The following is a 144,179-nucleotide window of genomic DNA, read 5'->3' as shown; positions in this document are numbered from 1 at the left end:
TCGATTTACTTCTCTCTTCCATCTACTATTAGATTTGAAAACATAGATTACCTTGTTTAGTTTCCTAATTCTATTAATTACCAAAATAAATAACTTTCGCTTAATTTCGAAAGCCTGATCAATAATTTTCTCTACATTTTTCTTTTTCTTATAAAATGCCGCTTTCTGTTGGCCTTTCTTGAATTGTTTTAGCAAATTGACAATTACCCTGTTGCGAAACATTCGCCTACGAATGTCCCTGAATACATTTTCCCTTCTACTGCCATGCACAGAGTTATCTCCAGCTGTAGCAGAAACTTTTTTGACGGGCCTTTCCTTTCCATTTAAATTGGCTCTCTTTTTCAGCACTAAAACTTGTTCTGTAGTTATACTTTTGTTTCTACAAATGTTTCTAAGAAATAATTTCGTTCGCTTACCCGAAGTTTTCTTCGTGCGTTGAGATGATTTAAATGTAGAGGACTGCTGCAAAAATGTAGTAATCTGCTGTCTTTGACGTTTCGTAGACTTTCGGATTCTATCTTTAGATGGCATTGTCTAATTTCTCAATAATCTGCAGTTGAATCTGTGGTAAAATATAATAAAAAATGCTATTAACCACTAATACCAAACAGTAAATCAACAGTAAGAATTTGATTCAGCAACGCTATAAAGATGATTCATTATTTTTTTTTTAATTTTACTGTGATAGTGATAGTATTACAGGGCTTTCATGCAAATGACTACCCACCCTGCAAAAAAAAGCCCACATGAAACTTTACACGCATTAAACTGTGTACTTACCTGCAATAATCCATATGCCAGTGTTTACGTCCCTCCACCCTGCCCCTCACCCTCCCCGCATGCCTGCCCCACCGTAACTCCCTCCACGACCCGCGGCTGCTGTTTTGCAACATGGTGCTTCTTGTAAATCTCTCCTGCATTACAAAAGTGACGCACCAACAGCACAAAAGAGGCGCACAACCATCATAAATCTGTCTCTAAGACTTTAAGGGCCAGATGTAGGTCGGTCGGTAACGACCGAAAAACGGTATTTTCGGCCGTTACCGACCAGATAACAAAATTTGTCATGTAAGGGGCAATATATTACCGAATCGGTAAAATTACCGAATCGGTAATTTTACCGATTCGGTAAAATAAAACATCGATAAATATACCGATTTAAAGCCACCCATATGTAGGTAGGACTCTTCTGGTCATAATTGTACATACACACCTTATCAGTACTAATACTTTACATTAACTACAATTACAATTGGTAAAAAAATGCAAAATCGCCTTTCAAAGCATAATGCAAACACTTGACGCAAAACATCATTTAAAATATACATGTGGCCTTGGATTTAGGCCCCTACATACCGATTGCAAACAAAAAAGGTGATGGACCGAATGTAGATCAATGTCTTACATTCAACCCAGTCCAAAGATCTGGGCCCAAATCCATCGTTTTTTTGCACTCCACACCACCCTGGGTTAGACAATGGCGATATGCAAATCAGCTCTGACCCTGTGCCCCATGGGAACAGTCCAGTCCGAACTACAAAAGCCATGTCCTTCCCAGAACGGAATCAAGCATCCGAGGACCGGACCGGTTTCGAGGTAACACCTCTCATCAGCCCGGCTAGCTTGACTCCAGTGGTGTGGAGTGCCTGGGACCCACGTCTGGGCATCCCAAGCGCACTTAGGGCGGAATATGCAAACAAAACAGGTGATGGACCGAATGTGGATCAATGTCACACACTCACCCCAGTCCAAAAATCCTAACTATATATACCTACTGGCGACCGCCAGTAGGTAATATATATATATATATATATATATATATATATATATATATATATACATATATATATATATATCTTTCCCATCTGTAAAAGATCCTCGATCTGGAGCTTGCAAGAAGGAAACGGACTCCAATTTCTCAGTGCAAATGCAGGTTTTTTTCAGTGCAAATCTCGCCATCACGCGTTTTGGGCTATGCAGCCCTTGATCACATGACATGACCACTAGTCACTCTCCCATTTGAAGTGCTAGTGCAACAAACGACCATGAAGACAGACTATTGTGCTGTCTTAAACTTTCCCGCCAAGCAGCATAAATCGTGGTACTTTTGGAGATAAACAAAACTGAAACATAATGCAGCATTGTCCAGAAAAATGCAATAGTTAATAATATCTGTATAAATACATATTAATAACAATTTCAAATTCAATATCTGTTGTTTTAAAATTAAGCACAACAGAAATTAGGAAAAAGGACAAATAAAACATCATGTATATTAGTGATGTAAAACTCGGGTACACTTTGCAAATTACAAATTGAAGACACTAAAATGTTGTGGCTAAAACGCGAGCAGCCATGTATTTTCCACTTGTGTCCCATTTTTCTAGTATACCCTATTATGTACATTTTAAGTACCTTCGCAGACTGGAATCATGATATATAATTGATCTGCAAACAAAGGCCCCACAGGGCATGAATAATGGGGAGGAATTAGCAGTCCACCTAGGAAATGGAATACACTGTTCATGCATGCATTTCTGATCAGTTTGAATGCATGATTTGTAAATAGTGGTTAAGAATTTGGCATATGGAACATTTGCCGATACACAGCAGAATAACATGAGCTAAAAAATTATTAATATAATCATCGTAATTTGTGAAAGAATGCATTGTAGCTGCCTAAGGTACCCCCACATTAATGAGAGGTGGAAAATTCCATATCTCACATATGAGGCGAACTATCATTGCATTTTAAATTGATGTAATGCCCATTCAGGGCTTTATCATGCATAATTATGGAATACATGTTAGGATGATGGAATCTTTGTAATGGGATATCCCTATGCCCATTTTCTATTTCGAGTAAATGGTGAGATATAAAATTGCCGCTTCCGGTGCACCTTGCAACATTGACGAAGGTGTCAGCGGAAACGCAGCTGTTGTGCGTCTGCACATGTTGTGAATAAAAAACGATTACATCCACCCCGTGAGTGCTTAAAAGAAAGGGAGCACTGATTGATTTCGCAGGTACACCCCCACAATGATAGCACCTGTCCATGTGTGTGCAGACAAAGGTGGGCACGAGCACTGAGGACCTTCATTATTTTTTATAAAATATAATCTATCCCCTTTTTTACTGTCCCAGCTCTTATCAAACTTGTAGCCCTGAGAAAAGGTATGCTTCCACTTCCTACAATACACACAGTACATAAGGGGTCCAAGGGAAAGATTTTTATAGTCCAAGTAGTATTCTGTCCCCAATATACAATATACCAGTACAAAAAATAAACTACTGGTCTCTGACAAGAGGTAGTATGAGGCAAACTCAGAGTCTGTAACGTCACCCTAACCTGTGCTAAACTGGAAAGGAATCCCATCAGCCCACCAGATGGCAGAACTTCATCATCTGAGATTAATAAGACTGGTACTTAATAGCACAGCTCACCTTGTAAAATCGAGAGCTGTCCTAAATCAAAATACCAGTGAGGGATCAAGCCATAGTTGTTTCTAAAGTCAGTGGTGCTGAAAAACAGTTTTTGCAGTGATAGTAAGTGTAACAGAATCAAAAGTGCAATTTAAAATTGACTACCATGGTATCTAAAACTACTTTAATATGTGCTAACCACAGTTTCAAGACTAAAAACAGAGTGTAGATAGTTTGACATAATAAAGTCTACATGTTTCAGCCATTATAGGTGATATTAACCTCTGGCTTTCTTCAGGACAGGAGACTACACTACTACAAAATAAGACAAGAACTGTGTAGTGAAACAAGTTAAATCAAAGGTGGTTGGTGTGATACATCCTATCATACTCTGTGACTTCGATATGTAGGATGATCTTCACAGGAATGTTAGATTCTTTCCTAAAAAATTCACAAAAGGAAGATGGTAACAGTGCGCATCCTCAGATTCTCATGATTCTGCCCAATACAACCTGAGTATTAGTTTTCAACAGTCAGACAGTGATTTACTGAAATGTGTTAAAAAAAAAGATCAAAATTTCATGAACTCAACAGAATCAAGCATCCTAGGACCGATTTCTGGCTTGGTGAGCAAAATAACAATGGATTAAACTCAGATCTGTGACTGGGGTGAATGTTTTGCCATTGTGCAACATTCCGTTCATCATCTTGTGTATTTTGCTGTTCACCCTATGGGAAAAGAGTATGTCCAGACGTGGGTCCCGTGCTCACTACGCCACTGGAATCCAGCTATCCTGGCTGATGACGGCGGATAGCCAGAAACCAGTCCTAGGATGCTTTATTCCGGTCCAGGGAAGACATGGCTTTGCAGTTCGGGCTGCACTGTTCCCATGAGACACAGGGTCAAGACTGATTTGCATATGGCCATGTCTGAACTGGGGTGGCTTGGTGATCAAAATAATAATGGATTAAACCCAGATCAGTGACTGGGGGTAAATGTGTTGCCATTGTGCAACATTCCGTTCATCATCTTGTGTGTTTTGTAACCTACCGAATGTATCAACTAATGATCGAGGGCCCAATATCACTCCCATTAGCGGAGATGAGAATGCAAAGACTCTATTAAGAAAATTAGAAAAGTGCATGAAAAGCGAGGTTACGAAATGGTGGGAACATAAGTCCCTTTCTAAATATGTGGAAGCTGAACTCATACCAAGGGGACTGCGGATTCTTTTAGCCCCCAGTTAGGAAGAGCCGAATCCAGCCATGCTAAGGGAATGGGGGGGAAAGTAATTTACATGCATCAATGAATCTAGTGAAAATACTGATCAAATATGCAAAAATTGATCGCCATGCTCTGCTTATAGAAATTGCAAACATTGAGGAGGCATTGAGCAAACTGGAACCTAATGACTTTATTGCTGAAACAAGAAAAGACATCCAGGACCAGATGAGCAAACAAGAAGAAAAAATCTAATTGTGTAAACAGTTTAAATTCGCAAGGGATAAATCAGACTATGAGGAGGGGCGTATTTATACGTTTGAGCGCAAATGTGAACAATCCAGAAAATCAAAGTTCGTTGCTAAGCCAACAATAGTGACAGAATTTCAGGCTCATAGCTACAGAAATGCAGAAGATGCAACATTATTCGGTGCTGAAGGAGAATCACTCACAAGCGAGACAGCATCAGACAGTGGCAGCACAAGCAGTCTTGTGAAAGTAGCAATATGAGAAGGCTGGACTTAGGGGAGGAGGTGGATTTTTTAGTCATAGAACACCGCCAAACGTTGAGACCCCGGAATCAACAGCAACAAAAAGAACCAAACAAACAATGAAAAGAAGAGAAAGGCACAAAAAAAGAAAATGTAAAGCCAAAGAAAAGAAATGATTGGCGCAAAAAGTAGATAACAATACAATAATCAACCTCTCGCCACTAGTACTATCAGAGGCGGAAAAACAACTGTTAGCCCTAGGACTGTCGTTTAGTCCAATCAGTGATTTTAATTACACAAGTACAAGGGTGGATGTCTTCTGCTTTATTCGTAAATTAAAATTGAATTATTTTTTTTGCAATAAAGTAAGGCCTGAAAGAGACACAACAGAAAAAAGTCATTACCGATCAGACTAAAAAGTCATTTCAGGCATCTGATATTCAAACGCTGCAAGTACTATATGAATTGGGCAATGAGGAAGAGAGTGATGACAGAATACCTAATATGCCCACTTCATAAGACAAGGGAAGGCAGCATCAGGCAACAAGAAGCAGGTATGAGCCCTTTCAAATATAAATCGACTTTTGTACCCACTATGCCTAAAGACGCTATAGATGTCTTCCATGAATGTGTTACATGTGAAATAAAGAAACTGAACCATCAAATTAAACATAAACAGCGAGCTAAAATACACCAGGAAAAATTGTACACCAACCTAATGAAAAAACTAAGCGACAATCATGAAATAGTGGTGACTAAATCCGACAAAGGCGGAAACATAGTGATTTGCCCACGCAATGATTATATTACTGAGGCTCACAGACATTTGAATGATCTAGAATGCTATGAAAAATCGAGTTATTCCCAATACAAACAAGCCCAAGAAACGTTGAGGAAACTCCTGGCGCGATGGAAAATGGAGGGAATGATATCCAATGAGGAGTATAAGTATTTAAAAGTGGATTTTCCCATAGTACCAAGAGTATGCTTCATTTCCAAAATCCATAAGAACAGTGTACCAATACCAGGAAGACCAATTATATCTGCGATTGGAAGCTTGGAGGAACATGTAAGTGGATACGTAGATTACTTCTTACAAAGCTTCGTCAAAAAAACCCCAACATATATTAAGGACACCGGTGATTTCTTGACCAAGTTACAAGAAGTTAGATGGGCAGAGGACTCATTATTTATAGCATTAGATATTGAATCGCTATATATGAGCATCCCACACAACGTTGGTCTAAATGATGTGAAGGACTTTCTAGAGACTAAACCAGTTGAATTTTAAAACCATAACAAATTATTGATGGAACTGATTGTTTGGTGTCTTGACAACAATTTCTTTGTCTTCAATAATGATATATACGTGCAGAAGAGGGCGTTGCGATGGGGGCCTGCTTCTCTCCCAGCTACGCATGTTTACACGTGGGCTGGCGGGAGGAGCGGGTCCTCAAACGCATTCACTCCATTGAGTATAACAACCATGTACAGCATTGGTTCAGATTTATTGATGATATTTTCATTGTCTGGAAAGGTGATGTCAAAAGTGCTTCAGATTTTGTTGACAAGATCAATCAGAACACAGTGAATCTAAAGTTTACCTCCCAGATGAGCAATGAAAGTATAGAATTTTTGGATGTTAGGGTGTTTGTGAAAAATGGGCAAATTGCTACTACATTACATCGAAAGAGCACTGCTGGAAATTCGACACTACACGCCAGCTGTGCACACCCCAAACACCTTATAGACAACATTCCGTATGGAGAACTGCTTAGATTTAAAAGAATCTGTACCAACCAAGAGGATTTTACAGTGTGTTGTAAAGAAGATGGGGGACAGATTTAAAAAGAGGGGATACGATGAAAAAAGATTACAGGAAGCCATAAACAAAGTAAATAAAACATCTAGGGAATCTCTTTTTCCCAAACGTACAGAGCAAAATGAATTAAAAGAAGATGACACACCCAGGCTTATCACCACATATAACAGACAGGAGAGGAAAATGAGGTCGATTGTCAAGCGCAATTGGCCAATAATAATGACAGATGGTGTATTAGCCCCTAGACTTCCTGACCAACCGACTATCACTGTTATAAAAGGGCCATCAATGCGCACGCAGATAGTAAAAAACAGTCCAGAATTAAAAACCTCTGGCACTTGGTTGACAAGGGTTTTTTAAATGCACCTCGTGCCGGGCGTGCAAGTTTGGGGTGAATACATCTGAATATTTCACTGCATTCAGCCCCTCAGTCATTAAAATAAAGGGCAACTTTGGTTGTAGGACAGAATATGCTGTGTACGTTCTGACATGCACCTGTGGCTTAAGATATGTGGGAAGCACAAAGCTACAGGTGCATGTCATAATCCTACAGCATCTGTGTGAAATTGTGAACAATGATCCGATGTACCTGGTGGCACGACATTTTAAAGCAGAACCCAATAACGATCTCAATTGTCTGCATTATTTTGTCATCAAAGCTGTACCCAAACTTTGTAGAGGTGGGGACAGAGAGAAGATGTTACGCAAATTAGAATCCACCACCATTTTGGAATTATACAGCAAGATGCCCAATGGCCTCAATAATACTGAGGACCTTTTTTATAAAATATAATGTACCCCCTTTTTTACTGTCCCAGCTCTTATCAAACTTGTAACCCTGAGAAATGGTATGCTTCCACTTCCTACCACAGGTAGTATAATACCTTTGCTTGCACTTGCATTTATGCAGACTATGATGTAAATTCTACGCTTCTTTGCACCTTATTTATTTATTTATTTATGATTAGGCACACTACGTTTACACTATATTTTAAAATACAACAATTCTTTTCAGGTAGCACTTGCACTTTCTAGGGAAACACAGATACACATCGGTATCATGTAAGCACTTTAAATTATGGCATTGCTGCAATTTAATAGTCTGATTACCAGCAGGGTCCGGGAATGATACTGCCCCAAATAGGTTGGGGTGAAATTAGGGTCAATCAGCCATTATAGAACAGTATCATTGCGATTTTGCACATGCAAATATTACAACTATGTTTTTAAATCTATATTTATACATGGTTTTATCGTAGAAACAACATCTCTATTTATGATAGATAAATTATAATATGTCAAGTTATCCTGTCAGGATAGCTGCCACGTCTTGAATCACGCGCTGCCGCCAGCAAACAGGACACAGACCCGGTATCGGTGCTTCAGATGTTTATTTTCCCAAAAGTCAGATATGTATATAATTATTTTTAATATGCATATATTTATTTATTTATCAATGTATGATACAACATCTGAAAAGTATTTTACTGTGATGTGGAGGATGTTTTGTGTATATTAGATGACCCATGGTAAAAGACAGACTACAAGCAATAGGATATGCCATAGGGGTGAACAGTATGTTTACGGTGTTGATTAATCACGTGGTGTAGCAATGAAATTTAAAAACGGCAAACTGCTTTAAATGTATGTGTGATCAAGGGCTGGTGAAGTCTGAAACGCGTCACTGAGGATAAAATAAACATCTGAGCCATACCTTCCTGTGGTCCGTGTCTCTCTAACCCATCGAGGTGCGAGCTGGAGAGTCGTTTGTTGTTGATATATATATATATAAATATATATTGTGTGTGGCTCGTATTTCTCCTTGAGGGGAAATGTTGATGGATGTCAAACGGCTTGGTTCCGCCGTGAGGATCGCACCGCCTACCAAGAGCGCCACAGCTGCCCGAAAATGAACCACCTTTGTTTCTCCCGATAAAACGGCAAGGGACAGCAGTGCGCCGCCAATGACTGTCTTTGGCCCAGGTTTCCTGCAGCTGATAAATGGGCATTTGCGAGGAAACAACGAAATAGCAGAAAAAACAGCGAAAATATTAACAGCATAACCCACTGGAGGGTTAACAAATAACTATTCACGCACTACAGGGACCAGAATGCCTCAACAAGAAGGCTCAACAGGGCCGCCCACCAGAGGGTTGAACAAAATAAACTGCAAAAAATTCCCCTGAGGTTGCGTGTTTAGCAAGATGCTGGGCTTTTCCTTTGAAAAAGGTCAGGAGACCGAAATGCATCAGGACTGCCAGCGCTGAAAATTAAACCAGCTACAAATCAATTCGTTGTGTGTGCGGCTCGTATTTCTCCTTGAGGGGAAATGTTGATGGATGTCAAACGGCTTGGTTCCGCCGTGAGGATCGCACCGCCTACCAAGAGCGCCACAGCTGCCCGAAAATGAACCACCTTTGTTTCTCCCGATAAAACGGCAAGGGACAGCAGTGCGCCGCCAATGACTGTCTTTGGCCCAGGTTTCCTGCAGCTGATAAACGGGCATTTGCGAGGAAACAACGAAATAGCAGAAAAAACTGCGAAAATATTAACAGCATAACCCACTGGAGGGTTAACAAATAACTATTCACGCACTACAGGGACCAGAATGCCTCAACAAGAAGGTTCAACAGGGGCCGCCCTCCAGAGGGTTGAACAAAATAAACTGCAAAAAATTCCCCTGAGGTTGCGTGTTTAGCAAGATGCTGGGCTTTTCCTTTGAAAAAGGTCAGGAGACCGAAATGCATCAGGACTGCCAGCGCTGAAAATTAAACCAGCTACAAATCAATTTGTTGTGTGTGCGGCTCGTATTTCTCCATGAGGGGAAATGTTGATGGATATATATATATATATATATATATATATCTATGCGATCCAATACTCCAAGGCAATGTAGTGCACTCCCAGGCAGGTGCGAGTACATGCGGGGGTGCTCCCGCATCAAATATTACAGCTCGACTCTCTCTCCACATCAGCTTCCCCCAGGAAAAACTCGCACTCGCGGGGGCTTGTCACCATTAATTTATTGCAGTAACTAAGCACAAAATAAACAGACGCATTTCGGAGTAAACCTTTCTGTATGTTTACCGAACCTCTCTTCACTGCCGCCATAAACACGAGGTCTGACTGATGCTGTTGCTGGAAAATTACAGAATAGACGTGTCCTGACAGGCTTTAAGGAGGGCGGAAACTCTTTTTTCCATGTCTATAGCAACATACACAGCAGTGAGGAAAGTCTAAACACAATCAAATCCTGAATTCAGGCTCTTTTACTGTGGCAATAATTACAAAACATAAAGAAACCACGAGGGTAATCACTTCCAAATTGTAAAGAATTATTTACAAACTTTGTTTTATATTTTAAACATAAAATGTAACTAATGTATGCCGATTTTTTTGCCTTTTACCCTTTATGTCTATTACTGTGTCACATGTCAGTTTTGTCGTTTTTCTTTCAATCAATGGGTTACATTGTACCACTATATAAATGGCATTGGCACTTGGTGAAATCAGATGTAGTGAGCAAGGCGGACTTGTCCGCCGAAACGCGTCTGATCGTCTTTCGTGTAAATAAAGACCCTTGATTACGAATCCCACGGAGTCGGTGCCTGCTTTTTGGAAAACTTGAACACAGGATTGGGTTCATATATATATATATGCGCTCCACAACTACAAGGCAATGTAGTGCACTCCCAGGCAGGTGGGAGTACATGCGGGGGTGCTCCCGCATCAAACATTGCAGCTCGACTCTCTCTCCACATCAGCTTCCGCCAGGAAAGACTCGCACTCGCGGGGGCTTGTCACCATTAATTTATTGCAGTAACTAAGCACAAAATAAGCAGACGCATTTCGGAGTAAACCTTTCTCTATGTTTACCGAAGTGCCATGCATTCAAGGTATTTAAACGTTGGCACCCCTGCAAGAACATCAAAAGAGGACTATCGCACATCATTATAGTACCTCTAAATCAGCGCCATCTTAAAGTGACACACTGATAAACTTTCGTTTAGACAATTTTTCGAAAATCGAATCTAAAAAAAAACATTACGCCCATAATGGGCAATCACATCTTAATTCATGTAAACTGATAAGGCCCTGAATGGGCCTGTATGAACATCAGGAGTAAATAAATACATATATTCATCTTGAATGAATCGAGCCTCCCAACAGTTGTCCAATTCAAATCATCACAAATTCTTCAATTGGGACACATCCCATCGTTGTAGAACAGCGATAGAATCAAAATTAAAATTAAAGTACAGAGGAAATTAAGAAGAGGAAAAGAAACAAAAGATAAGAAAAAAGAAAAGAAAGAAATCAGGAAGAGTAGCCGTCACAAAGATAAAATCGTCTGTATCATAAACATTATTTTCCCATCTCATTCGGTTCCCTTTTCAAGAACCTTACCAATAAGACCATGAATGCAGAGATCACATACTCGTACTATTCACCCAGATGTATAGCCAGTTCTTCACTGCTGTTAAGACCATCAGGAGTTTTGGGTCGCAGGTCGATTATGTAACGTGATTCAAGCTTCCTGAGCCTCACAATCCTGTCGCCACCCCTTGGATTGTTAGGAACATGATCTAAACAGAAATAGGCGAGGACATCCCTATTGCGCTGATGTTCTTTATCAAAGTGTCTAGCCACAGGGTACGCCTCATCGCCCTTGGCTATCGCCCTCGTGTGTTCTAGAACTCTGATTTTGGCAGGATGGATAGTGCTGCCCACATATCGTAGGCCGCATGGGCTTACAAGACAGTAAACTACATAAGGTGTTCCACATGTCAAGAACTTACCTATGTGCCTACGTATACCTGCACTAGGGATGTCATATGACAACGTTCGCTTACTCGCCTTGCAGGCTTTACACTTCCCACATGGGAAGAAGCCTTGCATAGATCCAAATCCTGAAGGAGGTTTATCCACTAGGTAACTGCGTACTAACTCATTCTTTAGTGATCTCGCTTTCCTGAATGTAATGAGGGATTGGGGGGGAAGATCGTCTCCTATCACCTCATCTGTCTTGAGTATGTGCCAACTCCTTTTCATAATCCTTTTTAAACTACCTGCATTACTAGAGAAGGTAGTAATGAGACGAAATTTACCATCATTGGTACTAGAATCACTCTTGGGTGCATGTTTATCCTTCAGCAAATCCTTTCTTTTAATCACATTTACTTTCCCATAGGCTTCACCTAGAGTTTGCTGACTATATCCACATACTTTAAAGCGTTGTATGCTTTCTCTGGCAGCTCTGTGGAACTCAATGTCATCAGAACAATTCCTTTTGATTCTGAGGAGTTCCCCATAGGGCATGCTCCTCACCAGATTAGTGGGATGACTACTACATGCTTGCAGGACAGAATTGCCCGCAGTGGCCTTACGATAAAGCCTAGTCTTCAGATGATTATTTTCAACATAAATGTTGAGATCTAAGTAGTTCACTGATTTAGCACTGACTTCACCAGAAAATTCAAGATTAACCTTGTTTGTATTCAGGATCTTGATGTATTCTTTTGCCATCTCAGATGGCCCATCCCACACAATGAACAAATCATCGATGAAACGGTACAATCTTACAATGTGATTGGTCCACTCCTGATTGGTCGAGCCCCAGGCCACCTGCTCCTCCCACCAGCCAACGAACAAGTTTGCATAGCTGGGGGTGAAGCAGGTGCCCATCGCTATCCCTGAGGTTTGCCTGTACAGTTGTTTTTGAAAAAGAAAAATGTTGTTAAATAAACAAAATTCTACAAATTCCAATACTATAGAACTATGCTCAGTGTACTTCAATGGTCGTTTCTCAAGAAAGTACTTCATGGCTATCAAACCATCCTGATGTCCTATTGAAGTGTACAGGCTGGTGATGTCTTGGACCATCATCGTGTACCCCTCCTCCCATTTTAAAAGGTCAATTTTACTCAAGAGATCTTTGTATCCCTGATATATGTTTGTAAGACCTTACCATGGGGCAAAAGGAAAAAGTCAATAAAAATCGACATGTGTTCTTTGAGACTCCCCTGCGATGCCACAATCGGTCTTCCTGTCTGTTCTTGTGCACCTTTGGCAGATGGTAAAATGCTGGAATGGTAGGATTTAAACATCTCAAAAATAGAAAATTCATCCATTTCAAGTAGTCCTTTCTTGTGCCATTTGGATATCAAACGGTGATAGTTCTCAATACTTTTCTGATATTCATCAGCCTTAATGGGGATATAGGTTCTTCATTGTTTAATTGTCGTAGGGCCTCTCCATCATAATTCGCCTTAGTTTGAAGGACAATGTTCCCGCCTTTATCTCACGGCTTATAAACTATCCCTTCATCCATACTTAAGTTCTTAAGAGTCATTTGTTGTTTTAAGGAAAAATTCTTCCCATTATTCTTACCACTATTCACAAATTTTTGGTTGTGCCGTCGTTTTTCAAGGTCTTTAATGACTGATTCTGCAAAGATGTCAATAGCATCAAACGTCATTTGGGGAAGAAATTGGGAAGCAGGCTTAAAAGGAGTGAGGCCACCACTTTGTTCAATGCCTGTTATGGCCAGTTGTTGAGATTTACTGATCGATAATAAGGCATCCTCTGAGGCCTCCGTTCTCAGTTCTTCTAATACCATAATTGCATCAAGATCCCTTCCAACCAGGGTATCCGTTGCCAAATTCGGACCTCCTCTCTTAGTTGTTTTGACAGTTTTCGGTTTAGTCTTAAAGTATTTGTGCAATTTCAGCTTCCGTGTAAATTTAAAAACATCAATTCGGGTTTGAGTGAACTCCATGCCCCTTTGTGGACAAAATGTGAGTCCCAACTTGAGTACTGACTCCTCAGTCTCTGTAAGTTTCTTGTTAGTGAGATTGATGATAGTGAGATTATCCATTGTCATTACTGTTTCTTGTTGTATACCTTCTTGCTCCGGGTTGCCGGGGGTGAGTAGGTGTTTCTTGCGGCCCCCCTGCCCCTTCCTTGTCTTCTTCTTCCCCCCAGTTCTGGAGGTTTGCCCCTACTCCCCCTTTGATATGATTGCCTCATCAGTTTGACCTCCTCGCAAAAAAGAGTGCGAATCAGGCCTGATCTTAGGGTGCTTCGAAGGATTCATTTGCAGTAACCTCAGACTTCGAGGTATTGGGCGTTCCCGAAGAAGGTTGTGCAGATGTCTTTCCACTCAGCAATTCTTTTCTTGGATTATCGTATTCCTTTGAGAATGTCAATACCCTCCCTTGGGCATAATCATTCTCATCACGGTCAAACTTGCTTTGTTTGCGCAGTTTGATCTTTGAATTCCATGATTTTGGATTGATCTTCCTCATTCTTAAGTAACTCTTCCAATTCTTCTATATCGTGGAGCGCTTTATCGCGATCAGTCCATGCGAATTTTACCAAAATGCGCAGCATTCCCTTGCAAGATTCCGCTGTATGCTCCGCCCATTGGGGTTTTTTAGATTCGATTTTCGAATAAATTGTCTAAACGAAAGTTTATCAGTGTGTCACTTTAAGATGGCGCTGATTTAGTGGTACTATAATGATGTGCGATAGTCCTCTTTTGATGTTCTTGCAGGGGTGACAACGTTTAAATACCTTGAATGCAAGGCGCTTCGGTAAACATAGAGAAAGGTTTACTCCGAAACGCGTCTGTTTATTTTGTGCTTAGTTACTGCAATAAATTAATCGTGACAAGCCCCCGCGAGTGCGAGTCTTTCCTGCCGGAAGCCGATGTGGAGAGAGAGTGGAGCTGCAATATATATATACTTTTAGAAGAGCAAGGTCGTTAAGAGACAATTTAGTACGAAGCCATTTACATGCAGAAAGTAAGAAATCTGAGACCCTGAGGGAGCTTAGGGGATTCTAGCCCTGCGGTAAATGTAAAGCTTGTGTTTACAGCAAACATACACTGTCCTATACGATAACAGGCCTATCCAAACTGAAGAAAATAACCGAATTTCTCACTTGCCATACCAGTCATGTGGTATATTGCCTTCAATGCCCGTGTGGCCTGCGCTACATAGGTAGTACCATCCATTCTGTAAAAATTAGAATTTTAGAACACAGGAGGGCTATAGCAAAGGGGGATGCGAATTACCCTATGGCTAGGCATTTTGTTGAGAAACATAACAGCAATAGGGAGCTATTGCGTTACTATGGTTTGGATCATGTTCCATTAAACATAAGGGGAGGAGACAGAGTCAGGAAACTCCGTAGACTGGAGTCTCGATACATTATAGACCTGGGAACAAAGACCCCTCATGGATTGAATATGAGCGAAGAAATGAAAGTTCATTTGGGAGACTAGAGTCCTAGTGACTATTCGTTAGCTGAATTCGTTTTTAGCCGGATTATTGATTTATGATTATTGAAATCTGTTAACAGTATATAATTGGGGCTTTCACAGATTGAATTTGAATGTATAAATAAGGGAGGACTTGCCGGTACACGGCTTAATGAACCACAAATAGCGAATGTTAGTTGATTAAGCTGATACACGGCGTAATAACAAGATAAAGAAATTATTTGTTATATAATCAAAATGTTGAATAACCAGTCCAGAGGGGTTTTAATGCTGGTTGGGCTTATGGTTAAGATGCAGATCCCCTCTTTGATATTATACGGAGAAGGAGATCTGCATAAGAAAGCTATTTGGTATTACTATGGCGAATTGAGAAAGTTACAATTGTATGGTTCAAAGATGGCCGCTACAACATTTGGTCAGTCCTATTTTGATTATGATGATAATGTTAATCATGTGACCTTTAACATCATAAGCCTTAAAATGTCTGCTTTTGCTTGCTCGTAATTTGAAAAACATAAGATTTAAGGCATCGCCGAAACGTGTCTGTTTTTCATGCTCTTCGCGTATGAAATGAAATAAACCCAGAAGATTTGCAGTTGGCCCAGTGAGTGCTTTTCTTGTGCCTTTATTGGTGTGGAACTGAGCAACGATATACACACATATATATATATATATATATATATATATATATATATATATATATATATATATATATATATATATATATATATATATATATATATATATATATATATATATATATGTATATGTATATATATATGTATATGTATATGTATATATATATATATGTATATATATATGTATATATATATATATATATATATATATGTATATATATATATATATATATATACCTTTTTCACATCCTCCAAAACGCCGGGACACTTGAGCAGTGGTGCACTTCAGGGTCAGAGGTATCCTGTGTTCAATATACTCGCTCACCAAATGCAAAACACTGCGCGAGTGCACTCCTCCCAGATGAAATGATGCCAATCAATTACGTTGAAAAAGGAATTTATTCCATCCGCATATGGGCCAAGAAATAATACCCAACGCGTTTTGGCGGAAACCGCCTTGATCACGGCTAACTGAATAGTGCAATAGGTCGTGAATATATACATTTAACGTGAAACGTGACATAATAAAGCTAGAGAGTGGACTACCATTCCAGGATCATGGCGGCCATCTTTTAGTGGTTACATTGTGTATAGACATCAATCGAAATGCTAATACAAGGTGCAAAGAAAACAGCGATAGTCAAAATTACTTGACAATATCAAAAACGCTGTAAATACAAATACACTTATATCTTTTGTTAACTGGTCTCCACCCTGAGATATTTCATCAGAATATAAACCTATGAAGTGCTTGATAACGTAGTGAGCGCAAAAAAGGGACACAAATTTAACCACATAAGCAATACATTCTTAATTGAAATAAAGTTGTCTGTTCCCCACATTACCTATGTTGTCAGCAATATAAATAAACAATGAAATAATTACATAATTGTAATACCTCAATATGCTGACCAAATGATTTTTCCACTCAATGTTGTGTCAATCTTTTTAAAGTTGCTAAACATGAAGAAAGGTCTAGGGCCGTCCTAAACGCCAACCAACTAATTGCATGAACCCAATCCGTAATAGCCATTGGCCTCAATCTTAGCATAATACTTTCGTAGAGCAACGAGTGCTCCACACATGAATACATTTCAATCTTAATAATATACTGTTTAAGCATGGAGATGCATAGCCACATGAACAGATGATCTCCTACTATTACTATAAAAGTCAATTAAGCCCCAGTGGGCTATATTCCATCATCTCTTCTTGCAGAGCATAGTATATTCCGAATGTGGCATCACCTGTACAAACAGAAAAAAAAGAGAGCAACAAGGGGGACAGTTAGAATAACTACATCCGTCTATAGGCCTAATTAGACCAGGAACACAAAGGTAGTATAAGACTGTGTGGATTAAAAACAATTAAAACAATACCTGGTACTAATGCAGGAGAGATGTCGGCGAACATTGTAAATAGACTAATAGTGAGGCTGAAAATTTCATTAGATTACACAGCACAAAATCAACATCCACTAATCTCTACAGTGCTAACAGATTATCCCAAAATCAGCAGACAAAAACCCTTGGAGGAAGTCTAGTCACCTAAATGCCAGGATAATTCTTTTTCAGAATTCAATCCCATTGGGATCTTCGTGTCCAGCTCTAGAATATACCTGGACTCAAGTTGTCGCAATTTCCGGATCCTGTCTCCTCCCCTGTTTATACTGGTGACCCTATCAATGACAAAGAATTGCAATAAATTGTGATTACTTTTATGTACTTCTTCGAAGTGTCTAGCCACAGGGGATAGTTTATCTTTGTTCTGAATAGCCCTCATGTGTTCCAAAATAAGTTTATGTATATATATATATGTATATAGTCCACACTCCTGGTACAAACGTTCCTTCTCCGGGGATGAAAAGAACCAGAACAGAGGCCCAAATAGTGCTCAGTGCAATAATTTTATGCCAAACAAGAAAAAAACACCATACACGTTTCAAAGTTCTCAGACTTCTTGCTCACAGGGGGAAGAAGTCCGAGAACTTCGAAAAGCGTAGGGTGTTTTTTTCTTGTATGCCATTAAATTATTGCACTGAGCACTATTTGGGCCTCTGTTCTGGTTCTCTTCATCCCCGGAGAAGGAACGTTTGTACCAGGAGTGTGGAATAATTTTAGGGGTTGGCGACCCCGCCGAGTGCCCGCCGCTTAAAGAGGTTCAAGCATGCCGCAATTTGGTGTTTGTATATATAGTTATATATATATATTCGAGCTCCGCAGGCTGAAAACCGGCAAATAAATCAGCACTCGCAGCAGTCTAAACCAAATACAGTTTATTGCGCACAAATCCTAAAAACACACGCGTTTCAGCACTTGCCTTCGTCAGTGTCAGTATATATATATATATAAACAAACATCCATTCCCGGCTGTTCCTCGTCTCGTAGCACGACGTGCCTGTGTGGGTGCCGGACACCCTTAATTATGCGAACAGATTTCTCCCAGCAAGAAGAAATACACAGGCTGCTTTCTGGATGTTTCAATGTGAATTTATTCGAGGCACGAAATCAGCAGCTCTCTACCGACGTGTTTCGCCACTAAGGCTTGGTCACCATTGAAGCATCCAGAAAGCAGCCTGTGTATTTCTTCTTGCTGGGAGAAATCTGTTCGCATATATATATATATATATATATATGTATATATATATTTGTATGTATGTATATAGTTGCCCGACACTTGGAGGCCCTCTCACAAAGTGTTAACCTTTATTCAAACACCTTGAGGAGACTGGCGGCTAGCCCTACTAGAGATTTTATTGCCAAAGATTTCAATTACCAGAATGCAGCGAATGCGCATGCCCACTGGGCGGTACTATTGAGTGACAAGCACTACAAGTAACACCTGCGAGGGGCCTCTCCCTGTTGCCATCCCTCTGAAAAAAGGCGAGATGAGCCTGAAACGTGTCAGGAATGTTGGCGAAAAGAAGCTGCACTCTCCGTACTCCTGTCTGATGCTGCCTTGCTGAATAAAGTTTAACACTTTGTGGGAGGGCCTCCAAGTGTCGGGTGTCTTCATATGGTATATATACTGGAGAGGTTATATATATATATATATATATATATATATATATATATATATATATATATATATATACTGCAAGAGCTCGCCTCCGTCTCTACATGAGAACAGCAGCCACACACCAGCAAAGACGAGGTAGACCCAGTTTTCGTGCTTTCTTCTTTTATTTAGCTTAAAAGTGCAACCATGTCAGCCACGACGCGTTTCGGCAGATCCCTGCCTTGATCACATAGCAACAATGTCGTGGAATACACCTCCTTTTAAAGTGCCAGTGTGTAAAAATGGACATAGAAAAAATACTATTTTGCATCTTTCTTCATCATTATCATAGTGTGGTACGTAAAATACAAAATGCAGAAAAATAATTGTAAAATACATTTGCTGAAAAAGAATGAAAATTCATTCTTAAAAAGTGTTTCTTGTATAATACAGTAAGATAATATATACTATTTTTCAAATGTCCATTCACTTAATACTGTGGTGCATCACCGTGAATCTAATTAAAGAGAATTTATACTAAAACATTTTTCCAAAATGTGATAGAAAGGAAAAAACTCCTTTGCAATAAACAAAACTGATAACCCATGTGCATAACGAAAATATTTTTTTCAAAAACTTATTATAAACACATATAGATACCTTTCCAAAAAGCAGTTCAGAAAAAAAAAACTTAGTTGTTTCTTATATTATTACCAGACAAATACCAGGGAAATATCTTATATACATCTTTCACTCTCCAAGGGTTCCAACCTAATAGATAAATGCAACTCAATACAAATGTCCTTACGAGTGCTTCCCACAATTGATCACCATTACCGAAGTTATATACAATGGTGCTTGATCAATCCACTCATGGTTTCATTAAAATTGCATAAATAGTTAAAATCCCTTTCGGAGTATCAAAAATATATATATATACATTTGTCTTTGTCGTCATGTAAAATTCATTATTTACAATACCAAATCAATTCATTGGATATTTACAACCCGAAACCAATGGAAATTCAAACTTATATATCCTAGTATGTTAAACTGTTGAAAAATGTGCAAGAATGCGCTATTACTTGTAGGCTAATACTGTCCAGTACTCATTCTAAAAATGTATACAGATCTTCCGTCATGTTGAGACCTTTGGGCTGCTTAGTATCTAAGGACAAGATGTAATGTGTCTCAAGCCTGCGAAGCATGCCTTCCCTATCCCCTCCTCTTCTCTGCGCAGGGACTGTGTCTATGATGTAATATCTTAGGTCTTTCAGATTTCCACCATGAACTTCATGGAAGTGTCTTGCCACGGGATAATTAGGGTCGTTGTTAGTGATCGCCCTGATGTGTTGTAATATCCTCTTGTGGCTTGGAAGCTTAGTACTGCCTACATATTTTAAATCACAAGTGCACTCAAGTATATATACCACATATTCACTTTTACATGTCAAGTGAAACTTGATGTGTTGTGGTTTGGAGCTGAAAGCTGTTAGGAAGGAAGTTTTATTCACTCCATAGGAACATGCTTTACAGCTGGAGCACTTATAAAACCCTTTGCGCGCTAGGGACAAGCCTGTACTGTCCTTGTATTCTGGACTGCATCTTACTAGTACATCCCCCATCGATGTTGCTTTTCTGTAGGTGATAGAGGGGTATTCTGGAAGAGAGTCTCCAATAACCGGATCCTCTTTTACAAGGTGCCAGTTACGTTGGATGATTTTTCGCAGTTCCCTATGCTGGCGGTTGTAGCTCATAATAAGTCTAGGTGCCTCGTCAGACATTATTGAGCTACTAGTCTTTTCTACCGTCAACATTTCTGCGTTTTGTAGGAGTTCCTCTCTCGATATTACTCTTGATTTGGCCATTGCCGCATCAATTACCTTGGCACTGTAGCCTCTTGCCAGGAACCTACACTTACTCTCCTGTTGATGCCTCCTGAGCTCCCCTTCATCACTGCATATTCGACGTAATCGCAGCATTTCCCCATAGGGGATGCTGTGGATTAGATGACTGGGATGTGCACTACTAGCGTGTAAAAGGGTGTTCCCTGCAGTCTGTTTTCTGTACAGGGTGGTCTTTATCTTGCCTTCATCAGTTTTAACTAGGACATCCAGGAAGGAAACTTGTTTGTCACTTATGTCAGATGTAAAACATAAGTTGATGTCATTGACATTGATGTTATCTATGAAAGTCTGCGCCTCCTGTTTACTGCCCTTCCACACAATGATCAAGTCATCAATGTACCGTAGGTAAGATACTATATTGTTTGTACAGATGTCGTGATATTTCTCCTTGAGGACCAACTCCTCCCACCAGCCCATAAACAGACAGGCATAACTGGGGGAGAAGCTGGCCCCCATGGCGACACCCTGAACCTGACGGTACATTTGCTTGTTAAAGAGGAAAAAGTTGTGTTCCAAACAAAACAAAAGCATATCCATTAACATTTTGTTGTGCATTGTGAATTCAATAGATCTTTTGGATAAAAAGTATTGTATAGCTTTCACCCCATCCCTGTTGCGGATACAAGTGTATAGTGAGGAAACATCCAGGGTTATTAGGAGATACCCTGTTTCCCATTTAACCTTGGCTATTTTTGATAGAAAGTCCCCTGTATCTTTCACATATGACTTTAATTGGTGCACATGTTCTTGTAAAAAAAAGTCTATATACTGTGAGAGATTTTCAAGGGGTCCATCACATGCCGCGATGATTGGTCTTCCTGGGGGTGTTTCTTTGTTCTTGTGTATTTTGGCTATGAAATAAATTACTGGCGTTCGTGGATATTCTTTTTTTAGGAACTTGAACTCCTCCATGTCCAAAAGTCCCAAACTTTTCCATGCCAATAGTTTACTAGCCAATTCATCTTGCATCTGTTTGTATTTGATGGGTGAGCTATGGTGGTAACACTGGACGTCGCTGAGCTGTTTGTTTGCTTCAGAGAGGTATTGTGCTAAAGGCCACAGCACAATATTACCTCCCTTGTCCGAATTTCTTATTACCACCTGATTTTCATTTTTTTATTTATCCATTAGATTGTCATATTGAATCTGTTCCTTTGTCCTTCTTTTCTTGGTCATTTGAATCTTAGTGTGTAGTTTTTTAATTTGCGCAACTACAGTATCATTGAAAACATCAATTGTGTCTTTGGTTGTAATAGGAACAAACTTAGATTTTCTTTTAAACGGAGTGTCCGGTTTCTTATTTACCAGACTCCTTGTTTGTTGTGAATTGAGAACTGGAAAATCTTGGGAACTTTCTACATTCTGTGACTCCATGTTATTTGGGGAAACAATTCGGGTATTTATTATTCCTTGGACAGATGTTAACAGCTCGTAATCTCCTGCTGCCAAATTTACATTGTCTGCCAATGGATCTTCTTGTGTACCCTTGTTTTTTGATTTATTAGTAGGCTGCGTCTATATATATATATACACACACACACATATATATATATATATATATATATATATATATATATATACACACACACATATATATATATATACACACATATATATATATATATATATATATATATATATATATATATATACACACACACACATATATATATACGCGATCGATATCTTCCACGATTGCGTCACAAATGACATCAAAAAACTGTACACAGAAACCAACAACAAACGAGGTAAAAAAGAGACATACACTAGGATGGCTTACAACAAACTAATGAAAAAGCTTGAAGGCAACCCGGACATAGTGATCAAAAGGTCGGACAAGGGGGGCAATTTGGTCCTTTGGCCCAAAACAGACTACATCAATGAAGCCAAACGCCTATTAGAAGACCCGGCTTGTTACATAAAAAGCACCCAAAAGGACTACGACAAAGCGATATCCAGTTTACACAAGTCTTTAAATCAATGGAAGAGGGAAGGTCTCATCTCGTCAGAAGAGCACAAATACATGTATGTGAACTTTCCAACTTTACCCTCTCTTTATCTTATCCCTAAAGTGCACAAATCCATACAACCAATACCAGGCAGGCCAATAGTCTCAGCCATTGGAAGTGCGGGAGAGAAAGTGGGAGAGTACATTGATTACTTTTTACAAGACTTTGTGAAACAACTTCCCAGCTTCATTCGAGATACTAGTGACTTTTTTATCTAAAATATCTACACTTGAATGGGAAAATGAAATGCTTTTAATTTCGCTTGACGTGGAATCGCTGTATACCAGCATAGATCATGACAAGGGGTTAGCAGCGACACAACACTACCTTTCCAGTAGACCCATCCATTATTATGAACATAATAAGATAATCTTGGGATTAATTAAATGGTGCCTCAATAACAATTTCTTTTCTTTTGGGAAAGAAATTTACAAGCAACTAAGGGGCGTGGCGATGGGGGCCTGCTTCTCTCCCAGCTATGCGTGCTTGCACGTTGGCTGGTGGGAGGAGCAGGTCCTCAATGTGCGCCATAAGACATGGATGGACAATCATGTTAGATACTTCTTAAGATACATAGATGATATCTTTATTATCTGGAAGGGAAGCAAACAGGAAGCCCTGCGTTTTATTGATGACATCAACGATAATTCGCTTAACCTTCACTTCACGGCCAACATCAGTGAAAATCGCATCCAATTCTTGGATGTGGAGGTGTATGTCTCCAATGGAATAGTCAATACCACCCTCCATAGAAAACAGACGGCTGGCAACGCCACATTGCATGCTTCCAGCATGCATCCCAGACACACAATCTCGGGAATCCCCTATGGGGAAATCCTTAGATTAAAAAGAATATGCAGCTCTCCCTCGGATTTTAATGCCTGCTTGGCAGAACTCATGGCCAGATTGAGGGCCAGAGGTTACTCTGAGCGGATATTAAATACAGCGTTAAATAAATCCCTGACTAGATCTAGGGAGAGTCTCCTCCCTGACTCCTCTTTGGAAATCGAACCTCCTCCTACAACTACACCCCAACTGGAGTGCCCACGTCTGATCACGACTTTTAGTAGAGAAGACAGAAAAATTAGGTCAATTTTGAACAAACATTGGCCGATTGTTATGAGCGACCACATCCTCAACACTAGGTTGCCCTCTTCTCCCACAGTGACTTTCAGACGAGCTAGAACCATGGGCAGCCATTTGGATAAAGCAACACCTGAATTGAAATCCAAAATTCCATGGCTTCGCCCATCCAGAGGTTTCTTTAAATGCTCCAGTTGTAGGGCTTGTAAGTTTGGGGTCACTACCACCCAGTACTACACCCCATTCAGTAAAGTTGGCAAAAACATCTATGGCAACTACAATTGCAAGACTGATCATGCTGTCTACGTTCTGACGTGCACCTGTGGGCTTAGGTATGTTGGAAGCACTAAGCTCCAGGTGCACGCCCGAATTCTGCAGCATCTCAGGGCCATTTTGCATAGTGACCCCGCGTACCCCGTCGCCCGTCACTTTAAACGAGTGCACAACAAAGACCTTAGTTGTTTAAGCTATTTCGTGATAGGGGCAGTTCCCTTATCTAGACGAGGAGGTGATCGTGAGGCCCAACTCAGAAAATTGGAGTCTAAATATATATTGGAGCTCGATAGCCGTTGGCCTAACGGGCTCAATAATATTGAGGAGATGCATCACTTTTTATAAATTCATTAGGCCTTGTCAGCCTCTGATTCCACCTTCATCTGTGTTCTGATTCAGGGTTCTTCTAGTTAGGTTCCCTATTAGAAGTCCCATACATATGTCCCTTATTCTGCAATTACAACTGGTGAAACTCACATCGACTTTCATCCATAGGGACATCTATGCACTTTACTTGGCAACCTTCAGGCACTAGGCATCATTATATATACATAATTTTCATACATTCTTATTCACATATCACGTACAATATTTTAATGACGGACAAGATGCATTATCTTTTAAGTGTACAGTGATTTTACCATTTTGTGAGTACCATGTATAGAATTTTGATATTGATATTATTTTGATCTTGGGCTTAGTGTTGCACATGAAAGCGCGTATATGTATATATCGAATTGCACAGATATGCACTTTGTAAATAATTATGAAAGGGTTCCTTAGTTGGGTGTGTATATAGTTTTTTAGTTGAGTATGTGTATATACAGTTATTGACATTTATGTTGCTTTGCTTTGCTTCATACAATCAAATAGGATTTTTGGAATCCATTGAAATATTCACTCTCTATAAATTGGACTAGGTTTGTGGGGTGGTGGGTATATAAGTGGGGATGTGTATAGGTACGTATATATATGAATTAGGAATCTTTTTATACATACTGTAATTTTTAGCTTCTTGATAGAATGGTTCTTCTTGTTCTATTTTGACCTTCCAAATAGAAATAATTAGAAACTAGGATGATGAATTTTCGTATTCAAACATTGAGAAATGATGCCTAATTGCTAATAATTGTTTCAGTGGTAGTTCCATATGTATTCCGCTAATTCTTGCACTTTATCACAACTTTTTTATCACTTATGCACTTTTAGGCACACGCACTTTACTATCTTGCTGCTAAAGGTATTAGATTGCTTATTTGCACATATGAGAAATATTTCTTTTTTTAAAAAAGAAATTCAACATGTAAGGATTGTACCTTGATATATTTGTATATAATTGAATATATGTTGATGATTTCCTGGATTTAACCAGTTATAATTTCTTGTATGTCTATTCAGCAATAGCAACTAAGTATCAGCGGTAGTGCATTGTCACTGTTTAGTATTTACCACATGATCATGGTGGGCGTCACCAGGGGGTGGCGCCCAACTCACTGCATACACCTATAAAAAGAGCATAATTGATTATAAACATGTTGCAGCGTGATCAAGGGCTTTCCGCCCGAAACGCGTCGCTGGTTCTGTTTTAATCTGTAATAAAATTACCATCTTTGCTGAATTGCTGGTCCGGTCCTCTTCCTTGCTGGCGTGGAGGCGGTGTCTGCGAGCGCAGAGCAGGCTGGGGAGGAATCTTTCTTCACATATATATATATATATATATATATATATATATATATATATATATATATATATATATAATTACCTACTGGCAGTCGCCAGTAGGTAGTTATGGTTAAGACCAAGGGCCATATTATCAAGAAAGGGCGATACATTATCGCCGCTTTTATCGGCAGGAAACTGCCGCTAAAGCGGCGATAATGGGCTTGATAATATGCCCTTGTAAATTCCCATAGAAGCCCAGGTTCTGGTGCTTACCTGGGCTTCTATGGGAATTCACAAGGGCATATTATCAAGGCCATTATCGCCGCTTTAGCGGCAGTTTCCTGCCGATAAAAGCGGCGATAATGTATCGCCCTTTCTTGATAATATGGCCCCAAGTTTCCATAGGAAAAGCGCTTATTCTTTTCCCAATCACTTTGGCGATAGTTGATGAATCTTCACGAAATTTTCAAAAAAAGTGGCCAGCTCTGGTCAGCTTCTGTCTTTAATGTTTTGGGGTGATTCACCATGCGGGGGCTGAGAAAAAAGGGGGGTCCCAAAACTTGTTTTCCCCATGTTAATTTCGATAGGAAACTTAATCGACCTCTCAGAAGTCATTTTAAGCGAGGCAGAACAACAGCTCCTTTCGTTGGGTCTTTCATATTGTCCTGAATCAAATTTTGAGTACACACATACTAGGGTTGACATTTATAAATACGTCAGAAAATGAAAACTCAAGAAGTATCATAATTTAAGACAAGCCAAAATACCACAGCTAATATCAGATCTTTTGGCTCAAGATACAATATACCAATTAACAGCTTCTGATGTAGATCTTCTGTGTGACATACAAGCCTTACAAAGTGATGATGATTCCTCAGTGGGGGAAGTAATAACTACAGACCAAATCCTTGCAAACCAGTCCATACAAGTCAACGCCACCATAAATACAGGCTTTAAACCCAAGTCTACATTCATCCCGATTTTACCGAGAGACTCAATTGATTCATTCGTTGAGGCAATCTTGACAGAAATAAAACAACTCAATTATAAAACTCAGGCAATGACCAAGTACCAAAAAGCGCGCCTGCTGTAACTCAAGGCTTACAATAGGAGGGCTGGAGATGATGGACTGTCGATCATGGCGAACCTGCTTGCAGAGCCTATTGCCTGACAACAGCACAAATCCATTAACAATCTACCCAGACTGCCTGTTCCAGGCACGCCAGCTAGAATAACGGCCAGAAACGGAACACATTTCACGGCTGTGAACCTTATAGCTGATTCACTGTTTTTAGCTGCTCGTTGAGCACCTAGCCCCTCAGCTGTTTATCTTGGCCTCCTGCAAGGTCACCACTGCACGGACGGCACCGCACAGTAGGATATCCAGTTCGCATCTCCAGCCCTCCTATCGTAAGCCTTGAGTTACAGCAGAACGGATCAAGTTCGCATTGGTGACTGCCCTTTGTTGCCATTCCACCTGCACCTATTGGTGGGTACCCACTGCATAGTTCTCTGGGATTCACGACCAGAACTTACCATAATAAAATGATCAGGTCCTGTGCCTTGGATATCGCCCTAGTCTCTTTACTGAAGCTCGCTTGCTCCACACATTATTTATTCATTGAAAAATATTTGTGGCCCTCCTGATGAAGGCACCCCCAGTGCCGAAACGCGCATTGAGAACTCTCATCATCCAGCCACATCACATCAGTCTCTATCTATAAATGTCCGCTTTGATCAGATGTATGAATATGTATCATATGTTTTGCACATTCCTGTCTCTGGATTAATTGTCTCTTTGTAATACTTAACAGTGAACATATTGTACCTACACTATGATGCATCATTTTCTGTACTACCTTGTCTTTTATACTTAATTTTAGATAAATATGAATAACGTTTTTCGAATCATGTTTTAAACAGCTGTCTCTCCCTTTACACTGAATTCATGTTATCACTGTGGTCATGTAGAAACTGTATTAATGCAGCTAGAAGTGTTAGACTGCCTAGGAATTTTGTTTCCATTGTATTATTACCCTATCCTAGGAGTTCTAGACCAATTGCAGGGGGTCCTTGTTGTTTGGACGTTATAATTGGGCCCCATGGCAAATTTCTGGGCGATAAATTGCGCCTGGTGTATGATCGGCTTGAAGCCATTGAGGGCACCATAAGCAAATTGGTAGAATCTGGGGAAGGAGGCCTTCAGAGCTCACAGAAGACCCAGCTACCCACAGCTGTTGGTCCTGTCGTCAATCTCTATAATATCTGTCCAGCAACCTCCAACTATTGATAGGGAAACCTTGATTAGAACTTCAGGAGCAGCTCCTAATTTGATAACTCAGGGGGGCCTCAGGCCCCATTGTCTCGTCTTGAAAGCCTGCGTGACCGAAATCGTATAAGCTCAGATTTTTTTCCTGTGATTGCTTCCTGCCCCGCCATAACTGTCTTAGTCTTTGTACCCAGTTTGCCTGCTGCCTCTCCTGAATCAACGCAAGGTCTCAAGAATAAAGTGATATACTAGTTGAACAGTAATATGAGTTGTTGGTGGGACTTTCATAATGAGATCCTTTTTGTGCGTTGTGTGGGTGGGAGGGTATTGGACCCCTGGAGAGGCAACAACCTGGTGATACCATAATCATAAATGTTTGTAGCCCCAAAGTCACCGGTGAAGTCCTGCCACAAGCAAGAGCTGGCATGGTAAAATCAAGTCCTATAAGGATCCTACCACGGGGCTTCTTTTAGAAGCATCTGGCCCCAGTTACTCCAAAGAACAATAGGGTTCAAGTTTCCAATCAAACCCTTAACAGACTCCGACTCGATTTGTATCCACCTCTGAGAAACAGTTGTATAGCCCTCTCCGGCTAAGAAGACAATGACTAACATCATGCAATGGAGACTGATTGCGCTGCTGCAGTCCGTGGGCCAATGGCAATATCCATATTTTGTAATGATGAGAGAAGAGTGGAGAGGTGTAGTGCAGTGGCCAGGACAGTTGATTACCGAGCACAGGGTTCATGGTTCAATCCCCGACTCCGGTGGCAGCTCAGCTCAGCACCATATGACTCTGGGCAATAGCTCACGTAATTTCCATGATGGCCCCCAGTGCCTTGAGACCAGTAAGGGTGAGTAGTTTGCGCTTTACAAATACAGATTTACATCTTTTACTCCTAAAAGTAAACTCAGTTTACTTAGAATGACCTATTTAACTCAGCGTGCTACACTGGTGTGCATTGCCTAAACATGCCTTGTTTCATAACCCTCTAAACTTAAGTTCTTGGACTTGACCACTCTGCATTGTAACTTATTGCAAATGCAATGTACATGAAATCAATGTTCTTTGCAAAAATACAAAAACAATTTTGACAAATATTCACCTGATCATGCACAATTTTTCATAACAGAACAGAGATGCATGTGTTATTACATTGTATTTATTCTGTTACTTAAACAAAACATCATTGTTATTCAAATACTGATGAATGTATCCATTTTTCTTTCATGCCCGCTATCCATCTGCCCCATAGCCCTTCACGGGGGCAAGGCATGCGCTTTCTATCCTGGAACATTGTAGGGGTCCACCAGAAACAATTATGTGGGCGAGCGATTTTAATATCACTATAGAGGCTGACACTAGCCATTTTATACATTCGACTTATGATGAAGCTTTAAACCAGATAGTCTTAACACATAATTTGACCTTTTCTTCAGATGTTCATGGCCAGAGCAATCCAAACCATCCCACTTTTACAGGAAGAGGTAAGAGTAGTACAAAATATTTTGTTCTCTTATCGACTTACTTGGCACAGAATCCTGTGTGTTAAGAGGTATGCTCCTTTCCTCATAGTGATCACAATCCCATTATTTTACAGTTTTTTACCTCTCTTCTTTCTGGCACATTAGGCAAGACTAAGCCCTCTGTCAGTTACTCCGCAAATAAAAGGGTATGATTAAACGGGGAAATGTTGACCCAAATACGTTTTTTAACAAGTTGATTAATGTGGCGTTTAATTACATTTCTTGATGGATCTCACTGGATGCCAACCCTGATTAAATTTGGGACAGCTTCAAAGAAATGTGTAGATCTATGTTATGCTGGCTTTATGTAAGCAAGCCATCAAAAGAGTGTCCCTCTCATTCATGGCATGATCCCGATTGCACCACAGTGCTTAAAGCCCAAAACATTGCAACTAATATGACCCCAAGCAATACTGCTGACATTAGGGAAGCGGGAAACAATTACAAGTGAATCATTAAGAAAAGGAAGCAAGAAATTAGTTCCAAGACAGAGAATGACCTGGAAAAGCAGCTTGTTTGAAAGACGATAGACTTTTCTGGGGGAAATAGTAAGCCAGCCTTTCTTCCTGATCAGGAATGGATTGATGACTTCTCTCTAATTTTTAATCCAGACATGGGGGGAGGGGGTGCATGATAAGGATATTAGGGTAGATCCCCATCTTATTAAGGAGCTCTGGTTGGTTGATCTCGTAGATCTAGCATCTGTCACTAAAGCTATTCTGAACGCAGCTAGTGGGAAGGCACCAGCTCGATGGGGTTCCAATAGATCTGTTTAAGTACAATGTAGATGTGTGGGCTCAATTAATCACAAATATCTCGAGAGCAGTAGTTAGGGGTGATCTCATTGATTCTTGGGGAGAAGCTATCACAGTAACAATGTACAAAAAAGGTGTTCAGAATCCACCCACATGTTATCGCCCAATCTCATTAATAGATTCCACAGCAAAGATTCTAGGGTGGGTCTTTTTGGGTAAATTGGAGGACTAGGCAGAGGCCAATTTCTTTTTTTTAGCAGTTGAATGTGTTTTCCGACCCGGTTTAGGGACTGTGGAGCAAGATCTCAGTCTATCCCTAATTCTGGGGAAATATGTAAAAGCCAGGAGATGTGCATTTCATATGGCTTTCATGGACCTCTCCTGTGCTTTTGACTTAGTAGACAGGGGCAGGCTGTGGGAACTGATGGAGCAGACGGGCATAGATCCCCTTTTGTTGGATCACGTACGGCGCTTGCACTGGGATACAACAAAAGTGCGTTACAGACAGTACGGGGATTGCACACACCCAATAAACATTGCTAGAAGGGTTAGGCAGGGATGTATACTAGCCACCTTCCTGTTTTTATTTTAGATCAGTTCTCCAGACACCTTTTTACAGTTGCGTAGTAAAGACGCTCCCAGAATTGGTACTGACGCAGTCCCGATATTGCTCTAGTGCGGATGACGCAGTGCTTTTAGTATTAACCACAAATGGCCTCTAGAATTTTTTTAACGGTTTTAATAATTTTATGTCAACATCAAATCTTAAGATGAACCATCAAAAATCATGTATAATGACATGTGGCCTTGAAAGCACTAAGTCCCAAAGTGTCTGCATTGAGGGGGGACACACAAATAGAAAACACATCTTCTTTTAACTATTTAGGTATTCTGTTGGACACTAATGGGATGTGGGACAGGTTAATTAACCAAAGAATGCAAAATATGGGGGAAGCCTGTAAATTGTTTTTTAGATTTGCTAAAAGGATAGGCCATTAGCCGATTAAGGAGATGGATCACTAATTCTGTTGGACACTAATGGGATGTGGGACAGGTTAATTAACCAAAGAATGCAAAATATGGGGGGAGCCTGTAAATTGTTTTTTAGATCTGCTAAAAGGATAGGTCATTAGCCGATTAAGGAGATGGATCACTAATTCTGAGCATATATTCTATCTGACTAGTTGAGATTGAAAAACACCCATTTTTGTGACCTTTCCTTTAAGAGGCATTTGGTTTGCCTCTCTTCCATGCTGCCCATGTGACTCTGCCTTCGCCCAGTCCACTGTGCACTTTATGCTTTTTTGCACTCTGTATTGCACCTTAATAGTGTGTTTCTTAATTCCAATTCTTTTGCACAAGCACTTTACCTCCTATAAAGAAGGGTTGGTATATTTCCAAAGCCAAGCTTCGCCTGAAATTTGCTCAGCTGTACTCAGTTATATTGCTGCTGCTATGAATTTAAGGAAATATTATGCATTTAAATTATAAAATGTGAAGGCTTTTTATCATGGTGTTTAAAATTATTTTAATGTTTTACCTTATTTTTGCTGTGAATGTGTTTGATATTTTATCCTTTTATTGTCATATTTATTTGGTCTAATAAAGATACTTTTGATCTCAGTGTTAAAAGAGGTAGCCCACTAATCTTTCTAAAAAAATATTTAATTCTGTGATCTGCATATTACACAAAATACTTTGCAGCAGGCACATTAGCCCTCTGTGCTATTTTATGAGCCAAAACTGTGACTGGACAAATCACAGATCTCTTCAAGAACTGAGTTAACCACTAAAGTTACCTTACCACTTTTGTTATCCCCTCCAAAAAATCGCTGAGCACACAATGATCTCTGCAACAGCTGTCTTAACCCTCTAAGATGTTTTAGAATGCAGCCTTTTTGTGACCAATGAAGTAATCTAGAACACATTAACTGTCACATGTGCCCTTGTTGCCAATTTCTTGCAGATTTTCTTTAAATGTATAAGCTGACTGTCACTCAGACTCTGCTTTACAAGCTTCACCCCTGGTGATTACATTCCCTCCGACGCCTTGAACCATAATGTATGGATTTCTGGAGTACGTTTCTTTGAATTCCATGCTGATTACAATAGAATAAAAATACACCAGCCATGCTGAAAAGTGTGACTACTGACAAGAATATGTGAGAAATGCTGTTCCTATTTAAATATGGTAATGGTAGAAGTATTGCTACTGGTCAGTAAAATAAATGACGCTGCATGTATCTTTCGGCGTCGCTTTGATGCTGGAGGGGTTTGGGATGTGATGAGTTTTGCCCAGAATCACAGGATTCTTGGCATGTGATGGGATGCTTAACACATAACTACATATTATTTTGTTGCAGGTTTACATAGCGCGGACACAAACTGAAGGTATTGGAGAGCTTTGCATGAGCACCAGTTACGTTACACAAGAATACATTCATTTACAAAATAAAAAAGCATGGGTAGATTAAGTGATTTGGCCAGAACAAAGGATGTTGAGCCAACGCTGAGGCTGGAACCCAGCTCCCGAGTCAGCAGCCCTGGTCTTTACGCCACATCCTTTCCCCATAAAGTGGGAATGTCCAAAATTAGCACCCTTCACTTTTGGCGAGAGGTAGCCAAAGCACTAAAGGGCGTCTTAGGCAATCTATTATCCTATATCCCTGGACTATTTATCCAGGTTCATAGACTTGCACAATATAAATACATTTAAAAAGTAAATTGATTTTGCAGTATTTGGGGGCTGTGAAATTATCAATCGCATTCCTGTGGACAAAGAGAAAAAAAGCTGGCCTGCCAACCTCCGCTCAATGGTACAATATACTTTGTGCCAATACTGGCAATGGAAAAGCTTGGTGCAGACCTCAAGAGTTGACATCTTCAATTTTTTAGGTCCATGCTGTTGTGCAGCCGTCAAGATGACGACTTATGGTCTTCTTTTGAGAAGTAACTTTGAAGTCCTAAGAATGAATTGTGGAAGTGATGCAAGTGATTTGGGTGACACCTAACAGTCAGATATTCTTGGTAAACTTCTTTTCTGGACATGCATGCATACATTTAAAAGGCAGACTCTATGTATCTACTTTCTCTATGCAATAAAATGGCTTTACCACATGCTATACAGCATGCGTATTATTTACATGTTTATTGGAAAAATGCTAATACAAAAGTAGCAAAAAATATAGGATTATTATTATTATTATATTTCTTATATAGCGCCAGAATCGACCCCCGAAGGGGTATCTCCGCGCTTGCCTTGGGAACCCGTCCTGGTTTTTCCCTGTGAGATAGCCCCTACAGGGCATCCCCAAGGTGAAAGCCAGGCATCCCGCCGCGGGGGGGCTGTTGTGGAGATTAAGCCAGCTTAATGCCCAGAGTTGCAGAGTGTGAACCCATGATTAGGTCAGGCACCGAAGCGAGAATTATCGAGTCCGTGGACATTTAAGCTCAACACCCTGCCGCGTCGGGAATCGAACCCTGGTCCCGGGTCTGACCTCTGCTTCAGGGTCTGCCTGCTCTAACCAGTGAGCCATACTTCTCCACTAGGATGGCCTAGTGAGACGTTCTAGTACCACCAGGTAGGTGATATGATAAGATGATGGGTTTTCTGAGGCACCTAGGCAGCCTACTAATTTTTGATACCAAGGCCCACCCCTAGAAAAGCCCAGTCTTTCCACCAATAAGTGTAGGGTCTCAGAATAAATGCTTTCCATTCCAATCTCTCATCCTTTTTGCAGTCACATGACAGAAATGGGGGCACCAACCAGGCCCATCGTGTGAGTGTGCCTAGTCAAGCATGAGTAGAGAGCTGCCAAGGTGGTGTTTAGCTCCTACTAATATGTAGGATCTGCACGTTTGTTGCACAACACAAACTAGGGACTTAGTGCCTAGACTGATTCCAGACACCCCTGCAGGATTTGTTGGCCTTTAGACCAGCTAGCTCACAGTGCAACCATAAGCCCCCCTAACCCTATCAGGGAGCAGATGGTTTCCGGCAACCACTGAATATGACAACCCTGAACTCTAAGGGATTGTGGAAACAGTGAAGAACCTTTCACTCAGTCACTTGTGCTCACTTATTCTCAGAGACGGGTACAGAGAATACACAGTGGGATGTTTTCAATACGTTTTATTGAACCAGCATTATTCTTGTATAAAATATGTGTGCTACAATGATTATTAGACAAAAGCAGGTAAAAGTGATTACAATCACCAAAAGTGTAAATAGTAGCTACAGTTCTACCATGGTGCTTAACCAATGTATATATGCAGGCATATAATTTGGCAGTAATCTGGCGTACTCCTACTATGCGATCCGTACTCTAAGTTTAGATAGAGTGTATGTGAGTGTGGAGCCAAGAATCCCCCCAAGGGGCGATCCTACCCCATTACCTCAAGGGAGAGAATGAAGGACCCTGTCTTGGTCACGAACTGGACACTCCTCACTAGATATCAGACTTCTGCGTGGTGAGGTCTCAGCATCTCCAGTCCATTAATTTGAAACCGACCAGTATCAAAGTTCTCTCTAGTAACCTCTTTATGTGTAAGGTAACCCAGCTGTGCACTGCATCAGTGCTCCAAAGAGAAAATGTGTTATACTATCATTCTTTTAGTCAGATTCTATTATTCATTCTTCATTTCATTATTTATAGTATATTCCTCCAGTGTTCCCCCTTCCTATTGCTGTTGATGGTACATTCCCACAGTAATGCTGCCTGCCTTAGAATGTTAGCGATGAGAATTCTATCTACTCTGTCAGGTCAGCTTAGGGAGTTGAAGTATGTGGAGAGAGGAGACGTGCAATAAAGTCTGAATCTCCCGAGCCCAGATTCCTGTCTTTATTATAACACAAAGAATCCCCAACAAGCCATGTGAAAGGTTAAAAACAGAGCCAGGGAATTGTCATTTATGCTAGGCTTAGGCTGGCACCAAAAAGAAAAGGGAGAGCTTGGGAGGGGTCAGTAACATATGAGAGCAGTAGCTCAGAAAGACTGCTGGGCTAGAGATGAGTTAGGTACATATCCTAACTCTGACTGAGAAAGGCTGGCAGGGCTGGGACGGAGTCAGCTACATATATTCCAGGAAGCCTGATTTAGTAGTCAAGCACCCCAGGAGCAGCCTGGATGGCCACTCGCTGGTTAGACAGTCTAATGGGGCAAAGCGTGGGCTATGTAGGCTGACACAGATTTCCTGGAGTCCAGTAAGCCGCGGCTCCTTAAAGATTTCAGTTTCAGGATTACACTTCCTGCTCCTCTGGGCTTCACGCCCAGTAAACCAAAACATCCTTCCCGGAGACATCCCCAGAGAACTTCTGCAGTGTTCCCAATATATTCTGTGATTTGTAGGATGTGGCCTCCTTCTTCCACATTCATTAGAGGTCTGGTGAGTCATCTTGTATGTATTTCCAAAACACACACACACTTATATGTTTGGGTGCCTTTAGTTAGTTCACAAAGTGCGCTGCTATAATACCCATATTAATTTCAGCATTTTAAGTGGCAAGCAACATGAGTTTTGTCAAATATGCAAATGATGTGGTAAATCCATAGCTATGCACTTAATGTTGCAGCCAAAGGATAGTATGCATGCGCTGGCCTTCGTCGTTGTCCATTGTGTTATGAACAATGTATTCAATCGTAGTAAACCTACTAATAGGTAATTCAGTCAGTGCCCATTGGTAGCTGCACTTTGAAGTAAACTGTTTTTTCAAGTTAACTACCCCAAAATAAACATTAACTATAAAAACTACACAACGGGTAACTTGTGTAATACAGAACCTTCTTGGGATTCCGGTGACAGCTAGGAACCACTCGTGGCTTTTGATGGCATCGGAATGCTTTGCTGGTAACACTGGACCATGTTACAAAGATATTCATGATTATGTATCTAATACATATGTGTATGGTGGTCTGTGTGTATGTGAGTATTAGATCCATGTGTACAGACACACACATGCATACACACATACACACACAAATATACACATGTGCATACATAGGTGTACATAAGGTCACTGAAAAAACACAAAGGTCAAAGTGATGTTATACTTGGGTATGGAAATATGATCTTACCTTACGTTAAAAAAAGACATTCACTGAAATAATTAAAGGTTAAAGTGGCATTATAGATAGGTGTTGAAATGAAATACAAACTGTTAAACCTGGCCCTCTCTGCAGGCTCATCCCCAGACTTATTGGCCTCACAATCCTGTTTTTGTAACTGCTTTTGTTGGCTTTTAGGACTATGTACTCTTTACCACTACTAACAAGTGCTAAAATGCTTGTGGTCGTTCCCTTGAACATGGAAGAATTGGCTTATACCCAAATGGCACATTTAAAAACTTGTAAGTCCCTAGAAAAGAGATACTACATGTACTCGGGACCTGTAAATTATTATTATTATTATTATTATTATTATTTGATCTTTATTTCGATACAATTTATCATAAAAGTTACAATAACAAGACAGGTATTTAAAAAATATTTGGAAAACCATTACATCGTGCAAAACAGCGGGTAACCATAAATACAGACGATAGTGTATCTCGGAGGGGAGAGATATTCATATTTTAAAACTTGATTAAATTATTTAAAAAGGCACAATAAAAGATAATTCCTTAAAACACAGTCATTTTCACCATCCTTCTCTAAATTTGTAATTGATCAGAATTTTTCTCCCGCTTTTCTTCTTAAAAAGTATACTGCAAGGAGGAACCTACTGATACCAAATACTAAAACCTGGCGCGTATCAGATCAAAAAATTCTTTCAGCTACTCTATACTTCCGCACACCAATATTTATACAGAAGGGTTTGATCCATTTTCTCCTTTGAGCCACGTAAGCTGGACAAAAAAACAACACATGCGTAATGTCCTCCCTCACTTTCTCACTACACATAGTACATTTATCATCAGTACTTTTGTTCCGCCTTGCTAAACAACTTTTTAACATTAATGTACCATATCTAAACTTTAAGTACAGTGTTTTAGCTAAGGGTGGGTTTACTTCACTCAAGAAAGGTTCGAAGTAGGGGTCTGATTTAAACGCAAGAAATTCTTTGGTATGGGAGCCATTTGCTATATCATTCGTTCTATGTTCATTCATGTAGGCCCAAAAGGTAACTTTTAAAATCTTTTTTGAACTAGAAATCAATGCAGTAAGATTTTTCCAAAAGTGTAATAACCCAACCCTCTCTAACCACACTCTGATATGTTTAAACCATATGATACAGTTGGAAACATCCAGGTCTTTTATCTCCACTAGTGCTGCTCTATAGTGAAGGAGCTCGGGTGTGGTCCAAATCCTGACCCAAAACATTAAAGGCCTAAGTATTGCATAATGATCTGTGCGCCTCATGTTAAGGTCAGACATCATCAGAATTGTAGGAGTGCGCACAGGTACTTTTAAAAGAGTTCTATAAAATATATTCTCTTTCACCTCAAATGTCTTTTTGCAGGTCGGGCCCCACAATTCTGCCCCATATAAGGCTGCTGCTTGGGCTTTGGCTCGGAACACCTCAAGTGCTGGTAGCACTGCTTTATTCTGGCTGTCCTCATGCCTTTTTAAGATTTGGCGGCTATTCTGTGTTAGCAGTAGCTTACTTTTTTCAATTTGCGATTTCCACTGCATTTTGGAATCAAGGGAAATGCCCAGGTAACTAAAATTTTGTACATGTTCCAGCTTTTGATTTCCTAAGCGGTACAAAAGGGGGTGGTGATGGAAGGAGCATCTGAATCAATCAAACACTCACATCCTTTCAAAAGATCTGGGTTTAATCCATCACCGTTATTTAGCCCACTCTACCACCCCAGTTCAGACATGGCTATATGCAAATCAGTCTGACCCTGTGCCTCATGGGAACAGTCCAGCCCGAACTGCCAAGCCATGTCTTCCCTGGACCCGAAACAAGCTTCCGAGGACCGGTTTCTGGCATTCCAGCCGTCTTCAGCCCGGCTTGCTTGAATCCAGTGGCAAAGTGAGCAAGGGACTCACGTCTGAGCATACCCTCCCACACTTATGGCGGCCAAAAGCGGTACAAAAGGGGGTGGTGATGGACGGAGCATCTGAATCAATCAAACACTCACATCCAGTCAAAAGATCTGGGTTTAATCCATCACCGTTCTTTAGCCCACTCTGCCACCCCAGTTCAGACATGGCTATATGCAAATCAGTCTGACCCTGTGCCTCATGGGAACAGTCCAGCCCGAACTGCAAAGCCATGTCTTCCCTGGACCAGAAACAAGCTTCCGAGGACCGGTTTCTGTCATTCCAGCCGTCTTCAGCCCGGCTTGCTTGAATCCAGTGGCAAAGTGAGCAAGGGACTCACGTCTGAGCATACCCTGCCACACTTATGGCGGCCAAAAGCGGTACAAAAGGGCGTGGTGATGGACAGAGCATCTGAATCAATCAAACACTCACATCCAGTCAAAAGATCTGGGTTTAATCCATCACCGTTCTTTAGCCCACTCTGCCACCCCAGTTCAGACATGGCTATATGCAAATCAGTCTGACCCTGTGCCTCATGGGAACAGTCCAGCCCGAACTGCCAAGCCATGTCTTCCCTGGACCGGAAACAAGCTTCCGAGGACCGGTTTCTGGCAATCCAGCCGTCTTTAGCCCGGCTTGCTTGAATCCAGTGGCAAAGTGAGCAAGGGACTCACGTCTGAGCATACCCTGAACACTTATGGTGGCCAAAAGCGGTACAAAAGGGGTACGACCAGGTTTCCCCTAAATGAACTGTGGGGATTTATGGACATGTATTTTGTCTTACTAGTGTTTATCTCTAGGCCTTTTCCCCTGCAATAAGAGTGAAAAGTATTAAGCAAGCATTGCAAGCCTTTAGCAGTTTGGGAAATTAAAATAGTGTCGTCCGCAAACAATATGGCCGACACTACCTCACCCCCCAGTTTGGGAGAATCATTTTTACATTTGCTTAGGAAGGTAGGAATATCATTGACAAACAGGGGAAAAAGAGTTGGTGCGAGTACGCAACCTTGGCGAATACCCCTTTTTATAGGGATGGGACTAGTCAGTTCGCCACATGGACCCCACCTCACCTTTGCAAAGTTGTTTTGGTGTAGTCTTTTTAACTGGTCTAAAATGTTGGTCGGTAATCCCTGTCTGTCAAGTGCCTTCCACAGCAAGTGCCTGGGGATGAGATCGAATGCGGCTCTTAGATCGACGAATGCCACATACAAATGGCCCTTCCTTAAATTTACGTATTTCCAGCACATGCAACACAGCCTAAACACTTGATCTATGGTGCTGATTTTAGTTCTAAAACCTGCATGAAATTTAGTGAGTATGTCTCCGTCTTCAATCCATAAATTAATTCGATTTAAAAGGTGCCTAGCATAAATTTTTTGTAATACATCAATTAAACTATTAGGGCGATAGTTTGCGGGATGGCCCCTATCAGCCTTTTTAAAAATACAGATAATTTCTGCCCCCCTCCACGTGGCCAGTATATCTTCTCCCGCAGCTATAAAATTGCACAAATAATTAAGATACGGGCCCCAAATACTTGTTTCATGCTTGAACAAGTCTCCTGGAATAGAGTCTAATCCTGGGGCTTTACCTTTTTTCACCAAATGTATGGCAGTAATTGTTTCTATAGGCTAAATTCAAAGTAACCCTCATTCTGATTGGACACTATCGAATGATCCCCTTTAGCCTCAATTTCCGATGCTGCATAAAGATTTGTGAAATGGTCACTCCATGTCTTTTCATCCAAATAGACTTCTCTAGAGCCTTTCTCTTTCCTATTTCTATTAGCCACTATTTTCCAAAATGCAAAGGAGTCTTTGCTCCTTGCAGCAATCAACATATCTGACCAAATCGCTTCGTCCCAAACGTTTTTAGCATTCACAGGTACCTTCCTATAGTTTTGTTGGGCTTCCCTGACCTTGAGAATATTTTCCTTATTTTTAATTAATTAAATTTATCCATTCACTTTTAGCACTCCGGCATGCTTAATCATACCAGGGTTTCCCCATTGGCTTTTGGATTCCTGCCGCTCTATCTACCTTAACTGTCTTTGTTAATAGGGGGACTATTTCACTAATGAACCCCGAATGTAATTCTAAGAATAAGCCCCCATCAATTACAGCTTCAGTGTTTGTATAAATAGAAAAGGTGGAAGCAAATATCTGATAAATATTTGCCAGATTTGTACCATTATCAAGTGTCTGAGCCCATTTAACTGCGCGACGATTATTAGACACAATTACATTGTCAGCACTTGGTGGAAGAGGGCGGTTATTGTCAGATGCACAGGGTATCATCCCACCTTTTAGAATGAATTCAAGCGGCCGGTGGTCACTTTCCACTCTTAACACCACCTTAGAATCAATTGCATACTGCCATAGGTCAAGGGATAATACTATATAATCTATTTTACTATAAGAGTTGTTCCTATGAAAGGTTGGGACCATCGGTTTATCAGAAGGAAGACGCCCACTACATGATCTTAGTCCATGGGTCATCATCAGGCTCATTATTTGGAGTACTAATGATGTACAGGGGATCGTTTTTGTACTAGATAATTCAGGGATTTCGTTTGCCAAATCTTCATCCTCCTGAATGGAGTCTAGTCCTTTTATAGGCTCATATTCACAGTTAAAGTCTCCTCCTATAATTATACCTGTACCTGTTTTAATTCTACTTAAAACCTGGTCCAGTTGAGCAAATACTAGTGATTCCTTTGTTGCCGGGCAAGGTCGGCTATAAACATTATATACATGCAGGTCCCTCTTATCATTGGTGACAATTTTAATACCAAGAATATCAGGGGAATCCGTCTCTATCTGCTTTATAGTTCCATCAATGGTGATTTTCGTCCAGATAACTAGACCTCTATTTGACGGGATAGCTGCAATGAAAACACTTTTATAGCCCACTTGATATACATTCTTGGTTGCCCATGTTTCCTGTAATAAACATATGTCACATTTCTCAATAAATTCATTCCACCCCGGGTCTCTTGTATTCTTTTTTTAAACCAGCGATATTCCATGAAATTATTTTTAGGGAAATATTAGCATTTTGATTAACACATGGTAGATTATTAACACTAGGACTTGAAACCATGTCAATTGAGGACACTACCTCATCACCAATCTCGGTACCCTTTTCGCTTGTCCTTCCAATTGCTCCTACATTGTCATTATACACTGCTCCCATATTTGATTCCATCCTAGTGGGATCTTTCTGCGTATTTAGTGAATGCAGTCAATCCACTGATTCCAACTGGGATAACTCTTGGTATCTATTAGAAATTACAGTGGGGCATGTGATATAAGGTATTGTTACCAAGTTATTACGTTGAATTTTGTAGAAGTGGCCCAATGGGAGGGCATGAATGTTTGTATAGCTTGTGGCACTCTTTTCGTGGGCTCTCAACAAGGACCGGACCAGGTGTGTATGTCTAAAATTAACAATGATACAATCTCCATGTATATTTTTCGTAGAGTTTCCCACCCATCCTACCCTACGTACCATTAAAATTTCATTTGAATTCCTCTTGCTAAAATTTTTATACTTTGATAGCCAATCCAAGACTTTATTCTTTAAATTATCCCATGATTCCGTCTGGTTACTTTTTAACACCGGGGCACCTGCTAACACCAGAACATATGGGCTTGAGGCAGGCGGGAGATCCACAACATCCACGTTAGGAACCAAATCAGTACCCTTAGGACTATATTGTACATCAGTACGAGGGTTATGCGTGGATTTCGTTTTAGCCTTACCTATAACTGGTGGTGAGGAAGTCTTTTTGTTTTTAGGAGTGGGGCTAACTTTCTCATTACCATTTCGAAGGGAAGGTCTATCTGGACTCCTTTCTCCTATCTCCACAAAATTTCCCACTACTGCTTGTGTCCCGCTGAACTCCTTGTTCTTCCCTAGAGAGGTTTTTAATTCCGTTTTTAAATCTACCCCTTCTGCCACTATTCCCTTTCCCTCTCCTATGCTCTTCCCTAAATAAGAGACTGCAGCATTCAATTGGGAGATCTCAGTATTTAGCTCCCGAAGTTTGCTATCCATTGACTCATTTATTTGGTTATGAATGGAAATTAGGGTGGTTTTTATAATGTCTGCCACTGTCTGTTCAAGGCCATCTATTTTTCCTCTATCCCTTACAGATCATTACAATCAATACCTTCAGTTTGAGTCCACATAGATCTCGAAGTAAGATCTGTAGATCCTTGTACTTTTGCGTTGGGGATACAACCCCCCCTCTGAAGCTTGTTTTCCCTTTTTTCTGACAAGTTTTCTTCCCCTTTATTGCGTTATCACTTCTCCCCCCGTTGGATTGTTCCATAAGCCCTGCAACCTTTGGAGCCCGTAATCTACTCGAGATTCCAGGGCTCGCCGTTGGGTTGGCTGCATCCTGAGAAATAATAGGATTGGGATCAACTAAGGAGCCCCCATCATTCGTAGTTAGCCCAACAGAATCCTCTACCAACAACGAATTTTCCAAAGGAAGCAGATCCCAATTTACCAAGTACGTTGGCAATTTAGAAGGTTCCAGTGAAAATCTTCTTTGAACAAGGTCAATTTTGCGTGCCACTACGAGCTCAGCTCTTGTAATGAAGTCGTCCAAAGTGCACGCAGTACCAGTTCTTTTACTCATAGTTAACAAGGACATGACCACAAAGAAAACAAAAATAAGGTAGGCTGCAGTTCGCAACAATAAGCCACCAAGCTGCCAACAAAGAGAATTGGGTAAAACGTGTGCAGCGATTAAGCACCCAAACAGTACCTTATCTGAAGACACAGCCAAGGGAATGGGCCCAGCCCGGCCTATGACGGCCTTGGACGGCCCGCTCTTTGCCCGGGCTTAGCCCGGCGCAGTCCCTCGCGCGTCCCGCGACGCGGGAGAAGGTCTCAAATTTAAAGCGCCTCCAGGCGCCAAAGTCCGATGGAGCGGCTTCCTGGCGCTATGCCCCCTGGGAGTTGGAGTCTCCCCCTTGCAGCGGCAACGCAAGGTTGTTGGAGGCTGTGGCGGCGGGGGAGACTGTCACCGGGAGCTGGAGCTGTGGGCCAGGTAAGCGGGCGAGTGAGTGGCGTGAGCTACATCAAGGAGCCTTCAGGAAACACCCGCTCCCCCGGAAAAGGTCTCAAATTTAAAGCGCCTCCAGGCGCCAAAGTCCGATGGAGCGGCTTCCTGCCGCTATGCCCCCTTGGAGTTGGAGTCTCCCCCTTGCAGCGGCCACGCGAGGTTGTTGGAGGCTGTGGCGGCGGGGGGAGACTGTCACCGGGAGCTGGAGCTGGAGCTGTGGGCCAGGTAAGCGGGCGAGTGAGTTGCGTGAGATACATCCAGGAGCCTTCGGGAAACCTGTAAATTAAATGCTACTAGTAGGCCTGTAGGTCTAATTGTGCCACCCACTTAAGTAGCCTTTTAAACATGTCTCAGATCACCCATTGCAGTATGTGTGTGCAATTTAAGCTGCAGTTTCAACCTGGCAAAATTAACCTTTGCCAGGCCTGAAGCTACTTTTTTACAAATACCAGAAGGTGATAAGAAGACAGACTTTGTACTGTTTATTCCTGAAACTTTTAAACGTGTTTTTCCTCTGCCAGTGACTTCCTACATTTACCTGTTGCTTTGTAGCTTAAACTCTGCTGTTTTACCTACCTGTGAGTGCTTACATTTACCTGTTGATCTGTGGGCTTTGCAGCCTAAAATCTGCTGTTTTACCTACCTGTGACTGCTTAAATTTACCTGTGGCTTTTTGGGCTTTGTAGCTTAAAATCTGCTGCTTTACCGCCTGTGACTGCTTAACTTTCCCTCCTAAAGACCTGTGTGAAAGCAGTCCACCCCCAGCTTCCTTTTTTCGCTTAGCAAGGAAAAAAGTCAAAATACACCACATAGGCTAAGCAGAGTGTGCTCTGAGACTGCAGAAATCTGCTCTCAGGGTTTATATTTTATTTGGAAAGTGAATGTAGCACTCTTTTTTGGCTAGGAGAGTGAGTTGTTTAAGTGTGGGAAATGCATTATTGTTAATGGCTTAGACTTGGCCCTTACCTGCAGAGGTGTGAACAGGAACTCCCGAGTGTGGATTGAGACTTTCTGTCTCCAAGGAGATTCTATTCTACAGGAGCAGCTCACTGCCCCCTGGCTATGAACCCTTGCTTGAGGTGACACGCTCCTTACATAAGTTTGGCATTGGACATTACATCTGTGCTCTAATTGGCTGCTGTATCTGGTGTTTCTATTGGCATTTAGGGCTTATGTTTCTGAATGACTGATAAGTGTAGGGATCTGATAAGTCCCTAGGTAGGCTTTTTATTGGACTTTAGACTTTGGGTTAGGGTTCTGATTGGTGGATAGGTCTAGGATTTTGATTGGTTCCTGGGGCTATTGTTTCTATTGGGCTTAGGGTTTGGTATCTGAGTGGCTGCTTGAACTAAGGCTGTGATTGGTGGAAAGGGCCTAGTCTCCTATTGGTCTTAGGGCTTAGGGCTAGTGTTCTAATTGGTTAGGGCTAGGGTTCCCATTGGCCGAATGAGTCACCTGATCTCTAGGGCTATTTAAGATCAGGGTTCAGGGCGTCTCAGCCCGGGCTTCGAGGCTAAGGGTGTAAGGGACAAGGGCAGTTGCCTGTTTGGGGTTGTTCGGGACTGTTCAGGCCTAGGGCCAGAAATGCTACCCCTTTTTCATTCATCTGCTCCCACCTTAACCCATCCAGATCCACAAATATATTAACACACTCACAGCAAATGTACTCTACTCATTAACTATAAACAAACCCTACACACATTTCAATGTCTCAATACCCACTAAGAAACCCTACAAACCACACCTATACAAAATTCCACCCGAACTACCACACAATGGCACCTTCACCTTCATTCACACTCAAAACACAACCTTATCCCATAACACTAACCAATCCACTCATCACCTACACAACCCGAATCCATACTATATGTAACTATATCCCATCCAAACACACACTCCCTGCTCTAATTACTCCTAAATGACCCCTTTCTCTCACCAACAAACCTATACTTAGCCTTCCATCTTTTCATCCACTAACACCCTCCTCTTCTTTTTTCTAAAAAAGGCAACCCTTACACTCCATTGCACCACACATATTACCTCTTTTAGCAATCAAATTTAACACACACTCTTAACTCTTGTTTTTTCCCTCTCTCACACACACTCTTTCCCAAAATACATCACCACCCCCTTTACCTTGCAGGTTCCAATCGCCAACAATACGGTACATACAAATACTTCTCAAAAGACAAAAACTTCATCACCTCCTCTTACTACTCCTCAAAAACAAAACTTAACACACACACCAGCACAACAAAATCCTACAACGCACTACCTATAATACTACCCGTCACAAACTAGAAACATTCACCCACTCAAACGCTCCTGACTACACATTGAATTCTCAACCGAAACCAACTCTACTGCCAAGCATTATCTCTTCTCCCACCCATATACAAAACACAACAACTCTCTTTTAACTGCCTTTCATCCATTGAACAATTTAGAACCTTACAACATGACCCACATGCTGCACCACCATCCCTAAACCATGCACCTTCCACCCTAAACAGATGCAAACAAAATAAGCATCATGTCCTTTGGCCAGTCCCTGCTCCCAACCCCCCAGCGTGCATCCAGTGTTCACTGCCAATGGACATCAGCCATGTGCAGCCAGGGTTGGCTGCACACAATCCACCACCACTTGGTGTTCTGCTTGCTGGCCTACTGAATTTGGACTGCCACCTCTCCCAGCAACATCAACAAAAATTGTGGGCTTTAATATTGATTCCACCCTTAGCTTTTGCAGTCAAATTGACCAGGTTTCCACCACATTTTTCTTTCTCCTTAGAGCCATACCTAAAATCATTATCCTGTCTCCAATTTCTTGCCTTAAAACTATTGTCCTGTCACGGCTTGATTATGGACACAGTATTTATTTCGGTCTTCCTCTGTATTTTGTCTCCTGCCTTCGGGTGATTGAGAATTCAGCGGCTTGCCTAATCCCTAAACTTCCAGCGGATCACTCTGCCGTCACTCATCATCCCACTCTTTAATGACTGCACATAAGTCAAAGGGCTCTTTTCAAATTTCTTTGCATTGACCATAGAGCTTTATCCAGTTCGGGCCCCTTCTTCATCCACAGCAAAATTGTACCAGATTCTCCCTTACGCACACAAAGATCAGCCCATCTCAGTCTCATCCCATCACCACGGATCTGCTGCACCCGCATTGGTGGCTGTTGATTCTATTTTCTATCATCAATGTACTGGGACAGTCTCCCACCCAATCTCAGGACTGCCAAATCACACATATCTTTCCCAAAAACAACTTAAAACTCGCCGTTTTCAATTAATTATATAAATTCTCTACCTTGTCTTCCTGCAATTTCACTTCAGTTAGTGACAGGATGCATTACAATCCTATTCAACAACTGCCTTCACAGGAAGTTACCTTCATCATCGTTTTTCAAATAACAAAACTCAGGGGTTGATCATGTTCATTCAAAACTACAAACATGTGGAATTCTTTACCATCTTTCTTTGCTTGACTAAAAACTACCTGTGCTTTAGAAAAAAATCTCAAGACTTTTTTTCTTCTTGCAATCTTACCACTATCGCTAGAATTGATAATTCTTCAGCTTATTGTTGCTTCTCCCCATTTTCGAGCCCAGCATTATAAGCTGATAAAATCTCTTGGTGCCGGGAGACCCTACTGGGTGAGAGTTTGCATAACTGGGCTATTCATTATGGTCGTCAAGACTTGACACCAGCTCCCTGTCCAGCTAGTGATCCTGTGGGAGTAACACTGACCCAAAAGGTAATTAAAACTGTCTTTGTGATTTCAGCTTCTTCTCCCCGATCCTGAACCACAAACTTGGAAACTGCTACACCTTCAATGGGCAGAGGGGCTCGGCGATGCGCACTGGCCCGAGGGATGCAGAACCGGATATTCTCAATGCAACCAAGGCCGGAGTCAGCTATGGTAAGTGATCTTCATCTACTCTCCATACCAATGGTCAAAGAAGCCAGACTACCCCAGCTCTAGAAGGCTTATCTTCCTTAACAGAGTGCTTTTTACCAAAGGTGGACCTCAGTCACTTACATTGATATTGCTCAGTGGAACTGTCCATGCAGATGGATGTAACAGATTGTACGAGAATGGGCCGCACAATATTGTGGTGGAATGGCTGGCACATTGATCTGCTCAAATGATTTGTAGAGCATCATAGTAGAATTGCAGGACCAGTATTATAAGGAAGTGATCTGTACAGCTTTATAATATAATAAATCCATATTGCAGTAGAGCAGCAAGGTCCATCACCCAATATAGTAGAGCAGTGCAACCAAAATTATCAGAGAACAGTTTGTACATGACTGTAATACAGAGTCTATTGAGAATTGTAGTACAAAGGTCTATGCAGTCGCAATAGAGGAGTCCAGAGAGCATTTTAGTGCAGTGCTCTATAGAGCAACATGGTGGAATAGATATGGAGTGCTGACTTACTCCAGAACCCAGAGCGCTCTTTGGGCCTCATGAGGAGTAGGAAAGCGCTATGCAATACCAATCCAATCCAGCACAACGATTTCTGCAACTTGATATGGTCTGCCCGGCATAATAAGAGACCAAAGTATTCTGAAAATTGTGCAGAAGAAAAGACCAAAATAATATATAATTGAAAAACTCCAAATGAATGGGAAGGTCTATGGGTAGGGATCTCACGGTGATGTTGATGTTCTCTTCAGAGCTGTGGGTACCAAGATAGATGATCCCTGGCCGCCCCTCTTTTGTCTATACCAGATTTTGTTAGTGGGAGTTACGTCTCACCACTTGAATCTGTGGATGGTTGCAGGATACAGTCCTGATTATTTAATTATTTGACTTGGTTTTTGTTAATCTTCGAGTAAATAGTATGCACAATGTAAGTGTAGTATTCTGCTGATTGTAACCTATTTAACCATATTCTGTGCCATACTGAAATTAATGCCTACTAACTGTAGGAATGAATGCTCTTCTTTTCATGACTTTTTACCCATAAGATAATTGTAGTTGGTCCCTGTCTGTGATGTCACAGACAATTTAAAAAACGATGAAATGGAATGTACCAAAGGTAACTAACACTAGTTTTGATTAATTTAGTTCTTGCCAATCGTCACTTTTTTATGTAGTGAGTCTCTGCAAAAGGCACAGGTATCCCCAAAAGTGAGTCCTATGATATGCCTTTGGAAATTAAGATTAGGGGTTTATTGTATTGTATTGCAACATTTATATAGCGAAAAATATTTTCCAAACCCCCCTCTACCCTCCTGCTCCGCCACCCTTTTCCCTACCAGCCGCCACTGCTGCTGATATCCTGTTAGGGTCGTTTCTCACTTTGTGTGATGCACTCAATTTGCATCCATTGTGTTTCACGTATGAGCACCTAGCACATTTTTCACCTCACACATTGTTCAATATTGATTATTGTTCTTTAATTATTTGATAAATATGCATTGACTGCTGTTATTCTTCATTTGTTCTTACTAATTTCAGATTAGGGGCTACTGTTGTGTAAAATATAAATTCGTAAGCGCAGGTACCTAGTGATTTCAGGGTCCAACCTTGTTCTTGATTACAGCTCAGAGAGGACACGGCCATTTCGGAAAAGACCCTGACTGTGTTGTGAATTATTGGTCTATGTCTCTAAGGGTTCACATGAGGTTAATACCTTGGAGTGTGATGCCTTCATAGCAATAACTGGTGCCATTGCTGTTATGCTGTCCACAGAAGAATACTCAAATTGCTTTCATTAGAACTTTGCTGATCACAAATGTATTTGCCTCAAACCCTTTCTCGCCCCGGTTACCCTTTTCAGAGGTGGTGTGAGTTCATTAGAAGTTGAGAGGTTTAGCAATGAGCTAGTGCCTTTGAAAGGTAAACTTAGTGCCATATCACACTCATTAAACTTCGCAGCAGGCCATTGCCTCTGAAGGTCAGGCAGGGATGGGAAAGAGTAATTTCCTGCACAGATTTCACCAGGTAATTCCTTGCGTAACTTGTGGGTCCTTCTTAAAATAATCCTATGGACACTTTTGTTTAAAAGCAAGGGGCATATTCTCAAGGAGCTATCACCGAGTTAACAGCACTTAATCGCAGCCAAAGTCGGGATAAAGTTATCACCCCTTTCACAAGCTGTTGCTAACAGCCCATAGCGCCAGTTTACCCGTGATAGCAGCAGCAAAAAACATCACCACAGAAGACCCTGGCAACTATTGCTACTGAGATGCAGGTAGGTATTCCCGTGCAAAAAGCTGTGACAACACTACACCGCAACATTCTCAACGACCAGCCAGGTCGGCGATACGACTACAAAAGATGCCATAAGGCGAGTTAGCAGCAGGAAACTAACACCTGCTCTGACCTGGTGCAAAGTCGGACCACAGACTGCACCACAAAAGGGACCCCAGCCCACAGCCACACCTGAAGGGCAACAGATGCCATAGAGCCACTGATCATGCAGCTCGGAGCATGAACACGACTACAACATCAACCGCCACCACCCCCGGACCAACACTGACTCAGCGCAGACAAACACGGAGACCCCAGAAAATGCACTAACCTCACAGCCCCAACACCAGAGAATGTCATTGCCCACAGCCCACATTGTCTACGGGCTCAAAGGGACAACCCACCTCCACATCCTGACCAACATGGCCCACCGGCTGATGTTACCAACACAGCAGACAACCAACATTCCACCTCAGACAAATCTGCTGCCCGTGATGCACCTGTTGGCCTCTGGTTCCCTCCAACCAACAACCACCTGAGTCGGCGAGTCACACAGCCAGGCCAATCCAAGTCCCTCACAACCGTCATGGATGACACCATCAGCTTGGTACCCCAGTACCAATACTTCCCCCACACTGTGCAGGAACAGCCAGAGACCAAGCAAGGCATTTACGCCACAGCTGGCTTCCCGCACGTGTCAGGGGGCAATTGACTGTACGCATGTCCCACTTGTGCCCCTTGGCAAAACTGCACACAATAAGCGCAACAGAAAACACACGTATCCCACCAATGTGCACGCACTAGTGGACCACCGGGGAATTTCCGCCAACGTCGCCGTCCAACCACCCAGGCAGTTTGCATGATGCATACACCTCTGACAGTCCATCATCAACCTGCACTATCAGGATGGCGCCCACGGAAATGCACTGCTCGTTGGCCAATACTAAATGCAAACACCACACACCTCAACCCCACAATCATGCAACTCACAACACAGGAAATGCACACATCACAAGCTCACACACAACATGCACACCCACCGGACACAACAGCACAACTCACTGTGGGAACGTGGCCCAGCCGTATACATTAGCCATCAAGGGTATGGCACCTCAGCCACACAATAGCAGAATGTCGGAAGAGGTGGGGACCAGGCATGTGTGATGGAGGCAAGTGACCGATGAATGAGAACGTACTCAATGCCAAGTGTGGCGTGGATGTCAGGGCCAGACTGCGGTATGCAGACCCCACACACATATCCATGTCGACACACACCAATGGCGTTTGGAGTGTTGTGGGCAGTGGACGCAACCATGTCACCCCAGCCAGTTAGGAAGATCGCGGGAATTTAGTTTGTTACATTCCCCCTGTAAGCATGAGCGCAGTGGGCTGGCCCTGCATATGCCAGGCCAGCGTAGGGGTGTGAATAAAAGGCATGGGACTCTTCCTGAATGCCCAAAGTCTCTGCCAGGGTGACGCTTCTTACCTCGCCACAAGGACGTCGCTGTGAGCAGGAACACACCTAAAGGCTTTAAGTCAGAAAAGAACACGGTGCACAACCTAAAGTGAACACACTGATAATGGTAAAGCAAATAGGGTGGTGCACCTGGGTGAGTGGGGAGCCCTTGAACCACTCGATGTTTGGTAGAAGAACTACCAAAAACAAGAATTAAAGGTATACCCAATGCACTCAAAAGTATAACACATGTTCAGTAATATTACAGACAAAAAATAATGTACAAGGCGACAGGGAGATGTAGGAATCTCCAGTGGAGGAGTAGTCCGTTGGAGTCCTTTAATAAGTACAACAGCCAGCCAACACGTGTTTCATCGCTAATTGCGAATCCTCAGGGCTATATGTGGCTGTGTTACACCAGGGGGTCGCTCAGTTGGTGATATTTCCGACCCAGCCGGGCCCTTGACCATGGATGAGTGGATAACAGTGGAGAGACTGCAGACCCCTATATGCGGCGAAAACCCGTTGTAAGTGTTTCATACGAAAATCCAATCTGAACTTATATAAATGAGGTATGCTCGGGCGTGCATAACTATCAAATCTTGCGAGTATTCACGCTGCTGATGTGCAGCTTGGAGTCGGGTACGACCCACTTCTGTACGTGAATGCCCGACACCTGTATATGCTGTAGCGTAGCGGCGTATTCCTCCGGATTGTGTATCTGGTACCAGATACACAATCCGGAGGAATACGCCGCTACAGCATATACAGGTGTGGGGCGTTCACATACAGAAGTGGGTCGTACCTGACTCCAAGCTGCACATCAGCAGCGTGAATACTCGCAAGATTTGCTAGTTATGTCCTTCCCATAACCCAATAATGGTAATAACTACCATAGTGCACTCAACCCTTCTCCACAGCTGCTAGGTATGAATAGCATCGATTGGTGTTGGGTTACACCACAAAATGAGTGATCCCAGGTCCTTAAATAAGAAATTATAGTAAACAATGTTATTAATTTGATTGATACAAAATTATTTGTAGAAATTAACTATAAAAACTTATCAGGGAAAAACCCAGGGGTGGCCACTGAAACCCAGAACCCAGATCCAAGCAACAGACCAAGGTAGACGCATAAGGTGGACAATGATCAACCCGCAAGATTTCTACTTAGTGGGTGAAGGGAAAGATCATATAGAGACCTGCTTAGATCTCTCAATAGAGGGCAGAGGAGTGGTTGTGGCTTTTGAATCTTTAACTAAAATAGTAGAAGGGCTATTGAAAACTAAGAAGCCTGTTAAACAACTATCTTCCCCAAGATGGTTCGATACCAACTGCTCAAGGGCTCTAAGAGAACTAAAGCAGAGTTTAAAAAAGGCCCGAGGGACAAGATTGAAATTGCCCGATGCAGACAGAACTATAAAACCCAGGTAAAGAGAAGAAAGAGTGCTCTTCAAAAAGAAGTTTGGGCCGACCTGAGGGAGGCAGGAGAAAATAGGGACTATGCCCAGTTTTGGAGAATTATAAATAGACCTTGCTTCCATGACTCAAGCTCCCCAGTCATTAGTTCCAACATACTACCAGAAGAATGGATTAACCATTTTAAATCTTTGTATAACCAGCAGGAGGTAGACATTGGAGATGGAATATGGATGGGGCCCAGGGCAGAACAACTAGAATTATCTTTGGAGGAAGTTCTAAAAGCAATCCTAGGGCTGACGCGAAACAAAGCCCCCGGCCCGGATGGTACCCCACCAGATCTATTTCTAAGTAACACTGATTTATGGGCACCAATAGTAACGAGAGTACTTAATGCAGCAATTAAATCGGGCCTCCCGAGATCGTGGTCCACTGCGGTGATTGTCCCTATATATAAGAAAGGCTGTAGGGACAGCCCGCAGTGTTATAGACCAATCTCGCTGATTGATGTCTCTGCTAAAGTACTCAGGAGGGCACTTCTCAACCGCTTAATAGAGTGGACTGACACCCATAACATCTTGGTGGATACCCAGTACGGGTTTCGAATAGGCAGGTCAACTAGTGACCAATGCCTCAATCTATACCTCTTCACGGCTAAATACACTAAGACGACTGATGGGACCATGTACATGGGATTCATGGACTTAGCAGCGGCTTTTGATAACGTTAATAGAGCTAAACTCTGGACACTTATGTATAACTTGGGAACTGACCCAGACCTCATTAACATTCTTAGGGAGCTGCACTGGAACACCACTGCCAAGGTCCGCTATAGCGCGGGGGGGTGAGTATCGATCCCTTCCCGTGCTCCGGCGGGGTGAGGCAGGGGTGTACCCTGGCGCCGTTCTTGTTCTCCCTCTACATAAACGGCCTGGAGAGTGCCCTAATAGCACTGGGGACTGACTGCCCAAAGGTAGGTTTGCGTCATCTGCCGGTACTTTTGTACGCAGATGACGCGGTCCTCCTCGCACGAACAGCAGTTGGTCTCCAGCTCCTAATTAAAGGTTTTGCTGATTTTATGAGGAATTTGGACCTCTCCGTCAACCTGACAAAATCTTTCATTATGGTAGTTGGGAAGAAACCACATAAGAAATTTGTGTTCAAATTAGGGGATAATGTCCTGGACACTGTCACCACTTTCCCGTACTTGGGTCTCCTATTTGACGAAAAGATCAAGTTTGCCCCTTTGATTGAGGAGAGGTCTAGGAGACTAGTCTCAGCAAATGGGGCCATATTAAACTTTGCCCGACGAATGGGACGCTGGTCCCCTGAGCAGGTGATGACTTTGTATAGGTCGGTCAGTATCTCGAAGGCCATCTATGGAGCGGAGGTGTGGGGTTTCAGAGATGCTCAACAGATACAAGGAGAGGAAAACAATTTTTTTTTAAAACTGTTAAAGCTTCCCCTGAGCATCCCAGCAGCAATAACACACAAAGAGCTGGGTACCCCATACATATCCGACCTGATCAGACTGAGACCAATACTGTTGTGGCTTAAAATTTGGTCAAACCCCAATGCGGAATTATCCAGACAGATCATCCAGGATTGCCTACGGAAAGATAGATGGCTCCAAATCCCCTGGCTGAAATACGTTAAAGAAACATTAGGGGCTATTGACCAGCAAAGGTTATTTTTGGACCCCTCAAATGTGGACATCTATAGCAGACATTATGTACAAAAGCTACTACTGGAAAAATATGATTGTAGGTGGATGGAACTTGATTCTATTAAACCCTCGGTAGTTGCTCATTCGCTTGTTTGTAATGAAGTGGGCATGGAACCGTATCTCTTTTTAATGTATAGCCAACATGAGAGGTTTTTAATGACTCGTTTTAGGCTCAATCTGTTGCATAATATTTTAGCCTATCCGTCTGGTTTAACGCAAACAATTGAGCAGAAGGGTGCCTGCGGCTGCGACAATAGGTCTCCGCAGGACACCCTTCATTTTGTATTACTGTGTCCTTTTTATAAAATACCGCGTCAAAGATTTCTGGTGGACATTTTAAAGGACTCAAATATTATCCATGCCAAATATGCCTTATTATTCTTGCAAAGAGCAACTGAAATGCGTACCTTGTTTGCTATTATGAGCTTTCTAAAAATTGTGATGAAACTAAGAAATACAAGGGGTTGATAATGGTGAATGAAAGGGGATGAAACTAAAGGACATTTGCTGCCCCCTGTCAGGCCTACACTCTGTATATATTAACCACAAAAACTCTTTTTAACTTGTCTTTTTTGTTACAAAATTATGATGTTCAGTATGTTTTTATGTGGTCATGAATTAACATGTATTTTTATGATGGTTTTTAACCTTCGAAATAAATAAAGAACTGAACTGAACTATTAATTTGATTGATCAGCAGAGTCATCTTTGCAGAATATTGAACATTTTACATGGTAGGATGGCTCACAGTGCTTCTGCTGTATAGTACAGAGAGACCCTATGCCTCTTTGTAGAACATGTGAATCCAAGTGGCCATGTTGCAGTGTCTCTCTCTCCTTCACATGCCACTCATTCTCTCTCATCCCAGTTTCCCAGACCTCTCTGTCTCCCTCTCCCTCGTGCCGCTCTGCACTCTATAGGCTGTTCCACACCCACATGTATATCTCCTGTCCTCTGCCTCTTTGACGCTTCTCTCCTCCTTTCTTTCGTAGGCCTCACCATGGAGCTCTTTATCGAGCAGAGCGAGTACATCGAGACCCTCAGCACCACAGCCGGGGTGCGAGTGGCTCTGCACAGCCAGTGGGAGATGCCCTTCCCGGAGGAGGAGGGCGTGAATGTCCCCCCTGGGCAGGAGTCTGATATCGGTGTAGTGAAGGTGAGCGAGCAATGAAGAGCGGACAGGTGTGTGGTGAAATAAGGCAGGAAGGGGTGGGATAGTGGGAATCTAAGATTGTGCTGGAGGAACACTTATGCACCAAGACTTTTGTGCTGCAGCATTTCCGAAATTCAGAGACACCATGACTTGAGGCTTCTTGTTCTGAGGGGACACTGGCATAGAAGGTGTCCTTCACTGGAGAGATCCTGAGATATAATGCCTCCGGTTCTGAGAACCTGCTTAGATTAAAACATGTCCTATATGTATGAGACACTTTGAAAGAAGGGCTCCGACATATAAGAAACACTGAAACAGAACCTCTCCTATGCCAAGGAAACATTGAGAACAGGAGCAGAGCTTCAGGTGGGTGTTTCACCCCTCTAATAAATGTATTTCTCATAAATAGCTAAGTATAAGTGCTCTCATTTGGGTATTGTGAGATGTCAGTCTGATTTCTCCAGAGATGATTACATAAAAACAGACAAAAACGCACACACACTCTCTCCCTCTCTGTTTTTAAAATCCTCAAAATATTGTCTATTTTAAAAAATATAGCATTTTCTTTCTTAGTACTCCTACAAATCTGAATTCCTCTACCTATGATATGCCCCATAGGCCACTCTCAGGTGCCCTGCTTGTCGCATAATGTATTGAAACATTATATGCCAGCCTGATTGTTGGTAAATCTGAAGCTCTCACCCCCCCTCCCCCGCCCCAATCTAAGTGATCAAACTACGCCCCTGACTGAGAAATAACCTCACGTGCAGAGACACTTTCACTGCGATTGTGACAGTCACCCAGGAAACAACCTTTTCTTCTCAGGTTGGAAATTTCTAAAGACCATGAATGAATTCTGCCTTTTATGTGCCTTTGCAGGAGGAGAGGTATGGCTAAGAATGGATTCCAGGTGGGGTAATCATGATAGGTTGGATGAACTAAAATCATTAAGAAAAAAGTTGTCGGAGATAATGGTTATATTGTTTCAGGTGAAGAAGTCACAAACTGTCCTGTGTGAATGACTTTGTTCTGGAGCTGCTTCTTTCTTCTTCAAAATATTCTCTCGTCCAGGAGATTTTAAGATGGGGCTGGAGGAGCCGAGGGGAGCATTGCTCATCTTTGCTCAGAAAAAGAAGAGCGAGAAAATATAATAACACAAGTTGGAACCTGTACATAATTAAATTAATTAAATTGCTATGTTAAGCGGAAGAGAAGAAACATACTCAATCATACTCAATGTGAACTGTGGTGAAGCCAATACAAGGTCCAAAAGATCTGAATCCTAAAAGATGGGGTATCTCTGGCTCACCATTGGTAGCAAGGATTGATCAAGTTTGAAGGATTTTGTGTGCTCTGTTTGGAATGTTGGTGTGATGGACATGAGTGGAATGTTTGGGTTCATGGTGTGAGTGCTGTCATTTGAAGATGGGCTGAGCAGCAGGCAGTCTGCCCCTGGTGGGACTGCTACCACTGATGTTATGGGCTTAATAAATAACATACAAAGACACTACTTGGCTACGTCTACTTCATCACCTCTACACACAGAACTTCATTACCACATTTTAAAAATGCACACGATAAATATCACAGAGATCTTCAGAAAAAGATGCAGTGGTACATGTGTAACAACTAATTAAAACACGCTAGTACCTCCAAACTTGATATGGTGTAGGGCAGTGTTTCCCAAACTGGAGTCCGCGGACCCCCATGGGTCCGTGACACATTCCCAGGGGGTCCGTAGGCAGCAGTTTTAAAAGCACAGCAAAGTTTTTTGTATAATTAGCTGCTTTCGAGCAACAATAAAAGTGTCAAGATTATACATGTGATTAATGTACATGCTGGAGAGAGATGAGTTTTGTCCAGTGGCAGCTTTGACTTAATTAATGTAGCACAGAGGGTTAATATGCCTACTGCAAAGAACGTGTAACATGCATTTTAAAAAACAGTATTTTATGTGCATAGGTCTGTGGGTTACTGCTTTTGTCATAGAGATTCTATGTCAGGACCGGAGGCTTCGGATTATGCCATTCTTTCATCGCTTTATTCTCCACAGCAGCAAGAAAAAATATATCACAAACTACTTTTCCCATGAACATTCGGGAAAAAAACAAAGTTAAACATGAGTCCTATCACAGTGTCCATGCACCGGCGACTCCCATCATGCTCCACTATTCTTGCCTCCTCCTCTTTCTTCGCTGCTCGCAGCAAGTTAAGTTGTTTTTTTCTTTCTCTCCTGGGTTTTGGGTTCTGTTTGGTACGCTTAGGCCTTTTGGGCCAAGTATCGGTTCTGTTATTTCTTCACAGATTCCCCTCTTCGGTCGCGGGACGCCTAGTGCGCTCCTTACGCGATTCTGGTGCCCAGTAGTGTGCGGTGCGGTGGACTTGCCGCTAGGGGCCGGTGTCTCGTCTGCTGAAGGGCCGTTCCAAGGTGCTTCCAGAGTGTTCTGGCGCGGTCCTGTCACCAGCGGGTAGCCCGTGCCCAGCCTCCCGGCTCTGACACCCTGCGGGGTCGCAATTAGGTCTTCCCTTGTTTTTTGACGCCCTCTGGGTTGTATTCTGCTCTTGAACAACCTTCGGGGTCGTAATTGTGCCGTTGTTCGGCGTGGGAACGCTTTGCCGGGGGGCGCCCCAGGACGCTGAGGGCTGTAGCGTTTCCAGGGCCAAGCCTGTTAATTGTGTGCCTTTGGCTACCCATATCGCTGGGACACCCCCAGACCATAGAGTGCCCTGTGGAGGGTCATTTAGGTTTCCTTACGTCCTCTCTGCTTTGAGCCTAATTGACCTCACCATGCAGAGGGATGCGGACCAGTACCCAGAGGAGAACCCTCTGAATTACGTCCCCTTGGACGATGATTTTTACCAGGCGGTCGATGACTCGATCTACCGCGCGGTGGACCAGTCCATGGTCCCCCTCGAACAGCGACTCTCGGCGCGCCTGGATGAAGCTTATGCTAAGCTTGCCGCCCTTATTCCTGCACCGACCCTGGCCTCCGGCCCGGACACGTCCCCTCCCCCCTCCTCCTCCGAAGAAAATTTGCACTGAGGGGGTTGACTTGGCGGCTTTCGCACGGGTGAAGAGCGCCTTCAAGGCCTTAGAGGACTCGCAACCTCCTCAACCTCTTCCTTCGGAAGTTCCTCCGCCTTCACCCCGTACCATGTCCCCGGACCCCATGCAGGACGACGACTCACCAGACTCGGAGGAGGAAGCCTGTTATTCCCGGTCGTGGCTGCCGTCACAACCCTCCTCCTCCGCGGGTCCGTCCGACATGCTGGACCCGGATGACATCGTCCACCCCAGGTCCTCCGAGTGGGTCCCGTGCGACAAGGTTGCCCAATATGTCGCGAATCGACTGAGGAAGCCGGTGGATAAGGATGCCCGGAGCCGCCTGCGTGCGGAGTGTCCCCGGGCCTCGTTGGAGGGTAAAGTGGCCATGACCCCGGATATCGACCCTAAGATGGCTACCTTCCTCCAGAAATTCGTCAAGGATCCCCGGAAAGGGATCGACAGGTCCTGGCGTACATGCCAGGACAAGCTTTTGGACGCTATCGGCCCCATGACTAAGATCTTGGATATGGCGGAGGAGGCCAAGGTATCGGGCGACGTAATCTTCCCGGAAGTGCTGTCCAACTGGGCCCAAAGGGCCATCATCTTCTTGGGCAACGCCGACTGCACCCTCTCTACGGAGAGGAGGCGTTCTCTCCTCATCAAGGTGGACCCCAAGCTGGGTGACCTCGCCTTGTCGGAGGCAGGTGCGGTGGCCGAAGGAGGCTTGTTCGGTGACCCGTTCATTAAGGAGCTAGGGAAATTCGTAGCTACCTTTACTTCCCTAGATCGTGCCCAGTCGAACATCAAGAAGGTTTTCGCACCTCGTGTTTTTGACAAGGCCGGACGAGGCAGGGGCCGCTCGTTCGGTCGGGGCACCAACTCAGACAGAGGACAAGGCTCCGGACGCGGCCAGTATCAAGACAAGGCCCGCTTCAACAATTTCTACCCCACAAGAGGGCAGAAGTTTGGAGGACGTGGAGGTAAGCGGGGCCAGCAACAAGGAGGTGGTCGAGGTGAGTGTACTGCCTTCTGCGAGCTTGCGAGTGGGAGGGCGGCTAGCGCAGTTCTTTCCAGCATGGGCCTCCCTTACCAGCGATGCTTGGGTGCTGCAGACGGTGCAGGGCTTCCAATTGGAGTTCCATGGCCGTCCATGTCAGCTACAACGTCCTCGCCCCATTTCCTTTTCCCAGCGCAATGCGGCTTTGGTGAGCGAAGAGGTCGCGGCCCTCCTCCACAAAGGGGCGATTTGTTGCGCTTGCGAACACCCCTCAGGCTTCATCAGCAATCTCTTCTTGGTGGACAAGGTCGACGGGGGTAGGCGCCCCGTGATCAATTTAAATGAGTTCAACGAATGGCTGGTGTATCGCCATTTCAAAATGGAGGGGATACATCTCTTATGGGATGTTTTACGTCCGTCCGATTGGATGGTCAGGCTCGACTTAAAGGTCGCCTACTTGGCGGTCCCGATCTTCCCTCCACACCGGCGTTTCCTCCAGTTCAGGTGGGACGGTCGGGTCTACGAGTTCACCACTCTTCCTTTCGGGCTATCCTCGGCGCCATGGTGCTTCACAAAAGTGTTGCGTCCGGCGGTGGAGGCCTTGAGGGCCCAAGGTGTCAGGATGATAGTATACCTGGACGACATGCTGCTCATTGACCAATGCCCCAGGCGGCTGCGGTCTCAGTTGCAGTCAGCGGTCAACCTTTTGCAGGGTTTAGGGTTCGTGATCAACGAGAAAAAGTCTCTTCTGGTTCCCGCACAGTGCACGACCTTTCTTGGCTTCAGCATAGACTCGGTGTCTTCCACCCTGAGTCTGCCGGCCAGGAAGATGTCGAGGATCAGACACGAGTTGCGCCAAACTTTGGCGAAGCAGTTGATTTCCTTGCGTCACCTGGCGCGGTTAGTGGGCCTGTTGTCGTCTTCGATTCAGGGACGAGATGAGGTGGTGGCTCACGCACATGGAAGCCTGGAATGGCCGTGCGATTTTCGGCTCGGCACCTGACATTGTGATAGAGTCGGACAACAGTCGTTCAGGCTGGGGGGCCAGATGCGGAGATTTTTCCACAGGCGGCGCCTGGTCCGCTTTAGAGCAATCCTTACATATCAACTGCTTGGAGTTGCTAGCGGGCTCCTTCGCAGTGCAGTGTTGGACCAAGGACAGAGTGCAATCTTGCGTCCTTCTCAGGATGTACAACGTGTCGGCGGTCCGTTATATCAACCATCTGGGCGGCACCAGGTCCAAAATGTTGGCGGACCTCGCCAGGGATTTTTTGCACTTTTGCCTGGACCATCAGGTGTCGGTCACGGCAGAGTATTTGCCGGGACGCCAGAACGAGGTGGCCGATTGGCACTCGAGGAATGTCATGGACGCCAGCGTTTGGAAGCTGGACCCTCTTCTGTTCTCCAGGCTTTCGGACCGGTGGGTCCGTTCTCGGTGGATCTCTTCGCATCCCGCCTGGACCACCAACTCCCGAGATATTTCAGCTGGCGCCCGACCCTCTGGCGGGGGCGACCGATGCGTTCTTCCAGGACTGGTCGGGCGTGCAGGGATATGCGTTCCCACCGTTCTCGATGATAACGCGTGTGTCAGCGTTGCTGCGCCGTCAGTTAGCGCAGGTGGTGATGATCACTCCGTGGTGGAGATCGCAAGTTTGGTTTCCGGTTCTACTGGAACTTTCCTGGGATTCTCCAATCCTACTCCCCCAGTCTCCTCACATTCTGCTGAATCCAGAAGGAGCTCCACACAGGCTAGTTCAGGAGGGCTTGTTGCGCCTGATGGCGTGGAGGCTCTCAGGCGTCGCTGGACGCTGCCTGGCCTTTCGAGAACAGCAGAGGACTTGCTTTCCAAGGCTTGGGCTGACAGCACAACCAAACGCTACCGATCAGCATGGCATAGGTGGAGCCGTTGGTGTGTGCGACGGGGTTTTGATCCAGTGGGGGCAGCTGTAGTACATGTCCTGAATTTCTTGGCCGACTTGGCTCACCAAGGTCTTGCTTATCGATCAATCAATACTTTCAGGTCTGCGATCTCAGCGGGGCATGACCTGGTTCAGGGTTCCCCGGTTGGTGAACACCCTTTTGTTTGCAGGCTCTTGAGAGGTATACGGCTTTCCTTACCTCCAGAGCCTCGGTATTCCGCCCTGTGGGACGTAAACAGGGTGCTGAATTTGTTTCTTTCCTGGCAACCAAACAGGTTTTTATCTCGTAAAGAGTTGATGGCTAAATTGGCCATGTTGTTGTGCACTGTGTCATGCAGGCGAGTCTCGGACGTGCGAGCGCTGGATATCACGGCCAGGGTTTTTTCCCCGGAGGGAGTTTCTTTTACCGTCAGCAGGCGGACCAAGACCCTTACGAGGGTTATTTCCTACCCGGCCTTTCAGGATTCCCCTAAACTGTTTGTGGTGCAGTGCCTCCGTGCTTATGAAGATATGACTGAAGATACTCGCCCTCCGGGTGAGCGGCAACTACTTATTGCCCTACGAAAACCGTATAAGGCCGTTACTTCGCCAACGATCGCCCGCTGGGTGCGTTGGGTGATGCAGGAGGCGGGGATTGATACCAAGCAATTTGGGGCTCACTCGGCGCGAGGAGCCATGGCCTCTAAAGCTTTTGCCCTTGGGGCTCGACTGGAGGACTTGATGAGAGCGGCTGATTGGTCCTCGGACTCCACGTTCAAGAGGTTCTATTTCAAGCCAGTTATCGATGTGGCTCGGCTGGTGGTCGATAAGCTTTGAACTGGCATAATCCGAAGCCTCCGGTCCTGACATAGAATGAGAATTTGCCTAGCCTTGGTGCTGGTAAGTTCCAATTCTATTAAGGACTCGGAGGCGAGGATTATCCCCCCCAGTGACTTCATGGAAGTGGTCCCTCCCCGTATGCATAGTAAGTAAAGCATTTATGTTCCTTTAATGGATGTGCGGCTATTGCTCTGCGATGTAATGCTCTTCCTTTTTTACTGCTGACGTTCTGTTGGAACGGGATTGATCTGATGGTGTGTTCTATTGCAGGTGCCGATAATTCTAAACAAGACGCGTGATTGGATTGAGGTTGAAGCTTCGCGCGAAGAAAGAGGAGGAGGCAAGAATAGTGGAGCATGATGGGAGTCGCCAGTGCATGGACACTGTGATAGGACTCATGTTTGACTTTGTTTTTTTCCCGAATGTTCATGGGAAAAGTAGTTTGTGATATATTTTTTCTTGCTGCTGTGGAGAATAAAGCGATGAAAGAATGGCATAATCCTCGCCTCCGAGTCCTTAATAGAATTGGAACTTATCAGCACCAAGGCTAGGCAAATTCTCATTTATTTCTTACTGTGCACTTCATAAGTGACTATCGGAATCTAGCAGAGGGACCTATAAACTGTCATCAAAGAGCTGCTTGCAAACTGCATGGTACCAGTTAGTAACTTGTGTTTTTTCACAGTCATTCATTATCCTGATCCTGCTAAAAAGGTTTCTTTGGGTGGAAGTACATTTTAATGTTAAAGTCAGTGCTAGCCACTGTGTTATGTTCTGAATCCAGAGTTTCTGCTTTTCCAGCCAAGCACTCTTTAAAAATGCCTATCAGTATGAATGACATGTGAATACTACACCTTGTAGTCCCCTTTACCTTTTGTAACATTTTCTATACACTGATTTACATGTATGATTCATTGTCTCTATATGTGTGTGATGTAAAGTGCTTTGACATCCTACAATGGTATGAGAGATGCTATAAAACAAATGAAATACATGTGACAGAGGGGCTATGGAGCGATGAGAGGAACTGTTGAAGGGGGATAATAAGGGAATCATTGAAGAACCCCAACAAAGATTGCCGCATCCTGGATCATAGTAAGGTCTTCATTTACTATTCTTTAAAAGCTAATACAATTCAAAATATAATGAAAAATGTGTTGTAGAATGCACCATTGTTTCCTAAATATTTTGAGGGGGAGAGCCTCCCTAAGCCCCATTTGTAGTGGTCAGGCTCACTCCCTGCACTTGGGTGCACCATGTGGGGACTGGTCTGAAAACATTTGCCAGGGCTGCTTTGGGTTTCCAGTCTGGCTCTGGCAGGAGAAGGAGCCTCGTACTGCGAAATAAAACCAACAATTTAAAAGTTAGTCACGGAGATGCAGCACCACTCTTCCTATTAAATGTTTTGCTTTTTTGCAAATTCCTTCAATATAAAATACTTAGGGCCAGGTGTACGACTCGTTTTTGTATGCACAAATCAGTTCGCAAACCTGTGTGTACATGCTAAAAACCTACTGGGCCATGTACATAGTCTATTTCGCGAATCGCAGTTTCTTTGCGACTCACTAAATAGGTGTGCGACTCGCTATTTGAAAGTGGCATTCCCTTCCAAATAGCGAGTCTCAAAACCATGTACAAATGTTTTGCGACCGCAATTGGGGTCGCAAAACACTCGCAATTACCACCTACTTCGAGTAAATGGTAATGCCTTGGCTAATAGGAAGGGGTCCCGAGGGACCCCTTCCCCTTTGCAAATGCATGCAAATTATTTTTTAAGGGCAGGCAGTGGTCCCAGGGACCACTGCCTGCCCTTAAAAAATGAAATGAAAACGTTTCATTTTCCTTTTTTGTTTAATGCATGGAAAACGGGCTGCATTTCCTAAAAAAAAAACTGCTTTATTTATAAGCATTCCCATACATGGTGGTCTGCTGCGCCCAACAGGCCACCATCCCTGTGAGGGCTGGCATTCCCAATGGGCTTGCAAATTGCATTGATATTAATGAGCTTCGCAATTTGCAACCCCATTGTGAATCGCAAACAGCGTTAAACACACAGTTGTACATTTCATTTAGCGACTCGCAATTTGCGACTCGCAATTTGTCACCAATTGCGAGGCTCTAAATGAAATGGTCGTACATTTGGCCCCAAAATCCTTGGTTTTTGAGTACTTGTTTTGTGTGCACACGTGTGCTTTTTTTAAATTACTGTTTTAATATTTGAAATTTAAATCATACAAATTGCTTGAGGGTCCCCGGCTTCCAGTGGTGACTCAATGGGGGTCCTCATGAGTCAAAAGTTTGTGAACCACTGGATAGGGGACAAAGGTATAGCAAAAACTAACAGGAGTTACTTTGGGCAAGCAGCTCTCTTCAGGTGCAGCTGCCATTCGTGTAACAGGTGTAGTGGCATCGGGATCAGAGGTTTGAGCGGCCCAAAGCCCCACAATTGTAGCTGTCTTTTAATAACAAAACAGGCCTGAGATGTTTTCATTGCTTGTACTAAGCCTTGAGTACACTTGATATACCACTGCTCAGAAGTGCCACAATGAAGAAGCAGTGCATTGAAAGGACACAATGAACCCTTTTAGAAGTATTTTCAGATTCCAAAGATTCAATACAAAGCTAACATACTCAAATCCCTTAAAGCCTCTTCTGATGACATTGATGTTTTACCATCGTCCTTCATCGAAGCACTCTCTGGGATGCTCTCTTTCCCCTATTTGTCATTATTAATGCCTCCCTCACTCAAGACATCTTTCCTGGAGCTCTCAAGACTGGCCAAACCCTCCCACTTCTAAGGAAACCTACAGTAGACCCTGATGACCTCCCAGCTACCCGCCCATCACCTACTATTCATTGACAGGATCATTGTAAAAGCAATCCATGTTCAACTCCAAGATTTCATCAATGTTAACCATCTTCTGCAAGACTACCTGTCTGGTTTTGATCACGCTGGAGCATGAATTATAAAATCTGATATTCCTATTACACTTTCTTACCAGAGTATCTTTTTGCTGGGGCTACTGATTGAAAATGTTAATTTGAATTTCACATTGTTAATAAGCTCTGCAGACCATCCACCCCAAACCTCCACCCTCCATCCTTTTCTTGCTGTGACTCACCTGCTTGTGTTTTTGCAACCATAATGGTAGGGGTGAGGGAGAAACATCAGGGGTATGTTATGTCTGCATGACTTGTACCCCCAGTGTGGCTGGTAACTTCCATCCTGCTGTGTGATTACCAGGCCACTTCCCATTAGGCCCTCAGGAGGTGGATGGACGAATGCATGACGTTACAACGCATACATTTACAAGGCATGCCTTTACAACGCAGTTTTTACTTCGCAACATCACTTACAACGCATTCCATTACATCGCATGACACTACATCGCATTTTTTGAAACTACCTTTACAATGCATTCCATTACATCGCATTTTACCTTTACAACTCATACCATTACAATGCATACCATTACATTGCATTTCAGGTAAGTATTGGATAGTATAGGGGGAAAAATTACTTTTTGAACTCCAGGGGGTACAACAGTAGGGTAAGTGTTGGATAGTGTAGGGGTACTATGCGCTGTAATGGTATGCATTGTAATGGTATGCATTGTAATGCCTGCGTTGTAGTGACATGCGATGTAGTGTCATGCGTTGTAACGGTATGTGTTGTAATGCCTGCGTTGTAGTGACATGCATTGTAAAGGATGTTGCGATGTAATGACTGCGCTGTAAGTGTAGTGCGATGTAATGGTTGCATTGTAAAGGTTATTCCCGGATGGACATCACAGCGGAGATACTGGAGAACCAGAGTTAAGTTTAAAAGCCGCTATCTCTGCTGCAAAGTGTGGTAATCCACTTAATCCACCAGAATCATGAGTCTTCACCAAAAAGTGGATTAAATGCTTGCACCTGGATTTACTGAGTGCTTTTCTGAGCAGTTTTGATCATTTTGGATAGAAATATGCTGCTTTTTCTCCACCCTCTCATGTATGCCATTTCTACCTTTTAACAGGTACATGTCCATCGCCTCGAGGAGCCATTCAGCAGTAGGTGTACAAGGGGGCATGAAATTCGCAACTATTACTCCGAAGTCTATGGCATGGCCTACAGTCAAGAGGTAAGGATGAGATAACTGAATTTACAGTAAGGAGGTGAGGGGCAGTCAACTGAACCTCACCTCATGTCTGTATGTTTATATATGGTATTTCTATGACGCAAACCTAGCCAAAAGGCAGCAGAGCATTGCACATGATCAAGCTACAAGCTTTAGGTTATCAGTTAATAGGAGAGGATGTTGGGCTCTGCACTAGAAAATCCGGTCTCCAGGGACAAGTCTTAGTTCCACGCTCACACCACGCTACCCGTTGGTATTTAGTAACCGCTGTGGGCACTTGAGAGGGCACCACTCCCCAGATGTAAGGTAGAAGGTGTAAGTCCCTCGCAAAAGATCTTTGATGTCCCTGAGATCTCAGAGAGAGCAGGAAGCCCACAGACAGGCCCTTGGAAAGCACACATCAGGGCACCACACTTCATCAGGTCTCGGGCCAGGCCAGCCACTATTCTGACCGGACACTCCGTCCTCTGTGTGCACAACAGAGTCCTCTGATAATGTGACCACATAGTCCGGTTCTCCGGTTCCCAGTCTCCACAAGTATAGCTCACTCTTTGCTGAAGGATGGCATCCATAGTTATACTATTGTGAGCCTTTGAAGTTAGGGGGCAGCATAGGGTTTCTCCTTTGAACCCTAGATGTGCCCCATAAACTGTAGGCCTGTCTGCCATGGGGCAGTGGAATGTAGATCTTAAACTTTAGGGAGGCCATGATTCAGCCCTGAGAGGCCAAGTGTCAAAAACCTTGCTTTTCCCATCTATTCCATATGACCCTCAAATGGCAGAGGTCTGTCGTTTCCATTTGTATGCCCATGGTTTATGGCTGTTGATGGGAAATGCACAGATTTGCTCCCCCAACCCCCTGGTGTCCACTGGAACCATGCACAATGCCACATGGGACTCTGAGAGGATAGAAATGTCCACATTCCATAATTGAAATTTCTATGTGAGTTATGCCAAAATTACCTTTACCACTGGAAAGGGTTTGGCACAACAAATCAATTGATATGAAACATCATGAGGCTGCTCTACTGCAATCCACTATTGCAGCCTAAAGTAATGTCAATCGCTTCCCCATGTTAACTTATGGGAAGAGCAAGTCTCATTGGTATTGAAAGCATACACAGTTATTCCTCACAACCTAGGCGCATGTGCGTTATTGCACAAACTTACCAACAATGACAGGCCGGACAAATAGTCTCCAGCACCAGAGGTACAAGTGTGCCCACACCAGTCTGCAACTACAGACTAGACACAGGTCTAATTAAGACAGTGTCAGTATGCATGCATACCTGCGCTGGGAGGCTGCACACTTGATCACGGGCACCGTAGGTGTGGGTGATCACACACAACGGCCTGCACTGACATGCTGCTCCTGGGTTCACTCAGTATAGATGTTAGCGCGCACCCACCTCTCTGCTGTGGCAGCTCGTTCCATGTTAGAGAACATTGAGTCCGTGCCTCTTCCCAACATGGGTAGGAAGGGCGCGCACACTTTCACACTGCATTTACAGTGGGAAAGTGCCTGGAGGCCAAACAAGAGAATCAGCATAAAACTGTTGGAAAAAGCAAAATGTTTAGGGCAAAGCTATCTAATGAGTATCAGGTCCAGCATGTATCATCAGTGTAGTATTGCATCTTGATGTTGCTATCTGTGAATAGAGTACCAAGTGCTCCATGGAAAGTTTGAAGATGACAGGTGATCGTATGGAACCCGGGGGACTTCACACTTCATAGGGATCTGTTGTGACCTGCAGGTGCCCATGCGAACAAACGAGTGTCAGTTGGAAAGGTAGTAGGAGAACCAGTGAAGGACAGTGCTGGTGAATCCCATTCACGACTCAAAGGCGCATATGAGGGTGGGATGGTTGACTAAGTTGAAGGCAGCTGAGAGGTCCAGAAATATCAGGAAGCCAGATCCTCTTTATCTGCAGGCAAGAGGGCATGGTGTCTGATGTATAAGGTGGCTGTCTTTGTGCTCCAGCATGATCAAAACCAGAAATGTAGTCATGCGAAAGATGGTTAGCTTTGATGAAATGTTGGGGTTGAACATGGATTGCTTTTACAATGATCCTGTCAATGAATAGTAGGTGAATTTGCGGGTAGCTGGGAGGTCATCAGGGTCTGGTGTAGGTTTCCTTAGAAGTGGGAGGGTTTGGCCAGTCTTGAGAGTTCCAGGAAAGATGCCTTGAGTGAGGGAGGCATTAATAATGACAAGTAGGGGAAAGAGAGCATCCTAGAGAGAGCTTTGATGAAGGACGATGGTAAAACATCATTGTCATAAGAAGTCGCTTTAAGGGAGTGGAGTATGTTAGCCAGATCTGTGAGTGATAGGGCTTTGAAGCCTGAACATTGCGAGATTGTACGGGAAGGGGTGAGTGCAAGAGATACGTAGGCTTGGTATCATCGAAATGGTATTGGATGGTCTGTATTTTTTCACAGAAGAAGAGGTTAATGGCATTGCACTTTTCTATGGAGGGATGAATAGTGGATCTGGCAGGCGGTTCAAGCAGTGCTTGATTGACTTAAAGAACATTCCGCTACTGTTGGTGGCTTTATTGATGGTGATGGCATAGTACTTTGTTTTGGCTCAAATAATGAGCTGTCTGTGTGTTGATTGGAGGGACTTCAGTATCAAGACGTCCTCTACGGTTCTCTTTTTTTCCCATTTTCTTTTCTGTCTGTGTATTGATTGTTTATTGTTAAGCAGGATCTTTATGATACCATAGTGCTGAAGGCTTTGGCTTGCACTTGCATGTTGTAATTGGGGCTTCGATGTTCACATAGCTTTCCAAAAAAACTGTTGCTTATAAGAGTATTGGCATCCAATGTGGTGTTAATGGGGTGAGAGGTGAGGTCAAGCATTAGGTTTTCTATGGAAAAGTCTTTGAAAGTCCTGAAGATTTGGTGGTCTCTTTTTGTTGACCATGGCCTGTTTACAGTACGCAGAGGAGGGAAATATGGATGGCCTAGTGGTCCGAACAGTCTAAGGGTATGGGGAGCTTGCATTGGATTGTTGTTTGGTGATGTTAAGAAGGTAAATTTGAGGGTATGGCCTTTGGAGTGGGTTAGTTGTGTGACATGCTGTACCACATTGGGTGTTCTGAGGAGGTTGATTTTTTGAGCTTGTGTTGTCTAGGAGGTTGAAGTCACCCAAGATGATGCAGGGCTCATAAAAGTGAATGACTGACACATCCACTTATTGAGTTTGATGATTATTGGTAAATGTCCCCTTAACAGAGGAAAGGAGGTTATTCTAGGGCAAAATGCTTGTATTGCCACAGCATACTTTTTGTTCAACCTCGCCATAGTCTTCTGTGCCCCTATGTGCTAGTCTATGAGGTCCCAATTTTCTCACCCTTCTCTTTAATCAGGGGTATGGATGTGGGAAGTTTTGTCTGTCACTTACTGACGTTTTGTTTTATTTCCAGGCCTGTAAGAAAAGTTGTGGCCAAGCAAAAATTATCAAAAACTGTGGCTGTCGCATGTGGGAGTTTCCGGCACCCCCTGGGACTGAAGTACCCCTTTGTAACATCAGTGAAACAACAGTCAGTACGTCGCCAAGTCTGTCATTTACTCCTCCATGCCTGCTTTTTTCTGTTACTTCCTCCTACCTTCCTTCTCGCTGTAATCCTACACTTTATCCTCTGCCCATCGCTATAAACCCTCTCTTGATATTTGGTTCCTGCCTAATTGTATTTTCCCTCAGTCACTGTATTTGTCCACACTATTATCCATGTCTTTGTCCCTTTACTTCCTTGACCTTAATTGGGATTGAAAAGGACCTGGGTAATGATCAAATAACAAATGCCTGAGGAAGGGGGCATAGATATAAAGATCTCAAGAAATCTTCTGGGGCAGCAAGGTGTCATTCCCTCAGACAGCCTTTTATCCTGCAATGGGTCAGAAAGGCTAGACTGTGAATATTCCTAAATAACTACTTTGGGAAAGTAAGCAAACAGGTTTAACTGTTTCAAGAGCGAGAGCAAGTGGTCAATGTTGGACCAGAAAGGAAAAACTGTAGCATTGTCCATACCCTCAGGACAAATAACATAGACAAGGGGTTCTTAACCTGTGGTCCATCAACATCTGGAGTTCCAAGATACACCTGCTCATGGGGTCCATGACTGCTTTGAAAATGAAATATTATTAAGAGATTAAGTGCATATGCATAAAAAACATGATTTAAAAATTTAAAAATAGTCTTCAATGTGAATGAATTTGAAATTGAAAGCTAATAATTAAGTTGGTATCCTTATCTTGATTCGTAGAAGCAGTGCAAGTATAGGAAACGTATTCCTGTATAGATGACTGGTGGGCTCAATTGAAGCAGCACTGGTTTCTACTGACAACAATCATTTGCAATGCAATAGGTCTCGCATTAGGAAAGTTTGAGCTTTTGGTATTGTAAATGACAAATTTTGTATTTATGTGTTGGTTTTGAAAATAGCTAAATTAATAGCTTTGTCATTTACAATGTCAATAGTTTTAACTTTCACAAATGTGACACCTATAGCATATGCAATATGTGTTGTATTTACGTGACTTAGATGTATTGATATTACAAATAACAATGGCTTTTATTTTTTGTTAATAATTAATACTTAAATAAAAGTTATTGTAATTTATAATGGCAATAGCTTAAACTTTTGTAAATAACTTTTGTGAAGATTATGTTCAGTGTATTTTATTGTGACGAAAATCCAAGAACAGAAGTGAAATATTAACATCTTTTTGTGACATTTGTAATAAAGCTTGAAACATTGAGAGAACATATTTGAACCAGTTGTTGTTGAATGGTTGCACAGATTGATACTGTGGTGGCGCTGAGTGATGTTGTGGTGGTGAACGAGTGATGCTGTGGCGTTCAGTGATGCTGTGGTAGCGCATAGTGATTTTGTGGTACCCCTGAGTGATGCTGTGGTGAGGCTGAGTGATGCTGTATGCTATGCTATGCTATGCTATGTTTTGTTTTGCTATCCTATGTTTTGTTTTGTTATGCTATGCTATGTTTTGCTATCCTAAGCTTTGATTTGTTATGCTATGCTATGCTGTGTTTTGTTATGCTATGCTATGTTTTGTTATGCTATGCTATGTTTTGCTATGCTATGCTTTGTTTTGCTATGCTATGTTTTGTTATGCTATGCTATGTTTTGTTATGCTATGCTATGTTTTGCTATGCTATGATATGTTTTGTTTTGCTATGCTATGTTTTGTTGTGTTTTGTTAAGCTATGTTAGGTTTTTGCTATGTTTTGTTATGTTATGTGTTGTTGTGTTTTGTTATGCTATGTTTTGTTATGTTATGCTTTGTTCTGTTATGCTATGCCATGTTTTGTTTCGCTATCCTATGCTTTGCTTTGTTATGCTATGCTATGTTTAGGTTTGCTATCCTATGCTTTGTTTTGTTATGCTATGCTATGGTTTGTTGTGTTTTGTTATGTTATGCTTTGTTATGCTATGCTATGTTTTGTTGTGTTTTGCTATGCTATGCTATGTTTTGTTGTGTTATATTATGCTATGCTATGTTTTGTTATGCTATGCTTTGTTATGCTATGTTTTGTTATGCTATGCTATGCTTTGTTATGCTATGTTTTGTTATGCTATGCTAAGCTTTGTTTTGATATGCTATGTTTTGTTGTGTTTTGTTATGCTATGCTATATGTTTTGTTTTGTTATTCTATGCTTTGCTATGTTTTGTAATGCTATGTTTTGTTGTGTTTTGTTATGCTATGCTATGTTTTGTTGTGTTTTGCTATGTTTAGTTTTGTTATGCTATGTTTTGTTATGCTATGCTATGCTTTCTTATGCTATGTTTTGTTATGTTATGCTATGTTTTTTTATGTTATGCAATGTTTTGTTGTGTTTTTGTTATGCTATGCTATGTTTTGTTAGACTATGCTATGTTTTGTTTTGCTATGCTTTGTTATGTTATGCTATGCTTTGTTGTGTTTTGTTATGCTATGTTTTGTTATGCTTTGTTTTGTTGTGTTTTGTTGTGTTTTGTTATGGTATGCTATGTTTTTTTCTGCTATGTTTTGTTGTCTTTTGTTATGCTATGCTATGTTTTGTTATACTATGTTATGTTTTGCTATGCTTTGTTATGCTATGCTATGCTTTGTTTTGTTATGCTATGCTATGTTTTGTTGTGTTTTGTTATGCTATGCTATGTTGTGTTTTGCTATGCTATGTTTTGTTTTGTTATGTTATGCTATGCTATGCTTTTTTTGCTATCCTATACTTTGTTTTGTTATGCAATGCTATGTTTTGCTATCCTATGCTTTGTTTTGTTATGCTATGCTATGTTTTGTTATGCTATGCTATGTTTTGCTGTGTTTTGCTATGCTATGCTTTGTAATGCTATGTTTTGTTATGCTATGCTATGTTTTGTTGTGTTTTATTATGCTATGCTTTGTTTTGCTATGCTATGTTTTGTTATGCTATGCTATTCTTTGGTATGCTATGCTTTGTTTTGTTATGCTATGCTATGTTTTGTTTTGTTTTATTATCCTATGCTTTGTTTTGCTATGTTTTGTTATGCTATGCTATGCTTTCTTATGCTATGTTTTGTTATGCTTTGCTTTGTTTTGTTATGCTATGCTATGTTTTGTGACGCTATGCTATGTTTTGTTGTGTTTTGTTATGCTATGCTATGTTTTGTTGTGTTATGCTATGTTTTGTTGTGTTTTGTTATGCTATACTATGTTTTTTATGCTATGCTATGTTTTGTTATGCTATGCTATGTTTTGTTATGCTATGCTATGTTTTGTTTTGCTATGCTATGTTTTGCTATCCTGGTGTGTGTGTGTGTGGTTGTGTGGTTGTGTGTGTGGGGGTTGTGTGTGGGGGGGGGTTCTGTGTATGGGATTGTGGGTGTGTGGGGTTGTGTGGGTGGGGATGTGTTTTTTTGTGTTTCGGGGGTTGTGTGGGGGGAGGGGTCTGAGGGGGCAATGTGTGAGGGGGCAATGTGTGAGTGGACAGTGTGTGAGTGGTCTGTGTGAGTGGGCAGTGTGTGAGTGGGCAGTGTGTGAGTGTGTTGTGTGTGGGGGGTGTGTGTGGTTGTGTGTGGGTATTTGTGTGTGTGTGTGTGTGTAGGGTTGTATGTGTGTGTGTGTGGGCGGGGTTGTGTGTGTATTGATCCAGACTGAAATCGCTTCCCCCATAGAGGTGCCCCCCGGAACAGGAGACTGTGCTCCAAATAAGGACCTCGAGAAGTGATGCAAAGCTCCATGCTGGGTTTCCAGCCCTCAAGCAATGCTGATGTGAAGCCATTATTAACGGACACAAGGCGTGTGACGAGGATGCGCACACGTACCGCCCAGCTAGGTGCAGTTTTCTAAAGTATAGATTTGGCAATCCTTGGACCTTCGGTAATGCCAATAAAGCATTATTGCATAGCATTGCATTGTATCATTGACTGTTTACATTCCTGGCCTACATACAATATGCAACGTTTCTTTGAAGTTACCAGTCCGGACAGTTGTTGTTGTTTGTAATGGCTGCTTATCACCTTAATAACTCTCCCTGTCTCACCAGCCCCCACCCGCCCGACCCCCGCAAGTCCCCCCCCCCCTTGGTGTCAGGGCCCACCGAGTTGCCACATGGCCACTGATAAGAGTGATGGATGGTCTCTGGCTGGCTCCACTGGGTCCAGTGCTCAGCTGGGAGCATCTTAGTGCACCGGTAGCCAGGAGTCTGGCAGTGTGAGAGGGGGAGAGAGAAGAAGGGCAGGGGGGAATGGAGGGATGCGATGGACAGAAGCAGGGCAGGGAGGGTGGTGTAGATCAGGGCAGTCTTAGAGGGAGATGAGAAGTGTGAGGTAGGGAGTGAGGAATCTGGAAAAGAAAGGATTTAAAGGAAGAATAACGGGTGGAAAAGAGGAGAGACCAGTGGAGGGAATGAAGAGGGAAAGGGGAAAAGAGAACACAGCTACGGATGAAATACATTGGTATATAAAGGAAAGAGACATTGGAGGGAAGAGTAGAATGGAAGAGAGAATGGAGGGAAGGAAAAGAGAGGGTTTAGATTAGGGAGGGAGGGAAAGAAGGAGAGGGCGGAGGAAGGGAGCACGGCAGAGGGTGGACACAGGGAAAGAAACAGGGAGGACAGGAAAGGAGGAAGTGACTTTGTCTCACTGGAGAAGTAACAGCTGCAGGAATGTCTCAGAGGACAAACAAAACAAACAAGGCCACCCCCCCCCCCCAGTAGAAATGCACGCAGTGGCTGTCTCAGAGCTGCACAATGTAAGCGAATAAAACCCATGAACTCGACGACATGACAATTCAAATGCGTGACGACGGCGCTGAAGGCTTTTTACTCAAATACGTTGAGGGAGAAAAGGAGCTAAAAATTTGGATGGTGAGCATGGGTATAAATTATGCAGGAAAGAGAGGGGGTGCCTCGCTGGAGAGTAGGTGAGGGCCTGTCTGCTTTTAGGAATCTTAGAATTTTTTTGTTCTTTCTGAGAACAGAGCCCAAGGAAAGGCCAGTGGCCGGAGAGGGCTTTGAAGGCTCCAGCCACCAGCTAAGATGACCTAATTTAATAAAAATCAGGTTGTGGTGGTAAGCATACGAGGGCCCTGAATATGATGAGAGGCATGGGGGTGGAGGGGGCGCTTAAAGCCCTGAGAGGACTAAAAGCATTAAGTACAGAGAGCCTAGATTTAAAAGAGCAGAGAATGAGGGCCCGAGAGGACCAGCAACCTTATCATAACGAGAGGCGAGAATGTAAGAATGGGATGGAGGAAGCAGAGACTGAGGGCTTGAGAGGACCAGATTCATTCATGTCACGAGGGCCGATGATATGGAGAGTGAGGGTCGGTAGAAAAGAAGGTCTGAAAGAAGGTAGCATTTTTCAGGTGACAAGGGTTTAGGAGGCAGGGGGCACACGGTTGGGTGGAGTGGGTACAAACAGATGTGAAGTAAAGGTAACAACATCCCTAGAGTATGGAGGACAATGTGGAAGAGGTGGAGGTAGGGAGCCTGATGGGGAAAGGAAGCATCTTAATGTAGTGAGATTAGAGGAGGGTGGGGAGCACGATAGAGAGGCAGAAGCTGGCACCATGGGAGGGCAACATCCGCAAGGCAAGGCGAGCTGAGGAGGCTGCGTGGGCTGAACAAAGATACAGAGGAGAGGTGAAGATTGACGCCCTTACATGAACAGCTTCCTTAAGGTAGCAAAAGACCCGTATCAGAGTGGGCTTGTTTGTGAGAGAGATGAAGGGTGAGTTTTGTGAGGGGATGGGGCAGTTCTGGATGAAAGGCACTCTTTCACTCTTCCAGTTTATTAGGAGTGCAAGGAATGTGCAGAGCAGTGAGCAGCTGCGGGGTTATGTGGGAGACATAAGAGCAGTGCTTAGTGTGTATTAAAACAAGCTCTCGACATTGCTGTTGCGGGGGCGGGGGAGCGGGAGCGCATTCCTTTGAAATCTGATGCAGGGGCAGGAGAGCTGCAGCCTTTGAAGTGTGATTGGGGGGATAGCGGCAGCCTTTGAAGTCTGATGCCGAGGCACAGACAAATGGTGGTGTGTGACGTGGCTGGCCTCGTGCAAGCACCTGTCTCACATGAACTGTGTCTAATCCGCAGTTTAGGCAGACTTTTCAAAAGCCTACTTTAATCTCGCCATCAGTGCTTACGCATTGATACAGCGAGACTTAAAAAAGAGCATGCATCAGGAGCAGAAAAGAAAGTGTGATGTGCTAGAATTTAGCATATTGCTTTGACGTTCAGAAATAAAGTAAGCTTTGAAAAGCTCTAACCTTCTCATTAAAATAAAAATTTCAATTTTCACATTTTTTGGTTGTGAGTTAAATAAAATATACCATAATCTATGTATTTGATTGACGTGTAGTCGTTTCTGTCCTTTTGTGTGTTGTTTTGAGGTTCAAATCGTAGAAATATATAAGGTGGGGGTCCCCAGCTTCCAGCACTGAATCTGTGGGTATACAACAGTCAAAAGGTTAAGAACCACTTGCATGGACCATCTGATGAGTCTTCCATAAGAGGGATGCAGATGGAAGGTCTGCAATATTGCATTCGTCCAACCTTCAATGGCACTGACGCTACATGATATCTCAAGTGTATGAGTGACACCTACAGGAGAGTATCACTGCAGGGACCTCAATTGAACAATTTATTTTGATTATGAAAAAATAGTGCCAAGAGCAACCCTTAGGTAAGTTGTCTGTATATAAATCCCTCTGAGAGTTGTTGAAAGAGCATCACAAAATGTCCCACAAACCAAAGAACCTCATATCTCATTTTTAGTTGAGCAGTGAAGACACTACTCCATTAAGGGTGTGCAAAGTTTTCATTCGTGAGCGAATTCCTGCTTAGATCACCTGTAGTGTAGTTCCTATATTCCCAATAGGCTCTGCGCATTTGAATAACATAAACAGCAGTGTAGACGTAGGACTGAGGTCATCTAGGTCTCTACTGACTATGTTAGACTTAATTAGTTTTGCCAGCTAGCTCAGAGGTCACTAGAAACTTTATCGAATGAATAGGGAGGGGTTAACTTCCCTGATTTAGACAAGAAGGGATTAGCTTCTGACAACCATATAACATGACAACTTTGCTCCCCCAGAATAAGGAGTGTATCTCCAGAGTCGTGTGAAAACAATAGACAGCTCTTTCACTCAGTCAGTCGTGCATGCTTACTTTTACCAGGGTGCAGAGAAATAGAGAGTGGGGCGTTTTCAATTAAAGGTGTTATTTTATTGAGCAGTTTTCTTTCTCATGCAAGAGAAATGAATTGCCGCAATTGCAATACTTATCATGAAGTAAAGTGCGTACAGTAAAAGGAGTATTATAAAATAATACTGTAAAAGCATTGATATGGTTTCTTCGCCATATGATACTTTAAACCGGATAAAATATTTACATACATAAAAATATTGACTAACAAACTCATCTGGTGCTTCTAAGATACGCCTAGCCCGGTTTACCTGACCTAAGCCTAATACGTGGGAAGGAGTAAGTAAGTTGCAGTTTTAAGTTAAGTTGGGTTTTTTCTAAGAATCTGAATCAAGAGTTCTCTCTAAGGTTTGAATCAGCTCCGTACCTTGGTTATAGAATGAAGGAGGTCTTGTATCTCGTTTCTCAGGACTCGATCTCCCAGTAACCCGCAAGGGTGACTGGAAAACACAGGAGCTGGATTTCTCGGCGTGAGAAAAGGCAGCTTCTCCAGTGTGTCAAAGGGGAGGGGCGGCTTCCTTCTGCTCTCGCATCAGCTGGGCTTCGGTAAGTAGATAGCTGCTCTGCTCCACACCACTGTGTGTCTGTTTAAGGCAAGTGTTGGTATATTTATACCTGGAAGGTGCCGTGTTTGATGTAAGGTTGGACATAAGACGTCAATAAAAGGTGTCACTAAGAACTGACTGTTCCTTTAGTGCTCGCAGGAGTTCAATGACAAATCAAAACAAAGACATGGGGAATTCCCAGGTTGCTGAAAGTTTGGTGTGTCGAAAGAACTCGTTGTGCTCTTTAGGAATCCAAGGAAGTAGCCTTGCCGTATTTGGGCTGCGTGGACTATGGCTGAATATGGGTAAGATTCGTATGCCTTCATTAGGACATGATTTATCATAACCGCATAAGGGTATGAGTCAGGATATTTAATTAGGGTCCTAGATACATTCACAACACACCATTATCAGGCTACATGTGAATCAATGTGTTATTTTTTGTACATCAAAAGCTTGGCATAGTTTCCTCTGCAATTTGGTAATATTCCTTGTAAATTTCTGTTACCTCTGAAAATAAGTGTGCCGTTTCCTCAGCAGTGTATACATACCTCACAAAGAGTGTGCACTCGGTGTTAATATTACATCCTGAGCACTAGACACAAAGATCACAGGAAGTGCCCTTCAATGTTTGCGCAAGCTCTATGCAAACATTAGTGTGAATGTCTAACACATCACTGTGCAGAGACCAGAAGTCAAGAGGGTTAAAACAGTTTTTCTCATGGCTCTGATATTGGACGTTGGCAAAAAAGTGCAAAACCTCTGATTTTCATGTGGCAATTCCTTTTGTGAGAGAACTTCCTGGCTTATGGGTAGTAATCATAGTATTGGTGGGAATTATTGGATGTTTTTGAAAGGAAGGCTTTGCAGCTCCTCACTTCTTCATCTTGGTTCAAGCAGAACTAAGGGGCAGGTGATGTATGTGGAAGCTGAGAGCAAAGCAAAAACAAAAATAAAACAAGCACTGGCAAAGCAAACGAGATCTATTGGCTTTGTCAATGTAGTTTAGCCATGTTGTACAGGAGCACAATTGCTGTGCAGCACTGCTGAAAGTGTAAAACAAAGTGCTAGGGTGCAGTCAACGCTGTCAGCGCCATAACACTTTTTCTTACTCTCAATCGTGCTATACAGCAGGCACTCAGCTGTACAACATGGCTTAAAAAACACTGAAAGCAAATAGTGAAGCTGTTTGGTTTATTCAATGTTTTCTTTGACATGTTGAACAGCTGTATGGTTATTGTGCAGCATGGTTGAAAGTATAAAAAAAATCCTATAAAGCTGCCAGCGTTGAACGAGTTATAGTGCTTTTCTTAAAAACTTTTAGTCATGCTGCATAGCAGCTGTGCTGTTGTACAACATAGCTTAAAAACATTGACGAAGCCATTAGATCTTGCATAGGTGAGACCTATTTGCATTGCCAATGCTTGTTTTTAAATGTGCAACAGGGCTGCAGGGAGCATGTGCTTCTCTAAAGCCATCATCTCTCCGTTGCCAGGTTTTACCTTCTAACGGGGTGCCCTGCAGCTGCCGAACCGCTTTTCTGTCTTCCATGGCTGCCCATTAGTGACATGATAAACACTTGTAAACATGTTCATACATTGGAACTATGTGCCTAATTACGATGGCGATTGGTCAGACGACCAACCATCGTAGTGGGAATGGGACCACCCGACAAGGAGTCAGTGGTCCTTCCCACCATATAGCGATTAGACCGCCTTGTAGGTGGTCAGAAACTGCCTTTTTCTACTGTGTCTTGTGCTGCGGCCTAAGAAAAGGACAACAGTGGAAAAAAGGCAGTTTGTGCACATTCATGCACCATGTGGCAGGCACCATGAGGTGTCTGGCTCATGGTGTATGGATGTGGGGGGGGAATACATGCGCCCCCCAGGCCACTTAGCAGTGGCCTACGGGGGCCCTAAGTTCCTTTCCAGCTGTCTATTTATGGCGGTGGGACCACTATGAAGAGGCAGTTGGAAAGGGATATCCAAATCCCTACGGTGGAGCCTGCATAGGAACCACCCCCATTGTAGGGTAAGGAATTGGATCGCCGTCCTGATGGGATCTTTGATCATGTTAAAGGCGGTGGTCCTATCCCCTACCTCTGCACTCCAACCGCCTGTAATGTAATCCGCAGGTCAGACCGATTCTGAAGATGTCAAACGGACTGCCACTGATAGACTGTCGGTCGCGGTCTGCCCAACATAGTGATGATCCCCTATGTTAGAGCAATATAACCATCAGAGTGACTGTAAGCTCGGGGAAGACATAGAAGGTTTCAGGGATTGCCAGCGAGTTTTGTGACAAAGCAGAGTGTCTCAAGGTAGCATAGCTTGTGGAAATGCTGGGCATCAGCGACTTGTTTATTTATTAGGCCTTCAGTGGATAAAAGAAAGGAAGTAGCTTTGTACCTCTTAACCCCTTCACTGCGGCGGCTATTCCGCCGCAGTGCTAAGGGGGTGGGGGACCGCGCGGCGGTCCCGTGCTCGTGACGGAACCGCTCCGTCACGGCACGCGGGTGAGCTGTGCTTGTGACGGAACGGTTCCGTCACTGCCCCGCCCGCGCTAGAGAACGTTAGCGCAGGCGTGGAATTCGCGCCGCGCAGGCGCGGCGAGAGGGCCGTGACGGAACCGTTCTGTCACCAGCACAACCCACCCGAGGCTCGTGACGGAACGGTTCCGTCACAAGCATGGGAAGGGGTAAAGAAAATCACTAAAATCCATCAGAAGAGAAACAATCAGAGGCCTCTTTCACATTCATGCATGTATGTATACTCCTGCCTCTACTTCCCTCAGGTGAAGTGCTTGAAGCAAAATGGAGAGAGAGAATGGGTGGGTGGGAGGGGGACAAAGGATGTGGGCAACCAGAGCTGCCAACCTCTGAACTGAGAAACAAGGTTTTAGTCTTGTCATCGGCTCAACATCCTGTGATTCTGCATGAATCACTTCATCTCCCCGTGCCTAAAAAACATGATTGGGACATTGTGTAATTTAACTAGTGCTCACTTAAAAAGATCCAATACTAAGGCCAGACTGGCCGTAGCGGGCATCTGGCATTTCCACGGAAGGCTGGAAGGGTGGGGACTGATTTCGTAGCAGTGGGGGGCTGTTTTGCTGCTAGGGCCTGGTTTTGGAGCAGTGCTGCAGTATCGGCTCCTAGTAACAAAAGCAGCAGTGCTTCATACCTGCAACACCCTCCCCTCCCCCAGGGAAGGGGAGGATGCTGGTCTGACAAAATTGCCAGGGCTGCTTTGGGCTTCCGGTCCGGCCCTGTGCATACCTTCGGGTCGTATGAGTTTGCGCTATATAAAACAGAAAAAAATTAAATAAAAAATAGTACCTGAATCACAGCTGTGAGCAGCGGATGGTCACTAATTAAGATATATCAATCTGTACTTGGTCTATACGCCACAGGCAGACAAGGAAGTGGCGCCTCCCTGGTACAGCTGAAATAGAAAGTAGCAAAGAAGAGTGATAATGATGCCAACCAATGGTAAGTGATGGGCGCCCTAGGGACTGGACCAAAGTGTGCTGATGAGACTGTACATGGGACACCGCTCTGCCGTTAATGGCGGACACTGGATTCTGGTACAGCAGAAGGAGAATAGTGTGGTATTGGTTCGTATGTGTCGTGTTGTGCGCCTGGATTGTCTCGTGTGTATGATAGTGTATGATAGCGCGTGTCTGTGTGTGCACGTGTGGCGTGTGTGGAATGCATGGGTTGTGAGAATGTTGATGTCGTAGGGAAGGCAGTTGCTGAAGGAGGAGGGTTGGAGGTTGGAGTCGTGTTCGGTGCCGCTGTGTTTATACTTCATGAAATAAAGAAGTAAGGAATTGGATTTGCCTACATTCTTCTTTTCAACACATGGCGACGAGCGGGATTCAGCGGCACTGAGCATATTTTCCTTGTGGATTTTTTTTTTTCTCAAAAGAATTTTTTTTACCACTTTCGATTGAATAATACTGCAAATCTGCAAACTCTGCTATTTCCTTAAGGCGCTCCTTAAGGTTCAACTTTAAAGAAACTCTGAACTCTGAAACTCGGAACCTTCACCTTCAGTAACGTGTTTGCTTTGCCGTTACATCTTGCTTTTTTTCAAGAGGCCAACTTGATTTCTTCAACGCGTGAGTAGATTGTCATCAAGGATGCGTGAGCGTACGCACGTTCATATTACATCCTAGCAACTGGATGATGCGAAGGACACACCGGCTTCCGAAGACTGTCATCAACCTCGTGCATCACCACGCACTACTACGCAACGTGGCGGCCATTTTAAGTTTTGTTTAAAGGTATCCTAGCAACAAGTGCCGAGCTCCGAGCAATTTATTAACTTTCACATCGTGTGTAATAAGGAGCTTTTATCATCTAGTGCTTAGTATATGGATATAAGCGCTTATTTTTTTTATTATTGATATTTCCTTGACTATTGAACACAACGTTTAATACTATTGGATTATTTGGATCTACAAGCAAAATTGAAATAAAAACTGTGGTGAACTTTTTGCCCAAGTTGATGTAGAACAAAGAATATAACTGGAACTTTGGTGAACTTTTTGGGCAAGATTTAAATTTTTTTTTTTTTTTAATATTTTTATTTTGAAGCATTTACATTGCATTTCTTTTACGTATTTAAGATGTCTTCGATTCATCCACCACCATTTTTTTTTTGCACAATCTGGTGAACCTCCTATTGCGTGGGATTTATGGATTGACATGTTTGAAGCTTATGTAGAGGTTTTAGATGAAGAAGAATGTTCACAGGGAAGGAAAGTGTCTTTACTTAAACACAGACTAGGTGCAGTGGGTTTAAGGGAGTTTAAGAATTTACCTAAAATTGAGAATGCTGGCGATATGGGTGTTTATTAATGTGCAGTTAAACAAATGCAGGAAAGATTTGGGAGGAAAATTAATGTTGTTATGGAAAGGTTCAAGTTTTATTCAAGGGCTCAAAAAGTGGATGAGTCGATTGATCAGTATGTTTCAGTCTTGAGGGGTTTAGCTGTTACGTGTGAGTTTGAAAGTATGACATATGACCAGGTTTTACGTGACCAAATTCTTATGAAAACTAAATCTAATAAAATTCAGGAAAAGTTATGGTCATCAGGTAGTACTTCATTAAAAAATGCCATTGAAGTGGCTAGAGGTGTAGAAATCTCGGACCAATGTATTCGTGAAGTTAGAAATGAGAAAAATGATTCTGAGTCTAGTTCAGTCAATGTGATAAATAAGGATGACAAATCCAAGTACAAGAATGATAAGTCGTTTAGTAACTACCCTAACAAGAAACGTAATGAGAAAAGTTATGTGAAAAGTAATGAGCAAAAGAAATTTGTATGCTATAGGTGCGGATCTAGCAACCATTTAGCAAATTATAAGTGGTGTCCTGCACTTGACAAAATATACACCAACTGTAAAAAAAAGGGACATTTTACTAGAGTATGTCACAACTTTAAAGCTAAGGTTAATTGTGTCCAAGAAGATGATCAAGATGATATTTTTCACGTTGTAGGTGAAATTTGCAGTGTGCATGATGAGTCAATTAAGGGGACGAGTAAAGTTAAAAAGCTACCATCATGTATCATCAACATGGACGGTCTGGAAGTTAAAGTAATGGTGGACTCTTGTGCATGGTATACCATTATGGGCATGGATTTATTTAAAACACTTTGGCCAAACAGATCATTATCGGAATCAGATGTACATCCTGGAAGTTATACTGGACATAAAATAGCTTTAGAAGGTTTTATTTTGGCTAAGATTAGTTTTGGACATAATTCGTGTCAAGGCAAAATATATGTGGCTAACAAAGGTGCAACTATTTTAGGATGGCCACACATAACAGACTTGGGTATGAAAATTGATCCTAGTTTAGATTGTCCTGTTTATTCTATTCAGGATGACTGTCGTGAGATGAACAACTATTCATTTCTTAAGGAAAAATTTCCTGATGTGTTTTCCAATGGTATCGGCAAGATGGTTGGATTTAAACATAGAATTATTCTAAGAGAAGGTGCGTGTCCCGTGAGACAAAAACTTAGGAACGTACCTATTAGTTACAGAGAGAAATTGGGTGAAATACTAAAAAAATTGTGCAAGGATGAAATTATTGAACCAGTTGAGAGTTCAGACTGGGTTTCTCCAGTGGTGATTTCCTTAAATCCAATGGCGATTTGCGCTTATGTGTCGATTTAAGATGCCTAAATGAGGCCATTTGGGTCGATACATTTCCTCTTCCGAATCTACAAAAACTTACATCTTCTGTTGGTGGGTCCTCTTGGTTTTCCAAGATAGATCTGACAACTGCGTATCACCAAATTGTTTTAGATGAAGATTCTAAGCATTGTACTGCATTCATTACCACAGAGGGAATGTTTAGATATAAACGTATGTCGTTTGGCCTTGCAAGCGCGTCTGCAGTATTTCAAAGAGAAATGTGTAGAATATTGCAAGGGATTAAAAATGCAAAGGTATTTCAAGATGACATTTTAATATATGGAAGGAATAAGGAATGTCATGATGAAAGTTTATATGCTGTCTTAGAAGCATTGAGGAGTAGTGGATTAACTATCAAAAATGAAAAGTGTGTCTTTGGAAAACCTGAAGTGGAGTATTTAGGACATGTCACATTCAAGGATGGTATTCGACCAAAAATTGGTCATGTGGATGCAATTCTAGCTGTTCCTGAGCCTACAAATAAGGAACAATAAATGTCATTCTTAGGATTAACAGAGTTTCACTCACGTTTTATTGAACATTATGCATCTAAAGTTGAACCATTAAGGTTATTGTTAAAAAGGGGTGTAGCATTTGCATGGGAAGAGCAACAAAAAATGTGTTTTGAAAGGGTGAAGAAAGAGATTCTTACAACACCGTGTTTTAAACCCTTCTTGCCAACTGCTGAATGTGTATTGTCTGTGGATGCGTCTGGGTATGGCATTGGTGCTGTGTTCTCTCAGCATATTAAATCAGAGAAGTGGGTAGTTGCGTATGCTTCACGCACGTTAACAAAATCAGAACGCAAATATTCTGTAATAGAGAAGGAGTTGTTGGCTGCTTCATGGGCTGCTGAGAGATTTAGGATGTATGTGTGGGGGAGGAAGTTCAAAATTTGTACTGATCATAAACCCTTGGTAAATATTTTGAGACCTGAAGGTGGGAAGAATTTAACTCCTAGGTTAGCTCGTTTAGCTTCAAAGTTGCAAATGTTCAGTTTTGACATAGAATATATTCCTGGTAAGGATAACGTGGTTGCGGATGGTCTTTCAAGATTACCAAATGTAGATTCGACAGGAACTGAAATCAACAGTGATTGCGAAATAGCTTTCACCATCAAGGATGTATTTTTGATTGATGAAAAGGATGTTAATAACATATTATCCGAAGCGTCATGGATGTGTGAGATGGACAAGGATATTGTTTTAAAAGAGGTTAAACAATTCATAATAAATGGTTGGCCAAGAGAGTCTAACTTACGGGGTGAATGTGCTGCATTTTGGAAGGTTAAAGAGGAATTGTGTGTGGTTAAAGATATTGTTTTAAGAGGGGACAGAATTGTGCCTCCATTTAGTTTATTTTTTTTTAAATTATCTTTATTGTACAGTTTTATCAATTAACCACCCCCCTGGAACCCCCACATACAGACTGTTTTAAATTATTAAACACGTATATACATCATCTTGATGAATCAAAATCAAAGTTGAAATTTGTTAGTTTAGAAACAAAGTAAGTTCAGCTGAAGATGTGTCATACAGAACAACAGAGAGCAAAAACATGAAGCAGGACGATGAAAGATCTAGACTGGAAAAGTGGAAGAGGAGGGAAAAAAGGCACAAGTTTATCATGTTTAAACAATATCACAATATCGATCTCCCCATCCATTGTGTAAGCGGGTGCCATATTTCAAGCCCTTTCTTTTTCCTTTTCATTCCCTTCCTGCTGAATATGGCTATTTCCACATTATATGCAGTTAGTAGTCGTGCCCGCCATTGGTGAAATGAAGGTGGATATGGGTCTAACCAAGTTGATGTCAAGCAAATTCTTAGAATGGCCATTGAGATAAACAGAAGTCCCTGAATGGTAGCTGGTCTAGGGTCCCCATCAATCCCAAGTATTATTTCCGCTGTCGTAATCACAATTCTAGTTCCAAATATCTCTGATAGAAACAATGATATTTCTCGTCTAATGGTTTTCAGGGTTTCACATGTGGCCAACATATGAATCAGATCTACCTTGGGCATTGCACATCGAGGACATAATGTATCTTTACCTGAGCTCCATTTAGAAATCTTTTCGGGGGTATAGTATAGTTGGAAAAATGTCTTGTAGAATTGGGCTTGAAGTTTAGTGGACATTAGTAAAGAGAATGACATTTCCAATGTTTTATGTATTATGGTCTCAGACATACCTAGTTTAATTTCCCAGTTATGGAGATGTTTCTCTAGGTCATCCGGAAGGCCAGTAACTAGGTTTTTATAGATTTCTCCTATTCTAACCCTATCCGTTTGGGCCGTTATAATTGCCAAAATTTTCCGAAATGACTCTCCCCCCCCTTTTTTAGAAATATAATCTCTGATTTGTAAATATTTTTAAAAATCACCAGATTTCAGTCCAAATTTAATTTTAAGGGATTCGAATGATCGAAAGCCCACTGAATCGTACAGTGACCCAACTTGTACTATTCCTGCTCTAACCCAGCGCCTCATACAGGAGTCTTTAAATATCTCCGGGAGATTATTATTCCCACATAGCGTAGTGGGAGAATCTGCCGATCCCCAGAAGTTTTCGTACTTGATTCCAAACGATATAGATACCTTTGAGTGATTTAAAGCGTACTTTTTTGAAGTGACAATCATATGTTAACCTCCACAAATGATTGCTTGCTTCCTCGCTGAGGATCAGTTCCTGTGGCGTTGGAACTAGACTCTCTGCATTAAATTCCTGCCTGGGGGTTAAGAGCACTCTACAGTATTTAAGGTTGGTGGCCCACCAGTATAGTTTGAAGTTTGGCAATGCCAGGCCACCTCTTTCCCTAGGTAAGGTAATAAACCTTTGGGCTCTACGTGTTTTTCCAAATCCCCAAATAAAACGTGCAAAAATGTTGTCTATAATTTTAAAAATCTGTGGATCAAAGTTTAAACAAATCGTGCGAAAAAAATACAAAAATTTCGGAAAAAATAGCATTTTGATAAGATTGCATCTACCAATAATAGTAAGGTGCAAATTGTGTAGTTGAGATAGACTTTTTTCAGTCTGTTTTAGAAGGGGGCTCAGATTTTAAGAGAGAATATTGTTGAGAAGAGTCACATGGGGCACGGTGGTATGTCCAGTACAAAAAGGAGAATTAAAGAGTGGTTTTGGTGGCCAGGAGTTGATTCTATGGTGGATCGTTTAGTGAGAAATTGTAACGTTTGTTGTACCAGCATTAAGGTGGCAAAGCCGTTGAGTGTGCCTTTACCTATGGTGGAGTTACCTGAGTATCCATGGCAGAAAGTTGCTATTGATTTTATAGGTCCATTTTCAGCTTTATCAGTAAAGGATTGTTATGCCACTGTATTAGTCGATTATTATTCAAAGTGGCCTGAGGTGAGAATGGTAAATGGGATGACTACTGATGTGGTCATTGAGTTTTTAGAAGATGTGTTTTCAAGGGAAGGAGTTCCGGAAGTTCTTGTTTCGGATAATCGGCCTCAGTTTGTGTCACAAAAAATGGAAGAATTTTTAATGGTGATGGGCATCAAGCACATTAAATCATCACTATATCATCCCCAGGGTAATGGTCAAGTTGAGCGCTTCAATAGGGTGGTAAAGGAAGTGATTGAATTAGCATTGAGTGCAGGGTTACCCTGGAGGAAAGCTCTACAAGAAAGATTGACAGCATACCGTGCCACCCCGCATTCTGCCACAGGAAAAACACCTTTTGAGGTTTTGAGAGGTAGAAAACCATTCACTGGGTTAGTTCCATGGTGGTTGAGGAAAAGGAATGGTAAAGTGCAGTGCAATAACAACAATATAGATAAAGAAATTAGGTCTGAGGTCAAGAAGTATCAGGATCGTAGTCAGCTGTATCATGGAGGTAGGTGTAGTTGGCCGTTGGTTAAGATAGGTCAAATGGTTTGGGTAAAGAATCCTAGAATTGTGTTGAAGGGTGAAAGTCTATGGTCGAAACCCCTGAAAGTAATGAAGGTGTTTGGTAGTGCTGTAGAGTTGGAGGATGGTAGGAGATGGAATTTTCGCCAATTGAGTCTTTGCAATGGGAAGGATGGCGGGTTAGGTACACGTTCTGGTGATGATAAAGGAGTGTGTAGCGGATATATGTTAGGAGATGATTTTGGACTAATGAAGGAAGTGGTGTCAACTGGAAGTACGGGTAGTGGTAGTGTCGGATGTGACACGTCTGGTCGTGATGAAATCAGGAGTAGGAGTGGTTTTAGTGAGGTTATTGAATCTGGTTCCACTTGTACTAATATTGGTGTTGAAGGTGAGGCTTTACGCCGTGGTAATAGAACGAGGAAGTTGCCTGTCCGGTTTACTGGTTAGGGTAACTTTTTAGTTAGTGTCTTGTAAGTTGTTGAGGAGGAGGGTGTGTGGTATTGGTTCGTATGTGTCGTGTTGTGCGCTTGGATTGTCTCGTGTGTATGATAGTGTATGATAGCGCGTGTCTGGGTGTGCACGTGTGGAGTGTGTGGAATGCATGGGTTGTGAGAATGTTGATGTCGTAGGGAAGGCAGTTGCTGAAGGAGGAGGGTTGGAGGTTGGAGTCGTGTTCGGTGCCGCTGTGTTTATACTTCATGAAATAAAGTAAGGTAAGGAATTGGATTTGCCTACGTTCTTCTTTTCAACAAATAGGAAGGTTGAAGCCATGTCCAATGACATTTATATTGATGGGGAGAGGAAGTGGCCAAACTGCTATGTGCGGTTGACCTTGAAGGTGGGGAACCGGGTTCAGTCTCAGCAGGGACGCTCAACATCCTGTGATTCTCGGCAAATCACTTAATCTGTCCGTGCCCAACAACATGGATGCGCTGCTCTATAATGCAACTGGTGTTCGTGTAAAGCGCTCTGATGCCTTCAGGTCGAGTTCGCGCTATATAAAACTCCGGAAGAAAAATAAATTCACACTTGTCAACAAAAACACTCCAACCCAGTCCTTTCTATCCCTTTGGTGCTTGTAGAGCACACATAAATTTGCCACGTCTCAGCTTCATACCTCCTGAGTCACATCAAAGCTCAGTGAAAGGGACTGATTTGAATGACAGCTTCACTAACCAGTCACAGGCAAGTCCCATCACCCTTCCAAGGTCTAGAGTAGAGGAAAGACTTTGTCGCCATTTTATGTGAGTCAGGATGCCTGTCATGTTGCTCAAACTCATCCCAGCTGCCCTGTGGATGGATACCCCTGTAGTGAAAATACCAACAAAAAGTATTTATGTACGTGGCGATATGGTCAGGGACTACCGACCTTCCCGCTCCCGTGCCTTGTGTTTCCCCCACAATTATTAAAATTGGACACAAGAGGATTTTCTTTGGAAGGCGGGGAGTCCTTCAACCCCCCGGCCATATTTATTAAAACATAAAAGCAAAATAACATTTTTCAAATAAACAACATTTACACAATTATTTATGCAGAAAACTTAGTTGACATTAGATTACAATTCATGTAGACAGGTATCAAAGGGCTAACCTTAACATACTTCCAATACAAAGTATTTCCTATCCGAAACTAATATTTTGAATCATAATGACACATTATAAATTTTTCTGCATATCCTATTTGGGCCTACGGCAAGGTCACTAACCGTGTCAGATCCTTATCAAACAGCACGCCCTCACGTATGAGTGCGCATGCGCAGAGGGCCCGTTTACCGAGAGGATACTTTCCCCCCGGGTTACCCCCGTACGCTTCATGAACTCCATTAACAAAGGGGAATCCTTGCACTCTGCGCTGTTTAGTGACGTCATAGTGCACGTGCGGGGTGGCCAACCAGCCTAAAGAAAGCGTGACTCCTCCCTCCCCCGCACCCATCCATCCAACCGGATGTACCGCCCCTGGAGTTCTAGGGGAGACCACTTGTCCCTCCCCCTGGGCGACCCCATTCAAGAATAGTGCCGCACCCTAAGGACCTTAAATTGACTGCTCACAAATCATGACCTTACCGCCTGACCAAGAATATCAATAAATACGACGATTGCTGACCTGCAAACGGGAAAAAATCCTAAGGAAAAAATGCACACTACAACCAAGGTAATTTGGAACAGGAAACCAAAATTATACAACCACATTATCGCTCAATGAATGACTATCTGCCTCAGGGGATGGTGGATGGGGAAAAAGATAACAGCCTCCTAGGAGTCCACCTAGCAGATCCTGCTTATTGCTAGCCACCAGCTCCCCTACCCTGAATGCCCTGTAAAAGGCTAGTGAAAAGGCAGCTCTAAACAATAGCACTTCCCCTGTTGAACTGCAAATGCCACCCAGGGCATTTAATAGTGATGCCAGCCGCTCTAAACCTATTGGTTGTCTCGCGTCAGTGGCGGTTTCCTGGAGGCGCCGCCACCCCTTCAGAGCCTTCTTCACAATGAAACTATTCATGGGGTCCTTGGTACCCTTGACCTGCGCAAAGAAAGAAACAGCTGCCATGTGCCGGCTGGCTGGCGCCGCTGAGCGCCCCTCCCTGTGCAATGCGTCTAGGTATTGGATGAAATTCCCTGACTCATCCCATCTCTCTCCCAACCCTGCCCCAAAAAAAGCGCAGTAAGACAGAAACGCCCCTTCATAAGCTGGTCTGGTCCTGGGCGCTAGGCTAGCTGCCACAAGGTTCTGTAGCTGGGGGCACCAATCTGCCAGAGTGTTTCAGAGAAGTGTGTTGGCGTCGCCTCTGCGGATGGTAGATGTTCCCTAAAAACCTCTATCTTGGAGTGAGAGAGTGCATCAGCTGCAGTATTTAGTACCCCTGGAACATATTTGGCCCTAAACTGTATGTTCAGCTTCATGCACACCAGCACTATCTCTTTTAGTAGGCGGAGTATCATCTTACACCGGGCTGCCTGATGGTTGATACATTCAACCACTGTCATGTTATCAGACCAGAAAATCACAGATTGATTACACAACTGCTGAGGCCAAACTGTCAGTGCAACCCAGATTCGAAATAGTGCCAGGAAACCTATATTATTTGTCAGACCACTCTCCTCCCACCTTGCAGGCCACTGGCGTGCCACCCACTTGTCTCCAAGTATGGTGCCAAATCCCACACTGCCCCCAGCGTCAGTCCATAAACCTAACTCTGCAGACGTAGTGGGGAGACCGAGCCACACTACAGTGCCGTTGAAGCCCTCCAGATATGCAATCCAAATCCGCATGTCTTGGCGGACCTCTGCCGGCAGTCTCGTGTGATGGCGCTTCTCCCGCAGACCTTTAGTACAGAAGGGAGGGGTCCCCGCAAAAGAGGTGTATTGTACACTACACACACAAAGAATTATGTATGAAATTAAATAAAAATATACAATTTTACAGCGGTGTTGTAATTTATTAAACAAGACCGCGTGATTGCCAAAAATTGCGAAGGAAAATCACATAAGATAAATGCCCCAAAGTTGGGAAGGAAAGGGAGGGGTAGTGCTCGAGGGAGTGTCAGATCAAAAGGAAAATCAACACAGTTCCAAAAGAGATAAATCACAATATTGCAAACAACATTACAAAATTCATAACACAAAAGCCTGAATTCAAGGCATGAAATAGAAGTGATTCAATAAATAACATTCTACGGTCACATCCAGAATTCTGCAATATTGGGGCCATGTGCCGGAAAAGTCATAAAGGGAAAAACCGTCGACGTTTCGACCCCTATTTACAGGCTGCTTTAAGTCCTTTCACGGGGTCTTCATCAGGACGTGTGTAAGGGGTAATGGGGGCATGGCTGTAAAAAAGTAAAAAGGGAAATTTTAATTTTACTGGGGAGGGAGGTCATCATATCTATCATCTACGTAAATTAGAAGATGAATTACCATGGAATACGGCCTGAAGAGGCTCTGTATATGGAGAAGGTGTGCCACGCAGATAGTCGTGGTCAATCTTTAAATAAATAAAAAGAGAGGAGACATCAATCCAAAAAAAATTTTTAGGAAATGTCAAGAGAATAGGAAAAAGAAACGGTCCGTTCACAGGGAACTAACTTACAGTTGTTCATGGTACCAGTCAAAACTGGTAATGAATGTGCGACGAAGAAGTAGTCATTAGACATCAATTGGACTACCAAGTCAGGACAGGGCTGTGGGTGAAAATTAAAAACTGAGGTAATACCCAATAGGAGGTATGAGCATAATTGCTAACATTAAACTGTCATCGCAAGCCTGTAGCGAATTGACAGACATGCTCTTACATCTACACTATGGTAAGTGCATATGAGAGACAAGTTGGTGTAAACTCCGTATGATAATTGGCCAAATTGAACTGAATCCTAAGCATAAACATAAAGGGTACAAGGTACCGCTTTTACCTGTCACTCGTTATTTGAAAAAGCCGAACCCGTCAGCATGGTCAGGTCAATGCCAGCACAAAGAATTTGTTGAATCGAAGCTTCTGCCGCTCTGTAGAGACAGAGACAAACATGCCAGGGAATGCGAAAGCGCGTGGGGTCTTGCAGTACGCGTGACATTGAGGGGTAAATACTCACAGTTAATCGAGCAGCCACAGCCGTATAACCCTGTCCGAGGAGAGAAACTCCATTGAAACCGCTACGTGGGTTCGGGGGCGGAGTTACGGGATGTTAACAACTCCGTTAGAGAGGGAAGAGTTACTGGCGAGTGATGATTGCACCAGTATGGTCCGAATCGAGCAGACCCATAATTTAGAATATGTGCTAGGTACAAGCCTAATCCTTAATTAAAGGCATTTAATGAGAATTACAACATTTAAACAGCAAAATAAAGCCACTTTGAGCTAAACATCGTAGATACTGAAACTCAGTATCTAAGGCATGGACAAACCTATTAGTAGATCATTTGATTGGGACATTAGTGCAACTCTCGCGCAGGAGGTTGTAAACTAATGGACGAACATGACATTACATACCCAGAACTTGAAGGAAATTACATGAGTCAAATTTAACATATCGAAATCTGTGGGTATACAAATACCATGCAACTCTCATTACAAGAGGTTGTAGGTGGAGAATATAATATGCTAACAGTACCAATGTACAACTTTCAGAATGTGAGTCTCAAATGAATTACCTTATCATGTCAATTGCCCAAGTGTGGTCAATTGTGCCAAACTACTATCTTGTTCGTTTAACCCATTCTTAATAGAGTCTAGAAGGGACATCCACTTGGACTCTCGTGTGTTCAGTATAGTATGCAAATTGCCCCCTCTTCTCCCTAAGGTAACTTTTTCAATGACAAACCATCTAAGATCTGTCACAGCATGTCCTGCTGTTAGCCAATGTTCTACCAAAGGCGCGCCCGCCACTTGGCATCTTATCCTGCTGCAATGGGACGAAATCTTTGATTTGATTTTTTGTTGGGTTTGTCCCACATATACCTGGCTACATGGGCACTGAACAACATAAATCACACCAGTGGAGTTGCAATTCGTGAAATGTTTGAGGGTGTAAGTCCGACCGCAGTGGTCAAAAGTTTTGATTTGCATCGTCGTGTCTCCCGCAGACCTGTCATGGTCTGTGAGATTGAGCGGGAGAATGGTCGTGCCATCGGTATCACCCTCAATGCGAAGTTCAGCTGGCCCACAGTCTGCTGTAGCTGATGAAGTGTCACTTTGTCTTTGGCCAAACATTGCTGTAGTGCTGCTCTAAATTTAATGATTTTGTCTTTAGGTAACCTAAAACAACCCTCTACCGAGTCCAATTCGATGCCCTCGAATTCTATTGTTGTTGCTGGAACCACCGTCTTTCCTGGTGCCAACAGGACCCCAAAAGCCTGCATGAGCACGCAAAATTCCTGCAATCCCCCCGCAAACTCCCGAGAGCCCGTCGACCCGAGAAAAGGAAAGTCATCCAGATAATGCATGACGTGTTGGTGCCCAGTCATCCGTCTAAAGACGCACTCGAAAAATAGAACTGAATTTTGCAAAGTAGGTGCAGGAAACAAAACAACCCATGGGCATACACATATCCATATAGAATTTGCCTTGAAATGAAAAACCTAGCAGATGGCGATCTAGAGGGTGAACCGGCAGTAGCCGGGAGGCTGATTCAATATCTGACTTTGCCAACAATGCCCCTGGTCCCAGAGCCCTTAGCATATCCACTGCTTGGTCAAAGGGGCATATTTTACGCTACAGATCTCTTCATTGACGACTTCATTCAGCGATTCACCCCTAGGCGCTGACAGATTATGAATCAGCCTGAACTCGCCCTCCTCTTTCTTTGGAACCACACCCAGGGGTGAGCAAACACAATTCTGGACAGGGATGTGATCAAATGGACCTGCTTTTCTGCCCAAACGCAATTCTTTTGTAATCTTGGCCGCTGCCACCCCTGGATTGGTTCTAACAGACAGCTGATTTCTACACTCTGGGGTCCCTTTGTAATCTACCGCTGGGATCCTAAAACCATACAAAAAACCTTCTTGTCACATCCTAGGAGTAGCATGGTCTGGGTACTTGTTCAGCCAAGGACTCATAGCCAGCACATCAATGGGTGAACGTGACACCAGCTGTACATTTTTATTTTTCCTGTTTCTTTCTCCCCTTATTTCCAGAGGAAGTGTAACCTCTTTTGCGGCATGTTGTTTCAGGGTGGGAAGGTTGATTACAAATGGAGCATGCATGCCTAAATTTACAGGTGCCTTGTGCCCTGGTGCATGATGGCTCTATCATCTTCTCTTTTCCGGCGTTGCCTTCTGGTTGCACCGCTTGTGGTGGGTTAGAAATACTCTGCCCCACGCCGGTTGGGGTAGCCATAATCTTAGCCACCATCTTATGTGCCTCTCCTGAAGGATCCTCCCCAACTTTTTTGGCACCTACCGAAGATGGTGACATCCCCCCTTTCCTAGCCACGGGAGAACTGCCGCTATCTAGGCCGCTAGCTCTGGCGGGACCTCACTAACCACTGCTTGTGGCAAGACTGGGGTGGGGGCCACTGTGTTCGGGATGGGGTCCCCGTAGATGGCGTGGGGCTGGACGTGGGTACCACTGGGATTACGACTGGGGCCAATGGAGGTAATGGACCCAGTGTTGGCACTGGCGTAGCTGGTGCTGGGATTGCAGGTATGTTAGCCAGGGCCTGGGGAATAGGTGTAGGGGACACTGGTGGCACTAAGCTTCCTGAGGGACCCTCCCTTGAAGGACCCTCTCCAATTGGCTTTGGATCTTGCACCTTCCCCTTCCTGGCTCTAGCCCCCTTAGGGAGTGGGTCCAATTCCCCTCTAGGTTTCGGGGGCACTATTGTTCGCTTGGGCCTGCCTGTTGGCCCAGTCTGGGCTTCCAACCTCTGTCTGAGCTCCGCAACGCTTTTCCCTAACTGGTCCACCTTTCCTCATCTCCTATTCATTGTCGCCATACTGTGCATCATCCCTTCTAGCATGTGTTCCATGCGGGACCTTTTCGCACTGCGTTTACTGGCCATCCTCTTTCTACCACCAACTGCCAGGTACCCTACGCCCTGACCTGTAGTAACAAAGTCCTCACAGACCTAGTACCTCTTTTACCTGCTGAAGTTGGAGGTACACGGACTGGCCTTAAGCACCACGCAACTGGGACTGCGGCACACCTGCTAGCCTGGGTGTTGGGCAAGCACACTCTAGCCCGGCAGCCCTCAGAAGCAGTGAAGTGCAGGCATGCCTGTGTCCCCTGTTAGCGTTGTCCACAGCCTCACTCCCCAACGTCCAGCACGCGGAGCCCCCCTTAATGTGGTCCTACGAAGGGAAACAAGATTAGCATATAATCTGGACACACAAGCGCTAAATTTTCTCAACCCTGCAGTTGTGGTATTCACAAAATAAATTAACTTAAAATGAAAGCGAGTATCCAGACGAAAAAAACTCAAACAAGTAGGTATCAGAGCACTTTACATGAGCAGCAGTAGTGTTATCATGCACTTAATTCTCCCCCAATTATTTCACCACTGTTCTTAAATAACTATCGCTGTGCTATTCGAATCTTTCGGCTAATACTGTTAGCTAATTCAGGCAGTGAATCACAGAATGTCGAACTCGGTGACCCTTGAACCTGCCTTTTCTGGTCGACAGACAACAACACAAGCGTTAAACAAAATGCCCAAACAGCTATGGCCAGTAATGGGAACGAACCCAAGTGCACCGCACCGCCTAAGACCCTGCCCCGGTACCCTCCGTAAGACGAGAACAATAGCGGTACACAAAAATGCCAAACACAGCAATGGCCAGTACGGGGATCGAACCCTGAGTGCACCGCACCACCTTAGAGCCCCGGTACCTGTAAGGCTGGGGGGCAAAGGGCAGGCCTGGGGAGCGCGGGAACAAGAGAACGCCTCCCGCGCTCCCCGGCCTTATAAAACCTCACCAGTCAGACCAGTTCTAATTGGTCCGACCTCAGTTCCCCCCTTTGACCCAGAAGCCATCCAATTGCTTACGGGTCAGCTGGGGGGGCTCTACACCAATCAATGGTGAGGCACGCTTACCATGCATGATGACGCGGTGGCGCGCGCCCCACAATGGACTGGCGACACAAGGGGAGTGGGGGACGGTGTCCTGCCATACCTGCGGGGGCGTCGATGCGGCCCCTGCCTTTTCCAGAACTGATTCCAATAACAGCTGAGTCACCCACAATGCATCCCACTTCCAGAAGTTCTATGGATGCACTGAACCCACACTCACGCTGCACTGCACAGTTTGCATTGCACGTGGCCTTGCTAATTGTGAGTAAATTGGTGAAATGCTTTCTGCTGCTTTGCGGCGTTAAAGTGCCGGCAGAGAAAGATAGTAAAGAACATCGACGGTCCGCTGTGAAAGCCTTGACGTTAAAAAGGATCTGGAACAAAAGAAGGTTGTCCAGCCTGACATCTGCACATGTCACAGGTCGGCAACAACCTTGAGACAACCTCTAAGACTCAAAGAGTGGATTTCAATTCCTCCTCATTGGAAAGTGATTAGAGATGTTTAATCCTGAGGTGAATGACAGGAGCAACATCTGGTAGGTTACTCAGCTTGTAGCTCCACCAGGACAAGAGGCTAAAGTCACTCTGGCTTTCATTTAAAGCAAGTGCACTATTCTGGTGCCTTACCCTCACGCACTCATTTTTGCACAGATCAGACTTGACGTGTCCGGCACTCAGACACCTCCAGGTTTACGTGCCTTATCGATTTCAGAGAGGCTCCAAGCCCGGGTGCTTAATGGGTACCTTAGAAATGTGGTGAGTGACAACTGTTCAGAAGAAGTAGAATACAACTTTGAGGTTTTTTTAGGCTAATCCAGAATTACTGGGCGCACTATCCTATTCTCCGCTTTGTTTGAAGGGTGAAAGTCAATAGGTTGGGCAAAGAGGCGAGCGGAAATTACCTCCTAACCGCTCAATGTAGACTAGTAAACTAGCCTATTGTTCAAGAGCAAACTACAATGCCTCTGCACTACAACACTTAGTGTCTCAAGTATAGTCAAGTTTACAATCAAATATCTTATGTAACAATTACAGCAGATGAAGACTCTTTGAGAAAGGTAAAAAGCACGTTGTATACATATGTTGAAAAAAAGTCTTTTTGTTTGTGTTTTCACGTTCGTTTATTCGTTCCAAATGACAGCCGACACGTGTTTCATCGCAGGGAACACATATACTGCGATTCTTCAGGGCTTGATCCTTGTGTGGTCAAGAGAAAAGGTTCGGGTAGATCGATTACTTGTATAGGTATATGGACAAATGGTGGGCAGGGTGTCCTGGTAATAACAGATTTTCGTGCTTCCTAAAATCCGCACAGTAAGTGCAAGAAAAGTATATGTGTGGAACACGACCCCGCCGGGTTCGTGTGTAATCGAAGCTCTATGCAAGTTATCCAAACGAAAAACAGGATGTAAGGCAATCTTCTTATTCCTATGTTAAGTCTTTTACCGGGAGGAGAAAACGTCTGGAAAATGGGCGGATACGCCGTTTTCCAAGGAGACGTATAGTCGATCTCAGCCTAAGCTGCACAATGAAGTTCCTCCTCTGGAGTTTCCCGGTCGCCGTTTACCGCAACACGGACACCCTGCCCACCATTTGTCTATATACCTATACAAGTAATCGATCTACCCGAACCTTTTCTCTTGACCACACACGGATCAAGCCCTGAAGAATCGCAGTATATGTGTTCCCTGCGATGAAACACGTGTCGGCTGTCATTTGGAACGAATAAACGAACGTGAAAACACAAACAAAAAGACTTTTTTTCAACATATGTATACAACGTGCTTTTTACCTTTCTCAAAGAGTCTTCATCTGCTGTAATTGTTACATAAGATATTTGATTGTAAACTTGACTATACTTGAGATACTAAGTGTTGTAGTGCAGAGGCATTGCAGTTTGCTCTTGTTCAGAAGAAGTATCATGCAAACGTTTAAGACAAATAAACATTATTTGGAGTTGTTGTAGCCTTTTGGTCTGTATGGCACTGCCCGATGGGCCGGCTTGAAAGGGCGAGTGGGTGCAGGGCCGGCATTAGCGCTGGTGGTGCCCGAAAGGAACAATATTTGTTTGGGCTCCCCGCCACCAATGGTGATGGTGGTGACCACCTCCACCACCGCCTTTTAACAGTGCCCCTCAAGTTTCAAGAACCACTCTCTGTCAGATGCATTTAATTAGTTATATAGCGCCACTCATACCAATGTAAGGTGTCAGAGCACTTTACATCACACACATTACACAGAGTCAATCAATCATACGTGTGTAAATCAGCACATAGGAAATGTTACATAAGCCAATGGACTGCAAGGTGTAGGAGTGGCACGCCACCCATACTAGGAGGCAGTACGGTTTAAAAGTGCTGGGTCTGGAGAAGCACACACTCAGAATTTAAAATGGAACAGCATAGTTGGGGGTTCTTTATTAATAAGAATCAAATGCTATGCAAATTAACCCTTTCTGCAACATTAATCTATGCTCCCAGGGGTTTCCAAACCTGTCCTGGAGGGCCGGATCCATGCCAGATTTTTGGATATCCCCATTGGGATACATGTAGTAATTTTAAAAAGCTGGCATGGATCCGGCCCTCCAGGACCGGTTTGGAGACCACTGCCTAAGCTATACTTCGCAGTGTGCATGCAGTTCCTTGTTGACAGTTCATAATTCACTGTTCTATGTTAGTATTTTAACTTATAAACTGCAAGTAACAAAAGGAGGTCTCTTACAAAAGCAGTAACACACTGACCTACTTACATTATATATGCACTTTGTGATCTGCATGGAACATTTTCTTTGAGGAAGGCACATTAATCTTCTGCGCTATTTTATGAGCTTTCAAATCCACAACTAGACACACATCAGATCACTCTCCAGGAAGAACATTAATTACCAGTTTTCTTGACATTTTTATTGTTGCCTGGAAATTGCTGGAGGCAGGGAACGCGGCAGCGGGTGCTCCTAAAACCAAAATAAACTTGCAAACACGGCCCCCCCTGAAGTCAGCTGAGCACAGTGAGTCAGGTGGCACCGCCCTAGAGCCGGCCCGGAGTGTGTGGGTGGTGTTTTGGTGCCATAGCTAGCCCAACCTTGAAGTTTATTCAACCTCCATCAACACTCCTTATCAGTTTTACTAATTCCTTCCTGGGACCTAACAAGGGGCGAGGGACCTCTCCCTCCCCTCTCTCTTACTCTGAGCCTGCGGTTATACATTTATTTAGGCCCTTTGCGTACCGCTAGATGTCCTGCTGTACCTACCTTTGTCCATCCCTCGCCTCTGTTTGTGTTCTATCCGCTCACCTGCCTCATCAGTACAGACTCTCATCTGGGTGTTTACTGTCTCTCCTCAGATCACTGTGTGTCTCTGTATGAATACAAGCTGTCTCACGACCTGCTGAGGTGCCACTGCCCCCTACAGTGCGAGTGAGTATAAACTCAACAGTACTCAAAATGCGTGAGAGGGCAGCAGGGAGTCACGCAAGTGCCTCAGCGACTGGTGTGTCTAGGAGCAGACGTTTTTGTGCCAGGCAGAAGGAAATGACTTCAATTTCATGTCTCTCTTTTCTCACAGAGAAGAGATCTTTGAGCTCACCATGTCATCAGCTCAGTGGCCAAGTGCGATGTACCTGGTAAGATAAAGAGCAACATTGGATTGGGGGGGGGGGGGGGGGTGCATTTGGTGAGGAGCTATAGAAAAAGAAAGCAGCATGAGAAGGGGACCCGAAGGGCGAATGGAGAGAGAACCTGGGTGAAACTGGAGGAAGAGGGGGCCTAGAGGAAATATGGCTAGGGGCTTACAGGCTGGGGGTAAGTGGGAAGACCAGACAGCATTTTCCAGAGGGGTCGATAGGGAGATGAGTTTAGTAATTTCAGGAGTGTGTGAAATCGCTGATTTTTGCCCTTGAGAAGCTTCAATTCATTTTACGATTGAAATGTGATTTGCTGGTGACAGTTTTATGCAAGGTATAAGTCACACGAGACATCTTCTGCTCAAACCAGTCTCATGCAAGCAAAAAATCGACTCAGAATTGTATAACACAACATTTACAACTTTCTCAAAGTTTGAGAATGTTATTGCAATTTAGCACTGGCCCACAGTGTGGCCTTGAACTTGGATTTTAGGGATGTTGTGAAGACTACGTGACCCGTGGCCTTTAAGATGAGGTCCCTGAAAAATAAATCAAGTGTGAATGGCAAAGAAAGTACAGAACAGGCTCACATCTGTCAGCTAGCCCCAAGCCTGTGCCATGCTGTCTGCCAAGGGCGGTAAGCATTAAGAGACTTGTCTTTTCGCCCAATCACACGTATAGGTCTTTACGTCAAACAAGTTTAATGGTGTTTGATAAAACCCAGGTCTGTCCCAAAGTCAATCTCATGCTTGAATCTGATTGAAAGCTGTGTGGGCAGACACATGCCAGGGCAGTTAGGGGCTAGAGGTGTGCGAGCCAAGAAATTAACAGGGCGAGTCTAGCCAGAGCCGAGCCAAGGGACTGACTCGTCTCTGAGAGCCAGAGCACGAGACGAGGCTCGGAAATGTTAGCTTTGCAAATCATGAAACCCACGTCATGTAAATATATGATAAAGTCTGTTCAGAATTGAATAAAGTGTTTTTCATAGTTCACTGAGTGGCAAGGCAGTGGTCATGTGCACCCTATATCTGGCCTAGAATCTTATTACACATGGACCAACTTTATAGTCAATTAAATCAAACACAAGAGTTCTCCAGTATTAGGGTGTCTTTCATAGATTCACATGCTTGAATATTCCCCGTCGTCGGAGTGGGAGTCCTACGGTAAATAAAATAGTAATAACATACTCATAATATGTATATGTAAAAACATAACACATGAAATACACATTAGAAAAAAGGCAGTAAAAGCCTAGACATAATTCCACATAGGAATACATGAAGAGAGAAAAGACACTTGTAGACTATTCCTGTCATTATGTTGGTCCAAACTGTAGCCAATCAGGCGCCAGCAGCCCTCCAGAACCTTCTCCTCAGAGCTCAGTACCTCAGATTTTCTACCGCACGTCGTGTGAAAGGGGTCTCCTTGAGCTCTACTCAGTTTTCTCTACTACTTCACGTTTTTTCTGTGTTCTCAACATGTCTTCAAGTAAGAAGTCTCTTTTTAGACCTTGCTCTTCTTGTGGAAAGCTACGCCTTTATTCAGAAGATCCTGATCTGGTCGTTCCCAAGCAGCTTCAAAACGTGGTAGTGTGCAGGAGTTGCCTTCTCCATTCCTCAAGAAGAAGAAAATGTAACTCTCTCTGGCCCCTGCGGTGTCTTCACCTCTACCTGCTACGTCCACGCCCACGAGACCTGGCTCTCAGGCGTCTGCTGCATCTTTCACTCATGTTTCTGTTAAAAAACATGTTTCATCGTCGACTGGAGCGTCGACGATCGTCCCGATGACGAGATCTGCCGTCTCCGGCTCGTCGACGACGACAGTGACAACGACGTCTGCATCAGGATTGTCGACGACTGTTTCGTCGACGTCATCGTCGTCGACGAAGGTAACTCACCGTTTCAAGACTGTAGTTCCTACTGCGACAGTACCTTTGTCGCTTATCTCTAATCTCCAGCATATGTTGGACGACTATAATAGGCGTTTCCTGCCTTCTCCACAGGTACCTACGATTCCTTCTGTTTTAACGCCTGTTGCAATGCCTGCTGCGGCTCCTCCTCCGCCTCTACCAACTTCTGCTCCTCAGATACAAACGTCAGTTCGGATACACACAACTGTGTATGAAGACGACGAAGGTGACATTACTCCGGACCGCGAAGATGGTGAGGTTCAAGATGATGATGATGAGGATATGGCGGAGTGGGATAATTATCAAGTTCAGACACCATCACCCTCTCCGGTAACACCAGGTGACTCTCCTCCTGTGGACATTGCGAGTTTCCATCAGCTGATGGATAGGGCAGCTCAACGTTTTAAGTTGCCAAGAGTCCAGAGGGAAGAGGATTGCTTCCTCTATGATTTTAAAAACCAACCATTTAAGCAAGTCCATACTGTACCTATTATTGACTTTATCTGGGCTGAAGGGGTGTAGTTGATGCAGACCCCAAATTCGCTGCCGACACAGATGCCCCGGTTGGAAAAGAAATATAAGTGGCCTGTTGGCAGTCCAGCGTGCCTTATTGGACAGCCGAAACCGGATTTTGTGGTTACGCAGGCAGCTCAGCGCGGTTCTCGGAATCCTGCGTCTACTGTTACTGCCCCATCAGATTGCGACGGTGGTCGCCTGGATGCTATAGGCCACAAATTTTCAACTATGGCCTCCACCACAGTGAGAGCGGCCAATGCTTTGGCTATTTTGGGGCGTTACGACCACCAGATGTGGGCAGACATGACGGCGTTTGTGGCTTTAGTTCCAGACGAGTCACTTTTTGGAGCACATGTTGATGAAGCATTGCAATCTATCAAAAAAGATACTGACACTGCCCGCTCTTTAGGAAATTTACAATTTCGGAAGCAGCCCTTTCGAAGTGTACGTGGACGCGGCACCTCTTCAACTTTTTGAGGAGGAAGCAACCAATATCGTTCCTACCACCAAGGCAACCAACGCTACTCCAATAACCAGCAACAGTCTTCCCGTCAGCAGTCTTCTAAGACCTATAGGGGGAAATCTTCCTACAGAGGATCTGCTCCCAAGAGACAATGACTTACCTTTGCCCCAACGAGTTGGAGGTTGAATCTCCCTGTTTTGTTCTCAGTGGTCCTCCATCACTTCGGACCGTTGGGTTCTGGACATTGTAAAGAAGGGCCATTCTTTAGAGTTCATCAAACTTCCTCCTCTTACTCCACCTTCCGGCCCACCTCCAGCCCACATCAAGGAACTTTTCAATCAAGTTCGCCTTATGATACAGAAGGGGGCAGTCAAAGTGGTGCCCACGTCTCAAAGGGGGAAGGGATTGTATTCCCGTGTTTTCCTTATCATCAAAAAGAACGGGGATTGGCGGCCAATATTGCTTGTGAGTACTCAACAACTATCTCAAGTGCCAATCCTTCTGAATGCTAACGCTGTTGGAGATCTTACGCTTACTCTCAATGGGAGATTTCATGGCAACTATCGACCTCCAAGACGCCTACTTCCATGTCCCTATTCTTCCGCGACATTAGAAGTATTTGCGATTCCGCCTGGGAAGGAGGGACTTCCAGTTCAAAGTACTGCCTTTTGGCCTACGCTCCACCCCTCGTTTCTTTACGAAGGTGTTAGCTCCTGTGGTAGCTTATCTGCGTCTCCAGGGGGTCCAGATCTTTCCATACCTGGACGATTATCTCCTAAAATTACAGTCTTGCATGCAGTTGCTTTAGGACACACGCCTTTGTCAGGAGGTATTTCGTTCCCTCGGACTTTCCATCAACACCGAAAAGTCCCAATTACATCCAGCTCTCTGCAAGAATTTTCTAGGGGCCACGTTGGATACAACTCTTGCAAAAGCATTTGTGTCTCAGGAGCGTCAACAAAGGATACTTCAATTGGTGTCTCTTCTACAGACAAAACAGTCTGTTTCAGTCCGACTATTAAAATCATTTCTAGGAATGGCATCATCGTGCATTGCACTGATCCCAAATTGCAGACTACGGCCATGCCCCATTCAAGAGGAATTGGAGGGACAGTGGCGTCAGGTCACCGGTTCCTTCAACGACATAGACTGTTTCACCGCTCGCATGAGGGCGGCTCTCAAATGGTGGGCGCAGCCATCCAATCTGTCGGCAGGGACTTCGTTCCTCTCCATCACTCCGGAACTTACTCTAACGATGGACGCCTCGTTGGAAGGATGGGGGCACATCTTCAAGGTCTGTCCATAAAGGGAAAGTGGACTCTGCCTCAGAGAGCCTGGCACATTAACAGGCTGGAGTTGATGGCCATTTTTCTAGCGTTCAAGTCATTCCATCCATTGATTCAAGGAGAGTCAGTCCTTATTCAAACAGACAACACAACCAGCATGCATTATATAAACAAGCAGGGCGGAACAAAGTCTCCACTCTTGTCTCAACTGGCGCAATCGATCTGGGACTGGGCTCCAAGTCACCACATCACTCTCACCGCAGTTCATCTTCCAGGTGTCTCCAACATCCTAGCGGATTCCCTCAGCAGGTCCACTTCATCGACCCACGAGTGGGAATTACATCATCAACCAACACTCAAGTTGATTTTTCGCGGTGAGGTCGTCTGTCGATGGATCTCTTTGCCACACCAGAGAACCAGAATGCCCATCTTCCGCAAGCTGGCATCCCCACAGAGGGTCACAGGGCAATGCCCTTTTGATCAATTGGTGCAATCTGTTTGCTTACGCTTTTCCTCCGATCCCTCTGGTGCCTCGAATATTGTGGAAAATGCGGAGGCAGCCTTGCCACATTCTTCTGATCGCTCCAAGATGGCCTTGACAGGCTTGGTTCTCGGAACGGCTTCTTCTATCCCAGTGGGAGCCCATCCTTCTTCATCCTCCGATGGACCTCCTCACGATGGACAAGGGTCAGATTTGCCATCCGGACCCCTACTCTCTGAGTTTGTCAGCCTGGAACCTGAGCACCTTGAATTTGCCCATTTAACCATCCCGCCAGACTGTAGAGACCTTCTCGCTCAGGCCAGAGCTCCGTCAACTGTTAAAACCTACAAGCTTAAATGGAAAAGGTTCTGCCATTGGTGCGCAGCCGCTGGTGTCCATCCCATTCGTTCCACGCCTGCGCAACTCCTCCCGTTCTTTTTGCAACTGGCTCAATCCGGACTTTCTCATTCAACTTTGAAAGTTTTTCTGGCGGCAATCTCCCACTTCCGCCACGATGGCTCCACCTCACTCTGTTCTTCCAGGATAATACGTCAATTTTTCAAAGGATTGTTCCGCAAATTCCCACCAATTCGGCACCCTCCTCCTTCTTGGCGCCTTAACATCGTCTTAGCACAACTAATGGACGCACCATTCGAACCTATACACAAGACAGACTTGAAGTTTCTTACTTGGAAGGTGGCTCTTCTCCTTGCGTTGACATCTTCACGTCACGTAAGTGATATTCATGCCTTCACTATAAATCCTCCTTTTCTTCAATTCCAGCCGGACTGTGTAGTGCTTTGCACTAATCCCACCTTCCTGCCTAAGGTGCCTTTGGATTTCCACATCAACGAACCTGTTTTCTTAAAGACTTTCTTTGCTAACCCGCAGTCTCCAGCGGAGCAGCGCTTGCACTCCTTGGACATTAAAAGGTGCTTAAAGTTTTACATCAGCAGAACAGCCCCTTTTCGCAAAGCTGACCAACTGTTCATAGCTTATGGACGTTTCCAGAAAGGACCTCCAGTTACCAAACCTTCTATTGCTCGTTGGGTTTCCTCGGCCATCACTTTCTGCCAATAAATGGCAGGCAAGCCTCTACAGTCTTCAGTGTTGGCCCATTCCACCAGGGCGATGTCGTCTTCAACTGCCCTGTTCGCCGGTGTGCCGCTGCATCAGATCTGCAGAGCAGCCACGTGGTCCAGCAGGCACACGTTTACAAAACACTACTGCCTGGGTGCCATCAACGAAGCAGATACTGCAGTGGGACAGGCTGTGCTTCGCAATCTTTTTCAATAAGGTGAGCCTCTGTCTTCCCTCCTCCATTATGGTTTACCATGTTACTGTATGACTTGCATGACTATATATATATATATATATATATATATATATATATATATATATATATATATATATATATATATATATATATATATATATATATATATATATATATATATATGCTTTAGGCTTATAAGTCTGTTCATGGGTATCATGACTATGGAAGCCTTTTTCGGCTATTACTGCTTTCTATTCTATATTCAAGCATGTGAATCTATAAAAGACACCCTGATACTGGAGAAGAACAATTGATACTTCCCTGTAAATAGGTGGTTCTCCAGTATTGGTGTCTTTCATAGATTTACATGCGACCCGCCCACCTCCCCTCAGAGGCTCTCTTCTCCTCATAGACTCTGTGGTCACTCTTGTGCTACGAAAATCTGAGGTACTGAGCTCTGAGGAGAAGGTTCTGGAGGGCTGCTGGCGCCTGATTGGCTACAGTTTGGACCAACATAATGACAGGAATAGACTACAAGTTTCTTTTCTCTCTTCATGTATTCCTATGTGGAATTATGTCTAGGCTTTTACTGCCTTTTTTCTAATGTGTATTTCATGTGTTATGTTTTTACATATACATATTATGAGTATGTTATTGCTATTTTATTTACTGTGGGACTCCCACTCTGACGATGGGGAATATTCAAGCATGTGAATCTGTGAAAGACACCAATACTAGAGAACCACTTGTTTACAGGTAAGTAACAATTGTTTATATTGTTGCACTGGGCATACCTGAACTCACCTATTTCAAGATGCACAGCAGGCACAGCAAAATACAATATTTCTCAACAGTCTCAGGATTTGGTCAAGCCGGATTGACCCCTGTTTTTTAGTTTAACATTATGCAATTCAGCTACTAGATGATGTCCCTCTCTCTCTCTCTCTCTCTCTCTCTCTCTCTCTCTCTCTCTCTCTCCCTCTATCTCTCCTCTCTCTCTCTCACTCTCCCCCTCTCGCTCTTTCTCCCTCTCACCCTCACTCTCCTTCTCTCTCTCCCTCTATCTCTCCCTCTCTCTCTCTTCCCCCTCTCTCTCTTTCTTTCTCTCTCTCTCTCTCACCCTCTCTCTCTCTCACCCTTTCTCACACACCCTCTCTCTCCCTCTCCCTCTCTTCCCCTCTCTCTCATCCTCTCTCTCGCTCTCTCCCTCACTCTCTCTTCCTCTCTCGCTCACCCTTTCTCTCTCTCTCCCTCTGTATCTCTACCTCTTTCTCTCTCTTCCCCCCTCTCTCTTTCTCCCCCTCTCTCTCTTTCTCTCTCTCTCACACCCTCTGTCTCTCCCTATCTCCCACTCTTCCTCTATCTCTCTCTCTCTCTCTCACACACCCTATCTCTCTCCCTTTCTCTCTCCCTCTCTTCCCCTCTCTCTCATCCTCTCTCTCTATCTCTCTCTCCCTCTCTCCCTCTCTCTCTCCCTCTCTTCCCCTCTCTCTCTCATCCTCTCTCTCTCATCTTCTCTCTCTCCCCCTCTCTCTCTTTCTTCCTCTTACTCTCTCTCCCCCTCTCTCTCCCCCTCTATCTCTACCTCTCTCTCACTCTTCTTTCTTTCTCTCACGCACACCCTCTCTCTCTCTTCCTCTCTCTCTCTCACACACACCCTCTCTCTCTCTCCATCTTTTCGCCTCTCTCTCAACCTCTCTCGCTCTCATCCGCTCTCTCTCTCTCTCTCCTGCTGTATATCAAAGGTTAATATTTCTCTTTAGTTCCTAGTGCATGAGATTGGAGCCAGGGTGGCAGCAGAAACCGCATGAAATCCCAGGTCGCTTTAGGCTCGAGGCTCCAAGAGAACCTCGAGCTGAACCAGAGCCAGGCCTCTGGCTCGAGCACAGCTCGCACCTTCAGCGGCTTGCTCACCTCTATGAGTGACTAGATAAGAGAGAGAGGGCAGGTTTGAAACAGGATTAGCGCATCATCCTGCATATCTAATCTTGCTTTAACATACTTTATGTTCCAGGATTCTTTTTCCAGGAGGCTCGAGAACAGGCGAGGGACATCTAGCCAGAGCACAGAGAACATCAGGTGAGCTGGTGTGTGGGAGCCATCTTAGGAAGGTATGAAAAGCGCGGTCAGTCTCGGTCTAATGTCGTGCAGCTGCACCATGAGGTGGCGCTGTGCAGCTGCTACAGTGGTTTTGTGCACCATAATGGTTGAAGAAAGTTGGTGGAGTAGGATAAAAGCCATGAAATGGTGTAGCTTGATTGTCCAGTGCTTAATTTGTAAATAAGGGTAGGGCCCAAAGTTTTTTACACCCCGCTACCGGAGTTGCCGATCGCCAGGTACGCGGAACACTACGGCTGCCTAGTTTTGATTTCCTCTCATGCCTCTTTCTTATACCACCACACAATTTCTCTTGGTTTAGCTCATTTTTGCAGTGTTTTTTCTCTACTTTCCTCATTTGTCAATGTTTTCCTATCTATTTTTTCCTCCTCATTCTTTCTCCTTTTTCAGATTTTTTTCTCTCTTGCACTGGGGCAAAGTCTGATGATGAAAAATAAGCACCGGAGCCCAAAAATGAGTGCCAGTGCCGCCCACCAGAAACCACCAGCGCAAATTAAGCACTGGAAGTAAATTAGATCCAGTTGGATGTATTATAAGTAAATCCATCATCTGTAAATATTCAAAAAATCTGACACGGCTTAAACCTTGATGTGGCATGGAGGAGCGTAAACGAGTTTTCCCTTGGTGCGACTTTGGCGTCACCGCAGGGCATTAGTGGGCATTAGACAGTCGGCTAGGGCACCAAAAGAAGGAAGCACCAGGTTGACTCTGGAACTGTAAAAAGGACACTCTACCTACAGCGGGGAAAAGTCTTGAAGTTGCCCCGCCTTTGGTGTGCCTTTTTTGTGGCATTTCAGTGCTAAACATTGGAAGCCTCTGACTTACACCTCACTCAGTGCCAGATTAAACCCTATGGAGGGACCTAGGCAGTCGAAATTTCGCCCCACCTTGCAAATTATCTCCTAATACGTTTTTCATTTTACCAACTAACATTTTTAATAAATATATTTTATTACACAAAACTAAACAGTCACAGTTATTAATATTATTAAACACAAATGTATTGGAAACAATTTAAGAAAGCTTGATTGTAAGTTTTCTTTCAAGATCAAATCAATATTATTTTGATCTGTTCTCACGGGCCCCTAAAAGGAGTGGGGCCCTTAGGCTGGTGCCTACATTGCCTATTTGGTAATTCGGAACCGGCTTTACTGACGTCATCAGAATGAGGTCACAGAAGCCTGTCTCTTTGTCAGCGGCTAAACAAGATAGACTAGGTGGCATGTGCCCTTTAAGGTAGATAATTTAAATGCTAAATAAATTGGTTTGGTTCTGCAAGATTATTTGTCAGTATACTGACACTCCTTTACTTTAGCCAAGGGCGAAAATTAAGAATAACAGACAGTTTACTGTTTGGTTTTTGTTGGTGAAACGCAAAAGACACAGTTGCTCTTTGTTTCCATGTGTGTTTACCTTGGCAATAGAATCCATGGTGACAGAGCTAAGATAAAATACTTAATTAGTATAAATGTCACACAACGTAGTTCTCTTCTTGTGGGTATCTTCCAATATGAGGAGGAAGCAATGCTTGTTTGTTGGCTGAGGGATATTCTGTGGGTTGTTTGGCATGGAGTTAAGATTGAACCAGAAGCCTCGTTTTGGGGTACCACACCGTTGCCACTTTGTATAACTAAATATACATGGCAAAAAACAACAAGATGGTAACAGAAGCATATAACAGCATAAATATTGTCACTGTGCAAAAGTCATTATTTTGCCTCTGAAGTGATTTTAGGAGAATAATGAGTACCGAGTGCTTCATTTCATATAAAACATAAGTGCGGGGCACTAGTTTTCTTATAAGTCCGCCAGCGGCACTGCCGAATATTAGATCCGCTGAATTCCACGGCTCCCTCACAGTGGGGGCTCCTCGGCTATGGCGGGGGAGCATCGCCCCACTGCTCTGGAAGTAGTAGTTAAAGGAAAGCTAAAATGATGACCAGCGTTATTATCATTTTAGTTTTTTATTTCCTGGTGCGGAGTGGGGTTGGACTTCCAGAGCAGGGGCCAGGAGGAGTGGTACTCCCCTCTAAAGTGCGCATAACTGTTTGACCGGCCCTCTCGGGCGGACCATAACCGCCCTGCGCGCTTTGCATGTTCTGCACCCAGTCTGCATTACAGCCTAGGTGGAGAGCTTGCTGAGGCTGCCATTCCCCGTCTGAGCACCGAACCACAGTGCTCAGACCAATCACAATGCTGCAATGCAGCGTTGTGATTGGCATAGGGAGTCAGGAGCCTGGGTGCTATCTGGTTCCTGCTTCAGAGGAGCAAGAGGCGGAAGCGAGTGGACGAGAGGCGGCGGCCGGCGGCCGGCGGCCGGCCAGGTGGCAGGCCAGAAGGTAAGTGGTTCTTTGTTATTTTGTTTTCATTTACAACGCCCCCCCCCCCCCCCCTTCAACCACCCTGCCACCTTGGTACAAAGCGGCCGCCACTGCTCCCTTGAGTTTACTCCACCTCTTGCCTCACTGTCAACCCGACACCTCTTGTCTGTTAAGCTCACTCTTGCAGGTTCTTTTTCATCTCTCCTTTCATCCTTTGATGCTGTTTTCCCCTCTCTCTTTCCTGCCTTTATCCTCTTACTATTGGTCAAAGCCTGATGAAGAACAATGAATCTAAGTAACCACAATTTAGAGCAGAGCACCAGAAACCACTGGTACAAATGAAGTATAGCCTGTACTGAACACAAAGTTTCATTTTTTTGTGGTGAGTTGTCTACAACACACCAACCTCAGCTGCCCTCATAGAGAAAACTGTATCTAAATTTATTCCTAATGGTTGCAAAGTGCATCGCCTCAAAATCATTTTTGTTTCCTTTTGTCTCAATGTCAGTGTACATTTGTCTCCGAGTTCATTTTTATGTACAGCACGAGCCACCATGAAGACCAAATTAGACACATTTCGATGATGGACTTTTAAAAAAGCTTCTAGTTCCATATTTTGTATTTCCACCCTTGCTAGCCTTATCATTCAGTGGACAGTGAAAATGGGAGGCTTTAATGCGGAAACGACGTACATGTTTTCCTATGATGACCGAATTTAACAGTTGGCTTTAGGGTGATTTTAGTTTTTTTATTGTATAGTTTTAAATAAAATGTGCATTTGATAACATTGATCAATGCCAATGAGACAAGTACAATCTGTATTGACGTGTTCAATTGGATTATACCACAGGACAGGTATTAAGGAACTGACCACGGAAAAATTAGCTTTCTGCAAATTTAAATTTGATCATGCTGTGAGATAAGTGAGGTACATTATGGGGCTGCGTTTTTTTTCTTCCAGATTTTTATATGGCGCAAACTTGACCCGAAGGTATCATGAGCACCAGTTGCTTTACAGACAAACACATTCATTTTTTTTAGACATGGAGAGATTAAGTGATTTGCCCAGAATCACAGGATGTTGAGCATCCCTAGCCGAGACTTGAACCCGGTTCCCCAGCATCGAGGATGACCACCCTGGCTGTAAGGCCACACCCTCTCCCGGCGCGTTGTGATGCGAGACATACCATTTATTTGTATAACACAAATACTTTTGTGTTGAAAATGTTGTTAATTGTTAATGAACAGGGTCCGACTGATGTATAGGGCAAAAAAAATAGGCCAGAAAGGGTGGCCTGACGGATCATTGTGCAGGCCGTTTTTTGGGCTGTCTGGGTCTCTGTTTTATGGTCTGGTGAGCCAACTTTTTACTGTTGATTTCCCTGATTTAGCCTCAAACATTGCCTGCAGCAAGTACACATGCATGCAGGCTCCCATACCTTGCAAATCACCTATACAACGTGTCTTTATAAGTTTAAAATTGGCAGGATTTGCAGAATGTGTACCACTTTTGTAGCTATCTGATTCACTTTCTGTCCTAGCTTGATCCTGCTACTTTGCAGTTAGAAACATTATATTAAAAATACACCTTTATCATTGAGCACAGGGATGAAGGGTTCCATCCGATATCTATTTTCTTACCACTGTACAAGCTTACTGGCATGTATTTTGCTTTTCTTTAATCTTATCCATAGACTTTAGCAAATTTACATTTAACAGTTGGTTTGGAATTTACTTATTACAGTTAACAATTTTCTGGAAGGGAGTGCTTCTTATGGTGCAGTTCCCTGAGTGCCACAAGTCTTCCAAACAGGTTTGCAAGGGAGGTGTAACAGAGTCAGCAGTCTAGTAGTTGGGTGGGAGGAGTTAGCCGGGCCCAGGGGAAGAGGAGGAGCGTAGGCAGGAAAGAGGCAGATAGGATAGGGACAGGGACAGAGAAGGATGTACTGAATAAAGCTCCTTAAAATATAAAGAAGTGTGTCTGTCGTTCTTGGGTCAAGACACGACAACTAGCGACGAGAGTGGGATGTGCAGCCTGCTCTCCCTGAACCCTGGAAACAGCGTCCTGTCCCTGGGGCATCGTCTGAAGAACGGTCGCGGTCGTGACATATGTGCCCCGAGGAAACTGTCGCCTAAAAGAAGAGGCCAGCAGCCAGTGTCCCAGCTTCGTGATTCAGCGATCGCGTGGAGCCGTGTGAGAGGAGCGCGGTCGAGCGCCAAATGAAATTTTAAACCCGGTGCCGTTTCGCGCCCAAAAGTGGAAGTGAGCCCGGGAGCCGTGCGAGGCTAATGAAGAAACTGGGAGCCCACCCCGGACTTCCTGAAGAGCCCTGAAGGTTGAGACCGTCTAGAGAGGTGTGGAGAGCCGTGGGGAAGTTTAGAAACCCCATGCTGAGATTGCCGAAAGTCAGAGCTCACCCCCGATGCGTGAGGAACGGCATACAGACAAGTGAAAGAAATCGGGAGCTGACCCCGAGCCTACCTGAGAGTGCAAGTGAACAAGAAGCACAAGAGAGACCGAGGGAGACCTGTTGCCCGCCAGGAAAGCTGCCGGTGAGTGCCGTGTGAGCCCTGTGAGCCTGGAAGTCGAATGCAGCCCCAAACCTCGTGGTGTATGGGAGTTTCAAGTAAGCGACCATCTTGGAGTCAGGCAACCTAAAGGGACACCCCCTATGCAATTCGGGAGCGGCCATCTTGAAGTCAGGCGCTCCAGTGACAAACAAGCATTGGTGCACATGAACAGTTGAAAATAAACAAGCACAAGTCAGTGCAAATAAGAAATAACAAACAAGCACGAGTACCTGCAAATAAGAAACAATAAATCAACACAAGCCAAAAGAAAAGAAAAAGAGGAAAAGATGTGCTCTCACGATGGTGACTCCGAACACCTCCCCACAACGAAACAAAGTCAAACCAATCATCACTAGTGTGTCACATCTGCGGCCTCCAGAACCTCTAACTCTGACCACTGGAGGGAGCATGGGCCCCAGATGGCAGGAGTGGCTTGAGGATTTTGAGGACTACATTAAGGGATCGAAAGTGACAGCAGATGAGGAAAAATGGATTGTCCTCCGCAATCTGGCGGGCCGTGAAATTAGTAAGATAATCAAAGACCTTCCTCCTGCGGACGTAGGAACATATGACAAGGTGCGTGAAGCCCTGAAAAAGAAATTCCTCCACAAAAAGAATGTCGATTATGAACGACATGCGTTTCATCAGGCACGTCAAGGAAAGGATGAAGCAATAAGCACATTTATTACCAGACTGCGGCGATTATCGAGACACTGTGAGTTCGACACCTTTTCAACAGATGCTGCCATTAAATCACAGATCATCGATGGATGCCACTCTGAGACACTCTGGAGGCGGCTGCTGAGAAAACATCATGAGTTAGATGATATTGAAGAAATGACTTGCGTCTATGACCAGGCGGAAGAACATGCTAAGAGCATTGAAACTGGACGGAATGTAAGCCAAGAACAGATGTGTCGAGTACAGGCCAGCAGCAGCTGTCGAAGCTCAATAGAGAAACAATGGAGGCCTCGGCCGTCGTCCCGGCAACGGCAAACTGAGCATAGGAGGCGTGACCCAGGTCGAAGGGAAAGGAAGCCAGAGAGAACAAAAAGGTGCTACGTCGGCTCCAAACAAACAGGTGGAGACATGAAAGTGAAGAAGAAGCTGATGATCCGACTGTCAAGCAAGAAATGCAAGCTTTTCGACATGTCTGTGATGAACTTTCTGCTACCACAGATGGGTTGATACTGCGAGGTCAGCTGATTGTTATCCCAAGGCAACTACGACAGGGTGTTGTCAACCTTGCTCATGAAGGTCACAGAGGAGTGGTGTCAACAAAACGAGCCCTCCGGGAACCGGTGTGGTTTCCCCTCCTCGATCAGATGGTAGAGCTAACCCTGAAGGACTGCCCCCAGTGTCAGTTGGTTAACCGTGGAGATCCTCCTGCTCCATTGCAAATGACCACGCTACCTAGTTGGGTGTGGCAAGAACTTGCCATGGATTTTTATGGACCTCTGCAATCAGGCAAATATGTCTTGGCCATAATTGACGAATACTCCTGGTTCCCCATTGCTCAATTTGTGTCATCAACAAGTGCTTCCAGCACCCTCACCGTGTTGGATGAAGTGTTTGCGGCATGGGGTGTTCCCAAAGAGCTGAAAACAGATAACGGACCTCCTTTCAATGGACACGAGTTCAGTGCCTTTGCAAAGCATTTGAATTTCAAACATAGGAAAGTCACACCTCTATGGCCGCAGGCAAATGGCACCATTGAACGGTTAATGGCCACACTTAAAAAGACTTTTCAAAAAGCCACCACTGAGAAAAAGGACTTGCAAGTGGCTCTGAACGAGGTCCTCAGGGCATACAGAACAACCCCTCATGCCACCACTGGAAAATGTCCTGCCACGCTGATGCTAGGGCGACCCACAAGAACACGCATACCGACCTGGGAAGGAGCCCTGCGAGCGGTGTCGCCTTTCCGTGTTCATCAAGAGGTGATGGCGGCAGACAGTCATGACAAAGACAAAATGAAATCATATGCGGATGCAAGGAGGAGAGCGAGATCACCATCTCTACATGAAGGAGACTGTGTTATTGTCAAACAAGACCAACAAAGAAAGACTGATTGCCACTTCCGAGCTGAACCGTTACTAATTACCCAGCAGAAGGGCACCATGATAACGGCGAAGTCCGATAATCGACGAATCACCAGGAATGCGTCACATTTTAAGAAGTACACTCCAGACATGAGAGAAGCTCTCACAAAGATGACTGGAGCGCCGGTCAATGAAGGACATGATCGATCTGACCAAGAGAGTGTGAGTCAGACAAGAGATCCTCCAGTGGACTCTGGGACTGATACGGGGATAGTGTCTCTGCGACCCCGCCGAGACATTCAACGACCAAGAAGACTCATTGAAGAAATTTTAGCCAGTCTGGGGGAGATGTAACAGAGTCAGCAGTCTAGTAGTTGGGTGGGTGGAGTTAGCCGGGGCCAGGGGAAGAGGAGGAGCGTAGGCAGGAAAGAGGCAGATAGGATAGGGATAGGGACAGAGAAGGATGTACTGAATAAAGCTCCTTAAAATATAAAGAAGTGTGTCTGTCATTCTTGGGTCAAGACACGACAGGAGGTTTTGTGTTCACGTTCCAACAAACTGGTGTCTTCTCAACCTTTGGTCTGTGCCTCCGGTGAAACTAGGCATGCACATTTGCTTTATTTCTCTGACGAGTTTAGAGGAAGCATTTGCCAGGAACTGCATAAAAGAAAATGAATAATTTTAAATTGTGAGACTACAATAGCGTAATCAAAGTCCCTAGATTTGTAGCATTCTGCAGCCATGGTTCTTTCCACATACTCTTGGATTTACTGAATTTCCCCCAGAATCCACAATATGCTGCATAATTAACAGGTTTCTACATCTTAACTGTTTCTAGATCATTGGATCAAAAAAAACTTTCAAAAAGTGCCGTTTGTTGGGCCACACAGTGGCTGACCATCTTAAAAAGGCCACTGGGGACCTTTTAGTATCTGTTTGCATTGCATCCAGGTGTTACCCTAGTAGCAATGAGGTGAAACCTTTGCACAGGTAGTATTAAAGTGTATTAAAATGTAAAAATAATAAAATTGACACACAATGTGCCACATTCGGACAGATGGTTTGCCTTTTGTTGCCGCATAATTTGGTCTCTGTAGCATATTTTGGTCTTCCTTTGCCGCATAATTCAAGTGGCCCTGACCACAATGTATCCTAAAGTCAAGAGGGAAATTTTAAATAAACTCGGAAATCCCTAGCCTCAATTGAGGGAGACACTCAAGAAGTGAGTCGAAAAGAGTTCATTAGAGCCCGGGTACCTATAGGATTGTCATTCTAGTGGCAATCTTATTAGTATTGGTAATGGGGTATAAATCGATGGGGTAAGGAGCGGGTTGTCGCTGTTAAAAGTGGCGAGGTAGGGTGCAGGCTGGTGTTTGGCAAAGTCTTTCATTACGTGAGTGACAGAGGGATCCTAGATTGTGGCAGACAAGTCTCACTGGGACGACGGGGGGAAGGCATTTAGTTTTTGCTACCAATGATTAGGGCTTTTATTAATATTGTACTTCGGGGTCTTAGATTCACTATTTCATAGCCCAGCAAGTAGCTGGCATTACTGTTACACAACTTGGGCACTTGCGGATTGTGGGAATACAGCCCATTACAAGATTGCAGCTTAGAAATGGGTGTGACACATGGGATTCAGTGTTTCAGCGCCAATCTTACATGTTATTCCCCATATGTGGCTATTTTTCACCTGGACATTTTGATTGCTTTGCCCGGCACTTGTAATTACTGCTGTCAGCAGGGGCAGTTACACTATTAGCGCTCTGGGGGTGTGCCCCAGTGGAATTCCTTCACATTGCTATTCAAATATAAAATAGATTTATTTATTTTGAGATCATATCTCTTAACAAACTGATGTATTTAAGTCTGTCTGTCCCTGGCTGCCTGCCCCACATCTCTCGAAAGCAGGAGACGGAAACCAGGCAGTAAATCAACTTTAAGAACTGTGACCCACAACACAGGGCTTACTGTTCCAAGGGCCATATGCATGAACACATTTTCCCATAGACACAAAATGGGCAAAACCCTTTGATGCATCTGGCCCTAAAGCTCTTCATTGCGATTGTGCTCAATGACTGAATGCATTGTATGCCAGTGAAACTTTTCGCGTCATGGTTTTGGGTGTGGGAGCCATCATCCTGCGCGAAGGCAGACACCCGTCATTCACAGGCGTAGAACCCACCCTTTCCCATTTGTCAGAGGCAGGAATGGATGCAGTCATGGTAAGTGTTATAATGCTAATTGTGGGTCAAGTATATTGTGCTGAAACCCCTCGCCATGCTAACGTCCCCCTCTGTGACACCCCAGGCCCTGGCTGCATGCCGCTGGCCCCTTTAGAAGTGGAGCTGCTGTACTTGGTCCCCCGTGAAATTGATCTAAAAGACCAGCATGGTTTTTGTTCCCTTGTGGAGTTGATCTAAATATCTTGTGGGTACTTACTTTAGTCGCTGAATGCTTGTTACCAGTGCATTTAATTTACTCTGAAATTGCCCTTCTATTTTATAGTTCGAGAGTAGCATTCTGCTCTATGTTAGTATGGCTAAACAGTGGTAGAGGGAAGTTTGTAAATGCTTGTTGAACTTTATGACAGAGTATGCATCATGTAGTAAATGCTCCTATCAAAACCATAGGGGGCTCAATGAGTAAGAGGTTCACCCCATTAGTAATCCGCTGGTTCAGAGAACTGAACCTGTGCGCCGGGGTAGGTTTACAGTGAAATGACAGCAAAAGGTAGCTTAGAGAGAAGGATCTGCCAGCCACATAATGCTTCCTGGACATGGGCAGTGGTTGGTATATCCCTGAAAATTAAGAAACGGGAAGGACGGCTGTAGCCTCACATCCTACCCCAGATGCTAATTAAAGTTATATAGTGAACTAGCAGCACATGGCTCAGGAATTTCCCTCCTTTTACTATCATCAGCTGCTTGTAACATATAGTTAAAAGCCAAAATTACATATGTAAAACATGGCAGGCCTGTCTGTGAATGTGAACACACATTCTTATTCATGAAACCAGTGTGGCGACAGTGTAGGGAATATCCAAATATCAGACTCCAGCGTGAAAGGAGACGTATATGCTTATAGTAAAGGCAATTGTCTGCTGTATCGTGATAAAACTGTCCCTATCTTCATGGCCTTATCATTAATGCCAAAAAGATGGACTTATTTACAAATATTGAACGGTAAAAACGTTAGGGTAATGCATGTCAGTGATTTAGTTAGCTATTTCATCATGTTGTGTTTCTGTATTATTGTGAGCATAATATTACTCTTGTACACAGTAGCGGCCAGTGTCTGTGCAAAGTGGCGGGCAGGGGGAGAGGGGGGACCGGGGATGGACAACCAAAAATATAATAATAATAAAAGAACTTACCTGCTCGACGCTCCTATGGCTCCATCACCGTGCACTGGAGGCACAGGCTCCCAGAATCCCTTGGGCCAATCCTAATGCTGCTTTCATGCTGCATGAAAGCAGCACCAGAATTAGCCTGAACGCCAAAGGTTTGCGCTACCAGTGAGACTTGGAGCCTGTACCTGCTCTCTCTAACTCGGCAATGCAGCTCGGGTTGGAGAAAGCTTCAGTGCGCATGAGAGTTTGGCTGGCCTGAGACATTCGGCCAAACCGTCATGCACACTGACAACCAGTGCACCTACCACTCCTACATCTGCCTGTCATCTGTATGACCCCACCGCCTGGATGATGCCACAGAGAAAAATAAAATATTAAACACAGGTTCATTATAGTTTTATTTTTTATTTTTTGGCTGCTGCCAGGGGGGCAACGCTTTTCAACCATAGCGAGGAGCCGCTGATGCTTGAACAGTACGTATTCTGAGTTGGGCTAGGTGTTTATTAGGGGCTTTGATTGAGAGCTCTGATGCTGAGGCTGAAGGCAAAGCAAAGTGCCTGTCAGTGAACTGGTCTCTCTACAGAGCACACAGAACAATGATCATGTTTTCCAGTTGCAATTGAAATTCTATGAAAATGTGTCTGAAGAGGGTACACAGATGCCAAAATATTTTCACAGCAAAAGGACATAAGGTGTTTAAATGTGAATGAGTGCCATGTATGTTTGGAACTGGTGATATCAGGACGATGAGTAAGAGCATTTGAGGAAGAGTTAAACGGGGGGCTGAAGGGGAAAGCGAGTCGGTTGAAGATGTGCAGATGAACGAGATGTGCAGAGAAAAGGGGCACACATATCTAACATAAAAAGTAAATAACTGAAGGCCGAAACTCCATCCCCAGGCCTTAATACTATTTAATTAAAAGACTCACAGTTTCAGAAGGCAAACTTTTACAATGTTAATTAGTTATGACAAATCATTTGTACTTACAGGTCTTAGGTGTATCTCAGTTGTTCTATTTATTTGGATGCAATTTCATCTCAGAGAGAAACCAAAATTGCGGCGGGGTGGCACACTATGGGAATCAGAAATGTATTTACATGTTCCCTTCTAGAAAGCCCCCACTATTTTCCTCCCACTTAAAGACCCGTTTGCACATACTTCTATATGATTGATTGTACCAGCAGCTGTGGGTGCTTCTGGAAGCCTGGTTAGAGCATTTTCTTCCAAAGTTGAAGCTGCATGCAGTGCAAGACACTGGGCAAGCACACACTTCAAAGGGCCTGAAGTTGTCCGGTGTACAATTTGCACATTACAGTAACTGTTGAACACATTAATGCAGTAAGCTATGGGGTAGTTTGTAATTTGTTTAATATTTCACAACTATACTTTCCCAATGCTCTATAAGCCATGCATGATCACAAAATTAATTTGCTTTAAGATACACCATTTGGCAATCTTTTTTAATTTTTTTTTCTTGGAACAAGGAACCACCCTGGATCCCACATTTTGAAGCTTGCTTGTGTTGCTCGCTACATAAAAGTCATACCCAACTTTTACGCCAAAACCTCTTTCAAATGTCAACAGATACCACTGCTGCTGTGGCCAATAACTTAAATTACTGGCTGCCTCTGGAATTATAGATCTCTGGTAATGAGGGCCAAAATGTTGGCCTTAGAAGGACGAAAGGCAGAGTTGCCTTCCTCGGATTCTAACCTTTGACCTGCTATTTACGCAACCAATGCTTAAGTCAATGATGCATTTCATTGACACGAAGAAGGGTGCCTTGGCAGGAACTTTAATGTGGTTGTACATTTTTTGGCAGGATTTGAGACCTCGTTATTGAATTGTTCTGTGGTGCGTTTCCAAGGACATTCCATTCTGCAGGCTGCTAGTTCACAGTTGTCAAGGTCAGGCGTGCCTTAGGGAACTTGACTTGTCTTTCCTCTAGTGATGCCAGAGTGTGCTGCTAGTGGTGGATTGTATTTTTTTCTGGAACCTGTTGTTCCACAGTGCCAGGAAAAGGAAAGGCGAAGACCCACTAAGAGGTCCAGGTCGGGTTACTGTTGTAGTTTATCTTAAGTTTGAGGCCGCTAAACACCAGGTTGGGCATGTGTTCGAGTGTAGAAGTAAGGACAGATGGTGGGTGTAGGGTCTTGATGTGTGCGGTAGGTAGTGGCGCCTGCAACAGGTTTGCGTTCGTATGTAGCTACAATGCATGTAAGGCGGTGCCACAGGTGGGGGCTAACCCTGAACCCATGAAAACTGACAAGGTCAACAAAACAACAATGGGCCTGTGCACATGTCAATGGTGTATGTGGAGCAATTTCTCTGTATCAAAGCTACCCACAGGTTGGTGATACAATGTTAAGCAGTAAATTACACATGTAGAAGAACACTCTGGAGTATTGTTTGTTCTTCTTTTATTTTGAAGGATTGCCCAACCAGCACATGTTTCGACTGGAGAATACCCCAAGACTTCTTAAGGGCTGAAAGGCAGGCGAAAAAACGTGGTTGATCTCTCTGCCAGTTGTACTTCCGTCCCGGCTGGTGTGGTTAACTCTTTCTGTGCTCATGACGAGCTCAGTTCGTCATGAGGCACGGTGCTCGTGTGCTCATGATGAGCTCATGAGCTGTGGAACGCTCACACGCGGGGATAATTCCCCTGCTGTGCTGAACATTCCACGAAAACGGGTGAGGATGAGCACACGAGCACTGTGCCTCATGACGAGCTGAGTTCGTCATGAGCATGGGGGCGCTGTGCGCGCCCCGCCCCCCAGCACAGCGCGGGAATTACCTCTGCTGCAAAGGGGTTCAAATGAACTCTAGAATTGTATCTGGTCCGGAAGTGTGCACCATATGGTGAAGCCGAGTGAGGCTTCACTCTGGGTGGTGTGCCCTTGTGACTGCTAAGAAGCTCCAGTGTTTGAGCCCGGTCAAGCTTTGGGCTAAAGGGAGTTGTAAGGATATTAGTGGTTTTTAGTTAGGAGCAGTGAGTAAGCTGCAACTTCTGACAACCAACGACTGGAAACAGGTTTCTTACAAGTCACGCAGGCACACCACTCAGAGTGAAGCCTCACTCGGCTCCACCGTATTGTGCACACTTCCGGACCAGATACAATTCTAGAGTGCATTTTACCGACACCAGCCGGGACGGAAGTACAACCGGCAGAGAGATTGACCACGTTTTTGCGCCTGCCTTTCAGCCCTGAAGAAGTCTTGGGGCATTCCCCAGACGAAACACGTGTTGGCTGGGCAATCATTCAAAATAAAAGAAGAACAAACAATACTCCAGAGTGTTCTTCTACATGTGTAATTTACTGCTTAACATTGTATCACCAACCTGTGAGAAGCTTTGATACAGAGAAATTGCTCCACATACACCATTGACGTGTCCACAGGCCCATTGTTGTTTTGTTGAGAGTTGGTGGGTAATTTTGGGGAACATTTACAAAGAGTCACACAATGCACTGCTGCGTGAAAATCTACAAAGTCCCGTTTGGTGAATGGCAAAAAAACTGTGCATCATCTTTCTTACAATGTGTTGCATTCCGATGATGTCATCGACCACATAAATGGTAATAAGATCACACGTGCGTGAAGCTGAACAATATTTCACCCTGCACAATACAGAAAGCATGAGTGAGCATTGTCTTGGGCTTACAAGAAAATGTATTTGAGGCATACCATCCGGTATAAATTTCTTTCTGCAGACAACCATTCAAGGGTCCACGTAAAATGAATAATTTAACTGTATTAAGTGTGAAAATATCACACAATTTTCATTTTCCTGTTGTTTGCAGCTGCTTTTATTTGGTGCTAAAATTTAGTGCAATGCCTGGTTGCACTTTTTAAGGGAAAGGATATTATATCGAATCCTATGGGTGTTTTCGCTATTCCTGCCCCCAGGGCCGGCTCTAGGGCGGAGCGACCGGTGCCAACACACTGGGTGCTGACTTCACAGGGTGTCATGTTTGCAAGTTTATTTTGGATTTAAAAGCACCTGCTGCCATGTTCCTTGCCTCCAGCAATTTCCAGGCAACAATAAAATTGTCAAGATAACTCCGGTGATTAATGTTCTTCCTGGAGAGAGATCAGAGTTTTGTCTAGTTGAGGTTTCGACTGATCATAAAATAACACAGAGGATTAATATGGCTGCTGCAAAGAACATGTACCATGCAGATCACAAAGTGCAAATAATGTAAATAGGTCAGTGGGTTACTGCTTTTTTAAGAGAAATCCTTTTGTTACTTGCAGTTTATAAGTTAAACTCCTAATATAGAATGGCGAATTATTAACTAGCATCAAAGAGATGCATTTGCACTGCAAAGTATAGATGAGAGCATAGATTAATGTTGCAAAAAGGGTTCATTTGGGTAGAAATCCATTATAATTGTTAAAGAGAACTCCCAAATATGGTATGCCGTTTTCAATTCTGAGTTTGTGCTTCTCCAGAACAAGCACTCTTGAACTATACTGCCTACCTGTATGGATGACGTGTCACTCCTACACCTTGCAGTGCTCTGGCTTATGTAACATTTCCTATACAGCGATTTACACACGTATGATTGATTGTCTCTGTGTAATGTGTGTGTGATGCAAAGTGCTCTGACGTCCTTAAATGGTATGAGTGGGGCTATATAAATAATTAAATGCATCTGAAAGAGGGTCGCTATGGAGCCTTGAGGGGCATTAAACAAAAATGGTTGCAGGGGAATCAATGGTGCAGGTGGCCACCTCCACCATGGATGGTGGTGGGGAGGAGGGGGGCAACAAACATTTCTGCACTGGGCGCCACCAGAGCTTAAGCTGGCCATGCCTGCCGCGTTATGCCTACTGCACACGTATTATCTCGAGTTTCAAATGTTGTGATGCAGTGCCCTTTAGAGGTGTGAAGTCTTCAACTTATAGCAAGAAAACTCATTTGTGTGAAAAAGTTGATTGGTGGGAATATGTTCTTTGCTTTAATTCAACACTAATCCTTTATGGGTTCCGGAGTAGCGTGCTACTTGCCAAAAAAGCGTTTCAACATCCCATCAGGGGTAACAAGCGCTATATAAATGCAAACCTTTTTCCTTCTTCTATCTCTCTACTATCCTTCTGAATCCAAATAACTGACTAATATCCACCACTCAAATTTCTTTCATAGCTCACTATACTAATTCAACACTAATCCTTAATGGGTGCTACTCGCCGAAAAAGCACTCGCCTCATCTGGGGTAGTAAGCGCTATATAAATGCAATTACAATTGCTTAGCAGTTAGCATTAACTGGTGTTGGGGAAGTGACACACTTCAGTAAACCTGGCACCGAGATTGAGTGCACTGAGGTGAGTCTACAGCTGTGAATGCAGCGTCAGGGCGGGCGGAAGTGGCTTCGTCTTGGGAGGTCCAAGATGTCTGCATTCAAGGAGGAGTCAAAAGGGTTTAGGTGAAGGAGAGCTGGAACTGACAGAGATTGAGCGCGCACATGGCGGTGCTGGGGAACAAGCGGCTGGTGGCACTAAGCGTGGGGGGAGGAGATATTACAGGAACAATTCTTTGGAGTTCAATTCATCATTTGTAAGTGCCTGACTTGATAATTTCTATTTTTTTGGACGTTTTTCAGAGACAACGTGGTGAAACTTGTGGTTTATTATCAGCAGCTGAACTATGAACTCATTGAGGAGACTCCGGCCATGCAGGTGAGCCACTGGGACACTGAAGTCACCCGCTGGGGCTAACCTCTCCATCAGCACAATTCTTCTCTTCAGTCTAGGTCTCTCTCTCTCTCTTTCTGTCTCTGTCTCTGTCTCTCTCTCCCTCTCTCTCTCTCTTTGCCCTCTCTCTCTCTCTCTTTGCCCTCTCACTCCCTCTCTCTCTTTCTCTCTCTCTCTCTTTGTCCTCTCGCTCTTTGCCCTCTCTCTCCCCCTCTCTCTTTCTCTTTCCTTCTCTTTGCTCTCTCTCTCCCTCTCTCTCTCTCTTTATCTCTCTCTTTGCCCTCTCTCTTTCTCTTTGCCCCCTCTCTCTCTCTCCCTCTCTCTTTTCCCTCTCCCTCTCTCTTTTCCCTCTCTCTCTCTCTCTCCCTCTCTTTCTCTCTCCTTCTTTGCACTCTCCCTCTTTCTCCCTCTCTCTCTCTCCCCTCTCTCTTTTCCCTATCTCTCTCTTTCCCTCTTTATTTCTCTCTTTCTCTCTCTCTCTCTTTTTGCCCTCTCTCTCCCTCTCTATCTCTCTCCCTCTGTCTCTCTTTCTGTCTCGCTTTCTCTCTTCTCTATCTCTCTCTTTCTTCTCTCTCTCTTCTCTCTCTCGATCACTTTCTCTCTCTCCCCCTCTCTCTCTTTCTCTCTCGCTCTCTCTCTCTCTCACACTCTCTCTCTCTTTCCCTCTCTCTCTCTCTTTCTAGCTCTCTCTCTCTTTGCCCTCTCTCTCCCTCTCTTCCCCCCGCTCTCTCTCTCCCTCTGTCTCTCTTTCTGTCTCGCTTTCTCTCTTCTCTATCTCTCTCTCTTCTCTCTCTCGATCACTTTCTCTCTCTCCTCTCTCTCTTTCTCTTTCCCTCTCTCTCTCTTTCTCTCTCGCTCTCTCTCTCCCTCTCTTTCTCTCTCTCTCTTTCTCTCTCTCTCTCTCTCGCTCTCTCTCTTTCCCTCTCTCTCTCTCTTTTTCCCTCTCTCTATCTCTCTCTCGCTCTCTCTCTCTTTCCCTCTCTCTCTCTCTTTCCCTCTCTCTTTCCCTCTCTCTCTCTTTCTCTCTCTCTCGCTCTCTCTTTCTCTTTCTCTCTCTCTCTCTCTCTCACGCACACAAGCACCCTCGTACACACAAACACACACCGCCTTACCGCAAACGGTTTGAGTATTAAAAGTGTTTCTTGTTAGCAAATATTTTCAAGAAGAAAGGAAGCCACTCATCTTATCAGAAATATTGCATCAATCTAAGCTACGTTTTTCCCTCTGTAGTCCACAGTTCATGTTCCTTCGGCTGGCCTCAGGTGAGAGTCTTATGAGTAATAAAAACGGCGACTCTCCCCTCACGCACAACAACAGGAACGCAACATGTAAGGCAGCGTCCTGATGGCAGCAGGTGTGTCCGTATCCCTCACTGCTTTCAGTCATGGATGGTGCAATGCTGTGCTGAAGACATACATGTGCCCCAGTGGCAATTGCACCGTGCCGGGCTGGAGACTTTGTTGACTTCATTTAATTGTTGCAAGAATGTGGTTGGACTTGTGTGTAAGTTTAGGCCTGTGTAGAGTTGTGAAGGTAAGAGAGCTTTGCCACTTTGCTATTTTTAGGTCTGACGTATGAGACAGCTTTAGCTGTTTCACCTGACTATTGTTTCTCCAAAACATCATAAACGACATATGCAGAGGGTTTTTTCTCAGCAGGTTTCATCCATTGGACGGTTCAACTGTCATTCACATTTTGTGTCAGTCCCCACAGCATACAGCCTGGGGCAACAGGTCAGCCTACTATATCCATTGGCTCCCTTCACTTTGTTTGGCTACACAAAGCCTGTGGACATGGTTTACAACCTCCTAAAAATAGTTCCTTACACCTTAGTGACAAAGATTGTTCAAAGTCTGCTTTTTATTTATTTTAACATTCATATCATATCATTCATCTTTATTCGATTTTACAATTAAATGATAAAAGCACAATAAAATACATAATCTCATCAGAAAGTGCATAAATCAATACAATGACAAAATTAATATCGCCTTAAAAACATGAGACAGGGTTTTATCTAACCCATCACATAGTGCTTCCATTTACTGAGTGCTCTAGGTTATAAGTCTGTCACAGTTTTAACATTAAATACCATGTATTTGTTTTGCCTGAAATCCTGCTGTCCATTTAAATGGGGATTTATTTTCCATCAGTTTTTTTTAAAGTTGCTGTTATAAAGTGTTTTAGTAGCATTGTAACAGTGCAGCAGCCTGCATTTGGAGTGCTTGGTTAGGTTGAGATTTATTCTTTTCTTCTTCAAAAACAATAATAGTAAAAAAAAAATTGGGAGCTGCTGGGAGGTATTTTATTTTAAAAGACATCACGAATTATGCAGTCATATTCCTTAATGTTTTTTAAATTCCAATTTGTTGGTGAACATATTTGGTGATGGCATGTTTTTCCTTTTTGTTTTTGTGGCACATTATTGCAATAAAAATATGTCTAAAATTGACATTCTCCTCAACCTGCAAATGCCACACCAATTGGCGTTGCCAATGCTTGTTTTAACTGTGCCAGTTTCACAAATGCCAATGCCAAAGTGGTCCAAACAAGCATTTTTATTTACAATAGGTCTGGTTTATAAATGAACATTTCTTTTCTGTCGCTGGTGGATTTAGGCACTCGATTGGTCACCATGTGTGCACTTTGCCACTCATCTTTGTGCTAATGTATCCATTCATTCATCCACGTACTCATTCTTGCATTCACCCACTTACACAACCACAATAATAAATAAACTCAACAACATATGTCTCAAAAATTAAAAGAATAAAAGTAGAAAAAGGGAACAGGCTGCCACCTAAACGTGCCAGGCAAATGTGTGCAATAACAAATCAAATTAAACATTGCTATGGGTGCCATTTTGCACTGGTGTTTTAAATAATTTATCATTATTTTAAAGTTTCAGCATGGCTGCCACATTTAGAACCGATTTGTTGGCTATGTTGGAGTGAAAATAGATACGCTATGTTTAATATCATTCCAGAATGGTTTCCTGATTTAGAGGCAGAGGCTGGGTAGGATGTAGAGCACTGCAGACGAAATGAGCAGCATGCAAGCGACTGGTTAGCACTACCAGGCAAGTTGTTGTAGTATCTATGAAATGAAAAGAGGAGATAAAAAAAAATGAAAGGGAGCCTGTAAAAAGAGAAAAGGGGAACCTAAAGGACTGGCTCATCAGCCCTGGTACCAAACTCAAACAATGGATCACTCACAGCGTTGACGAATTAGCACCCTTGAAAAACCACCAAACCAAACAGGGTAGCAAAAAGGCCCCCTGGTTCAACGATGACCTTAAGAAATCCAAGAAACTATGCCGTACTCTCGAGAAAACATGGAGAAAAAACCCAACCACTGACAACCTGACCACCTTCAAGGCAGCCACCCGCAAACACCACCATTTGATCCGATCCACCAAGAAATCAACATTCAAGGATCGACTCGACAACAACGCCCATAACAGCAAGGAACTTTTCAACATCGTCAAAGAATTTACCAACCCCACCGCAGCCTCAAACGACATTACTCCCTCCCAAGACCTCTGCGATTCGTTATCCTCTTTCTTCTACAACAAAATCGCCGACATACATAACAGCTTTAAGAACATTTCCAAAGAACAGTCCACTCCACCCAACTCCGAACCTAAACCGCTCACTAACAACCTTAGCGCCTGGAACCCAATCACCACTGAAGACACCATCCGCCTAATGAACTCCATCCATTCAGGTTCACCTACCGACCCCTGTCCCCACCACATCTTCAACAAAGCAGACTCCATCATCGCACCCCATCTCCGTGATGTCATCAACTGCTCCTTCAAATCCGCTACCTTCCCAGAAAGCTGGAAACACGCCGAACTCAGCGCCCTCCTGAAAAAACCCACAGCAGACCCCTCTGAACTTAAGAACTACCGCCCCATTTCCCTCCTCCCATTCCCTGCCAAAGTCATAGAGAAAGCCGTCAATAATCAGCTTGCCGCCTTCCTTGAATCCATCAACTCCCTCGACTCCTCACAGTCCGGCTTTTGAGCCAAACACAGCACCGAAACCACCCTCATTGCAGCGACAGACGACATCCGAACGCTACTGGACAACGGAGAAACAGTTGCCCTCATCCTACTCGACCTCTCCGCCGCCTTCGACACAGTCTGTCATAGCACCCTCATACAACGCCTCAGCAACGTCGGAATACAAGGAAAAACCTTGAACTGGATCATCTCTTTCCTCGCCGGGAGAACCCAGAGAGTCCGACTCCCCCCATTCAAATCAGAGGCCACCGAAGTCATCTGCGGAGTACCACAAGGATCATCACTCAGTCCCACCCTCTTCAACGTTTACATGAGCCCCCTCGCATCCATCGCGCGACAACACAACCTCAACATCATCTCCTACGCTGACGACACCCTGCTGATCCTTTCCCTCACCAAAGACCCTAACACCGCCAAAACCAATCTCCATGAAGGCATGAAAGAAGTAGCCGAATGGATGAAAAACAGAAGCCTAAAACTCAACTCAGACAAAACGGAAGTCCTCATCCTAGGATCATCCCCCTCTGCCTGGGACGACTCATGGTGGCCATCGGCCCTGGGCACAGCACCCATACCCACAGACCACGCACGTAACCTAGGCTTCATCCTAGACTCCTCCCTCTCGATGACCAGACAAATCAACGCCGTCTCATCCTCTTGCTTCAACGTACTTCGTATGCTCAAAAAAATCTTCCGTTGGATCCCCACCGAAACAAGAAAAACTGTCACCCACGCACTGGTCACTAGCCAACTGGACTATGGAAACACCCTCTATGCCGGAACCACAGCCAAATTACAGAAAAAACTCCAACGCATCCAAAATGCATCAGCCAGACTCATATTGGACATCCCTCGCCAAGCTCACATTACCGGCCACCTGAAAGACCTCCACTGGCTTCCCGTCAACAAGAGAATAACGTTCCGTCTCTTCACCCACGCACACAAGGCCCTCTACAAACTAGGACCCGAATGTCTCAACACACGACTGTCCTTCTACACACCCACCCGCCAACTAAGATCCTCCAATCAAGCCCTCGCCGCAGTTCCGCGCATCCACAGATCCACCATGGGAGGAAGATCCGTCTCCTACCTGGCGGCCAAGACCTGGAATTCTCTCCAGACTCACCTCCGCCTCACACAGAACCACATTTCCTTCAGAAAGGAACTTAAAACCTGGCTATTCCACAAATAATGCACCCCCCTCCCACAAGCACCTTGAGACCCTCTGGGTGAGTAGTGTGCTATACAAATTCTTGAACTTGAACTTGAACTTGATCTGGTGGCTTAGAGGACTAAAGCATCCACTGCAGGCGCCTGTGTTTGACCTCATAGTCACAGGTTCAAATCCCGGCAGAGCCTTTTATCCTTTCTGAGGTTGATAAGATGAGTATCATTGAGTTGGGGAACAATAAATGTCTGTTAGGGGTGAGCATGTGCTTTACAAATACTCATGTTATGATCAGAAAAAGGCCTTCGCTCACACGGCAAGGAAGCCAAAGACAGCAGTTGGCTGACCCATATCCCCAAGCTCTTATACTTCCACAGCTGGAAACAGAGTGCAAATGACAATCATAGAGACTGGTCGCAGACAGTTGACTCAAACCATTAAAGGCTTATTTGGGTTAACATATGTGTTTCATAATAAATAAATCAAGGCCAACTGACTTTATCATAGGTTTTCATTTAAAACAGAGCAGACCTATGCTATCTGTCATAACTTTACCCATTGAACCAACCAGGTGTATACCCTGTATCAGTGGCTTTTCACCAGGCCCAACTCTGTCCTACTGTGTTGAGCATAAGCTTTCCAACAAGGCAACCATTAGGTATACTGCAATAAAATATCATATATGTACAAAATGAAAGTTGTCTAAGCAACATAAAATTGTCCTAAAACAGCCTGATACAGATTTTCAAAGTGAAGATCTTCTATGCCCGTGGTTTGTTTGAGTGAGACACCAACATCACAACCCTTGCCTTCTACAGTAATCTGTGAGAGTCCATGCAACAAAGTACCTGCGTACAGGCGTTAGCAGAGTGTAATACATCCACCCTTAAGAGCCTAGTGTCATTAACACATGTTTTGCACAATAAGTAAGGCAGCCCACTGGCTTTGTCATATCTTTTCATAGTTAATTAATCAAACCTATGGAATCTGATATAACTTTTATCAATGAACCAATAAGTCCTACAGTACTTATCATTGGCTTGACACCAAAACCTACACAGGCCTACTGAAATGAAAGTAAGATAGCAGCCATTATGCAAATAGTTACAAATATGGACAAAATTACAGCTGGTAAAACAATTTGCAACACTCTCAAAAGGGCCCAACAAGAATCTTCACCGTGAAAATGTTCAACCCCCTGGGGTTGTCAGAGTGGGTGACCAACACCAAAGCCCTTGCCTCCTATAGCATTCTATGAGGTTACACGTCTACAGGCTATAGCACCATGTGATAAAAATCCACTGTTAAATGCCTATTGGTTTTAACAAATGTTTTTCACAATAAATCAGCCAGGTCTACTGCCTTTCACTTACGTTTTCATTATAAACAGATCACATCTAGGGGATTCGGCATACCTTTCCCAATCATCCTGTCAGGAATATAGCCTACATCATTAGCTTGTTATCATAACCAACACAGACATGCTGTAGTGAGTATAAGCAACCCAACCAGGCAACCACTAGGCACACAGTCATAAAATTACAAATGTGTATAAAGCTCCAGCTGGCAAAGCAAAAGACTATGTCTTCCAGGAGTGCCTAGCATGGATTATCATAATGCAGATCTATAGTTATGGGGGTAACAAATATCAAAGCCCATGTCTACTAAGATAATCAGTGAGACCCCATGTAACAAAACACCTCTCTGTAGGATTTAACTCAGAGTGATAGCAATCCACCCTTAAATGCCTATTGGCTTTCACATATGCTTTTCACAATATATATGTCAGGCATATAGCCTTTATAGTAGCCTTTCACAATAAACAGGTTTAGGACTACCGCCTTGATCAATGGCTTGCCTCCATAACCAACACAATCCTGCTGTGTCGAACATAAGCATTCCCACAAGACAAGGAGTTAAACACAAGCACTCTTTTTCGTTGGAAGCACATAACTTTGGCCCAATCAAATGTTGTGCTCAATGGTATCAACACGTGGTCGGAACCTAAGCCCCTCTCTCAGTAGTGCTTCTGAAAGCTCTTCTGTTAATCAAGTAGTGTATAATAACACGAAGAACCGGGGGTCTCAAAAAAAGCCATTCAATTAGCTCACTGGCTTCGACTCCTTGCTAAGTGAGTCAGGACACAAGTTACCTTCAAGCCTAAGAAAAGACAGGAAACAGCAGTAGAGAAGAGCATAACGCCAAGTGATTACCAGTGAGATCCACATACAGCTAAATGGATTCCCATCAATATATCATAATGATCAATCTTCTCATTTGGTCATCCATCTGATTGGATGGTCTGTCTCTTGATCATAGAGACTCATTACCATACCCACGATATTCGTGTTATTATAATCAAGTAGTGTAGGCAACAGCTGCGCTGTCATGCTGACCTACGCAATGGGACTGGGCTGTGAAGTGCAGTGGAAACTTTCCCACTCCTGTGCACAGCTGGAAACATCAGCCTCTCAACCTTTTCATTGCCAACACCTCGCTCCATCCCCCATTCCTGGATGTCAGCAGGCAGGACTTCCTGGAATGGGAAGTGACAATGATGGAGCCGAGACACAGCCCTTGTGTTTCAGGCAACATGGGGGTGGGGGATGGACTCAGATCTCTGCAACCTGATGTCCCGCCCACCCAGCAGCAGGAATAGACGAAATGAAACAACTCAAGTGAATTCGGGAAATCTTATCATTATTTTTTTCAGAATAAAATTCCACAAATTAGCCACCTTTGGGGGCTTGATTAAAACTTTGCACGTTCCTAATTATGTTTGAAGATCTTCCCTACATGAAGAGTAATAATGTTCTCCCCAAAGGTTGCATTTTAAGGCAAAGATAACCCGGACACATGATCAACTGCAAGGGAAACAATTCCAATTGATGAAATATATTGTGAGTTTCTTTTTAAAAATCACTAGTAAAACAAAGAAGCACTTACATGAAGTGCAAAGTGTTTGTCGTGTTTCAGAAACAGGAGGTGAGTTATTCTGGTAAACAGGCAGATAAACCTATTTCTATTGCTGATCAATGTATCTTTGGCCACCAAGAAGTTTTGCAAATTTACCATTGAAAATGGAGCATAGGTGTACCACAATTGCACTCCTGCTTTTTTTTTGTTACGTCATGCCATTACAGGCCTGATCGAGCTCTCATCCTTTTACCTGTCCACTCCCAAATGTCATGAACCCACCTGTGATTGTTTCCCTTCTTCTTCCACAGCTTGTGGATCTCGTCTCCAGCCTTGGGGGTCTCGTGGGCCTCTGGATCGGGGTCTCTGTCTGCACTGTCGCCGAGTTCCTGGAGCTTTGCTTGAGCATCATCACCTTCAGTGTTCGCCAAGCCCTGTATCGCGAGGACGACTCGCCCCCGAACCCGTACACCATCTGCGATCCTGCCCTGCAGGCTCCCGAGCTCAGCCGTCACACCTCCAGCTCAGCTCCCACCCAGACCCCGGCCCATGCTGCTGCACCTCTACTGTGGTCGTACCAGCCTGAGAAGCTTCAGCAGGGTTATGAGTTCAACCCATACATGGTCGACGAGTTATGAAGCCAGGAATGTGGTCTTCTCCATGACCAGTGGGACTGATTTGCATGTCCGTGGGAGACTGGACAAGAAACTTCAAGTTTACAGATCTTGGAATTATTTACTGGACCCTCCACTTGAACCTGGGCACCAGTTGATTTAAAAATGGGATGTATATCCTGGTAATTCCCATCTCTAATAGGTCCATCCTATCTTAAGTTCTTGTCTTATGTTGCTCCCAAATAATGTACTTAAAAGGAAATGCTATTATAGTACTGCATCTTTACCTGTTCTAAACTGCAAAAACCTGGACTATTGTAATTTTTTTACCGCACACCTTTTTCCTGGCTTGATGTGGCAAAAACCACCCGGTTTGTGAGGTAATTTCTCAGAAGTTGTGATCGTGACTCGGATGCATCCGTCGTTTTGAGTCCTAATCAGAATTATGACCACCATCAGAATGAGTCTCTGAGTCTTCCCTAATTTCTGTCTTGAGGATCCAACCACAGCCAGCCCTGACCCCCTAAACTGAAAACGCCTTGCCAACAAATGGCACTGACCCCAAAGAGTGAACCTACCGGTCACCCAGCTCTACATAACTCACACAAAGCACTGATAGCATTGTCGGAACGGCCCAGCACACAATTGCCCACTGTTTGAGTTCTTATGGTTGCCCTCCGGTTGGGGCTAGCACATACATGCCAACCCTCCCGATTCAGGCAAACTACTGATTTCAAGGCTGGTCTCCCGCCTCCCGACTCCTGTATGCAAAATCCTGATTCCTGGTCAGGCTTCTGCAGATAGGGACTGGTCTTGAGTGACTCAGATTATGGACTGCCAGTAACCTGCTCCTACAGGCCAATGCACACATTTTTGTCATATTCCCTCTACCTGCCTTAGTGCTTTCTCCGTGCTCCTGACAGGCAAGGTAAAACAAGCATTTGCAATGCAATGGTTTCGCCTTTGGAAAAGTTAGAGCTATTGGCATTGTAAATGACAAAATTTGTATTTATGTGTTGGTTTTGTCATTTACATTGCCATTAGCTTAATCTCCTGCAATGTAAGACCTATTGTACCCTACGGACGAGCTCAGCAGACAGCAATTACTACCACACACACACCCAGAGCCACAAACACACACACAGAGCTATTGGCATTGTAAATGACAAAATTTGTATTTATGTGTTGGTTTTGTCATTTACATTGCCATTAGCTTAATCTCTCGCAATGTGAGACCTATTGTACCCTACAGATGAGCTCAGCAGACAGCAATTACTACCACACACACACCCAGAGCCACACACACACACACACAGAGCCAAACACACGCCCAGAGCCCCACACACACCCAGAGCCCCCCCACACACACCCAGAGCCCCCCCCACACACACACACACAGAGCCCCCCACACACACACCCACCCAGAGCCACACACACCCACCCAGAGCCACACACACACACCCAGAGCCCCCGCCCACACACACACACACATGCCAGGCGAAACCTAAAAAGTATAACAAATGAAAATGCAGAAGGAATAGGCAATATACAAAATGTACAACCTCTTTTTACAAACTACTGTAGCAGAACCACAACAGTGCTAACCTGAACATTACACAAAAAGTGCAGTCTATTCTACGGACTGAAAATCACTTTAAATGCTTTCGACTGTCTCATGGAAAGAATATAAGAAGTGTGTACACAAAATCACAAATTGAAGGAAAGCAACGTTGGGCTGTACTTTAAAAAAGTATGGGAGGCTCCATGCATGCATCTGTGTTGCCTGCGGCCAATGTGTGTTTTAATAGCAGGGGATCATCACTAAAAACGTACCCATCACGCCATAAATAGGCCTACCAACTTCTAATAAAAAAAACGGCCCTTATACTGATCTGTCAGACCAGCCAATCGGGCGAGTCCGATCCTGGTGGTCTGTGTACATGGATTGAGACTGGGCCATGTGGTCAGGTGGCACTTGAACCTGGAGCCTCTGTCTGCAGGGTTACTGTTCTACCCGGGCCCCTGGCTTGATGGAGGCATCATGGACGGTGGGGCTTCCGGAAGTGGCAATCCATGAAATGGGAAGAAGGGCTGGCAGACTGTCAACAAGGGTGTGTGGGCAGTGATGTAGAAAGAGCTTCATGGGCACTATTTTAAGGAAGAAAATGGGCCCCCTCACATACATTTGTAATAAAACATTGGCACTAATGGAGGTGAAGTTGACCCCTCATGCCCACGGGTCCTGGCCTAAATAAGCCCCTGCTGGTGTGCTCAGCTGCTCTGATGTGCACCCTTCCTGAACCGTGCGCTATTGGATACTATTTGCAGGAGCCCCTTCGTATTGGCTGGTGGTCAGCTAAGCAGCCGTGCCGAACGGAATCTAGGCACTGCTCGGCGAGGGAGGGAGACCAGCCAGGCAGAAAGATGCTATTGCGTCTGAGCGTCTTGTGAGCACCATCACTGTACCAAGCAAGACCACCCGAAGAGAGCCCCAGTGCCCCTTCGTCAACGGGTCTCACGCTTGCAACTGCAGCTCTGCGGGGCTGATGGTAGCCAGCAGCTGCCACAGCAGACACCAAGTCAAACAACTCCCTTTCTTCCCTGCTTCCTGCTTCAATGCGAAGTGGACGCATTTGCTATCTTTTCATTGAGGTAGGACGGGCCCATGGACAGCGGAAGGGGGCGGGTGAACGGGCTCACGGACAGCGGGAGGGGGGGCGGGTTAACAGGCACACGGAGGCGAAACCCAAAAATCGTAAAACAAACAAACAGACAACATGGACGCTTGCAACTGCAGCTCTGCGGGGCTGATGGTAGCCAGCAGCTGCCACAGCAGACACCAAGTCAAACAACTCCCTTTCTTCCCTGCTTCCCGCTTCAATGCGAAGTGGACGCATTTGCTACCTTTTCATTGGGGTAGGACGGGCCAACGGACAGCGGGAGGGGGGCAGGTGAACGGGCTCACGGACAGCGGGAGGGGGGCGGGTTAACAGGCACATGGAGGCGAAACCTAAAAACGTAAAACAAACAAACAGACAACATGAGGCGGGATAGACAAGACAGGATACACGCACAAACACAGCAACGAGACACACAAAGGGGAGACGACATAAGACGGGATACACGAGACGAGTAAAAGACGAGCCAAATACATCTCAAATAAAAAAAAATCTGTTACAAGCTGTCAGGGGGTCCCTACCTGCCACGGGTCGGGTGACGACATTAACCCGTGTTCCTTTCCGCCACAGCCTCCCTTCGGACACGGTCCCTTTAAGGCAGCGTGTGCTTTCCCGGAGGAGGGAACTCCGTCGCTGTCGTCATCACCCTCCCTCCAATCAGGAACGACGCTGGCGCTCATAGCGCGATAACCGGAAGAGAACGGCGCAAGCGGATCGGGAGAGGAGCCGTCCAGGGAACCTCGTCAGGACTGCGGTGTTCCGAGCGAAGAGAACGCGGAAGCGGTATGGACCCCGGAATCCAGGAAAGACGTGGAAGCTGTTTCGCCCCAAGGAGAAGGAAAGCCGGGAGGCCAACGGAACCATGCTCCACCCGCCACACTTCAGGAGGAGAAGTGTGGCTCCACAAGGTACAGGCCAGGCTAAGGGGACTGGTCTTTTCACAGGGAGGGAACGGGCAGGGGTGGTGGGCGGTCACGGGACCTGTGTAATTAAGAGAGGCGTTCTTCGCACCCCCCGGTTGTGTGCTCACTCAGACACTTGCAGTATAGGTGCTTTCACCTTGGTAACGGTCCCCGGTAATCCCCCACACTCCCCGCTTCCTTCTCCTTCTTCTTTAGTGGTCTAGCAACGCCAGTAACTCAGAGTGTTTTCTTTCTTTGTTTTGAGTGTCGTATGGAGCCGGATAACATTGATGTTTGAGAAGTGGACCTCTGCAGTAAGACGATCCACCCCGGCCGGTTCAGAAAGACACACCTGCCTAGAACTGTGGACCTTTTTGGCTTGTCTAGATCCCCGTTACTTTGCAAAGACTTGTTACATAGAATAAAGAAAACTGTCCTATATCTCTATGCGTGGAGAACCTTCTCTGTTAAGGATCGCATCCTTCCCCCCCCCCCCCCCCCCCCCCCCCCCCCAGCACGTGTTCCACAAGTGGTGAGCCAGATAGGAGCATAACCGCCCTCTGATACAAGATGGAGACGCTTATACAGCAAATGAAAGAAGGCCAGGATAAACTGGAGTGGGCCATAGGACAGACATCTAGCCAGGCTGAAGCTGACCGCTCGGCATTCTCCACTGCCATACAAGCCCAAGCGGACAGTCTCTTGAAGTTGGCCGAGGGCCAAAACCAACTTATGGCGGTGCTCGGGCAAGGTAGAACAAATGCCCCTCCCCCAGGAACGGTCCTCCCTCTCCAAAAATTCACCCCTGGGGATGACCCTTTGGCTTTCTTTCTAAACTTTGAGAGAGCAGCTAGAGCCAGTGCATGGCCCGGTGACAGGTGGCCCTTTTACCTCGCACCACTCTTAACGGGTGAGGCACAGGCCACCTACCAGATGGTTAATAAGGACGGTACCACAGTCTACGCAGTAGTTAAACAGTATATCCTTGACCGTCTCTGGGTGGATGAAGAGACACATAGACTGAAATTCCGGCAGGGACGCGGAACCCCAGGAGATCTTCCCAGGACCCTATTTTACAAGCTCAAAGCAGCAGCTGACCTGTGGCTCAAACCACAGGAAGTGAACATTGAAGAAGTAATGAATAAAATCAATCTCAAACAGTTTTTGGAGGCCTTACCATATGGGACACAGCGGTGGTTGAAGCAACGTGCTGGCCTGACTCTTGAACACGCCATCGAAATGGCTACTTCCTATGCTCGGGCCCAAGGACGTCCCCCTTTAAGGGAACCCGAGAAAACCAATAAAAATATACCTGGGAAACCCGATAAGAAATACCCAAAGGCACCCATAGAGCCTCCACGACCACGTTTGCCTAAATCGGACTTTCAGCCCAACCCTGGTCCTCAATGTTGAGACTGTGGCGAGTGGGGACATATCGCACGGTATTGCCAAACAAAACTGAAGGAAAAAGAAGAACCTATGGATGTGAGCTATGCCCTACATTCTCTTCTGTACGCCCAGGAGACAGGACCAGTCTTCTATGTGAGTGTGAACATTTATGGGAGGGTGGTTAGTGCCTTACTCGACTCGGGGTGTAGACAATCAGTAGTCAAACAAGAACTGGTTCCCTCTTCTAGCCTGCTACCAGGGAAAGGTGTTCACATCAGGTGCGTCCATGGGGACGTTAGGGAGTATCCGTTAGCCAAAGTAGGCCTCTCTACCGCCACAGGGGCTAGAACAGAAGTAGTGGTTGGGGTTGTGGATGCACTCCCCGAGTCAATGATAATAGGGACTGACAACCCGGGCTTCATCACCCTTATGTCTGATGCCTTACAATACACTCCAAACAACAATCTTCTTGCTTCTGAACCATGGGCTAGGGACACCCATTTTAGAACCGCACAATTAAATGATGCCTCTCTCACCAACGCTTGGCACATAGCCCGTTCACCTCAGGACCCTGTCAATAGAACCTATCCCACGTTCATCGAAAAAAATGGCTTGTTATATAGAGTAGCTAAATCAGATGCAGTACCCCAGCTTCTGGTTCCTGTAGCCTTTAGGGACCAGATACTCTTTTTTGCACATGCTCATTTGCTCGCAGGACATTCAGGCGCAGAAAAGACAGGGCAGGCCATTCTACAGCACTTCTTCTGGCCCGGAGGTGTATGCACAGATACAACGCTATTGTCAGGAATGCCAGATCTGTCAACAACAAAACCCCTATATCCCCCCCTGCGGTTCCTCTGAACCCGTTGCCCATCATAGGGAAACCATTTGATAGGTTAGGAATGGACCTTATAGGGCCGTTGCCTAAATCTGCGAGAGGTCATCTGTATGCCTTGGTATTAGTGGACTATGCCACTCGCTATCCCGAGGCATATCCCCTTCGGGCAGCTACATCATCAGCCATTGCTCAGAAGCTTGTCGAGGTCTTCTCTAGGATGGGGTTTCCTCGAGAAATCATTACGGACCAAGGAACGCCTTTTATTTCACGCCTAATGGCCCAAGTCTGTAAACAACTCAGAATCACTCACATCAAAACCTCTGTTTATCATCCCCAGACAGACGGTTTGTTCGAGCGATACAGCGGTAGCCTAAAGCTCACCTTAAAGAAACTCCTAACTGGGGATGAGAAGAACTGGGACCAGTTATTGCCCTTGGCCCTCTTTGTCCTTCGGAGTCAAAAACAAGCCAGCTTGGGCACCTCTCCTTTTGAGCTGTTATTTGGTCGAACCCCAAGAACACTACTCGAAATAATCAAAGACAGTTGGGAAAAGGAGGGAGCACAGGAGGCAGAGGCCCTACTGGATTATACCCGACAACTCCAAACCAGACTTCACAAACTTAGAACATTGGCTCATGATCATCTCGCCATAGCTCAGAACAGACAAAAGACCTTTTATGATAAAGGAAAAAAATAGAGGGAACTTGACGTTGGTGATTGGGCTTTGGTCTTATTGCCTTCATCAACACACAAGCTCAGGAAGGAATGGCAAGGACCTTTTGAGGTATGTAGGAAAATCGGTAAAACCACGTATATCCTATGCCTTAAAGGCAATAAAACCCAGATGTACTACATAAACTTGTTAAAAAAGTGGTTGGGGAAACCTCCCCAAGCGGTCCATACCCTTACAACTGTCCCTCATACTGTTCATGACACTACTATAAACCCTTACTTAACTGAAGGACAACGAAAAAAAGTATTATCTCTTCTGCTCCGTTTTTCTGATGTGTTTTCAGACCAGCCAGGAAAAACAAACATAGCGATACACTCCATACCCACTGCTCCTGGGACGATAGTAAAACAAAAGCCTTATCGTGTCCCTGCAGCCAGAAGAGCAGCCTTCAAAGAAGAGGTCAACCAGATGCTACGTTCTGGGGTGATTGTACCCTCACACAGCAACTGTTGTTCTCCGGTAGTACTAGTCCCCAAACGGGATGGTAGTATTCGTTTTTGTATCGACTTCAGAGCTGTGAACAGCGTCTCCAAACAAGACGCATACCCTCTGCCTCGCGTGGACGAGCTGTTAGAACGTCTTGGTGAAGCTCGGTATATCACAACTATAGACCTCACCAAGGGGTATTGGCAGATTCCACTAAACCCGGCAGATCAGGAGAAAACTGCTTTTTCCACACCCTCTGGTCACTACCATTTCACTGTTCTTCCGTTTGGACTGCACGGCGATCCGGCGACGTTCCAAAGGGCAATGGATAAAGTCTTGTCTTTCCATCAGCAGTATTCATCCGCTTACTTGGACGATATTGTTGTTTACAGTAAGACATGGGAAGACCATACAAACCATCTTGAGAATATACTCTCTAGTCTCAGAAAAACAGGCTTCCACATAAACGCTAAAAAGACAAGGGTCGCCTTCAGAAAGGTGAAGTATCTAGGCTATCTCCTAGGCAATGGGTTGATAGAACCACAAACAGAAAAAGTGAAAGCTATCCTGGAAGTTCCCTATCCAAAAACCAAAAGAGACATGAGAGCATTCCTCGGCCTGGTGGGATATTATAGGCGGTTTATACCTCAGTTTGCGGATATGGCTGGTCCTCTTACAGACCTGTTGAAGAAAACCCAGTCATCCCCTAGGTTACCAGCCCCTACCCCCAAAGAAACCAATGCCTTTCAGGCATTACAAACTGTCCTTACCACAGCACCTATTTTGGTATCTCCAGACTTCACAAAAACCTTCATCCTCCATACGGATGCCTCAGGGGTGGTTATCGGGGCTGTTCTTTCTCAAGAGGACGCTGATGGGTTGGAAAGACCAGTTTTGTACATCAGCCGTAAACTGTTCCCCAGAGAACTGACCTACTCTTCTATTGAGAAAGAATGTTTGGCAGTCTGCTGGAGTGTGGACAAACTCAGGTACTATCTCGAGGGAAGGCCCTTCGTTTTGTATACGGATCATGCCCCAATGACTTGGCTTCAAAGGAACCGGGGACATAATGACCGTATCCTTAGATGGTTCTTGGCTCTACAACCATTTCAAATTGAGGTCCGCCATCGCAAAGGTTCGGAACAGGGGAATGCTGACTTTCTATCTCGCTTTCCCCTTTCCCCCGATCGGGGAAATTCTGGGGGAGGGATGTGTCAGGGGGTCCCTACCTGCCACGGGTCGGGTGACGACATTAACCCGTGTTACTTTCTGCCACAGCCTCCCTTCGGACACGGTCCCTTTAAGGCAGCGTGGGCTTTCTCGGAGGAGGGAACTCTGTCGCTGTCGTCATCACCCTCCCTCCAATCAGGCACGATGCTGGCGCTCATAGCGCGAGAACCGGAAGAGAACGGCGCGAGCAGATTGGGAGAGGAGACGTCCAGGGAACCTCGTCAGGACTGCGGTGTTCCGAGCGAAGAGAACACGGAAGCGGTATCGATCCCGGAATCCAGGAAAGACGTGGAAGCCGTTTTGCCCCAAGGAGAAGGAAAGCCGGGAGGCCAACGGAACCACGCTCCGCCCGCCACACTTCAGGAGGAGAAGTGTGGCTCCACAAGGTACGGGCCAGGCTACGGGGACTGGTCTTTTCACAGGGAGGGAACGGGTAGGGGTGGTGGGCGGTCACGGGACCTGTGTAATTGAGAGAGGTGTTCTTCGCACCCCCCGGTTGTGTGCTCACTCAGACACTTGCAGTATAGGTGCTTTCACCTTGGTAACGGTCCCCGGTGATCCCCCACACTCCCCGCTTCCTCCTCCTTCTTCTTTAGTGGTCTAGCAACGCCAGTAACCCCGAGTGTTTTCTTTCTTCGTTTCGAGTGTCGCATGGAGCCGGATAACATTGATGTTTGAGAAGTGGACCTCTGCAGTAAGACGATCCACCCCGGCCGGACCAGGAAGACACACCTGCCTAAAACTGTGGACCTTTTTGGCTTGTCTAGATCCCCGTTACTTTGCAAAGACTTGTTACATAGAATAAAGAAAACTGTCCTATATCTCTTTGCGTGGAGAACCTTCTCTGTTAAGGGTCGCATCCTTCCCCCCCCCCAGCACGTGTTCCACACAAGCATATTGTGCAAACACAAACATTCACAACACGGAGCCAAATTATAAACATAATGCTGCTTACCTGATCGAAAATAACAACAACTTCCTGGCAACGTAAATCTCGCCGACCACTCCGGCTAAAGGCACTTCCAAAAAAGACGAAAACATCACGGGAGAAAAAAAAAACACACACGCCCACAGCCGCATGACATGAGAAAAGGGGAAGGATTAGAAAAACCTCGCCGGAACGCCCACGAATCGCCTCGGACCATGACGGACAGATCTCACTTCCAATGGCTAGCCTCCATTTATGGAGCTAGCCAATGGAAGTGTGAGGCGTGACAAAGGCACCATACTCTTCTCAAAAGTTTTTGCCTGCGCGAACGCTGCTGCGCAGCGGACGCCAGGCGAAACCTAAAAAACGATATTTTCATTTAGTCCCAGTACAGGACAATAGACCCGATTCAGGCCTCAATAGAAGTCAATGGGAGTAATACATTCTCTCGATTAGTTTTAAAATACTCCCACTTTCCCCTTCTAAAATATTGACGTATGCTAGCATGACCCTACATTAAACTGCATCCTTCTTTATCGCGCGGAGTTTGCTCGCAACATCACACTTGCACACTGCCTGCACATTCATGACTTCGAGCTTCAGCAGATATGCCTGTGTCACCGACAGGTTCCGATGAGTGGTATGGAAACGTGTCGACGACATAAATAAGCGTCAACAGGAAGTGCAGAATGGTGCCCTGAAATTTAGTTTCCAAGTATGACTTTGTGTTGGAAGCATCTACTTAATAAGAGAGATGTCGCTCTCCCAAAACTCACAGGTTATGCAAGGGCAAGAGTGAGGGCAAAAACATGCCTTTTGGGGGGTCATGAATTTTTTTTTGTTTATTTTTTATAAATCATTACCAATGATATTAAGCAATTTTGGAAAATACAAAAATGTTTTTTGTTATGTCTCAGTGACAGGAGGCGAGTACTGCTGCACAGACAGTATACAGAATGCCTCTGAGAAACACTGAGGTGGTTCGTGGTGCCACATGGCGGCCCTAGACACCTTTTTCCAAAGTGGGGAGGAAAAGCGTTTTACTGAAGCATGGTCTTGTGAATGAGGGGGAAAGGGCTCTCCATTTCTTCTGTGGCTGCTTGGAAGTAGAGGATGGAATTACCGAATTCCAGGAAATGTATGTTTCAGCGAGACAATACTTGAGAGGTTGACACAAATTTAAAACATAGACTTGGGTGGAAGCCTATGTCATTGTCGTTGCAAGGTCTCCCTCGTTGCGAATGAGACTGAGAAATGTACAAGTTTCTCACTCATGGCAGGGTAAATGTCACGCCAGGTCACAAGGGATAAAACCTGAACTCTAAGGTCCTGATTAGGAGCATGAATGCATTAAACCTCTCAGAACAGGAAATATCATGTGGAATACCGCACAGTAACTCTGTGCCTTCACAGTTATTCCCCATTATGGGGGAGTTAACTCTTAATTGCACAGCACTGGTGGGGTGCTCCCACATGAAAAGTAATTATGTGAGTGGAGTTTGCACCTCGCCAGTGCAACTTATAATAAGGGCCTTAAGGTGACACTCGCCCAGTGCTTTACGTTTTAATTGTGAGCTTTTGGGCAATGTAGAGGCTTCAGGAAGCCATGTCACCATACAGGGGGTCTCCCACAGAACCCGTCAGTTGATGGAAGGAGCTATTTTGGATTCTTAAGTGCTGATCCACCACTTTTGTGAGCCAAGGTGGTGAGGGATTTTTTTAAATTTGGTTTACATTCATTTAGATTTGTTTTACCATTTTGCTGATCTCACTTCTCATTGATGTCAAATGTTGTGTAACATCACTTCTTGCGATGTCATCAAATATGCTGATGTGTTCTCACTCTAAATATTTTCAAAACTTGGGCGCCTTGAGTGAGAAATCTGAATCCTTGTTCTAAGAATGGAAGCAAGAGTCCTGTGCACTGTTGTTTACATTATGAGGGTTGCCATTTTGATTATTGTTTCATCATTAGCCTACCTCCCAGCACAAGGCATTGTCATAAACTGGAGTGGGCTATTTGCACCCTTGTTGAGGTCGATTCATTAATTTACACTGCAATGCAAATGTGAAAAATGAGATTATCTTCTATTTGTTTTTTCACGGTGATATGTAGAAATTTGTGCAGAAGAACATGATAGACTTACAGCCTGATAAGCATACTGAAAAACACATTTTGGACCGAGATTATGGGGTCTCTAACCTACCGGAAGCAGTAACTCCAGGCGAAATTCCATCTCTTGTCATTGTGAGTTGCCCAGTGTCTCCGAGACTGGAATTACCAGAAAACTCTCGACACAATACTTCGGCCATAGTCATCGAACGAGGCTTCATCAGATGAAAATACTCTTCTGGTGAAGTTGTGGAAGGGACATGGGCAGAAGTTGAGAGTAGGAACGCACCCCACCCCCGCCTACAGCATCATGGGAGCCTACAACATTCTTCCAGTCAGGGCCATGCTTTTTCTGGACCCAAGGCACCTCCAATCCAGCAAGGCAGGATGGCCTAGCAGCAGCGGCCCGTGCATGTAAGAGCGGTGGGGGCTTGGGATTTCAACAGACG

The 144,179-nt window shown here is 44.1% G+C and overlaps 1 protein-coding gene across 1 annotated transcript; it reads left to right on the top strand.

Annotated features, from left to right (window-relative positions):
- The first annotated feature begins 69,733 nt into the window (after positions 1-69,733).
- LOC147703362 (degenerin mec-4-like) lies at positions 69,734-133,328 on the top strand. The gene is made up of 6 exons (XM_086928912.1): positions 69,734-69,840; positions 99,459-99,531; positions 99,680-99,737; positions 107,683-107,747; positions 123,678-123,753; positions 132,191-133,328. Exons 1-6 carry the CDS (start codon positions 69,774-69,776, stop codon positions 132,515-132,517), a joined length of 666 nt encoding a protein of 221 aa, XP_086785038.1. The 5' UTR covers positions 69,734-69,773; the 3' UTR covers positions 132,518-133,328.
- Positions 133,329-144,179: the final 10,851 nt, after the last annotated feature.

This window comes from Lissotriton vulgaris, chromosome 7 (assembly GCF_964263255.1).
Source record: "Lissotriton vulgaris chromosome 7, aLisVul1.2, whole genome shotgun sequence".
Lineage (NCBI taxonomy): Eukaryota > Metazoa > Chordata > Amphibia > Caudata > Salamandridae > Lissotriton > Lissotriton vulgaris.
Note: the sequence above shows the minus strand (reverse complement) of the source record. Positions and strands in the feature narration are given on the sequence as shown.

What these genes read in the sequence shown, in the direction of transcription:
- LOC147703362 (XM_086928912.1), top strand. Translation starts at nt 69,774, where the DNA reads ATGTGGGAGTTTCCGGCACCCCCTGGGACTGAAGTACCCCTTTGTAAC. An exon ending in CACTGCCCCCTACAGTGCGA is followed by an intron (nt 99,532 to 99,679) that starts GTGAGTATAAAC and finishes CTTTTCTCACAG; the next exon opens with AGAAGAGATCTTTGAGCTCA. An exon ending in GGCCAAGTGCGATGTACCTG is followed by an intron (nt 99,738 to 107,682) that starts GTAAGATAAAGA and finishes TTTATGTTCCAG; the next exon opens with GATTCTTTTTCCAGGAGGCT.